Genomic DNA, 144,179 nt, shown 5'->3' with positions numbered 1-144,179 from the left:
CATTCGGAACTCTCAAATAACCAGCATTTTAACCATAAGTAAATTTGGTTTTTTCTATAAGCACAGTGTAATGAAAGTAAATGCAATGTATTTGCAGTATTTATTTGTAAGTCTGCAGTGTACAATACTACTATTGTTGGTAAATAAAATACTCTGCACATACTTTTGTTTGTATCTTAATATCTAATCTTGTTTTTCTTTAGTGTTATGCACTGCTAGGTATACTTCTGTTATCCAGAATATTTGAATATCCAGCAACCTTCCTGGCCCAGGCCTCCTGGATATGAAAGATTACTGTAATTCTCATGAGCTGTTTCTTGGTTTTTGTTTTTGTTTTGTTTTTTTTTTGATACTGAACTTCTGCTTTCATTGTCTCTCCACAAGACCATTTTTAAAACTAGAGACACATACCAAGAAGAGAAGAACTCTTCCTGACCGAAAAATGTATTTCTTGGTGATCTCAGCATTTCTAGGACAAATTACTGGTATGTGTTTCCTATTAAGAAAACTTGCTCATTCCTATTCATACCTCACTTTCTTAATTCAGAAGAGTAATTTTGTGTTAAATTCATTTTCTGGGATACTTAATCCAAAGAAATGTGGAATTTTAGATTAAATATGAAATTAAAAACAGAGTTTAAATCTAAGAATATATATATAATGTTACAAAGAAAGAAACTGACTAGCAAATAGAAGGAAGGCCTTGAAAAAAATAAGGCCAGAAAGAAAGGAGTAGGGTTTATGCTGGAGTAAAAAAATAATTAATGAGATTAGGCAGCTTGTAAAAAGAAGGCCTCTGACAAGATTTGACTGCAGAAGGTGCTAAATAAGGTACTATGTCACAAAAGGAGCCAGCTTGGACCTTTCCACCAGCCACAGATAAAAGTCTTATCTCAAAAGTAAAGCCTGTATGAACCCAAGTGCAGTGAAAAAGCTGTTGTTGGATAGGGAGGAAGGAGAGAGATAAGGAGCAAAGACTGTGGGAGAGACTGTAAATCTTACCTGGATTAAAACTGAAAATTAAGGTGAATGAAGCTAAAGTGGTAACTGGCTAAGACATCCCTGGTATTTTGAAGGATATAAAAAGAGTTATGAATTTGTTCCAAGGAGGGTTCTTTGTCGCACCCCAGCTGATCATGCTCCTATACCCCAGGACTATTTGTAAGTAGACCCATCACATGGACATGTATACTTTACTTTATTGTGTGTAATGATGCCTTATTTTAAAGCTGACAGGCATGTTTAGAGCACTTGTACAAAATACCATTGGTCCTTTGGACTTAATAAAGGAATTTCTGGTTAAAGTAGTATCTGGTGGGCTCCTGTATTAATATTAATTATTTCTACTATTAATAATTCAACAAGAAGACTTCTGATTGCAAGCTGTTATATTTACTGACTTCAAAAATGTTGTAGAAGGTTATTTTCTCACCAAAAAACTGGACAGGGGAGTTGGAAGGGGCATTGGTGATGTGAGGAAAGTGCTTTTGCATGAAATATGGAGGGGAGAATGTTTCAGAAAGTGTATGTAGCTGGTGGTAAAGTTAACTGTGAATGGGGAGTTTTTGCTGGTCATTCCCAAATGTCTCTTCCCAAGCAATGGATCCAGCAACAGCCCTGGTTTGCAATGAATCTATGGCTACAAGAAGGTCTCTGTGAAAACTTCAGCAACAAAAGCAAAGACATCAGCATGAGCACTTTCTTCAGCTTTACCCAGTGTCAATTACATCTTACATTGCACTTGGTACAGTGTTATACAAAACTGTGAATTTCATAGGATACTGAATTAAGCAAAACTGAAAGGTACTTTTTAGGAAGTGCTTTTCTCCTTATTTGGGGCCAGATCGAAAGGAGAAGCATTTTACTTTGCAAATAATCCCATGGAAGGATAAGTAACTACTTACAGTACTAAAGGGTGACAGAATCTGGCCCTTGGTGAGCTTCCACAGTGCTAACATATGACACTTATAACAGCGAAATAGTTTTGCTAAGGAAACTTACAAAGAGTGAGTTAGAAATTGCATTCAGATAACGTACATTTTATAGCACTGAATATCGGATCAAACTTGCTAGTGGTGGAATTAAAATCCCACAGATCCGCGAGGGAGCAGGATTACAAAGTAATCAAAACATGAAATTTTAGTGAAGAAAACAAGGGGAATATATGTCCCTATCATTCAACCAGCTAAACCCCAATTTATTCAGCACTGTATTTAAGAAGCTATGGAATTGCACACGTGAAAATGTTTTGTCTATTTACTTAGCATGCTCCATACATAGCTCTAAGTATGCTTAATTTTTTGCAGTAGACCAGTAGGAGATGCTCATACACAGGTTTTTGTTGCATTTCCCCCAAATGGCAAGATTTTGTAACACCTCTTGGCTACTGACCAAAGAAATCAATCAATCCAGCAATTGTTAGTACAGAAATAAATACATGTACCCTATTTTCTTCTTTTGACCTCTCTTTGGTGTCATTCTCCTGGCCAGAAATTACCACAAAAACACCCTGTAAAACAAAGCCAACATCCCAGCATGCACCATGTAATTTGATCAGTGTTCACTATGATCTGTGCAACGTTCTGCTCATTCCACAAGGTGCAAGTATGCAATTATGGATCTGTACTCTTAGGCTGAGTCTACACTGGTCCCTTCCTTTCGAAAGGGGCATGTTAATGAGTGGGTTTGAAAGATGCTAATGAGGCACTGCAATGAATATGCAGCACCTTATTAGCATAATAGCAGCCGCAGCGATTCAAAAGTGCAGCTTTTTCAATCACGCGCCACCTGTGGAGACGGGACCTTCCAAAAGGACCCCCCCCAGTTTTAGAAAGCCCCTTCTTCCTATCTGGTGTTAGGAAGAAGGGGCTTTCGAAAACTGGGGGGAGGTCCTTTGGGAAGGTCCCGTCTCCATGGGTGGTGTGCGATTTGAAAAGCTACGCTTTTGAATCACTGTGGCCACCATTATGCTAACGAGGTGCTGCATATTCATTGCAGTGCCTCATTAGCATCTTTTGAACCCACTCCTTAACATGCCCCTTTTGAAAGGAAGGGGCTTGTGTAGATACAGGAGCTACGTCTACACTAGCACACTATGTCGAAGTAGCCTATTTCAAAGTAAGAACATTGAAATAGGCTACGTCGACGGGTATTGTCTACACATCCTCCAGGGCTGGCGCTGTTGATGTTCAACATCAAAATAGCAATGGGGAACATCAAAAGGAGCCACCCCAGAAGGAAATGTGGAGCATCCATACACACAAACACTTTCTGTTGAAATAAGGGGCCAGTAAAGCCTGTGGAGGGGTCATAGGCTGGATTAACTCCTTCTGGTGCAACAGGAAGCCACTCCTTTAAAGGGCCCCTCCCAGACACACCTGGCCTGCATAGCATGAGGTCTGCAGAGCACTAGCCACACTCTTGCAGACTGATGCACAGCGGCTATGGACCCCCAGCAGCAGCAGCAGCAGCAGCACCTGGAAGCCTTCCAGGTAGTCATCCAGGGAGCAAGCGCCCTGCTAGGTGCTGCATGGGAGGTCACCCAGCAGCTCCTGGCAGGGGGGCCCTCCCACGGGGCAGATGGGGATGCCCCTGACCTCTGGGCTCCCCTGTTCTTCACCCGCTGGGTGATCCGCCGCCTCTGGACCTACCCCACCAGCTCTGAGTGGTGGCAGCAGCTGGTCATGGGGGAGTGGGACGATGACATGTGGCTGTGGAACTTCTGCATGCGCCGGCAGACCTTCCTGGAGCTCTGCCAGTGGCTCACCCCTGCACTGAGGCTCCAGAACACCTGGATGCGGCGCACCCTCCCCGTGGAGAAGAGGGTCGCAATAGCTGTCTGGAAGCTGGCCACTCCAGACAGCTACCGCTCCGTGAGACACCAGTTCAGAGTGGGAAAGGCCACGGTTGGGGCCATCGTCATGGAGGTAAGCAGGCCTGGGCATGCATCCACTGCGGACCGGGGGGGCTGGGGAGGGGACTGGGTTTGGAGCTGGGGAGAGAGGGGTGCTGGGGAGGGAGGGGCTGGGCGAGGGGGGTACACGGGGAGGTGTCTGGAACGGGGGCCTGGGGCACCCTGCACACCCTCATGGGCACTTGTGTTCCCTCCCCACAGGTGGTCCGTGCGCTCAATGCCTTGCTGCTGCAGACGGTCGTCAGGGACCTGGACACAGTCATTGCAGCCATCGAACTGCTTCAGGGCCCTGGATGGGACCCACATCCCCATCCGTGCCCGGACCACAGCAGGGGAAGATACATCAACCAGAAGGGCTATCACTCTGTGGTCCTGCAGGCCTTGGTGGACAGCCGGGGCCGCTTCTAGGATGTCTCCATGGGCTGGTCCGGCTGCACACATGATGTCCACATCTTCTGGAACTCAGGCCTGTGGCGCCAGCTGGAGGCAGGGACCTTGATCCCCCAGAGGGATCTCCCTCTATGGGATACTACCGTGCCCCTCTGCCTCGTGGCAGACGTGGCCTACCCCCTCCAGCCCTGGCTCATGCGCCCGTACACCAGCCACCTCAACACTAGGCAGGAGCGGTTCAATGCCTGACTGAACTACGCCCACCAGGTGGTGGAGAGGACCTTTGGCTGCCTGAAGGGCTGCTGACGGTGCCTCCTTGCCCGCCTGGACATTGGCTTCCAGAACATCCCCCAGGTTGTGGATGTGTGCTCCACGCTCCACAACATTGTGGAGAGCAAGGGGGAGCCTTCGTCTGGGGTGGGCAGTCGACGCCGACACAGGCTTCCCCCAGCTGGCTGCCACACTCAGTCGCCAGGCTCACTGTGAGGGGGTAAGGGCCTGCAGGACCCTGCAGGCCCATTTTGATCAGGGAGACCCCTGAGACACCTCCCTGGCCTTCCCCGGAGGGCCCCCCACAAACCACCCACACTGCCCGCACACCTCCCCCACTGCGTGCACACCATTCCCCCAACAAGCATACATCTCAGGTTCTTTGGAAAATAAAACTGTGGATTATTGAAAACTGGTAACTGTTATGTTCATAACAAAAACTGCAACTAATATACAAAGGAGGACAACTATATACAAGGGGGACAACTATACACAAATGGAGGACTAGCGGATGGCTCGGCCATCAGCTCATCAGTCTGGGGTGGGTGTAGAGGGGCACGATCCCCAGAGGGTATGGGTTGCGACCACTCCCTTGTCCACGGTCCCCAGCGTGGCCGGCTGGGAGGACCGGCAGGTCTTCAGCCCCAGTGGGCTCTGGTCCTGGGGGGCTGGCAGGTGGCACAGCAGGTGGTGCAGCAGGTGGGTCAGCAAGGTGGGTCGGCAGACAGCAAGGCAAGTGGCACAGCAGGCGGCAAGGCAGGTGGCGCAGCAGGGGGTGAGGCAGGTGGGGTGGCAGGGGGGGCATCGGGTGGAGCGGTGGGGAGGGCAGCAGAGGGGGCAGTGGGGGGCGGGAACCGGGTGACAGCCTCCCGGAGCCACCTGGCTATGTCCGGAAAGACACCCATGAACAACTGCCATGCCGCCCAGCACTGGGTGGACTCCTCCCACTCGAACTTCAGTCTCTCCTCAGCCACCTCCGTCTGCTGCCGGAGAGCCGCCAGGAGCTGGGGGTCCATGGGGGCCATCCCCTGGGTCCGGCAGTGGTGTGACCGTCCTGCTGGCCTTGGGGGTGTCCCTGGGAGCTGGCAGTGGCTGACTTCTGGTGGGCTCTCAGGGGCCATGGAGGGTGCCTGGCTGCCTGGGGCCTTGGATGGTGTAGCTGCAGAGAGGGAGAGTGGGAGAGGAAGGCTGTTAGTACTGTGCCCTGGCCTGTGGCCTGTTCCCCCCACCCCCCATTGGTGCTGGGTCCCCATCCCCATCGGTGGGTGTGGTGTCCCTGTTGGGTGTCCCCACTGCATGGTCCCCCACACCCTTGGGGTTAGGGCACAGTGCTGTCCATGGGTTTGGGTGCTGACAGGTGCTGATGGCCATGCCGCCATCTTGGGACTGTGCTGTGGCTGGGCAGTTGCGGGTTGGGATCCACTGGAGGGGTGTGGGGCTCCTGGTCATGTCTGGTGCCCCCACCCAGTGGCCCAGGGGTGTGTGCCCTGTGGGGTACGTACCTGACTGTCCTCTGCCATGGTCGGGGGAACCCTGGTGGGCAGACACCTGGCTGGTGCTCTGGGAGGGGAGGTCTATGAGGAGCCCCCCTCCTCACTGCTGCACCCCTCCTCTGCCAACCCGAGGAGGAGCTCCTTGGGTGGGCTCCTCAGGTGGGCCCCAGGGTTTAGGGCTGGCCTCTGGGCCAGACTCCGGTTCCGAGGCCTGCTGGGGCTCGTTGGCCATGGTGTCAAGGGTGGCCGGGGTGGAGGAAGTGTCCCGGGGCCCAGGATGGCCCTGAGCTCCCTGTAGTAAGGGCAAGTGGTGGGGCGGCCCCAGACTGGCCTGGGCGTAACCCTGCCGCAACTCCTTCACCTTGCTCCAGACATGATCTGGAGTGGGGGCAGGGTGACCCCGGGTGGCCAGGCCCTCGGCCAGTCAGGTGAATGCTTCTGTGTTCCACTGCTTGCTCCCCATCACATGGAGCACCTCCTCCTCACCTCAGAGCCCCAGCAGGTCTCAGTGCTCAGCCTCTGACCAGGAAGGGCCCCGCTGCTTTTTGGGCCCCCCTTTGGCTGTTGGGGATGCCTGGGTCCCCTTGGGAGGGAGCTCTGGGGGCACTCTCTGGGCTGGCTCCATGCTGTGGGTGGTGGTTTGGGGCCTCGGGAGAACATGCAGGGTTAGCATATGCGTGTGCTGCTGCCTGCACGCTCTCAGCTTCCTGCCATAGGAAATCCGGGTCCATGGTGTTTTATGGGCTGCTATGCGCAGGGACCATAGAGCCCCGCAGGGGCTGGACAGAGCATCTCAACCCCTCAGCTGAGGGCCGCCATGGCGGACCCTGCTATTTCGAAGTAGCAGGACGCAGATCGTCTACACACGCCCTACTTTGACGTACAGTGTTGAAGTAGGGCACTATTCCCATCTTTGGATAGGAATAGCCATTTCAACATCTCGCTGCCTAATGTCGATTTCAATGTCAAAATAGCGCACGGTGCCGGTAGATGTGATGTGTGTTATTTCGACGTTGTCCTGGCTACTTCAAAGTAGCCGGCTAGTGTAGACGCACCCAGGGAGGGTTAGTGCTAGATCTGACAAAATGCTGTGGGTGTCATAGGAGGTGCTCAGAGCACTGAGCTTCTGGGGGCAAAGGGAAGATGTTCAGTGTGCCCCAGGATGCAAGCGCCCAGGATTGGGCTCTTAAGGATGCCTATAATAGTGAAGCAAAATTGTTGCAGGTTATTTATATGATGATTTCTGAATAAATTTGCATTATTAACTATTAATGTATTTTTAACAGGGGAAACTTTCTTTTATCATAATGAAAATGAACATTTCACACTTACGTGCAACAAAACAGAGACTGATGAGACGAATGAAACAGTCTGGTATGAAGCTGATAGAGCTCTACAAAAGTTCCATAACAAATGCTCTGCCAGCCACCAAGAGACAAACAAAGGCTCTGATAACACAGAGTGTACAAACCGGTTATCAGTTTCTTCTACCAAAAGCGGTGGGGTATTTGCATGCAGACAATTCACAATAACTGCACCATCACAGAGTGGCCCACTCTTTACCAATGTGACTGACTGCAGACAATATAACTTTTTTATTGTGGCGACAATAAACATGACTGCAGGTGAGTGCTTTTCATAGTGGGTAGGGGTTTTATTTTTATCAATGAACTCTGGAGCTGAGAGGCCAGAAAGGGAGTTAGTGATTTTAAAAAGTCCTTATCAAGAGGACTCAAAACTGAGGACCAGATTCTTCTCCTTTCACTTATACTGAATAATATTGTATGCCCCTAGTGTTCTCTTGACTTAAATAAGGGACACATATGGAGCAGGTACAATATGAGTGAACTGGACTGATTTTTGGCTTTGAATGAATTAGGCATCTGCAATAGGCTGAGGAAAGTAGTGAACCAAAGTGGAAGTTATCTGGAGTTGGTCATTGAAAATCTGCCTACCAAAGCTACTTGATCTGTTATGTAGACCCTGGGGGCCCATGACGATATTGTAGGGGAGCCATGAAAAAAATAAAAGCTAAATAAAAATGATCATAGAAAATAAGTTTTAAATAAATTGCAAAGTTACAATCAATTATTTTTAATTAAATATCTTCAACTAATGTTGCTAATTGCTCCCTGAAAATCTATATTGTGATTTCCTTTTTCACTTAATGAAGAATACACAGTGGTTAGAATTGGCTTTGATGGGCATCTTAAAAGTTCCAAATTTGTTAGTGCAAATATTTGTCAAACATACATAACAGGTAAAAGTTAAACCTACTGTGTATGTAATTTTGAGCTCGAAAATTTGACCCTGATAAAAGCTGCAGAATCTCATGTGACAGGCCATTGTTGGTTTTTACATGTATTCAAGTGCAACTAGAAATGGCTGCTGTCTAAGGCTACGTCTACACGTGCACACTACATCGAAATAGCTTATTTCGATGTAGCAACTTCAAAATAAGCTATTTCGATGAATAACGTCTACATGTCCTCCAGGGCTGGCAACGTCAACGTTCAACTTCGATGTTGGGCAGCACCACATCGAAATAGGCGCTGCGAGGGAATGAGTACACGCCAAAGTAGCACACATCGAAATAAGGGTGCCAGGAACAGCTGCAGACAGGGTCACAGGGCAGACTCAACAGCAAGCCGCTCCCTTAAAGGGCCCCTCCCAGACACAGTTGCACTAAACAACACAAGATCCAGAGAGCCTACAACTGGTTGCAGACCCTGTGCATGCAGCATGGATCCCCAGCTGCCGCAGCAGCAGCCAGAAGCCCTGGGCTAAGTGCTGCTGCACACGGTGACCATAGAGCCCCGCAGGGGCTGGAGAGAGAGCGTCTCTCAACCCCTCAGCTGATGGCCACCAGGGCAGACCCCGCTATTTCGATGTTGTGGGACGCGGATCGGCTACACGTGCCCTACTTTGATGTAGGGCGCTATTCCCATCCCCTCATGGGGTTAGCGACTTCGACGTCTCACCACCTAACGTTGATTTCAACTTCAAAATAGTACCCAACACGTGTAGCCATGATGGACGCTATTTTGAAGTTGGCGCTGCTACTTCGAAGTAGCGTGCACGTGTAGACGCGGCCTATGTGTCCTATTTAACATACACTGCATTTCAACTACTATATCCAGAAAATGTCATCTTTAATAGCTATTTCACAATTACACATTTTTTTCACCACTTGTCTAATAATATACAATATAGTTGGAACTATCAGCATGTAGGTCAGGGCAAATCCTGAAACAATAAGCAGAAATGACAACATATGTTTGCTGCAGTCTGAGAATGTGATTTCCCAGATGTTTTCGTAGAATTACAGATGCACTGGATGGGAAGAGCCCTCATAGACCATCTAGTTCAGTCCCGTATGTTCAAGGCAGGACTAAATAATAACTAGAACATTCCTGATAGGCATTTAGCTAACATGCTCTTAGAAACCTCCAAGGACAGAGAGATCACAATCTTTCCTTGGTAATTTGTTCCAGTATTTAACTACCCTGATAGGAGATTTTTCCTAACATCCAAAGTAAACTATCCTTGCTGTAATTTAATTGCTTCTTGTTCCAGCTTCAGAGGTTAAGAAGAACAAATTTTCAACCTACTCCTTATAACACACTTTTATGTAATTGAAAACTATTAGCATGCCCCACCCCCATTAGTTTTCTCTAAATAAGCCCAATTTTTCCATTCATCCCAACTAGATAGTGTTTTCTAGACCTTTAATCAGTTTTGTTGCTCTTCTTTGGACTTTCCCCCTGGTCTTTCTGGAAGTGCAGCGCCCAAAACTGGACGTAATACTCCAACTGAGACTGTATCAGTGCTCAGTTGCGTGAAAAGAATATTTTGTGTTCCTAAGTCCCAGAATTTTTTCTCAGTGACACGGAACATAAATCTGTAGGAGAAGGAGCATAGTTAGTACCTCCGAGAGCATGCCCCAGATTTGTGGTGCCAGTAGAAAGCTGGTCCAGCCCAGAGGGGACTGCTGGGAAGGGACACTGGTGTGGGGAGAGAGTGGCCACATGACTCCTCCCCACTCCAACCATAGCCTGGGAAGGGCCATTCCTAGGAGGTTCAGGACACAGGACAGCCCCCTTCTGCCATGGTCCTGCCTCTTCCCGCTCCTGCTCTGGCCTGTCCCACTCAACCCCTTTGCCCATCCCCCCACCCCTGAAGTGACATGGTCTGAGGGGCTAACAGAGGGCCTGGCACCAACGGCAGGAGGCATGACCACCCCTGCATTCACTCATAGCAGACAGTGAAGCAGCCTGGCCCCTGCCCTTCTACTGTGCCAGCTCCTAGCTGTGTTTGCTGCTTCCCACTTCAGGTGAATGCTGGGGTTGGGGGAGGAGTGGATTCATCCCTCCCTGCAAGGCCCCTCCCCCAGGCAACACAGCTTTCAGCTGGGGAGCAGAGCGTGGAGTCTTGGGTTGTTGCCCCAAACCATCCAATGGATGGGATGGCTCTGCCTGTCATCCACTGTCCCCTGCCCCCTCCCCTTCAGCGTTGGGGGGGAGAGCGTGTGACCCTTCATGTCCCCCCACATTTCACCCCAATCCAACCTATTAATTACTGTTATGATAGCAGGCAAGGGACTGAACATGCAGTGCTGATAATCTTCTGTGCAGAGCTGAGCACCTTCAACTCTCAATGGCTCCAGTGGACTGTGAGACCGTGAGCAGCTTTGCTGAAGGTGCTTGGAAGTCACAGGACAGAGCCCAAATGGCCAGTGGTAGCTGACTTCTAGCCATAGTACAGGTATTTGCACCTGTTAATGTAAAAATGCTTTGTAAATTGATCATTAAAACACACCCAACTTTAAATAGAAATGAAACAATATTTTTGTTCTGAATTCCATATCTGAGATAGTGTTTACACTGGGACGTTCTCCTACTTTTAAGAATGCTTTCAAAAGCAAAGCATGTTATAACATGTTACAGTGCATGTTTGTTAAATATTTTATGTTTGTTTCATTCTGTATTGCAGAGAGCGAGACGTTTGAGAACATTAGTGGAAAATCACATGGCAATTGTTTAGTACAAGAAGGAAGTAACATCACTGTCCCTTGTGAATTTCAAATGAAGTCAGAAAGGACATTTCTTCTCTATTGGATCAAATATAAAGGAACAAGCAAATGCTTGTCTTCTGTTCAGAAAGAGCAAGGTGATGATTATTCATATAATCAACATTGCTGTATTGATGAGAAGGTCAAAGGACGACTACTGAACAAAAGCATAAATTTGAACAAGACTCACATAGCCCATGACTTGATCATCTTAAATGCTACTAACTCTGACAGTGGAACTTATTTATGTCTTGTAAATATGTGGTCAAAAGATAAACATGTCTGGAAGATTGCAAGTAACCATTCTATAGAAGTGAGGAGTGGAGCCATTCCACGTAAGTCAGAAATTTTGTAGCTGAGGTTGGTACCCGGGCTGCTTATAACTGCCATAGTTTATCTATTTAGGATAAAATTTTCCATGCTGCCACAGTTTCAGTTTTTCTGGAAACCTTCAGTGAAAACACTTCAACAATTTTTGAGAACAACCCATAGAAATATATGCTGTTTTGTTATTGTGAAAATTCTGGTGATATTTTCTTTGACCAGCTGTACTGCCCAGTGACATCCTTGTTGGGCATGGGCTTCACAGAGGAGGAGGAATGCAGAGATGATAGAAGCTACGCAGCCAGTCGGGGAAGGCCTCTAGATTCCAGTGTCACGCCACCATTCCTCTACTGTGAAATTCATGGGAGAGTGTTCTGTCCTCTTGGGCTGATCCACCTGAGGAACTGCTACTCTTGCTATCAGTTAGCTTAAGTGACAGAGATTTTTGTGGTGGATCTACGGTTATGTCTATACTAAGGGGCTCTTCCCAGTTTCAAAGTATGAATGCACTAAATTGAACCTGAGGGCACGTGTTGCCCTAAGTACTCCTCGCTGTTGCGAGGTGTAAGAAAAGTCAATGGGGCAGTTTCTCTGATCAACATCCTGCAGTGGGACCACACCAGAAATTCGCTCTAAGGTAGGTTAACTCCAGCTGTACAATTCTCATAGCTGGAATTGTCCATCTTAGGTCAAATATCTTTTCTAGTATAGACCAGTCCTAACTGTCCCAATCAGGCAGATGACTCAGTGAGTATTAATGTGAAGTCACATAAGAGAATTCCTGGTTTTTGATTTTGCCTTCTTAGGAAAGTAGTAAATTGTTCTCCCCTCCCACGCCCACCACACACATTAACATTACAGTTGCAAAGTCAAGGACTACAAAGTTAGGAGATGCCAGAACTAAGGGGGCCTGACTTGAGACCCTGGGGTCTGATTTGCAGAAGCGTCAAGTACTAGCCACTGCAACTTCTGTCACCGGGCATGAACATATAAAGTGCTATCGAACACTAAATTCTATGAAACAGCAGGACCTAAGCATCTCAAATGTAGGATGCAAAATAAACGGAATTTTAGACCTGAATCTCTCTGTCAGGAGTTGACAGTTTAGATTTAATTTTCTTAAATATTTGGACTGAGGGATTAATCTGTGGGAACAAATAACAGTTGTTCTGGATCTTATCTGTTTGTGCCAGCATAACACACAGCCAGAGATCATGAAATCCTGGCTCCATAAAATTAATAGCACATATTCCATTGACTTCAATGGAGACAAGAAAGGTCACCCATGATTGCTATAGGGCAAAATCAAGGTCAGGTTTGCACAGGAGTAAAGCGACATAAGATGTAACAGGGATTTCAGCGTGGGAATGTCAGGTCTTCATAGCAGCGGAGTCGAACAGGAATTCAAAGATCGCCACACCTTTGGTTGTCATCTTTCTGTATTTACCACATGCTCATCCAGGCACTCTCAGCCTCCTGCTTCCCGCCTCTAAATAAATGTCCTTCTCCAGAGCCCTGCGCTCCCAACCCTCCCTCTAAATAAATGCCCTCTCCTGCTCCCAGAACTAGGCACCTCCAGCCTCCCTCAAATAAATGCCACCCCCCCTTCCCCCAGAGCGTGGCAACCCAGAGACAGGCACCCTCACACCCCTTCTGTGTTCTGAATGCCCTCCCCCCCACAGGCACCCCCAGTCCCCCCACAACTAAATATGTTGGTGACTTATCAGAGTCGCCACCACAGCAGCTGGGGCAGCAGGATATGGGCCACAGCTGACGGGACTGTACAAGGGCCGCAGGAGCCATGCCAGGGCAAGAGCTGCAGGAGGAGCTGCTGCCACCACAGCTGCCGGGCACTTGTCTCACCAAGTGGTGGGGTACGTGAGCAGAGCGGGTGGAGGGCACTCCATGTGTGCGGCTCTGAGGAGCCACATTTTGCCACACTGTGGTTTCCAGTTCACCACATGTGGCCAGCGGAAAGTATACTGGATGCTGCATCTTCAGAGCATCTACACTCCCTGCCCTCCTTTCCCTCCCACCCCCATCCCCTCATAAGCACATGAATGGAAATAGACAGATTCTTAGCTCTGCCTCCACAACACAGCAGCTTCAGATACCAGTCAGTGGGCATAAAAATGGAAGCCAGTTTGAAGCCCCTTTAAAAATGTGAATTTAGGGCTCACAGTTGTGTTGCATTAACCCATTAAAATACTGGAGTATTCTCTCTCCCAAGACTGTGCTGTATTACTATTGTAAAATGTATTATCTTGCATCATTTCAGTAGAATACTGCCATAAACAGTAGGGTCTCAACATTTGCAAGGGTTCTGTGTTCAGAACCCTTGCAAATGTTGATTTTTGTGAATGGCAGGGGATGATGGGAGCCCCAGGGAAGCAGTGGCTACCAGCACTCCCCACCTGGGGAAGTGGCGGCCTAGAGTAGCTGCTCCTGAATAATTGAATTCGCGAACTGTGGGGACCTTACTGTATTCTCACAAGATAAACTGGATTCCAGAAATCAAGTTTTCTAATCCCAGCATTCTGGCCATGTCTACACAACAGTGTTATTTCGGAATAAGATATTCTGGAAGAGATTTTTCTGGAATAGCTTATTTTGAAAGTATGTTTACACGCAAAAATGAGTATCAAAATGGTGTTCAGCTAGTTTGAAATAGAACATCCACACTGATTGGAAGCTGAATTGCATTTAAGGCAACACTACTGGTATAATCAAGAGGATGGTAAAGTGTTTTCCCCACCACACGGATGATTTTTTTCAAGATTAACTAACGATGGTCCTCTTTTTAGCTTCTGTGACGCTGTATACCATCGCTCGATTGATCGTAGGGATTATCATCGTCAGTGGATTAACACTGTGGATCTATATAAAGAAAAAGAATATCAAATCAAAAGGTATGAAAAGTAAAATTAGTAAGTAAGATCTGCAGGAATATTTTTTCCATTGAAACTCTACCATGTGTTTTATTTATCTCTTACAGGAAAGCCATCTGCATAACTTCCCAGGTAAGGACTTGAATGGACACAGTCAATTAAATTTATCATTTTAGTGTTTTTTCTAACTGACAGACATGACTAAATGGACTTTTCCCTTTATCCTTTTATTTTAGATCTCAGTCTGCTATTCAAATTCTGAGAGATGAATGTGAGCGTGCAGTTTTTTGTAAACCTGTTTGAAGTGATTGTCTACTAAGCTCATGTTGAGAATTGTGTACTATAGATTTCTTAGACTGTCTGTCCAGGGTATTAAGTTTTTAAACTTCAAGTAATGCTGATGCTTTTTTGACAGGTAACGTCTTGTTAATGTAATTATATAACAGTTATCTTGTTAGTTTAATTATGTTTAAAGATAATTAAACTTCAGAAAGTTCTTCTTTAGGGTGTGTGGCCTTGAAATTAAGGAACTGGAATAGGAAAAGGGTGATCTGAGTTAAAATCTCACATTCATCCTGTCCCTATGGCCTTGGACAAGTTACATAATCACCATATGCCTCAGTTTCTCCTCCGTGAAATGAAGATAACAGCACTTCCTGCTCCCTTTGGAGTGCTAGGAAGAAGCCAAATGTTCACAGCGCTTGTGTGTTCTGTCAACACAGTGATGGTGCCATGTGAGAAACTAGCAGCTAAGTCAGGTATGTCAAACTCAAAGCCTAATCAGGGCACACAAACGAAAATTGATAGTGTTCAGGGCCATCAAAGAAAATGTACTTCTTTCGGAAAGTCATAATTATTACTATAGATTATGGTTTAGGTATATTTTTATAATTTTTTCAGGGCTCGTTTGACTATAATACAATAATTTTAATTGAGAATGTAATAATATGAATTTTATTGTTTTGTAATTTATGAATACTTCATAAAATTTGCTGTGTAAAATTGTTTTCTCATATATAATTTTTTAATTTCAAAATCAATTTAAGGTAGTTTTTAATTATTACTGATACATAGCTTGTTTTGTTGAAATAAAAACCAGTATAGACAGTGGTTAATCAAATGGAACAGCTTCTTTGAAAATTTGAGATACTTTGCACGTTTGAGATTTTGCACGAACGTATGTTTATTTGTGCAGTTGCAAAAATGGGCATATGTTTATTGATATAAAATGAATATAACACATTTTGTGATCTTATTTGGGAATGAATAAATAAACAACATATCAAATCACTTATTTATTATTCAGCATTGAGAAGCAAATACAACAGTGGCATAAGAATAAAATATAATGTGAATATTTCAAATTAAAACCTGCAGCATTTCAGTCCCAGGTACACTTTTCAGAGCGCTGACTCTGATTTAGTGATACCAGTTTTTCAGTATTTGATTTGCTATTTCGAGCTGATATTACTTTAACTATCCCTGATAAATGTTTGTCACTTATCCTAGACCTTTTGGGTGTTTTGTTGGTTTTTATAAGCGAATATAGCTGTTCACGTAGGTACGTGCTACCGAACATTGACAATATTTTTGACACACAGTTACGTACTTCAACAAATTGCCTGGGTGCACATCTGTAAAAATCAAGAATGCCAACTTCATTATATTCGTGTTTTCAGAAAGTGTCACTCTGAATTTCGATAAGTTCTATTTGCGTATTTAGGGAGGTTGTGGAATCTCCATCTCTGGAGACATTTAAGAACAGGTTAGATAAATGTCTATCAGGGATGGTCTAGACAGTACTTGGTCCTGCCATGGGAGCAGCGGGCTGGACTTGATGACCTCTCAAGGTCCCTTCCAGTCCTAGCATTCTATGATCTTATGATTCTATATTTGCTACAGCCTTTTGAAAATCATGAGAAAATGGTGTTGTAAACAAGAAGAACTTATTGTCACTTGATTTGAAATCCTGGAATCTCTCCTCGAATTCATGTTGCAGCAGTACAATATTTGATGCATAATTGAGAAAATGAAAACTGGGGTGTTTGCTTTTATGGTTTTGGCATATAATACAATGAGTTAAATCTGCTTTTTTAAAGTGTATATCCCAAAGACAATGTTTGGTCATAAAAACATTTTAACTGTCATACATAGGTAGTCACTACTTGGCACTTCCCTTGAAGATTTAAATTCAGGCCACTTGGATGTTTGGTAATGTCAACTAAAAATGATAAATCTTGTACCTGATTATTGATTTACTCTGTGTCTTGTCCTTTCATTTCATGGAAAATAACAATTTCTTCTTGTAGTTTGCAAAAACTCTCCAAAACTCTGCAACAAGAAAGCCAACAGATCTCAATATAATATGACAAAACAGCACAAAACACAGTATGGCAAACCTTCACACTCACACCCAAACTCACTAATGATGAAAACTGATGTAGGTTCAAACCACATGCATGGATGAAGGTTATAATTTTTTTCACAACTTTGACCACATGCTCCATGTTTATAACCTTTGAGTGCAGCACTTCTGATGTATATAGATATAGTTAAATTTTATGTTTCTTGTTGCTAGGTGTTCTTTTAATTTAGCCACAAAACCCACTTCTTTACCCGGCCATCAAAGGGGCACCATCAGTTGTTATGGAAACCAAATCTGAAAATTTTAAATGATATATCTCCAAAAGTACAATCACGCAGCTGAAAATATTCTCGCCAGTGGTAGTGTCATACATAGATATGAGTTCAAGAAGCTCTTCCGTTAAATTTAAAACCACTGTTACAAGCACGCAAGAAGGCAACCAAGTGTGCAACACCACCACAATCTGTGCTTTTGTCAAGAGCAATTGAAAATGCTTCAGAAGTTGATGACTTCTCTTTCAATTGCTAACTTAAATCCCTTGCCATTTCATTTCTCCTCTCTGCAACTGTGTTCCATGACAGAGATATCTTTGAACACTTTCACATTTCCAGGACATACAATTTCAGCAGTTTTCACCATGCACATTTTTTATAAATTCACCTTCAGTGAATGGTTTTGAACTTTGCATTATGAATTCTGACAAAATATAACTAGCTTTAACTGCAGCTTCACTGTCTTTGTTAAGTTTTGTAAACAGACTTTGCTCTATGTTCAATGCTGTTTTTAATTCTAGTAACTTATCTTGCCAAAATTTCCCTTCTAATTTATTGTATTTTTCTCAGTGGGTTTTGTAGAAAAATCCTCTTCTGAGGTGATTTATATGTCCCTGTCCATGAGCCGTGGTGTCTGTGTGGTTGCCCTGCATCCTGACCAAACAGCCTTTAAGCTGAGCATTTAAAATTTATAATCTGCTTTACCAGCAGTGGTGACATATTTCCCTCACAAACCACATCAAAATTAGATAAATTGTAAAATATATTTACTGTCAAAATTGTGTTTAGATACACAAAATGGCCGCTGGAAAATGACAGTTGCAATTAATACTCGGCGGGCTATGAATATGTATGAAGTTATGGTTTGAAAGGTTTCAAACTGATTGGTTAATTTAGAATCCTTATACATATGTAGTAGTCAAATGCCCCTTTGATACATTGTGGCACTAAGGAGGACCTAGCAGGCAGAGGTTGTCAAACAGGTCCACCCAGGCTGCATATATTCAGGAGAGCAGCCCTGCTTGGGGCATTCCGGACCAGACCTCGGAGGAGAGCAGACGAAGAAGAAAGAAGACTACAGAGAAGGACTGAGCTAAGAGCTGGACTGAGCCTGTAGCTGAACATCACTGGCAGAAGAGCCGAAGCTGACCTGCGTGTCAGTCATCGCTTGCTAGCCGCCGTGGGCCGACGAAGAACAGAAGAGTTCCAGCCAGAAGACCAGAAGAGCTCCAGCCTATACAGAGCAAAAATCACTAGTAAAGCTCTGGTTCTTTTATCCGGAGAGTTTGCCCGGCAGACCGCACCGCCTAAACAACGGTGCCCTGCACGGGGAAACCGCAGCAGCAACCCTGCCCTTCCAGTCACTGACCTTAGCTCGGGCCGGTGTCTGAAATATCACGGTCGTTCCTGAAAAGACACAGGAGGTTTTGTTAACCAAGCCGGTTTTTCCTCCTGGCTCTCTTTTTCTTCCTTCCTCCTTTACTATCTGACCTGACGCGGCTGCCGTACAAGCGCGCCGTGAGGGTCATAACTTCCTAGCTCGAAGAGAACTACAGGCCCAGCGCCTGGATTACAGAGCAGGAATAAGGAGGTATTTGTGGTCTGGGTTTAAGGCTAATATAAGTAATTAGATGAGCAGTTAATGTGTTTATATAGTTTTGTAACAGAAAGTGGATTGGGACTTCCCCAAGTCCATGATCTGCGTCTTAAATTTTGTATCCCTTGTCTCTTTGTAAAGGCACAGGAGGCCAATGCTATTGGTCTAGCCTAAAACTATTACATGCACACAGAAGAATAGTTAGGCAAACTGCTTTATAATTAAAATCCAGAGCTATAAGCTCCCCGCTATTTAGGAGGGTAGAGCGGTCAGGGATAACCCTATATAGGGAAAACCCTGGTGTTCTTAGTAACCCTTTAAGGGTAATGAAGGTCTGCAATAAAGGGCTATCATAACAAGGTGGTCGAAATAGGCAGTACCTTTTTGAGGGGATAACCTTTAACTAGGAAAACCCCACCATTTAACTAAGGGGATAACCTCTCAGAAGGAAACCCCGCATATACTGGGCTCTCCCCTGCTTGGCCAGCAGGGCAACCCACTTAACTAGAGAATTGACCTAGCTTAGCGCAGGCAAATTCTTATTCTAAGTAAGATCTGCTCCCCGCGGTAGTCGGACAAGGGTCGAGCGACCTGGTGAACCTCAGGAAGATCCAGGAATAAATAAATACCATATTCAGCTCTGAAGTTATCCTTTCCATTTTACAGCACGCATCGAAGGCTGCACGGCCCGTCCCGGAAGCGCAGTAAATAGCTAAGGGGTTAGATAGCAGTGCTGTTATAGCAGTTACCTATTGTTTAAGGCTATAAACCAATTAGTATTCAAATCCTGTGCTTATTTCAAGAAAAACAAGGGTCCACATATTTTGTGTCACCTAGCTTATCATAATCCACACTTTTACTTTGTTAAATAAACCCTTTCTCCCTGTTTAAACTTAACACCTTGTCCGTATTTCTTCCTTGGGTAAACACACCGCAGCAGCGCAGTTCACACACTCTGAAACCCCGTTGTGACTAGACCCACCGTAGATGGCGAGCAGGGTCGCGGGGTAAAATCCTGGGAGCATTGGAAAGGACTTAGTTTTAGTCCAGTCCATTGCTCTGGTGTGACCGACTTAGCCTAATCAATATTCAAATTTATTCTTACGTCACTCACATCCTTGATAGGTTTCATATTGCTGCTTGATGTTATACTCCTTTGGAACACTAAATTTGATTACATGCTAAGCAGATGATCTTGCTTCAGTTGACAACAAATACCACAGTTCCCATTTGTCCTGGAAAGCATGGTGCTCGCCTTCAGTCTTCCTTTTCATAGCTTTACTACTTTCTGATTTTGATAGTGACAGGGTGAAGTACTTTTTATAGCACAAAAAAGCACAACAATCCACAATGAACAAAAGTCACAAACTGATGAATGTGGCAGGGAAAATGGCAGAGCACAGCATGTGTACTAGTGGTGTTGAATGGGCAGGCAAAACTATACCTGTAGTACTCGCACATGCAATTATGGCTTGGTACAAGATCATGCACCACAGCAGCATTGCCTGCGTGCAACTTAATAGCAGCTTAAGTCCCATGCATATGTGCAACGTGAGTTTTTTTCTTGGAAGGTCCCATGGCCCTATACCTACAATGTAACCATGTGGGCCACACTGAACTTTATAAAGATGTAGTTGCAGGGCACAAAAAAATTTTGATCAGATGCTATCCAGTCCATGGGCCACACGTTTGACATGCTTGAGCTAAGTGATTCTGAATCATTTCCCTACCTACTGGAGGTGGGAATTGTAGGCAGTCATAAATGCAGGTCTTAATTCTGGGCTGAATAGAACAGAGTTGAATTCTGTTGTCTGGGAATAGAACAGAAGACATTATTTAATGTCCTTCTCAAAGGCACATAATATTTTATTTTGTAGATTTATTTTAATTCTGTGAGCTTCATAAACTCTTTGAAGTTGAGTAATTGTTTTACAGGTTCCCCATATGCAGTGAGCAGTAGCCAAGACTCGCAGAGAAATGAAGAGTTGGGCTCACTTGCAACAAGCTCATTTTAGGACCCAAATGCAGCTTATTGTATGGTGGACAACACCTCAGTATCTGGTAAGGGGCTGGGAGATAAAATGCATACAGTCTATGCAGTGGTGCAAAAATACTTGTTCCTGAAAGTGACCTATTACAGGATGTGTTATTCTTGACAAAATACATTGCCAATAGAACTTCCCAGATTAGCTGCAGTACTATAATTAATAGGGGTCTTATATGAATATGTGCTAATTGCCAGGAAATATGCTTCCAATTGTGTGAACCTGCTTGACGTCTGTTTTTCGCTACAGCAGTATGGAATGCTGTAAGAGTCAGAGTTTAAAATACAAAGCAAAAAGAACAGACTAATTGGGGGAATTGGTCAGCCTCAGCAAACCTTAAATTGATCAGACACATTGGATAGCTGTGGCCTTTCAGTTAGTGCAAAACATGCATGAAGGAGGAGGCAAAAGGAACAGTGCATTGGTTTGCCATCACTGCAGTCTCTGTGCTCTCCTGAGGCAGGAACTGCTTCCTGGGAAAAGTGGCACAGAAGATGAAGGGAGAGGGAACAGCCATGCCTGACCTTCTCCACCCGGCACTATTCTTTGGGGAAGCACAACATCTTCCCTTGTCCAGCAATGCAGGGGTGTTCCAGCAGACACGGGATAACTTGCTTTCCAGTCACTTATGACTTTGAGTACACAAAGAAAGAACTTTTATGGTTCATATAAGGATGTGGTGCTCAGAATTTTCAAAGGTCTTACATTTTTGTGCCACATGCTGGCCTGTATCTCTGTTGAGCACTTATTTGCCTTTGTAAAACAGCTATAAAATCTCCCACTACTACTCCTTTTAACAGTTAAAAAATCACCTTAACAGATATGAGCCATGGTTTCCTGTCATAGGCAGTTACTTGGCTGTCAGTGTGAGACTGTCTGTCATGAAGTATGATGAATGCTGAAATATGACTTTCTTAACAAAGTTTAAAAGCTCTCTACTGACTATGAAATTGTTTTCCTTTGCAACTTTCAGCTCTAATAGCCCTGTCTACCCAATTTTGCCTATTCAGTGAACTATCTTGCAAAATATTAAGATCCTTTGCTGATATAATTCTCATAGCTCGGTTATGCAGTTCTGACAATTTGTACTAAAGGAACATAGGAATTATCACACTTGGACAACTGGTTCATTTAGTCCAGAATCTAGTCTCTATCAGTGGCCTTCATCAGATGTTTCATCGGTAGATGAAAGAAGAATCCCTATAATGGACAATTATGGCATAACTAATTCACAGAGGAAGTTTTGTCTCCATACCTGTCAGCTGGATGTTGGTTCTACCATGAAGGAAAAGGATTTTAAGGTTCTCATACATTGTAGTCTATCTACTATAATATTTAGTGTATGAAAACCTATATAAAAGAGCAATTGCTTTAGGAACAAAGATCTTTATTTTCATCCAGTTTTACAGTGGTGTAATTCTGTTGGCCCCTCTGGAGATACACGTGCTTTATACTAGCGAAAGGAAGAAGAAGCTCAGAAGCTCAGACATTCACCTGTGATTACTAGAGCAGGCAGAATCAATTAAGGACACTGTTAGCTACCAGTATATTTTTTCTTCTTTAAAACAGCTGCATGGGATACAACGTGGTGAAAGGACACTAAGATCCTTTGCATATTCCCAGAAAAGATACAGCACAAACCATGGGCCAGAAATCCGGGCCTGCAGCAGAGGCACTTTTTTGGTAATCTAACACCAACAGCTGGCCTCTAGTAGGCAGCTCATGGACTACTCTGCCTGATTTGGTTTGAAGAGTCAGAAGACCAGCCTTAATGTGCAGCAGCTGTTCAAAGTGTCTACTTATGGCTGAGCCAGCTCCTGTATGTGCTTGTTCCAGAGCTGCCCCACTTCAGGGTAACCTGCTTCTGTTCCTGGGATCTGAGTGCTAATTTCAGCTCTGTCAGCTAGCATCCAACTGCAACTCTGACCCAGGGCTCTGGGGCATGTGCCAAGTGCCTAGGGCAATGCCATTGTCCTCACATAAGCCTTTTGCGCCATCACAGAGATGAGGAACCCCATGTAGGGTGAGAGGACACTTGACTCTCTGTGCATTTAAATCATCAGTCTTCTGGAATTTACGTATCTTCAGTTACTTTTCCCTGCCCACCTCAAAAGCTTGGCACTGACTGAGGTGATCCTCACTCAAGAGTCTGTTGGCTCCAGTCTGAATGCTCAGGTGGGATCTCTTCCAGGAGTTCAGTGTGAGGGTTTTGCAGAGGTGCTGGAACAATTTGTATTGAGGGGGTGCCAGGCAGTGTTCCCTCTAATTTTGTTTTCCATCCATGGGCAGAATACATTCTGTGCAGCATGGCATTTGCAGATGTGCACCCCTAATAGAAGCACATCCTGCCCCTTGGGGGTGGCTGTGGGCAGTCACATATCTCCTGGGTGGCTGCCCAAGCTCTCGGTTTACAGGGAACACTGGCGCCAAGAGCCACTGAACCAATCTGTAAACTCTATGTATAATGGAAATGCCTTCAAGCCTGGGAATGCAGCAGTATGCCCTGAATGCCTCATTGCAGCACCTGTGCCTTTGTAATGTTCCCAACCCCTGCTGGTTTGGGTGGGGTGCCCTGATAGCAAGTGTGAAAAACCGGGACACTATTTGTGGGGGGAGGTGTCAGAAATAGTTGCCTCTATATGCGAAAAATCCTCTGATATCAGGGTGTCTGTTCACCCAACCTATGGGGAACTTGGACGCAGGGCATTGCCTAGCTGCACACCCAGATTGCTTTCATGGTCCATTCTGGAATAAAATAAGCTGAGACCCACAATTCTCACGTTAGACCATCCATCAGGCTTTGTATTTGTAACAGTTTTGTCATTACCAATGTGAAGTGGATTATTCTGCACCCTGTTTATAAAAATTAGTATTGCTTTGTATCCTGTCTTTGCTTCCTTTTATATAAAGTGGCACTGTATAGGCTACAGAGCTGTAATGGGGCTATAGACAACAAGGGAGTGTCTAATGAGACTCTGCTAACCACTTGAAGGAAGGCTAGGAGTTGCTCATGCTGTGATTGGAACCCTGGAATGTGGGTGGAATTTTTTAGCTTTATTCACCAACTTGAAAGAAAACTTCATATGTTTTTCTAACTTACAAAATCCTTTTAAAACAACTGCAAATGGTTTATATTTGGTGATAGGAAAAATTGGTCAAACCTAGGTTGAATTCAGGCCAAATCCAATTGGTTAATAACATAAGTGGTGAGTGGAGTTTGTCTTGTGCTCACAAGATCATATATTCAACTGTTAGTGAAGCCCGTACAAGACTTTCTTCGACTTTACTAGGAGCTGGATCAGACCCTAAATGAAGACTGATTGTATTGACTTGATGTCACAACATTATAATAAAGTTTTATGATGTTATGTTATAGCTGTGAAATAGGCATTCATTTTGCTACCTAACTCTGGGATTTTTGCTGTACCCATTAAGAGTAATGCAATAGATTCAATACATTAAATAAAACAGAACATCTTTATGGCTCTGATTTTAATTTCCATATTTTATCATGTTTTTGTTCTTATTTATTATAGCCTTTGCCTATGCGATACCAGTGTTTTGCACGAATACTTATAAAAGCCCTGGACTGTGGTATTAAGTGATATTAAAGATAAGCTGAGACCCACAATTCTCATGTTAGACTACCGAGCAGGCTTTATATTTATGATTGTGTCACTACCAATGTGAGATGGATTATTCTACACCCTGTTTGTAAAAACTAATATTTCTTTGTATCCTGCCCTTGCTTCCTTTTCAGATGAAGGGGCACTGCACAGGCTACCAAGCTGTAATAGCTACACACAACAAGGGATTCTCTAATGAGTTTGTGCTAATCACGTGAGGGAAGGCTAAGAGTCGCTCGTGCTGTGATTGGAACCCTGCTCTGAAGATGTAATTTTTTTAGCTTTATTCACCAACTTCCTGTCTGGTGTTTTTCACCTAATTGAAGGATCTTAGGTATAGCTTCACTTTTATTAAATTTATATGTATATCTATATCTGTGTGTGTGTGTGTGTGACTTTCTGTAATTTTATAAAAAAAATTCTGAAAGTAAGAAAAGTAAAACAGTAAGAAAACTGTACGTGTTTTTTCTAACTTCCAATTTTCTTTTAAAACAATTGTGAATAGTCTGTATTTGGTGCCAGGGAAAATTGGTCAAACATCATAGGTTGAATTTAGTCCAAATCCAAGTAGTTAATACTATTAAATGGTGACTCGAGTTTTTCTTGAGTTCAGGGGATTATATTCAACTGTCACTGAAGCCAGTACAAGGCTTGTTTTTGAGTTTAATGGAATCTGGATCAGACCCTAAATGAAGATAGATTGTATTGCTTTGACATCACAACAATGCAATAAAGCTTTCTGATTTCATAGCTACGAGAGAGGCATTCATTTTGCTAGCTGGCCCTAGGATTTTTGCTACACCCATTAAGAATAATGCAATACATTAAGTAGAACAGAACATCTTTGTGCCTATGATTTTAATTTCTGTATTGTATCATGTTTTTGTTCTTGTTTATTATAGCCTTTGCCTATGTGATACCAGTGACTTGCAAGAAGGCTTATAAAAGTCATGGAACTGTGGTATTATATGATATAACAGATAAAAATGTCTATAGATTGCAAATAAAGTCAATATTTTATAAACTAGTGTTAAATTATTTAAAGTTATCTACTGCCAAGTAAATGTTAACTGAATCTAAGGACTTATTTGTTTCTGTAGCAGGTCAAGGGTCTGGAAAGTCTGTGTTTCCCCCAGTTCTGGGAAGAATATTACTATTCACTTCAAAAAGAGCTTGTGAGAGTTAATCCATTCATATTTTTACTGGGGTTTGAATCTGTAATGCTTACAGCAATGGTTCTTCCAACATACATTTGGTGATCTCAGGATGTGGCCACCAACCCTTGCTGGTTGCCGCTCTGAGAATTTTTCCTATAATATTTAATTCCAGGAAAAACAAATATTCACTTATACATGTCTCAATCATTGTAATTTATTTAGGTAGGGTGTTTTTTTGCAGACAGTATAAAAACACTATCTCTATTTTGAGTGGACCTAAATAGAATAGAAAAAAAGATGTGGAAATACTGCACTATTCTTGCTGAATGAAAGTGGCCACAAGATGTCACTGTTACCCTAGACAAATGAAAGAAATTTAGATTACATTTCTGACGTCTTTGCAAAGACACAGTTGATACAGCCCTGGAAATTATTTAGGCTGATAACACGTGCTCAAGCAAATCATGGACATTTACTTACAAAGTCAAATGATGCTGTTTCAGGGATACCAACTATTAAATTATGAGGAGTAAGTTTGGAGAATTTCATTCAAACAAAATTCTTGTAGTCTGTGTAAGGCCTTCTGGGTTGCATGACCTGTGTCCGGGGAACTGCCATTGAAGTCAACAGGAATTATGCGTATGCCTGATTCACTGAATTGGGATCAAATCTTCCTTTGCCCATACCACCAGTGGAGATAGTCAGTCATTATAAAAATGAAGAAACAAGGTAAAAACAGTAGAACTAGTACAGTTAACAAAGCAGCCCCCTAAGTGACGAGCTCCAAAACAAACAAAGGTGTAAAGCTGACTGTTAATGTCTTTAAATGCCCTACAGGAGCTGCTGCTGATGTAGACTTTTCCCTTCCTTCCATTTCAATCCAAAATGTTTACTACCCTCCAAACATATCAACTGAATATCTAGTTTTAGTAGGAAAAATTGCTCTGAGGCTATATGGGGCCCTAGTCAGGCAAAGCATTACAATGCCATAGCATAAAACACTGTAGAGTAGACAGCAGGAAGAAAGTATATATCTCAGATGTAAACAAGTGAAGCTTCACTAACTTCAGTAGAACTATGCTGATTTACACGAGGTGAGAAGCTGGCCCTGGATTTTTCATATTAATTGCAAAGATTGATGTATCATGTATAATCTATCTTCTATTAATATCTAGGAAGCAGAGGTAGGAAGGGAAAAGATATGGATTGAGATGCATGTTTGGTTACAAAAATAAGGGACATATTTTTGGCTATGCCAAAAATGCTGAAGATTGTGGATTTGACCAAAGTCTGACACCAATCCACTGGAAGTGACTGGACACACACAGGAAAATGAATGTATATGTGTATACACACACTCACACAGTAGCATGGAAGCCAAAACATGGAGTTTTTAAATTCTTTGGCCTCTGCTCATTGATGGGCACAGAAATGAGCCAATGTTGAGCTCTGGCTTTGCAAATGAGAGATAAAAATCAGTAACTTGGACTGAAAAAGCAAGATAAATGTTGCATGCTGCAAAACCTCTCACCATAGGCCGTACACCCTAACTACTGGACATGTGGCTCAGGAAACGTCCTCAGGTGTTGTGAATTTTGTGAAGCTGATAAGTATCCATTGAGGAATTAAAGACATACCGAGAACATGTGAATGAATTTATATGTATGATTATGATAGTATGCTTTTATACAAATCTGCCAGGAGTGATGGAAAGGATTGCCAACCCACAGAAATTTCATTTATAGACAAAATGGGAAAAATTTATGGACAGATGTAATTTTTATACTGTATTAAGACGACATAAATGGCCAAAAGTGAAAAGTAATGGTTTTCATTCATACATTACAAGAACAATATGCTATTTAACTCACTTTCATTTAGTTAGTCGTGTTGCTATTGTGCTGATGCAAACTCAGTGGGATAATGTAGATGATAACATCGCATGGATCATGTGATTCATTGTATGTCACCTTAACCATTGAGCTACATAAAGAACTAAAACATCCAATTTCCACTGCTCTGCAGTAAAATGGCTGAAGGAGTAGAGAAGAAATTTAATTGCTATAGAATAATTGCTGTTTTTTAAAAAAATTCTATTGCACTTTTATGAAATTTACAGACACCTACATTTTTTTATGAACTTTATGGACATGTCCAATTTTGGCTAATTTTTTATGGACTGTCCATAAATTTACTGATGGTTGGAAGCCCTGGTGATGGAGTATCAAGATGTCAAATTAAAATTGCAGGAATTACCTCAAAAAGATGTTTTAGGAGTTGAGTTATAAAAAGTATATACAGAGGTATGGTAGAGTTCATTGACTGGCTGATGAGTATCACCACAAAGAAGCACAAACAATCATACCAATTCCCATTGCTGTAGTGATCCTCAGAGCAGCTACTGAAACATCCCAAGAAATCAATGCCGAAGTCCTGGTTTGCAGGAGTTTTCCTGATTGTCTCCCAGCGGTGGCATAGGTAAGCCTTGAACCTTCCTTATGTTCTTCCTGTGCTTGTGTTTGATGCTTAAACCTATATGCCATCTTCCTCTTTATGCATGCTAGGCATCATTACATGAGAGTATAAACCAATGCACAAACATTTAGTGCCAGAAACATGTGAAGGGTAGGTTCAGAGATGTAGATGCAATTCATGTCTAAGTCCCTGAATAGCATCTACAAATGTAACTCAGGTGCCTAATGGGGAAATGTCTCTGGAATTGAGTAGGGTAGATTGGGCATGCTCAGTGGGTCCCTGTTACTGGACTCAGAGTCCAAAGGGGGCAAGAGGTCAGAGTAGCTGATCTCCAAAAGGCCATCTGCACTGTCTGGCTACGTCTACACGTGCACCCAACTTCGAAATAGCTTATTTCGATGTTGCGACATCGAAATAGGCTATTTCGATGAATAACGTCTACACGTCCTCCAGGGCCGGCAACGTCGATGTTCAACTTCGACGTTGCTCAGCCCAACATCGAAATAGGCACAGCAAGGGAACGTCTACACGCCAAAGTAGCACACATCGAAATAAGGGAGCCAGGCACAGCTGCAGACAGGGTCACGGGGCGGACTCAACAGCAAGTCGCTCCCTTAAAGGGCCCCTCCCAGACACACTTTCATTAAACAGTGCAAGATACACAAAGCCAACAACTAGTTGCAGACCCTGTATATGCAGCATGGACCCCCAGCTGCAGCAGCAGCAGCCAGAAGCCCTGGGCTAAGGGCTGCTGCCCACGGTGACCACAGAGCCCCGCAAGGGCTGGAGAGAGAGTATCTCTCAACCCCCCAGCTGATGGCCGCCATGGAGGACCCCGCTATTTCGATGTTGCGGGACGCGGATCGTCTACACGTCCCTACTTCGATGTTGAACGTCGAAGTAGGGCGCTATTCCCATCCGCTCATGGGGTTAGCGACTTCGACGTCTCGCCGCCTAACGTCGATTTCAACTTCGAAATAGCGCCCAACACGTGTAGACGTGACGGGCGCTATTTCGAAGTTACTGCCGCTACTTCGAAGTAGCGTGCACGTGTAGACGCAGCCTCTGGGTGGAGAAAAGCTGAGCTAGAAGAACAGAAGGGAGGCTTTCTCTGCTCCCTCCCCACCCAGCTCTGAAACATTTTGCGGAAGGTTAGTGACATTGCTGGCACTTTTAGCTGGAGGAGTAACTACAGCAAGCAGAAAGTGGGAGGAAACACTATTTTTTATTTTAATTATATATTTTGAATGTTTGATTTTAGCCAAGCTGACTTAGTTAAATTACCTCAATGAGTGTGATTCAGCAGGGCTTCTCTTATTTAAATGTGATGATGGGGAAAGAATCATTTATATTTTGCTAGTTTCAGTTTTGTGTATTTTCTTGTAAAAACATTTTTATCTATATACTTAACATGAATGGTTGGATCGTTAGCTAACTGATTGCAGTAGAGGAGGAGGAACAATTTGCATGTATTCCAGTTGAAGATGTTGATAAGTAAGGGGAAGAAAGAGAGTGCTGTGGTTTTGACTTGACTGAGGAGAACTCAACCTAAGCTTTGGAGAAGTTTGAGTTACTTCTCACTGTATTACGGGGGACTGACCCTGTTTAGATTTAATATTTCTTGTATATGCTTATGTATAACTGAAGATAATCTATAAGGATTATAAAGTATCCAGGTTATGCTGTAGAAACGGTTAAGGCTAAAATATCTTAATTATAAAGAAAACTGGTAGTTAAGAAATGCATTATAAAATGTGCTTAAATTTAGGCTTTATTGAATGCTTGTAAATTGCTGTCTGCATTAATCGGAAGTATAACATCTAGAGAACATTTGCACTGTAAACCTTTAACTGTAAGTCACCAGACAGGAAAGAAACATTAACCTGTATCAAATTGTGGTCTCCAACAGGTGTTAAGTCCTGCTGGACAAGGCCTATCAATGCAAGACAATATGGTGGAACATCAGAAAACAAAACTTTGTTGTAAAGTATCAGAGGGGTAGCTGTGTTAGTCTGTATCTGCAAAAACAAGAAGAAGTCCTGTGGCATCTTATATGCAAACAGATTTATTGGAGCATAAGCTTTTGTGGGCAAAGACCCACTTTGTCAGATGAATGTAGTGTAAATTCCAGAGGCAGGCATAAGTATACAGGCACATGAAAAGAAGGAAGTTACTAATCAAGAGAAAGGCCAGAGTTAATGAGGTCAATTCAGTCAGGGAGGATGTGGTCCACCTCCAGCAGCTGGTGTGGAGGTGTGAACATCAAGAGAGGAAAAACTGCTTGTATAGTTGGCCAGCCATTCCCAGTCTTTGTTCAGTCCGAAATTGATGGTGTAATATTTGCAAATGAATCATAGCTTGGCAGTTTCTCTTTGAAGTCTGCGGTTTTTGCATGATGGCTACTTTTGAATTTCCTACTGAGTGTCCAGGGAGGTTGAAGTGTTCTCGTACAGGCTTTTGTATGTTACTATTCCTGATATCTGATTTGTGTCCATTTATTCTTTTACGTAGCAACTGTCCAGTTTGACTAATGTTGATTGCTCTCCTCCACTCACCATGAAAAGATGTTCCACTGAATTCTTCCTATCAGCTAAATTTGCACCTTGAAGCAGAAGAAGGAAAGGAGAAATTTTCTCCTTGTTAGGGCTTCTACCTATTAAGTGGCATAGACTCTGAGGGGCAAGGATTACTAAGTAAAAAGAAAACATCACCATTGTTCATTCTGGGTTAGCCCTAAGGGGGACACAGAGTTTGATTATTACAGAAGTTCCTGTTACTTTTTGAAACTTCAAACTGGAACTTGTGTGCCTGTGTGTAATATGCTGCCTTACTTTGTAAATAACTTATCTCCTTATAACAAATCTCTAGCTATTTTATTATAGGGTTGTCTTTGATTTGAGATAAGGTATTACTGACTAGCCCTTTGGGACCAGAAGTAATCTGAATGTTACTGTGATCTTCGCTATAACAAAGGTTAGTGTGCCTGGTGGTAAAACCGACTGGTGTACCAAAGAGGGCTGTCTGATTCCATCTTAAGGCTGTTGATGCCTGAACAGTTTCAACTTGATGATTGTTGGTGAAATCTAAGTTCAGAATTTTCAGACAATTTGGGGTTTGTGACCTGCTTCCTAACAGTCAGTCTTGAGGTTCGTACTCATGCTCTTGAGGCACTTCAGGGCAATGTTATAAGAGAGTTAAATTCTACCAAGTCAGGAGAATATCCTATTTATAGAGAATTCTACTGCTAAAGTGTTTTTATGAAAAAGGATTTCAGTAGTTAATAATGGCTCTATCAAAATATTGCCAGGGCTCACTGCAGAAATTTGTTAAGTATTTCTATAAAACTATGCATTTTCTCAGTTAAAAAATGTTAAGGAAATCTAGTTCCCAAAGGAAAGCATAGTCCCTGAAGACAGTAATATTTTCTACCTACAGGAATCGGTGGATTCTTTGGTTTCTCTTTTATAAACAGGAACAAAGCATCCAGGAAGGGATATGACCCAGTTTCTTAAACCTTACAAAAATCCTTATAAATGTCAGTCAAATGACCCTGTGCACATCTAATTGGAGTTTGAAACAATGCAGAAATATTATCAATTTAAAAACATGTAACTAAGTTTCTGGCTCTCTGTAACAGGGTTGTATGCACCTCTTGTGAGTGCCTCTGGCCAAGTGCATGTGCCTGCCCTCTGTTTGTGAAGGCTCTGCCATGACTCAGCTCTCTGGCTGAATCCCAAACAGTCCGTATGCAAAATGAAAAAAAAAAAACCTCTTTAATGTCTCTCGGTTCATTCCCACTGTGGGATAGAGCAGTGCCCCAGGCCTGTCTTCAGGGCCCTTCTAATCCCAGCCCTTTGGCTGGGTCACTAGCCCAATCCCCCTCACTTCTGTAGGAAGCCTCGAGATCCAGGTCACTTATCCCAGCAGTTAATGGGGGATTAGTAGAGACCCTGTCCTGCCTGCTATTCCAGGCCCCAGATCAGGCATCCTGTGGATAGCTGCTATTTGTTATGTCCATTCCACTGATGCTCTAATTCACTGAGCCACTTCTTCAAAGCCCTGAGCCATTTTCAACCTTGCCTCAGAGCACTGTCCAGATTGCCATGATCTGTCCACCCTGAGCTGTCTGCAGATATGCTACTGTTCCAGCCAGCCAGTCACTCAGACTTCACTCCTTGAGCTGCACACAGCAACTACTGCTGTCTTCTGCAGCTACTTTTATATGGCCTTCTTGGCCTCCGGTTGGTTCCTTCACCTGCATACACTCTGGCTTGCTTGGAGGACCTCTCTATTGCCTTTTATCTGGGGTGAGCTGTGGCAGGACTCCAAGGCCTCCAGCAGGGGGCCTCAAGTCCTAGTCTACCCCATCACACTCTCCATTACTACCAGATATGGCTCTAGGGATATTAAAACGGTCAACCAGTTAAATGCTAGTGCTTAATCAGTTACCGTTTAACTTAGGGTCTGCTGCCCAGCCTGCCACAGTTGAGATCCCACTGTGAGGTCCTGCCTCCACTGTTACCTCTATAGTTGACGCTGCTCTGGTCAGGTGTGGCTAGTCACCACTGGAGTTCACCAACAAGAGTCAGTTAACTGGTTAATGGGTAAGCATACCATTAAACTTCATGCTTACCGATTAACAAGTTAGCATCCCTAAGATGGGTCCAAACTTGACTCTTTGGTTCCAGATCCATTTGTCAATTTGGATTCTCCCTAGCATTCTAAACTGTGTGGGTCAGGGTTTCTGAGGCAATTCGTTGCAGAGCCATTGGGCCAGCTCCACAGCTGGGTGCCTAAGGGCATGAAGGTCATATCCAAGCCCTGGTTTGAATTCAGAATTCCCACGAGGATGTTCAGGGGTATTTAAAAGTCCGTTTACAGTTACGATTCCTGGGGAAAGAAAAGGGCTTCTTCTATAGACAGGTGAGGTGGATGAAACTATATTCACAAAATGGCAACTACACCTGAACTTGTATGACTTAATTCTGTGGTCCTTTAAGGCCCTAAATCTTGCAAAACCCTTAAGCATGTATGTAACTTCAGACTTGTGAGTAGTTCCAGTGGCTTTCAGTGTGACTACCTATGTGCTTGGCATTAAGTTCATACACGAGAGTTTGTAGAATCAAGGCCTAACTGAGTCAAACTCTCACTGACAGTAGTGATAGTTTTTCTCTATAAGATATTCAGAATGTGGAAAACAGGCTCTTGGAATCTTAAGTATTTAAAGATCTTAATATTAGAAGATAAATGAAAACCTACAAGCCCACTATCTCCTTTATCCATTTGCTTGCCAGGAATGTTAAGCCTCCTTCATTTGAATTCGGCTGACTTTGCCCAAAGGCAAACTCTCCAGGATAATCCGTCCCAAAAAGATTCTCAAAGAAGAGAAAAACTAAAAACCTAGTTGGCTTTTTTTCTCCACTCTAATTTGGGAATCTGGCTATCTGTAAGTGAGCATTTATCTGGCTGCATTTTTGTTGCATTTGGATGCCTCACAGTTTTTTTAATGTACTTATTGTCAGAAAATCCCTGTGACAAAAGGATTGTTTGCAAGCCAGATGTTATTTGGGATTTGAAATTTAGACATTTTTATAGTTTGGTTTCATTCTGAATTGCAACAAAACCATCTTTTTTCCCAGAATTTTTGCAAAGCAGAAATGCCCAACATTATTTTAGAAACATCAGCATGTGCAGTTCCTGAAATGCTGCTGGAACCTGTGGCTGCTGATTGAAAATGAAATTCCTGTCAGTTTCAAGCCTGCTTATACCCTCAGTGCAGGCTCCTAACTGTGGCTACATGTGAGGCTGAAACCTGCAACAGCACAGCTGAGCGTGGATATAAGACTTGGGCTTGAGCTAGGGTTCTAGAAATAGCTCTGTAGGCATTGGAGCTTGGGCTCTGAATCCTAGTTAAGGGATGGGCTTCAGATGATGGCAGCGTGATGCACAAATCATAACCAAACTGCTAGAAATGAGAAAGAGAGAGTAGGAAGAGTCCTTCAACAATTCAGAAGATGCTGAAGATACTGATGACTCAACAGAATGGTTCAGCTCCAGACCAGTTCACCAGTAATCAAAATATGCTGCTGCCCCAAAGCTGTCCAGTGACTTATTTGAATTTAACTAAAGCTGCCAAATTATCTTCCAGTTCCACAACTGAAAAAAACCCTAATGGAACTAATTAAACTCCCTTCTTGGCTATTTTAAGTCCAAAGCTGACTGTAAAGACTTACAAAGGGATTTCACAAAATTGGGTAACCGAGCACCAGCATGGCAGCTGAAGGTATCATCATGCTACTATCTAAAACCATGGGATGCTCCTGCTCTGAAGACTGTATGAGCTTGTGGTTGCCCCATCTCAAAAATGATACATTAAACTTGGAAAAGGTACAGAGAAGGCAATAAAAACAACTAAGGATATGGAACAGCTTCCGTATAAGAGATTAAGCAGTTATCAGAGCTTCTCAGCTTGGGAAAGAGACAACTAAGTGGGGGGATATAACAGAGATCTGTAAAATCATGAATCACCACCATGTGTGGTGAAAGTTTTACGTGGAGGGGTTAAATAACAGAAGAATGAGGGGTCATCCAATGAAATTAATAGGCATCTCACTTTAAACAAGCAAAAGGAAGTTCTGCTTCATACAGTGTACAATCAGTCTGTGGAATTTGTTGCCAGGGGATATTGTGAAGGTGAAAAATAAAACTGGTTAAAAAAAGAATTGTGTAAGTTCGTGGAGAATAAGTTCATCAATGGCTATTAGCCAAGATGATCAGGGATGCAACGCCATGTTCTTAGGTGTCATAATCCACTATCTGCCAGAAGCTGAGTGTGAACAACAGAATGGATCACTCTGTAAATATTCTATTGGTTCATTCCCTCTGAAACAGCTGGCTAGGTGGACCATTGGTCTAACGCAGTATGGCCATTCTTATGTCTTAATAGAAGGTGTATGTTCAGTGACCTGCTTATCATAAGAATTGTGATTTCATTGCTTTATGATGTCCTGGGGGTCCTAGACTGTAACTGAAGGCATGATTGCAGCTGGGATAGATTTAACTGTGCCAGGTTTAATCCAGCTAGTGTGGCTAAAAAGAGCAGTGAAGTCCTAATAGACATCAGCAGTGAGTCCCTACCCACTGGCGTGGGACTGAGTGGAGTCATGAACTTTCTCTGAAACTTGTGTGCTCTGGCTTCACTTCTATTTTTAGCAGTTCTTTAAGATTAAAGCTAATGCAGATGTATCTGTCTGAGTGGCAGGTACACCTTTTCTTTGCAAGATAGATCTTCCTCTTTGATTTGAGTTCTCAAGATTCTAGGGCTCTCTAAGTCAAATACATTTCACAAGTATTAAAATCACTTTAAACATTAAGATTTAGGATAAATGCACACAAGTTATAAAGTTTTAGTGTATAAGTTTCAAAAGCACTCGAATGACTTAAGTGCCTAAGTTTCACTTTCATGAGTAATTTAAACATACAGAGGGAGATTTGAAAGGTACTAAAGTGTTCAATTTGAAAATGGGACTTAGCCTCTTAAGTCATTTGGGTACCTCTGAAAATTTTACTCCATCTCATTAATGAAAATCAACGGTGCTTCCTACTGATACATTTGAAAATCTCCCCTTTAGGCACCTAAAATCCACAAAAACAACAAGAAGTCCTGTGGCACCTTCTAGACTGACATATCTTTTGGAGCATACGCTTTTTTTGACCACAAAAGCTTATGCTCCAAAAGATCTGTTAGTCTAGAAGGTGCCACAGGACTTCTTGTTGTTTTTGAAGATACAAACTAACTTGGCTACCTCTCTGATAAAATCCACAGATATTTTTGATTCTTATGTTAGTGTGCTCTGATCTGAACCTTGAAATTTAGGTCTGAGAATCACAGAGCTGGAAGGGACCTCAAGAGGTCATTAAGTCCAGCTCCCTGCCCCATGCAGGATCAGCCTCAACTAAGTCATCCCAATCATGACTATGTCACGCTGGGACTTAAAAACCTTAAGGGATGGAGATTCCACCACCTTCCTAGGCAATACATTCCAATGCTTCACCACCCTCCTGGTGAAGTAGTTTTTTTTAATATCCAACCTACTCCTCTCCTTCTATAATTTCAGACCATTACCCCTTGTTCTGCTGTCTGTCACCACTGAGAACAGTGTCTCTTCATCCCTTTTAGAGCACCTCTTCAGGAAGTTGAGGGCTAGTATTAAATCACGCCTCAGTCTTCTCTTCTGCAAACTAAATAAGCCCAAATCCCTCAGCCTTTCCTCTTAGGTCATGTGCTCCAGCCTCTTAATCGTTTTCATTGCCCTCCGCTGAACCTGCTCCAGCACATCCACATCTTTTCTGTACTGGTGGGCCCAAAACTGGACACAATACTTCAGATGTGGCCTCACCAGTGCTGAATAGAGGGGGGCAACCACTTCTCTAGATCTGCTCAAAATGCTCCTCCTAATGCACCCCAATATGCCATTGGCCTTCTTGGATACAAGGGCACACTGTTTGCTCATATTTAGCCTTTCACCCACTATAATGCCTAGGTTCTTTTCTGCTGTACTGCTGCTTAGCCAGTCTGTCCCTAGCCTATAACAATGCTAGGGACTCTTCTGTTCCGATTGCAGGACTCTACACTTCTCCTTGTTGAACTGCATCAGATTTCTTTTGGCCCAGTCCTCCAATTTATCCAGGTCACTCTGGATCCTATCGCTACCCTCCAATGTATCTACCTCTTCCCCTAGCTTGGTGTCATCCGCAAACTTGCTGAGGGTGCAATCCAGTTCCTCGTCCAGGTCATTAATAAAGGTGTTGAACAACACCTGCCCCAGAACTGAGCCTTAGGGCACTCCACTTGAAACTGACTGCCATCCAGATATGGAGCCATTGACCACTACCCCTTGGACCTGACCATCAAGCCAGGTTTCCATTCATCTTAAAGTCCAACAGAGCTATGTTTTTCACACCCCTGAGCAATGCAGCTATGCCAGCCTAACCCCCAATGTAGCTAAAGCTTGCTTGATGACTTCTTCTGTTGACCTATATGCCATTACTTGTGAAAGTATTGCTCCTGCAATGCCAGAAAATCCCTTCCATAGCTGTAGGTTGTCTCTGATTGAGGATTATGCACATGTAGCCTGCGTAGCATAGATGTACCCCAAGGAGTTTCTGAAATATTTACCTTTAGTAAATATTTTGAACCTACTGTTCAACAAGTAAAAGACAAAGTCTTTTAGGTGTTGGTACTACAGGGTGGGAATCAGCTGATAGGAATAAGGGGATTTCGATGTTGGCAGGGTCCTTTCGAAAAGGACCTCTGTGTAGAAGAGCCGCGAGTGAGTGAAACGTGGCACTTTCGAAGTGCCACGGTCAGTGGCATGCTAATGAGGCACTGAATATTCATTTCAGCACCTTATTAGTATTCTTCGATTTGGCCATTAGCATGGCCATTTCAAAGTTTTTTGTAAGTGTAGACATGGCCACTATGATTATAGGCTGGTATTAGAGATATAAGACAAAAGAGAAAGGGTACAGTGAATAGATTCAAAGCGAGGGATAACACTGTCAGAATGGCAGGTTAGGCACGCCATCTTTGCAGCAGCTCTGTGAGTGGATATGAACAGGGCCAGACCGAGTACATCAAGACCAGAAATAAGGATGCTGCAGAAAACATGAAGGAAATCAATGAATTTTATCTGTATGGAGTTCAGTGGATTCCTACCCCTTACAAAGGTGTAGAAAGGAACCAAATCCTTTACACTGAGTTATCCAACCACTAGGCTAGTGGGCTTCAGACCATTTCATACCCCTAACCACTGAGGAAAGCCTTACCGTTTCACTAAGTATTCTCTTAAGGTCAGATTGTATTATAGTTACATTGAGTAGTCGTTCTATTGAGTTCAGTGGGACTACTTGTACAGTAAAATCTGAATTCAGCAAAGAATTTGGGCACATGCATAATTGTATGTGCCTGCTTCCATTCCATTAAAATCAAAGGGTCTTAAGCACATGCTTAAATACTTAAGACTTAGAACCTAAAGTATTACTTGCTTGAGGTAAGAGGAACAGGATCTGGCCTATATGTAAATTAGCCATTGGGAAAGATAGAGGAAAGTAGAACAGGGAAAAGTAAAATACTGCTTAACTGCCCAGTAGACCTTTCCTCTTTCTTTGCTGGATTCTAAGGTAGCGGTAGGAGATGGGGAAGGAGCAAAAACAGATCCTGTTTCAGATGCTCAGATATTGAAGTTTACTGAACCAAGAACGAGAGACTGCAAAGTACTTGCACTTTTATGTACAAGCCTCTTGCTAGCTCAGAAGGTATTAGCTTTTGGTACTTGCATTTAAGCACTGTGCATACACTACTACATACAGTTATTTCTCAGGAATCAATACATCTCAGAGTCTGTCCTGAATTGGTGTTCCTCTGGAATGTTAATAAGCAATATTTACTGCCTGTGAGTGAGAGGCTCAGCAGTGCTTACACACGGTTCTCCCCCACCCCCCAGAAAAGAAATGATTAAACTTAAAAAATAAATAGTGTTATTGGGAGTGGACTAAAGGTGCATTAAATTTTTTTTTTTTTGCTTTACTGTAGTCAGTAGAGTTGGTGTGCACTTTTCTGTTTCATGAGTCATACAATTGACACCTGCCATAGGCAATCACACAGTTTGGCTACTCAGTCTAGGTCATGTACAGCCTGCTTATTTTTACTAAGAAGGATCAGGGTAACTTCAACACCATGTAGCAATATCAGAAGTGAAGCTGGGAGAGGATCATCCCCCCTAATGTGGTCGGACCCTTCTAGAAGTCAGTGGATGCTTTCTATTGGCTATATTTGACATAGTTTTTTGAGTGTCATGGTAAAATCTCACTAATATAATCCATGTAGAAAAATTCATACAAAAGGAGTAAAAAGAGTGGACCAACCCTTGCTCTCATCACTCCTACAACCAACAGTAGAATTTGGATAGCTGCTTTGTATTTACTATCAAACAAATTAACTATGTGTGGTCAGAAAGGTGCAGAGAAATGAATGGATGGGAAGCAAGAATGAGAGAGAGACAAGTTGAACCTACCAACTGGACAGTGCAAGAAGGAATTCCATCTCTCAGCTGAGCGAAGCTGCAGGTGCTGATACCTGCTTTTTGTTTTTTGGGAGGATAAAGCAAACTGCTTAAACACAAATCATTTACATCTGACACCAAAGAACCTTTGAATATGCTTGTGAAAATTAAAAATTCCAAATAGCAAATGCATTACAAAATGCCAGTGGGCCTAGACAGCTTTAACACATGAGTGACAGACTACCTGTCAGCACTATTATGATTTAAAATTAAACTTGCATTCATCACCAACAATGGCCCAGTCACTGTAGGTTAAATCTCTCTTAGGTATTCTGTCATGCTGTATTTTAATGACCATTGAACCTATATTCCATGTATGTATGTGGCATTTTATGTCTGCAGAGGCTTTGGGTTTAGTTTTCCTGGGCCAAAACTGTGTGTGATCAATTACCAATTCCTGTTTTAACCATGAACTGAATGTCTATTTCAATTTCATAGTTCCATTAAGACCCATTGCTAATATTCTAAATTGTAGATACTATCATACTGGAGTGATATAAGCTATAGCGCCTGATCCTTTTTTCACTGAATCAAGGGGAACATTGTCATATTCTTTAATGGAAACTGGATCAGACTTATTATGTTGATACTTGTGGAAAAAATTTGCATTATATATATGGGGAGTTTTATTTCACTGTCAGTGCGCCTAGTTTGAACATACCATGGAAAACACCTCTATCACAAGCTCAGGCTTCTTTTATAATTTTTAGGGAAGAATTTTCAGTCTGAAAAATCTTCAGGTGATGGAAGAAAATGGCTTGTGAGTTACAACCCTCTTACAGGCATTTTGCCAGCTAAAACATTCTGACTACTAGCTAAAATGTTAAATAGTTAAATTACTTTTATACTTCAAGTGCTCCAAGAGACAGCCAGCTAATCAAAACTTACTATAATCACTTTTGATAGCTAAAAGTCTATAATTGCTTGGATTCCAGGGGCTGCTTTGATACACGGAACATGCTGAGATGTTTCACATGATACTTTCCTAGCTGCAAGTCCATAAATGTTTATCAAAAAGACAATCTCAGAGCTATGTTAAGAATTCCTTTAATGTGACATGCTATGGGGTATGTTTTCCCTTCTCTGAAGGACCCATGGCCTTTGTATTTGATATATTCCCTCTACAAAAATGACTGGTTTTTTTTCCTCTTTTCTCCAAAGAAATGTTCAGTTAGTGAGGCACCACTTGAAAAAGTTATCACCAATATGCTTGGAGACAGTCAGCAAGAAGATAATTGTTTCACTGAGACATGACTGGCATCTATTCTAAAATACTGATGGCGATGAAGTCCTTATTCTATCTTCACTGTAACACCACAACATTTGCTCTCACTTGTAGCAAGCTACTCAGGATGGTGAGTGGGGGAGATAATGATTCATGTATATTAAAAGCAGTAGATGATACACAGTATTTGAATTAGCTCCAAATACTTGAAATATCCATCACTTCTGGATTAATTAAAAATATCACACTCAGACTTGCCTGACTTTCTGTCCTTGCATGACAGATGGGAGTTGGCAATGATATTGTGAACATGGGAGTGAGAGGTTGGAAGGGGAGGCTGTGCAGTGTATCAATGTATTGCTCATATGCAAGCTGGAAAATATCCCTACAAGTTTTCAAATGGCTTTGACCTAAGGCCAAAGAGAAACACCTTTAACATTTTAAGCCAGTCACGTGCAACCTAGGTTAGTGAGCGGGCACTAGATTGTTATAACCAAGCAATCTCCAAGGATGGGGTAGTTTTGCTAACTGTACTTGTGTACCTAGAATTTGCAGGATGTGCATATTGAACCATAGAAGCACTTTGGCTGGAAGCAGAGAGAGCACACACCTCTCACAATGTTGTGTGCAATCAGCACACACCTCACTTCACATGTCTTTACTTTAAGTGCATGTCATTTTTGTCATACCAGTAAGAAAACAGATGAAACCCAGCAAAATCTGGCACTACTGCATAGGTAATGGTAAATAAAATGCCTTGTGGGCCACACAGAGAACTCCTATGGGCTACATGTGGCCCTTGGGCCACAGGTTGCCCACCACCTTTTTAAATCTGCCTTTTTCATCTCATCCTTATGGTCAGTGTATTTATCTGAGGTCAACTGAGTTTATTTATGTAAACCCAATCATAAAAATGCCACATGGACGAACAATATGGTGCTCCTTAAAATGTGGAGAAAATCAAACCCAGCATGTCTTTGCATTTGCCAACCCTCTTCAGTCATATTCTGCCTCTGCAAAACTGAGATATTTCAAATCTGGGTCCTACTTTGTTTGACTATCCAGATTCACTCAAATCGTGGCAAATGGTTTCCACAGCAATCCATCTTTATGAAGGGCTGCTAGTGAAAGACCAGCTTTCACACAATTTTTTCTTTGACAGAATTAGTTAGTTTCATTTTCAGTGGCCTTATTAGCATCACTTTTTGTGCACAATTCTTTTAGCTATTTAAATTGGAGCAGATGATAAAATAAGGTCTGGTAGTATTTTGCTCCTGCGGGAAATTTTTTTTCAGATGCTTACAGATCAGGACCCATTAGAGCTGCAGGCCTAATATGCAGATTGTGTGTCAAACTTAATTGTCTGATAAGGCACCAAAATTTATGTTCAGTCATTTAAAATTAACTCGGGTAATCAAAAGAGAGTTTTGCCAACTTTCTAGATGAGTGAGATGGTGAAATGACAGTGTGATGCTCTGATTGCAATGTGAGTCAGGGGCAGCTGCAGTGCCCTGTAACGACAAAATAGCTCACTGGGACCTGACAAGAGGCTGAAATGACAGCATCAAGTAATTACTTCTCTAGCAGTCCAAAATGGAGATGTGTCAGGTGTGATGTGAATGAAAATTCAGGACAAGTTTGAACAAGAGAAAACACCTGTGGTATTTGTTGAAAAATCTGAGCCTTATTTGGATAACATCTAGTGACTAAGCACCCATTGTCAGAAGTAGGGAGACCTACTTTTATTTAATTGATTCTACCATTATGAAGAGCAAAAGCTTGCTGTAGCATATTTTGATGAAGACAATATCTATAAAAGTCTAAACAAGGATAGACTTGGCAGGGATTTTTTATCCCTAGGACGTTATCGCCCCCGTGTGTCAGGGGAAACAAGCCTCTGGCACTGAAAAATCAATGCAGGTACATCGAAAATCTGAAGTCTCATAGGCTGCCATTTAGCAGCGCCCCCCCCCCCCCCCCCCGCAACGGTCACTCTGAGGCAGTTGGCTTCCCTGGGAACCTGAACACATGAATAATTCATGAAGCCAGGTTTGAAATGGGGTCCTCCGATTGGCCAAGGGTGAAGGGTTTCCGGAACCTTTGGCCGAAAGGAGGACCTGTTTGAAAACTTTGGCATAGAATCATGAATATTAAAATTAGCTGATGAATAATCATGAGGACTCTCTATAAATTCCGGGCTGGCAGCTCAGTCTGCGGCCCTTGGGTGCTGGGACAAGGATTCCGCAGACCCTACACAGGAGAGCGTTGGCTGCAAAGTGTCCGCTGTTCCTGAGGCCAGCTCATAGAGCGAAGAGCTAACTCCACTGCGGCGTCTGCCCTTCGGGTGGCGCCGCTCCTGAGCTGAAACACTGCAGCTGCAGCTCCCCTCAGAGGGAGAGCCTGTCAGCTGTGAAGCGGTGCCTGCGTTCCAGCACCTCACCGCACGCAAGCACCGCGCTTGCTTCTAGGAGCAGCAAGTGGGCTTCCAGGCGTACTCACTGGGTGGCGAACTGGCCCGTGGCTTTGGCCACGGGTACTGCGTACCCAGTGAGGAAACCGGAAGCCCACCAATGCCATCTTGCTGTTGCTGCTCCTCCGGCTATTCCATCGCCCGAGCGTTGCTGCTGTGCTAAACATCTACTCACTGGATCGGACAACCTACCTGAATTGGACTACAACCTGGACTGGACATCACTTTCATCAAGACACGTAAACTTAGCTAGACCTGTGGCACAGCCTGGGCCTCATACACCAAACTAGACATAGACACTTTAGTCAAAGACATTTCAAAGGGCACCAGGACCCCCTAGTAGGGGAACAGAGGGTTGCGACCTCTGTTGTGCCATCCTTTGGCGGGGGGAGGGCAGAGCCTGGGGGTCTGACCCCCTAGGGCCAGACCTAAAAAGTCCATAGAAACCTAAATTAGACACACTTGATTAAATTTGTTTGTTATAGTTAGTTTATAATTGTAGTATTAATAACCAATTAGATATAGTTATAAGGAGAAGTAATTAATTAATTAAATAATAGGAAAATAGGACTTTAATTTGGTGCCGTAAAGGTGCCCATACAGTTACCCTACCTCTCTTCCTCCCCCTTTATATTTTCTCCTGAGTGGGTCAGAGACCCCAGGAAAGGGCTGGGGTTTAAAGGGGCTGACCGTGGCAGAATCCCGGCAGTCCCTACCAGCAGCCATTTGGGCTGGGAGTAGCGCCCCGGCCCAGATTCTCCTACCTCCCCCCTTTTCCCATCTCCTCTAATGAAACTTTTCCTTTGCGGCAAAATAAAGATAATAATACAGGAAGCCAACATGGAATATAGATGTATAATTGTAAGTTAAGTTTAGTTGTATAGATTGGTTCATGTTCATTTCTCTACTGTTGTTTAATAAATTATTTATTGAGTTTATCTGCTACCCTGTGCCTGGGTTTCTCTGTCTCTGTCCAGACCTCTACCTGCCAGGGAAATAAGGTGAGACTTCAGGTGCGTTTGCATTGTCCCAGAAGTGACTGCATTCATTCTCCTGCTTGGTGGGTTGGTGGAATTTTCCCCCGGGGAACCTGGGTTCTGGTGCCGGCTCACCCGCATATTTTGGCCACCTTTCGCGGGGAGTAACCACCGGACGCTGTCAAGACTGATCGTGTGGACACTGACCAAATGTTACCCATGATTTTACAAGTTTTTTATTCTTATCATGTGAGCACTGTTATTTCTTAAAAAAATTAGCATTGTTTCTTGATGACCATGGGCTTTTCTTAGAAAGTTGTTGCAACCTGCAAAAGAATTTGCTTTCTGCCTTCATCTCTCTAGCTAAAATTGACTTTTGGGCGGAAGAGTTGCTTTCTGGGACTTAGTTCTTAGCCTAGTGTTTAACATCTTTATTAATGACCTGTATGTAGCAATAGAGAGAATAGTGAACAAAATTGCAGATGGTACAAAGCTGGAGGTGAAGAGAGGAGGTTGCCAACACTTTGGAAGTTAGATCCGACTGAATTTTAGTTCTTGATAAATTGGAGAACTGGGCTGTAGCCAACATAACAACATTCAACGGAGACAAATGTAAGGTACTATACTTAGGAGGAAAACAAAACAAAAATGCACGAATATAGAATGGGGAATAATTGGCTTGGCAGCAGCACTGCTGAGAATGATCTGGAAGATGTGGTGGATCTTAGCCTCAATGTGAGACTGGCGAGGGTGGGAGGTGCGGTGTCCAGCAGCGAGGCAGGGGCCAGAGCCAGCATCTGATAAACCAGCCAAGTCAGCGTCTGGCAACCAGGCAATAGACAGGCAGGGGCTGGTGTTAGGGAGGCTGGCATGTGGCAAACCTGAACAGTGCCAGCATCCCAGCCAAGCCAGAGGTCGGGGGGCCAATCATGCTGGAAGCAGAACCAGGAGCTGGGAGGGGCAGTGGGCTGGTGGCAGGGCACTTCTGCTCATCCAGAAAATTCCCTCATTCAAGACCACTCTGGTCCCAAGGGTGCCAGACTAGGGAAGTCCAACCTGTATTAGTAGGACTGCTATAAAAAGATGCTGAAAAGTTTTTCTCTATTGCCATGGAGGCCTGGACAAGAGGCAATGGCTTCAAACTACAGCATTACAGCTTTAGATTAAATTTCAAGAAAAAAAAACCAAACTGTTGAACAGTACGACTGTGAATCAGATGGCCTAAGGAATTTTGTGGGGATGTCTTCACTGGAGGTTTTCAAAAGCAGCCTGGATAGTCATCTGTCTTTGATGGTTTAGGACTAGAAGGGACCTTGAGAGGTATTCTGGTCAAGTCTCCTATACTCAAGGCAGGACTAGGTATTATCTAGACCAGTGTTTCTTAAACTATGTTCCACAAAACACTGATGTTCTGTGAACAACACATAGGTGTGCCGCGAGCATCTGACACTTTTTTGATATCATACACTGATGGTATAGATTTTCTTTAATTCAAACCAGGAACAATGTTACTACTTCATTGCTATGATCCACGATTAAATTACTTCATTTTGTCTTGCTGCATATGTTGCTGTTAGTTTTTTTCAGTCTTACAACAATTTTCTGAAGAAAATTTTCATAGGTATTCTGCATAAAAATATTTTTGTTTGGTGTTCTGTGATCTCAAAAAGTTTAAGAATCATTGATCTAGATGATTCCTGACAAATGTTTTAAATATAGTAAACAAATGAGTTGCAATGAGGAAATACACAGACTCCAACTCACTGAGTTATTTTCCAGTTGGAGCCTGACCTACAAGACTCCCAGGTCCGCATAGGGGTGACAATAGATTATGTCAGAGTAGCCCAGACAGGAGAGAGAAGTTCAGGGAGTACAACACATGGATTACATTTTCAGAGGAATAATGACACTGTTTGAACAAATTAGACTACTGTAAATACAGTGCCAAAAACATGGAAAGCCCCTTTTAGAATTGACCTTAAAATCTGAATGTATTGGGAAGTAACTAAACAGTTGCATAAAAGTTGCATAAAAAGATGTGAATGATTAGAAAATTTGAATAGATTCAGGAATGACCCAACTTCTGTATGGCAAGCAATTGAACTGCTCACATGCTGTAATTTACTTTTTTAACTTACAGGCATACTCTTCTAGCCTATTTTGCATCTGTTTTATGGTTTTATATGACTTGCAAAATGAGATCTTTTATGCCATGGCAAATCCCGGGTCACTGAAGTCAGAAAATAGATCAAAGTCACAACCCACTACAGTTACTTTTGCAATGATACATTCTCAGGACTGTCATATTATTTTTCTGTCACGTTAATTTGTATGCATGTCCTAGGTCATCACAGGGAGAAAAAGATCTTCATTCACACTCGCAGTTAGGACAGTCACTGAACCAGCGCAACATATTGCAATCACTGGACAATCCTGATAGGGTTTATTCTGATAATTTTGCAGTCAGCTGGCAAATTACTCTAAATTGTCTTCAACCTGTTAGCCAATGGCCGGGAGTGAGGTACCATGTGTGCCCTTATTTCATCTGAGTCTTTAACTGCTAGGACAGACAGTCCCTTTGCAGCGGGCAGCCAGGGGTGGTTGACAGATGCCCCGAGGATTTATCACCCGAGTCTTTAACTGCTAGGACGGAAAGTCCCTTCGCAGCAGGCAGCAGGGAGGCTGACGGGTGCCCCAAAGGTTGTACTGAGAGTCTCCTTCACCTGAGTCTTTGACTGCTAGGACAGAAAGTCTCTTCGCAGCGGGCAGCCAGGGAGGCTGACGGGTGCCCCAAGAGTCTGCCCCGTGGAGGCGGCACAACTCAGTGCTCAACTCTCAGTATGCCTCACCAGTGGCCACGCTAATACAGCCGAACACCGGCTGGGTTCCTTTATGTGTGTTCAGTTTGCACAGTAACAGGAAGAGTCAGGTTAAAACTTAAACAGTTACTGTTTAATTGATAAGGAAAAGCTTAATTCTTATGGTTACAAGGTTTATAGTTTCACTTCTTTAGTTACAAGCAGCTAGCATACAACAAAAGTACTTTAATTCATAGATCTATAATTAAATGCGCGCAAAAACAAAACACATAGCAGGTCTTATTCTCACCACTGCGTTACCCAACTTGGCGTGGCCAGTGTCTGTCACTCAATCCCTCGGGAAGAAGAGTATGAGGAGGGTGTCCCCTGGGACCTCGGGAGGCAAAGACCTTCCTGACTGGCAGGTATAGGTAATTGGAGCTCAATTAGAGGGGCTGCTGGACCCTTCTTTATACCCCTTGGGTCACATACACTCTTCCTTATCTTTAAAGATGCCAATTGTGTTAGATCGTCTCGTGACGCTAGTTCTCACAGGGAGTTTCAAGGGCTTAATTCACTCCTGTGAGGTGGAGATAATTTAGACATTCTTTTCTTACGGGCGGGAGATTCCTCTCCTGGGACAATGTGTAGGCATATCAATCACCGGTACTAGCCAAGGGCAGCCTGAGGCCCTGGTCGTCTGCTAGCCTGTTTGTCTTTTGTTGTCTGGCTTCGGTCTGTTCAGGGTCATGATGAGGCAGTCCGTCTATGCTCTGATTAGCACATCTGTGCTCTCAGGCATTCCAAGACTGGGCTGTGTCCTTTTGCTCCTTTGTGCTCTGAAGCACCTAAGGGGGCAAGATGGAGCAGAGCAGGGGGATTCTGTCTGGCTACACAACCTTACTTCCATGTGCAAATATACAGTTCTAAACTCACATACATATGAAACTAGAAGAGTTCTCCTCAGGTATAAATGAGCTATGGTTTGTGTGACATAAGCTTTTCTGCAGGATTTTGCAGCTGTTTCAATAATAGTTTTCATGTTATTTGGAAGAAATTTATGCCAATGCCAAGAGCCAATAGAGACCTTTGCATCGTTGAGATTTCACGTAATCTGTCAAAACAGGGGTTAAGTGGGATTTATGCAATACATTCAATTTGTGCTGGTTCCTTGCACTGGGATACATTTTTCTTTTTGTATAAAAGAGAGAGAAACAGGCCACATTTTTAAGTTAGAAAAATACATCTGTGCATAGACATTTGCTTGCACCTAATAGTCTCCAAACACACAGCTTCTGAGCCACATTCTGTACCTTACAGATAATTTAGGCAATCCCAGATATGTATGGATACAATTTTATTTTCTAATTTTGCAAATCCAGATTAATATATTGCAAAAAATATATTCAGGAGTGGGTTTCTGTGTGTATTAATAGTTCTTCTGTCTTTTACATGCTACCAAGCAGTGGGTGCACAAGATTCTCTGCAGATTATTTGTTAGCATTTTAAAATATTTGCCCTGACCATTGTGTCAAGCTGAAGCAGCTCCCTGAGAAGGGCTAATGTAGCCACACTTATCACGTGGTTGGAGGTGTCCTGTAAGAAAGAGGAAACTGGACTCATATGGTGAAGTGGAAGAGAAGAGATTTTTATTCCTAGGTGTTGAAGGCCAGGGACAAAACACTGGGGGACTGAGATACCATTATCCAGTGGAGTTGGGTTTTTTTTGTAGTATTTATGGACTTTGTATAAATGATAAATGAGACCCTGAGATGATGGTTTTAAAGGATTTGAGTGCAATGTTTGCTTCTCTGCCATGGCTGCTGAAATGTCCCATCACAGAGTTGCCAGGTGTCGAGTTTTTGACCTAATAATTAAACATTGGCTGTTGCAGGACTGACAGTCTCCCTACCTAGTCTGGGCACCTTCCAGGAAGCAGTGGTATATCCTTCAGCTCCTAGGTGAAAGACTGGCCACAGTGAATCTATGCACTGCACTGGTTCCACAGCTCCTGCTGGCTGGGAACTGCTGCCAATGGGAGCGGCAGGGATAGCACATGGCGCTGCCTGGCTGCCCCTATACCCCATGTCACCACTTGAGAGGAACCACCCAAGGTGAGCAGCACCCAGAGCCCATTCCTCACTCCTTCACTCAACCCTGAGCCTCCTCCCACCCAAACTCCTTCCCAGATGCTGCACCTTGAACCCCATCCTGAGGTCCTTCTTGCAACCAAACTCCCTCCTAGAACCTGCACGTGCTTGCACCTTGTCCGATTGCCTCCTGTGTGCAAGTGGAATGAATATTCATGAAAAATAATTTAAACTTCCCGGATTCACACTAAGAACCGGATTGCAGGAGTCAGTCCCGCCGACTGGTGGAGGCCAAAGAGGGCAGGGGCCCAGAACTCCAGCTGCTGCTGAAGTAGCTGTGCTGGAGGCCACAGCTCCGGACCCCGTCGAAGCGCTGCACCAGCAATGCTCCGCCGCTCTACGTGACTGTGACAGGAGGCAGCACCATGGTCCACGCGGTGCCAACGGCTAGCGGCGCTAAGCCCCGCCCCTGCAAGCCCTGGCCCCGCCCCTTCCAGGGAGTCCGGAGCCAGGTGCAATCCCACCTCGCTCCGGGCCCATAGTGACTGTCGAACGCCGGGCAAGGCAGACCCGCCCCGCGGAGATGGCCGGGAACATCTCCAGCCACGCGGCGGGGCTCAGCGAAGGGTTTGCACTGCGGGGTGGGCGGGACGGACGGACTCCAACTCACACGGGAGCTGCCCCCCCCAATCAGTGGTTCGGAATTGTTCTCTCCGCTCTTGTCTCCGAGGCCCCTGCATCCTCCCCCAGTACCGCACAGCGGGGCCCCAGGACCTGCCGCTCCCTGGCTGCCGCGGCGGGAAGGGGACGGGGCAGAGGCCAGAGCGGGGCTTGGGGCAGGGAGGTGCCCGCCGTCCCCCTTGGCGCTGCGCCCAGGCACTTGGACGGCCAGGGAGGGAACGCTGCGAGTGCGCTGGGCGGGCCGTGCGCAGGTGGCCCCCCCCGACCTCAGGCGGCCTGTGGCTGCCGGCTAGGGGCGGGGCCGCGCGGGGAGGGCGGAGCGCCGAGGGGTGGGGCGCGGCGCGGCGCGGCGCGGCGGCAGTGCTGCAGAGCACTCACGTGTGGTCAGGGACGGGCCGGGGGCGGTGACTGGAAGTGCCTCGTGCCTCTCCCGGTCTCTGAGTGGGGGCGTGCTGCAGTCCCACCGTTCGTGGGCGGGGTGTGTTCGAGATGTGCTCCGGGGCCTGTGGGACCTGCACCCCCCCAGTACAAACCCAGGCTGCTGGTCTGTGGGCAGAGCCTTAGTGGCCCTGTCTACACTATCCAAAAACTTCGAAATTGCCATGCAAATGGCCATTTTGAAGTTTACTAATGAAGCGCTGAAATACATATTCAGCACCTCATTAGCATGCGGGTGGCTGCAGCGCTTCAAAATTGACGCGGCTCGCCACCACTTGGCTCGTCCAGACAGGGTTCCTTTTCGAAAGGACCCCGCCTACTTCGAAGTCCCCTTATTCCTATGAGCAGATGGGAATAAGGGGACTTCGAAGTAGGCGGGGTCCTTTTGAAAAGGAGCCCTGTCTGGACGAGCCACGTGGTGGCGAGCCGCATCAATTTCGAAGTATCGCGGCTGCCCACATGCTAATGAGGTGCTGAATATGTATTTCAGCGCTTCATTAGTAAACTTCAAAATGGCCATTTGCATGGCAATTTCGAAGTTTTTGGATAGTGTAGACATGGCCAGTCTCTCCTGGGCAGCTGCCCAAGTGCTCAGTTCATGGGGAACACTGGTCCTGAGTGCAGGTGCTTAGGCACAGAGCCCCTGCACCCGCAGGATGAGGTGGGGCGCCTGCCCTAGCCCTGTGCTGTTGGGCCCCAAGGTGGCCATCCCAACTGTGCTATGGATGGGAGAGACTGGGGACAAGGACTGGGCACAGTGGAGGCAGCTGGGGTCACCCCTCCTTGCCCCATTTGCCACAGTTGGCAGGAGCTGGGCAGTCTGCTCCACCTTGTGCTCCCTGCCTGGCCCACTGTGCCCCACTTCTCCTCAGTGGTGGGAAGTGGAGTGCCTCGCTGTCAGGGCACTCCACTTCCACTGTGCAGGCCGGGAGGACAATGAAGAGTGGAGCAGACTACCCAGCTCCCACCGCCCGGGGGGGTGGGGGGTGAGTGGGAGGAGGTGGTGATCCCCTGAGGAAGCATTGCTCTGGGGAGGTGGATAGGGCTGAGGAAGAGGTGTGGGATGGCAGTGGCTAGGCTCCAAAGGATGGGCTCTTGAGAAACAGTTAAACAGAGGGCAGGTTAGTGCGGTGATTATCTCAGGTGATTAGGGCCTTATGTAAGTGGCCTTTCAGAGTTTTCTGTATTATATGATGAACACTTGCCTTGTTCTCTCGGGATTGGCAAAACAATAGTGTCTACTGAGATGCATTTGTCAGGGCATTAAACCATTTTAGGAAAATCCCAGAATCTGAGAATGGGATTTGAATGGAGTGTAATAGCCCACTTATTGACTAAAATACCTTTACAATTGTAAGTGGGGAGAAACAGTCAAAATATTTTAAAATGCAAAATCAATGTTGCATTTGTCAGGATTGTTTTCCAAATGTTGTACATCATAACTGCATCAGGATCTTTTCTACTCAGTTGTTTGTTATGAAATCAACCTTGATGTTTCTCAGAAATACAGTGTGACAGCTATTTATGAGGTGGTTAAACTTATCTGAAGCAATTTTAACAACTCAGAGGAATGGGAAATGGATCCTTCACTCCAGCCAGTCAGCAGCTCAGTAAGTCACTGAGTCCCCTGTTCCATCTGTTACCATCTAAAGTCATGCAGTATAACCCATGCTATGGAGCTTCTGGCCACAGAAGGTTTTCATGAAGAAGGGTTGGTTTGCACCAGTAAACCTTGCATTATGGCAGCAGTGGGCAATCTAGGCTAGTGAGTGGGCCACTTCATTGCAGTGTACTGCAACCTGTTGTAACCAAGGTGCTCTCCCAAGATAAGATAGTTTTGCTAATTGCGCTTGTGAACCTAGAATTTGTGGGGTGTGCTTATTTAACTGAAGCAGCACTTTGATTGGACACAGAGGGAGCACATGGCTCTCACAGTCAATGTTGTGTGCATTTAGCAAATACCTCACTTAAGCCTGCCCTGGGGAGGGAGGGGGACAAAAGGGAAGTTGCTCCTTGGCCCAGTATTTCAAAGGTTCCAGAGCTCTGAAAGCAGCAGCAGCAGCAGCAGCTCTGAGTCCTTTTGAACTTCTGCAGCAGTGCTGCTCCATGTGCATGCAGCTGTGATGGGGGTGGGGTGGCGGCGGCGGTGGCAGCAGCAGCACTGTGATTGATCTGGATAGCCAGAGCTATTCCATCCATAGGATGAGGTGGGCGGCCACCCCAGGCCCTGTGATTTTGGGGGCCCTGCAGCAGCTGCCCCACTTATCCTAGGGATGGGAGTGGGGGAGGATTACCTGGGGCAGAGGGTGGGGATAGGTGGCAGCAGCAGCAGCCTCAGGGGATTGCCTTCCCCACTCCTCAGCATTCACCATGTGGTGCTCCACTGCAATGTTCTGGCCCTCCGAGCCCCACTTCTTTTGTGGGTGGCTGGGAGGCTCCCAGCCACCTAGAGAGAAGTGGGACTCAGTGGGCTGGGAGTCTACAGTGCAGCACCATGTGGTGAGTGCAGGGTGGGAGGTGGGGCAATAGGGAGGCTGGGTAGAGACAAGACAGCCATGAGGGCCATGTGTCCTAGGCCCTGACCCTCTGGGCCATGAATCTGCCCTCCACCCCCACCTTGCCACACATAGAATGCTGATGGGCTGCATGTGCCCCTTGGGCTGCAGGCTGCCCTCCACTGAATGATGGTGTTGGAGGGGGGAATACATCGTAAGCCAGCACAACACAAAGTGTGGCCATGGGTGGCCAGGGCAAGTAGCCTCCCCACAGTGCTTCCTCCCAGAAATGGGTTGAAACCCAGTGGAGTCTGAACTAGCCTAGTGAGTGAGCCACATGACTGACCCTCCTTCCTCTCAATGGGCAGCAAGATTTTTGTAACCAAGATGGTCTCCCAAGATAGGGTTAGTTTGATAACTGCTTGTGTACCTAGAATTTGCAGGGTGTGCTGATTGAACTGGAGCAGTATTTGATTGGATGAGAGGGAGTGCCTGACTCTCACAATGTTGTGTGCAGTCACTACACACCTCCCTTAATGTGCTCTTGCTTGACGTGCATGTTACTTTTGTAATACCAATAGGAAAAAACTACATGGACAGAAACCGGCGGAATCTGGCAACCCTGTATATAGGCAACAGTAAACTAAGCATCTTGTGGGCCACACGTGGGACTCCAATAGAACACACGTGGCCCTCTGGCCGCAGATTCTCACGACAGGTGTAGTACACACCATGACCCGGGGTAGTGCAAACATTGCCAACCTCCCTCAGACTGAATTCTCTGTCTGAGAGGCACGGGTGTCCAGATGCACCATAAATTTTGTTACGTGCACTGGGGCACGTGCGGCTGCACATCACCATCACAAACACATTCTGCCAGCTGCGGGCACTATGCTAATCAGCTGGTGGTATTTGAATCTCTCCCAGGTGGCCATCAAAGCACTCACTGGTGTCAGCTTGTTCAGGGCGTTAACGATTTTCACTTTGCTGCCCCAGCAGGATTCAGACAATCTCGAGGAGTGAAATTCACCAGCTCCTTCCTTTGTTACATATAGGCCCAACCCAAGTGCAACAGAAGCACCTTGGCTGTGCTGTGTAGCAAGGGGCTCGGAAGAGACAGGACTGCGCACAAAAGGCTCTGCATCTTTCCATGTGCCATGGGACCGAGAACTTGACTATTATTATATAGTACTCCAAGGTTTGAGTCAGGGATACAGTCCCTCTACTGCACATGTAGCTAAATTAGTATAGCCTCTTCAAATAAGGGAAGGGGTTTAAAATGTTACAGGATAGCTACATCCACAGGAGGGATTATACAGAGTTAACTACTTCAGCAGAGATAACTGTTTCAGCAGGAATACAAGTCCCTAAGGCTAGAGACACATTACCATGGAAGATTGACCCTGAGAATTTCTTACACGTTTGGCCTCTGAACCCGTAAAGAGCATGACCTTGGCACTTCAGTGCATAAATTACATCCGTAGCAGTCATGGTCTTCTGCTTCACATGCTCAGTGTAAGTAACAGCATCTCGGATCACATTCCCAAGAAAGACCTTCCACACACCCCATGTGTCCTCAAAAATGAGACCAGAAATGCGCTTGATGCCTCCACGATGGGCCAAATGGCAAATAGTGGGTTTTGTGATACCCTGAATATTATCCCGCAACATCTTCCTATGGTGCTTAGCATCTCCTTTTCCAAGACCCTTACCTCCCTTGCCCTGGCCAGTCATGATCACTGGAGTTTCTGGGGTTTCATTTTGCACATGCACAAAATGATGCTTTCTGGGGTCAAAGTCGACCCTAGAACTCCCCAGGAGCAGCAAGGAATAAGGAAGGTCAATGTGAGAAACACTTCTGTAAACCTTCCTCCAGGTAGACAGACTTCAAAGTTGGCCCCCCGATAAGTCGATTTTAGCTACTCAAATGGCATAGCTAAAATTACATATCAGCAGTTGACTTCTATGTCTAGTGTAGACATAACCTAACTGAAATAGTTGAATTGGAACAAAAAGGTACATAGGCCAGACCTAAACATTATGTCTCCCTCATCAATACCTGTGTTTGTGTAGGGACCAGGGATGTTTAGTTAGGCAGAGAAAGGGAGTGAGAGTAGATGGAGACAGAGTGGCTAAATCTCTGAACTTCAGGGATCCAATCTGTGTTCTGCTGATAGTAGAAAAATGTCACCTACATATGCCCAGGTTCCCCATTCTCCCCAAGCCCCTTTACTCAGTTTCTGCACTGGGGCTATAGATTTCAGGCTAAGTGGAAGTTTCTGACTAACAGGCATGTTTAAAAAAAAAGTAGTAAATTTATATTTTGACTATTTCCAGACAGTTCCTATCAAAAGTACAGAGTTGTGACAAATGCATATTTTCCCACCTGAGTAATGATTACTGAGGATTTAGGGTTCTAAGGAAATATCCTAAGTGTTTCCCTGGAAATGTGTTTTTGCTATAAATTATGGTTTAGTGAACTGAAAAATGCCCTCATATATGCTAATCTGTGTGAATTAGCTCTTCCTGAAGCTCCTCAACAAAATGAAAGCTATCTCCTGGCAAATTTGAGCTTCACAGAAGAGTGATAAAAGAGAGTGTATGGCGGTGGAAGAGGGACAAGTGATTGTTGACCACATCCACTAGCAAGTCAAAGTAATGACTACATTTCATTGGTTGACAAAATAATTCCTGTATGGGGTTTTTATATAAATTAGGTTTGTTAAAGTGCTTCAGTATCCTTTGGTTGAAAGACAAGTAGACATAGAAATGCTACTGGCTATAAAGTGATCCTGATCCTGCAAAGGGCTAAGCGGCTTCAATGCCCACTGAAATCCATGGATGTGAAGGATGCTGAACAACCTAAAGGGCTTTGGTCCTGGTGGGTACCAAAGGCTGGGAGAACATATACATATTAATTGCATATAAAGGCAATTTTTTGGAGGTGGGGGTGGGAGGAAAGGAAACCAGACCTCAGAAGCCTGCTGGTATGCTGGAGCAACATAACTGTTAAACAGATCTGAATCTCATTGGGTGAGTAGAACAGTGAGGGCTGGAGGTTGTGGGCTCTGTCCCAGATCATTGGATATGGCTGACTTTCTGGTGTCCTTTAAAATGCATTTAGCACAATCAATAAAAGAGGAGCCATGGATTTCTCCTGCAACTCTTGGTCTTAGTGCTTTGCTACGCACTGGAAATAACCATCTCACACCTGAACTCCCAGCTCCCCGCGTCAGCTGGGATTTAAAGAGCACAAAATACTTCATGCATATCCAACCTCATCTGCCTCCAAACCATATGTGCCTGGGCGTCAGATCCGTGGCTATGGCCCCAGTGCGCACACAGGATTGGGGAGGGTGGCAAAGGAGACTCCTCTGCAGCCCTTTGTCCTGCTGTAGCTCTGGCTAGACCAGTACCCTTCGCCACCTGAGGGCAGGAATTTCATGTCAGGGAGCGGCAGGCGCTGCTGAGGGGGAGACTGGCCTGCGCGGGGGTGGGGGTCCCAGACGCACCTTTTTTTCCTGTTATTCTAGCCCCTGGGCTGCTGCAGCACAGCAGAGGAGCCGACGCAGTCCTGGCGACGGCCCCTGTGCAGGGGTGGGTGCCCGCGAGGCGCTGCTCTCACTTACGGGCCCAAATCAACGCAAGTTTACCCCAAGTTTTGCTTTGCTCTTACTGGTCCCAGAAGAGGAGCCCCCTAGCGCGGGGTCAGCCCCTGGCTTGCAACGCGTGATCTGTGGCCGCCCTAGCGGCCGTGTAGGGAGCCGGGTCTCCTGCCTCCCTTGGGCTTCCCACCCCGCCGACGCCTCCAGCTCAGCCGCTTTGTTGAGTAGGGGGCTGGTGCGGAGGGGAAGCGCGGAGCGGCGCCTGGCCGTGGGATGGGAGCGGCGCGGGGGCGCGTGTCGCCGGGCTGAGTAGCGGGGGGATGGGGGAGCGAGAGCCGCTCTGAGCTCGCGCGCACGGCCATATAAAGCCGGGGCTACTCCGGGGAGCGGCTCCATTTCTCCTCCCGCCGCCGCAGTAGCGGCATCTCAGCCCAGCCACTGCGCGGCCCGGGGAAAGCCATCACGTGCAGAAGGGGGCGCCCGTTCACGTTGCCGAGCCGAGCCGGGACAGCCCAGGCGGGGAGCTGGGCTCGGAGGAGGAGCGGGAGCCCTGGCCCGGACACCTGCTCCCCGCAGCCCCGCGCCACCAAGCTCGGCATCTCCTGCCTGTCTTTGCCCCGTTCGCGTCCTGGCCGCCAAGGGCTTCAGCTGAGTTTTGCTTCTGGGCTCGGGGCTGCGCAGCGGCCGCCCTCCCCAGCGCGGCCGGCTTCCGGCATGGGACTCCGGGAGCTGGCGGTCTGGCTGGCCGTGGCTGCGGGACTGGTGCCTGGTGAGTGGACGGCTGTGCCCCTCTTTGCCCTTGAGCGCTTGGGGATGGCCGGTGAGGGCTCCGCTGTCCCGCACGGCTTATGCCGAGCCCCCCGCCACAGCGCTGGGCCTGGAGTTTGCTTTCCTGGGTCTACCACCAGGAGAAGCCACTCTCCCCAGCCCAACAGGTAGCCGGGGCATTGCTGGGCGAGTGGGGGGATGTGATCACTAATGTGCCAGCAGGTAAGGGACACGGTGTAAGGGAAGAAGGGGGCAATTGCCTGGCTCTTAAAATTCCTTTGGAGATCCTTTTGCAGGACTCCTTGACAGGGGTGGGTGGACAGATGCCCAGCCCCATGTTGTCCCCTCTCTCCACATCCTGCTGTTGCCTTGGTGCTGAGATTAGAGGAGTGAAAACTGTTCCTTAGCCCCGCTCACCATCTGGGATAAGCCTCTTCAATAGCTGCACCCCCTTGGCAGGGGTAGGGGCTGGAAAGCTGAGTAGGAGGGGAACCAAGCTCCTGTCCTTTACACTTGAAGCTCTTCAGGGTAGGGACCCTGACTTGCTTTGTGTGGGTCACGCAGGGTTGGTGGCCAGGAAGTAAGCTGGGTGGAGTGAGTATTGCTTTGGGCTGGGGACAGGCACACAACACCAAGAACTGTTTCTTATAGTGCTGTGGATTTCCATCTGCATGCAGTCCTCTAATGTCTCCTGCATTGGCTCTTCCATACCTCCATGCGGGTGGGTGTAACTTTTCTCTCACCAAAAGTAAATGACAGTCAGTGCTCTCCCTGAAGTGCTTTAGTGGGTTTGAGGTGTGCAAAGATTATAATATTTCACCAGGATTGTGGTTTAGTATTTATATTACTCTAATGCCTAGAGACTCTAGTCATGGATCAAGACCCCACTGTGCTCACACACAAGGCAAGAAGACTACCTCTGCCCCAGACAGTTTACAATCCAATGATATGTATACTTTGGTTGTCCTTGTAAACACCAGTTATACTGTCATTGCCTTGTTCCTTTCAGATGCATCATGTTCCTCTATTTTTCTAGTTGCAGCTGTACTACAGCAAGTATTAAATTGTGAACAGTGTATTTCATCGATTAAAAACTGCTACATCTCACTAGTTCTCATCACCTTTCCAAAGGATGGAAAAGTTGACATATCAGTCTTAAAATTTAGGAATTGCTCTTCCTGGCTACAGAGGAGCACTGGTCAGAGTGATAGATTCTGAAAGGTGAGACATACCAATCAGAAGTTCTACCTGCCGAGTTAGGGAAGAGAAAAGGTGAATGGTAGCAGTTTTGGGATAAGAGTTTGCTATGGTAACTAACAGAACTGATGTAATACATGAATTATGGAAGCAATTGTTGCAAGAAGGAAGTTTAAAACAAAAGATAGTGTAATGCTTGATTTGGCAAATGAGAGCAGATTCTGAATTGGAAAGCATTTCTGATCTGAATTTTTCTGCAGCATGATGCTGTCAGTAGATTTGTAAGTATTGATCAATTTACTTATTGAAACAATTTTCTTGTTCAAAGTGTCCCTGCAAGGAGAGTTCCAGAGGAAACTCTATAAGGAGTTGATGAAGAATTACAATCCTCTGGAGAGGCCTGTGGCCAATGATTCTCAGCCACTCACTGTCTATTTCACTCTCAGCCTCATGCAGATCATGGATGTGGTAAGTTTTTTAACATTACAGGATACTACTTCTTTAAAAGGCTAGGAGTTACTGCACTGAATTGACTTAGCAATGGAAATATGACTGTGGGGGTGGATGGGAGAGCATTTTTGAAAAAGCACAGGTAGCTTAAAAGCTAAGTTTTAACTGATTCTTTTTAATCAAAAATAAGACTTCAGCTAAGTCAAATGTTAAGTCTTTTTCTGAGATCTACTCAGCTTCCTAGGTATTCACAAACAAACCAATTTTCAGAATAAATCACTTGCAAAGAAAAAGTCTTTGTATTATTATGATCCCTAATTATACTTTGATCCAATGTGAAAGTGCTGTCTTTTGAAAGATAGGAATCAAAGATCCTGGTTACAGTGGCTGTTCAGGAACTCCTGGCACTCATGAAGGTGGTGGGATATTGTGGCCAAATCTCATCTTCAGTAATTGCATTTTACAAAGCTCCAGTATCTTATTTTAGGTAAATTACTTTTCATGTCCCAGTCTGAACTTTTTTGTAAATATGTGATTGATTAGAGGCTACGTTGCACACCACAACTGGTTGCGGATCAATGGTGAATCAAGTGATTCCAGTGCAGAGTTTCTTATATTTGCATTTGTGAAATGCCAAAACTGCTGGGTAAAATCCTATGAATAGCTAGAATGTACCATATGAAGTCAAGTATCAGTGCAGTAGCCGAGTTAATCTGTATCTTCAAAAACGAGAAGTCCTGTGGCACCTTATAAACTAACAGATATTTTGGAGCATAAGCTTTTGTGGACAAAGCTGCATCTGACAAAGTGGGTCTTTGCCCATGAAAGCTTATGCTCTAAAATATGTTAGTCTATAAGGTGCCACAGGACTTCTTGTTGCACAATGAGTCACTGATCTGTAATAGTGGATGGTCATATTGTTCGTTACATAATTCATTTTTACTAGACTTAAAGTTATTCAGTAAAGTGGTTAGTTATTTAGAAAAAAAACTAATAGTTAACCTCAGAATGCCATAATGTTTTTCCAACAGATGTTCAAAGTTGTAAAAAAAACATAAGAAACAACTGAATAAAGACAGTGATGGGATTACTCATGACAGCTTGCTTTTTTATTTCCTTAGAAGCTGGTGATTGGCAAAAGCTGGTCATTGCTTATGATCATAAGGTCAGCACATGGAGAGCTTGCAGGCTTAAATGTTCATAGTCGCTGGTAAACATAACTTTTAGGTTGAAAGTTTTAGATTTTCATGACCTAAATGGGAATCACAATTGATATTTCCAGTTTGAGATTTATTATTCACTCATATGAGTATAGCTAGTAGCAGGCAACTGTTTGTGTCTGTACAATTAAGACCAATATGTCAACCTATCACTTATATTCTAGCTCTGGCTGTCGTCATACTAGTTGGAATACCTGGCACAGCAGAATGTAACAATGATCATACCGTGTCAGGCTAATGTGTTTTTTTTTTTTTTTTAAAGCCCAGCATCCTGTCTCCTGACAGTGGCGGATGACAAGTGTTTCAGAGGGAGAGAACAGAATAGGACAATTTACTGAGTGATCAGTGCCCTGTCATCCAGTCCCAGCATCTAGCAGTCAAGTTTAGGGACATGCAATGCAGGGTTTCAATCCTGGCTGTCTTGGTTCCTGGCCGTCGATGGACCTATCCCCCATGAACTGACTTAAGTCTTTTTTAAACTATTTATACTTTCACCCTTCACAGCATCCCCAGACAGCACTGTGGGTCATCCACCTATGGAACTGATAGGGAGACAGAAATTACAGGGAGCATGTCACGAGGGGCATTAAGGAGGGAAGGATGGGTGGGTTATGTAGGGTGTAGTAGGCAATTTGAAGAGGCATTGACACATTAAATCTGGTGCAGATCCATGGGTGCATTGTACGGAGAGTGTGCCAAAGACTTCAGCTATGTGCAGCAAAAAGGTGGTGATACATCCCTGTTGGTGCATGTAACAAAAGTCATTCTGCACATGGACAGAGTGTCTATGGGGGTGAGGCCAAAGGCTTCAGGAAGCGGGAAGGGTTTCAGAGTAGAGTTGGGGTGCAGGAGGAAGGCTCTGTCTGGCAGCGCAGGCTCTGGGGTGTGTCTGAGGATGAAGGGTTTGGGGTGCAGGCTTCTCTGGGGAGAGAGGACTATCCCCAGCCCTTTTTCACCACAGCGGCTTGAGGCCAGGTGAGAAGTACTGTCTCTTCTGGTCTAACGTGTAATTACAGACAGTTACAACCCAAGCTTCCACACAGCCCAAAGTACCTTAGCTGAACTCTGAACAGACTTCAGAAAAGCCTTCCACGCCAGTGACCTGGTTTCCAACAGGGCCTCCAGCTGCAGAGATCATAAATGTTACAGGAGTTCCTGCTTGAGTATGTACCTTCCACTGCACGAACCCTGCTCTTGGTCCCAGTTCAGCATGGTCCCTCCTGGGCCTCTTGTACAAATAGGTTTTATAAAACCTAAGATCAATCAGCTCTTAAAATTCCAAAATAAAGCTTTGTTTTTAGAAAAAAGAAAAACAGTGCCCTCTTTGCAGTGTGTTTCAACCTGTTCTGTATTATGCTGATGCCTGAAAGTGAAATATAAAGGGAACTGGTTAGCTAGACATCAAGGAAGATGATTAGTCTGTATTTTCTGTGCTGAAACACCATAAGCAAACAAATCACATGAAAAGGTGAAACATTTAAAAATTATTTTAATAATTAAAGTTGCTGTTTATAACAAAATTAGTTATATTTAAGGTCTTTAAAATATAGATTTATGCCACGTAATTATGCCTCATAATAATTTGGATCGTATACGTTAATTTTCATCTACTTTAGGAGGGATTTGTCAGTATAGTTATACAGGTTGAACCTCTTTAGCCTGGCACCCTGGGGACCTGACTGCTGCTGAATGAGAGAATTTGCCAAACCATGTGAGGTCAGTACTGTCTAGCATCATTACCAACAGGTCCACTGCTTAGTGGGCTCTTAGAAGACATTTCAGGTAAATTACAACTAAGTAACAGCACAGAACACTGAGAGCCCGGACTTGTGCCTGGAAACAAACTTTATGGGACCATGGGAAACTTGGTCATACCCATGATAAGTCGTCATCCAGGTAACTGAAATCATGCCGGATAATGGACGTTGCTGGATGAGAGAGTTCCAAATTAGAGAGGTTCAACGTGTACTATCAAATCATCCCTGAGAGGATGTAACGTATATCAACAAGAGTTCCTTTGTTGTTATACTATGTGGTTGATAAGCAGGCAGAGAAGCTAGTCAGGCTTCACAGTGTAAAATTAATGATCATTCTGCATTCTCAACAAGAACCAAATACTGATGGGACTGATGAGTACTCGTCACAACAATTACTCATGTAATGAACTAGTAGCAAAACATGCCAGCAACGTACTTCCTGGTGACTGATGCATTCATTTTACTTAACTTAATGATGGATTAAGGGTGGGTCTCTAGTACACCAGACTGGATCCCACCTCTACAAGAAGCCCTTTAATTGCCCTGGGTAAAAGGTTGCAGGCTTGCACATTCCAACCTGCTGCAGTTAGATGCTTATTCTTCCGTTTTCTCCTGCACAGGGGAAGGGGCTAGGCAGTACTTCCAACTGCTCTGCCACGGTGGAATTACCTCTTCACAGTTTACCTCTCTCTTAAAGACCTAGTGAATTTTTCCATCCAGAGGCTACTAAGCATAGAGTCCTCTTTACTTCTGTGCTTCTGACTGTAGAGGCTGACATCAGTATTAGGTAGAGAGGGAGCTACTCAGTGGAAATCTTGTGGTCAGGATGGTAGATTGAGAGATGGAGTTAGCATCAGGCCATTTGGGAAAAATGGTCTTCTGAAGGACTGCATGAGGCAGTATAAAAGGAAGCTATAGGGGGAGGGGAAACAAGGGGAGCATAATGAGAAAAACTGTTGGGAACAGGAGAAGGAGCACATGCTGGGAAATAGGAAGGTCTGTTAAGAGGAGAAAGTGGGAAGGCCTGGAGGGGATCAGGAAGAGAAATTGGGGAAGATTCTTCGGAGGAAAGGTGGGATTTGGCATGGGAAGATGAGTGGAGAATGGCTCAGGAAGAGTCAGTCCTGTGGTTGTGTGCAGGTGGGTGTGAAAGGAGATTTGTGTGATAGCTTATTTCTAACAGTGCGGGTTGGTTATATGGCCCATTTAGTCTTCACCTCTGTGCTCACCAATAAAAAATCATGGCGTGCACCTCTACACGCTTAAATCTTTATCTTGTGTTCTTGAACTTCTCTTTCTTTCCATATTGTGCTATCCTTAGGTTTTAAGATGAGGTAGTGATAGTCAACCAGAACGGTTTTTTACAGGCAGCTTATTATGATAACATGTTTGCTCTTTATTGTTGTTTCATCTTTTTTTAAAATGAGAATTTCCAACCGCTTGACAAAGGGTTTGAAAAGTAGTCTGCGTTCTTAGTGACTTGTCATTTGCTGATATCTTATTTGAAACTTCACGTGGCAAACCAATTTATGCTGATGTTCAAATACAGGAATCCTGTTTAGAAAAATTTTGGTAATTTTGGAAATAAACAAGATGGAAATAAAAGGGGTAAGAAATGAAACATGAATTGCAGAAAAAGGGAACATTTCAGATACACAGCGGAGAATTAGCTCTCCCCTTTTTTATCCTGGGTTTCTGTACCCTTGACTAGGAGTAGTAGAGGAGAGATTTCTAGATAGATAGAATATAGCAGCATGGGCAGTGAGCATGGTTAAAAGATGTGGAGCATATCTTATAAAATTGTATCCTTTATGTTGAGTGTTCTTATTCTCCCTTCCTCCAGTGATAAAAAACAAACTGCCATTCTAAAAAGCTAAGCTTCTTGTCCTGTCCTGCCTTCCCTACTCCCAAGTACTAATCTTCAGTGTCAGCACTGGATGTGAACCCACATAATCCTGTGTACCATGAAAAGCTACCAGTGTATACAATTTCACATCATATAGTTTTTTAAATCTGCTGAGAAGTATTTTTCCCTTGGGATAAATCAGGGTGTGTTTTAAACATGAGTTGGTTATCTCATTTTTTTTTCATGCTTTCAATTATTTTTCATACTATTGTAGCTCTGACCCTGAAGCTACATAGAAGTGTGATATGAAATTACTGCATAAGAGTTTCGAGGAAAATCTTGCTCTTCCCCTGTAGTGTTCAATAGAAGAAGGTGGCGAAACTAATACAGTTCTAAGTCTGCAAATGGCAATCAGAAAGGAAAGGTGGTAGCTGAATAACATAGAGTGAGGATGGCAGGAATTTTTTTATTCCTCTTATGAAATTTCACAATGTATCTATTTAGGTTTACCATGATATAGCATGATTGGGAGAAGCTTTTCTAAAAGACTCCAGGGACTCCACAAAATGTCATGGGACATAATGTGAAAACTCTCACCACTGAATGCAAAATCAGCTTAAGTTCCCACTCTAGATTTTTCAAGAGAGGCAAGGAGGCATGTTGGACTATTTGAGATGCTGTACTGTTCAGATACTATCTTTTAAATGGGGTGTTTTCTGCATCTGTAGAGGTTGCAGAAGCATTTAGAATGTTTGTCTCATTAAACCCATTCAAGTCCTTTTATCCTCTCCGACAAGACTATTACTTAAGTTTAACAGAATTACTGGTTATTTTCTTTAAAGCATTTCCTGTTCCATGCTGTGCTGGTCTGCCTTTTTCCAACTCAAACAGAAGAAATCAGTGAAGTCAAGTCACTTAATAGAATGTTTTTGCTTGTAATGTTTTCTTTTGAAAATAACATGTCTGGGAGTTCGTTGCTTCAAGGCGTTAGTGTAACCTTCCCTATTGTTGTAAATCTAGTCTAATGGCAACCAATGATATATTCTTTGGTCCCACATCAGCAAAGTATTTGGAGATTTGCTTGCTTAATCAGGGCTTAATCTTGTACTTGAGTGCTTTTCTGAAATGGAGCCATAATGTTTTGTCAAGTGCTTTCATTTTAAACTGTGAACTAGAACCATTTGGAGTCTGTAAGATTCTGTCATTTTACAAAGGACTGAAGGTTTGGGAACAAGTTATCCTTGTTCATGGAGACTTTTGTTAACCAGGTGAGACATTTTAACGTTAGGAATATAGGAATCATGGTACTGGATCAAACCCTGGCTTATAAAGGTAAGTATTTGCTTTCTGGTAGGGGCCGGTAGTAAGTGCTTCTGTAGAAATTCAGATGCTTTAGTTGGCAGGTGTTAGCATGAATACTTCATTCTGTCTTGAACTTCCTGGATTTAAACCACTTTTGTTTTGTTTAACTCTTGAGTTTGTATTCAGTATTTCAATGTGATACTCAAGAATTGAATCTGTTTTCACACAAAATTTATGTACCTCTTATAATTTCCAAGCAAATCCAAAGCAACTCACCCCTCATAACATGAGTCAGATTCATAAACCTGGAGAGTCTCTAGACAAAAATAGTCTCAGTTTTTGAGTTTATAGCTAAATCTACAACCAGGTGAGTTGTGTAGGCTGTCTTTTTTAATTGCAACCATTTCAAGCATCCATAATATTAGTGTTGGGCACAAACATCAACCTTTTGAAAACTTGTATTGTTTTTTCACTGTTTTGATGCATAAATTTATTTTCAAAGTCTTACTACTTCTGATATGAAACCAACCATTTTGTGTGCCATATTTTCTCTCATAACTATTAAATAGCACGTTAACTAGGTACTGCTGAACTCTTCTAAATAACAAGAGAGTTAACTCAAATTTTGGCAATATTTGCACTAAATTGAATTAACCCTCTGCAACAGCTAAATTTTTCAGTTAAATATTTACCCTATTTTCATTTTCTCCTGCTTTGTGTCTTTCATTTCTTCTCAGGACTGAAGTACTCAAGCTGAAATACTGTTTGTGTGTAATATCTTGTGTGCCTGTTTCCTTGTTAGTGTTTCAGTTCAGTTTTGCAAACAAAATTAGGTATCCAGACTTTTGGAAGCTAATCTCAGCTTAGATTTCCTTGTCATACTTGAACTTCTGGACACAGGGCTGTGTAGGCTAAAGCTCTGGTCATGCAAAGATTTGCACATGCTCAGTTTTACATGTTGTAAGTAACACCATTCACCTCAATAGGGATACATACCATGCTTTGTTAAGCCTGTGCATATGTCTCTGCACGATCAGGGCCTAAGTTAGATTAGATTCAACAAACAAATATCAGAGTGAAATTTTTTGAAATGTTTAAAGCAAAATCACACTCCTACTTAGAGAGAACGAGGACTTCTATACAGCCAATCACCCATTAAATAAAAGAAAAATAAATCCAGAAGAATGAAAGGGAGCTGAATCAACAAGCACATTGAAAATGAGTGCTAAGAACGTGCATAAGCTGCTTATCAAGTGTCAGCAGCCTCTTTCACAAACAGTAGCTCTGGGAGAAGCTCATCAAATCTGTATTGTTCTTTGTAATTGTTAGCATTCATTTATGGACTTTAGTCTCTGTGCTCTCTTTCTCTGCTCTGTCTTCCTCTCTCCATCCTGGAGAGAAAATGTGCCACCTGTTAATCTCTTTGAAGACATTTCTAAATTACTAAGAGCAATTCCTTCAATTGTTGAAAATTGCAGCCGTGTTTGAAAATATTTTTCCAATAGTTTGAAACGAATTTAGTGCGCCTAAAATATGCTGAATTGACAGGGGCATGGCTACGCTGCAATGAAAAACCTGTAGCTGGCCCATGACAGGCTGACTTGTCTTGACTTGCAGAGATCTAGATAAGAGGCTGTTTAATTATGGTCTGTACTAGTAGTGGGCAGCCTATGGCCTGAGGTCCACATGTAGCCCACCAGGGTTCTGTGTATGGCTCAGGAGATATTTTTGCTAACCATTGTCCATGCACAAGGTTGCCAGATTCTGCTGGTTTCTGTCTGCAAGGTTTTTGCCTGCTGGTATTACAAAAGTGATACGTGTTTAAAAAAAAAGGGGGGGGGCACAAATGAGGTGCATGCTGCTTGCACACAACATCGAATATGAGAACTGTGATCACCCTCTGCAGCCTATCAAAGCACTTAATTGGCACACTCCACAAATTCTAGGTGTGCAGATGCAGTTAGCAAAACTACACTATCCAGGGAGACTGTCTTGGTTATGACAATCTTGTGGCCTATTGAGGTGAAGGAGGGCCACTCATGCAGCTAACTTACTAGTGTAGGTTGCCCATCACTGGTGTATATATTCAGGCTCAGCTGGAGCCTGGGCTCTAAGATCCTCCCTATTTGTGCAACTTAATTATTTTACTTTGTAATTTATGGTTTATGCTAATAATTTTGCCTTTGTTAGTTTCCCATTCCCACCCATTCTCCTCAAATTGTGTTGTGTCTAGAAACATGCCTTAAATAGTGATTCAGGATGCTGTGAGATACACAACGGTGAAGGACGAAGGACTAGTTTAAACTACTTGCATACAGAAAAATAAAGGTCATGATTTTTCTTCTGTTGTAAAATGAGTACTCTATTGGGCTTTGGATCAGGCCCTTGTCTATGAACCTGTGTTATCTTTTCTGAGTGCTGCTTGCTCATTCTCTAGATGTTCTCTTGTCAGTATCATCATCAGCACATTGCCTAAATTCCTTTTTAGGGCAATCATTCTGTAGTTTGTGTACTCCAAAGCACTTCCTTTCTTGTGTATTGTTACTAGCATGGACTTTGTCCATTCCATAGGTGCCTTTTCTTCTTTCTACGCTGTATTACATAGTTGGTGTGTTTCCCAAATCGTACTTTCTGTGCCGTATTTGATCATCTCTCCCATGATCTTGTTATTTACAGGGCTCTTGTTGTTCTTTAGTTGTTTTGCAGATCTTTCTACTTCCTCCTTCAAAATATGTCTTGCTCTCGATGCTTGGCAGTGATATCTTTCACTTCTTTGATCAGTCTGCCTGAGATACTAGGGTCCAACTGTGCTTTGTACAGTTCAGTGAAATATGTTGTCCATTGTTGCACAACCTTCCACTTGTTCATGAGCACCTTGTTGTTCTCGTCTTCGATCACCATCTGCTTCTGCTGCCACTTCCTATTAATATTCCTGATCGTATTATACACCTCTCTGTTCTTAAGCTCACCATAATACCTCTCTCTGTCTTCACACTGCTCTTCTAACCATTTCACCTTATCCCTTCTGGCTGCTTTTCTTACCTTGTTGCATTTCATTTTATATTTCTGTTTTGTCCTCTTGGAAACTTCCCTTCTGATCTTCAGCGCTCTCTTCTCTTGGATCAACTTCAGCATCTCATGCGTAATCTATTTCTTATTGATCTTCTCTTCTTCCAGAACCATCTGCTCAATTGTCTCTTCTGTCACTGTGACTGTCTCTTCGACTCTCTTATCTAGGTCCATCCCTGTGCCTGCATTCCTGATCTTTTCTTGGAGTGCTGCTCTGTGTGCATTCCCCATTTCTTCCTCATCACATCTCTTCACTTCTTGAACTGTCTTATGCTTTCTCTTGCCTTTTATCTTGATGTTCACAATCACTAGACTGTGGTCCAAGTCCATATCTGCTCCTCGGAAAGTTCAGCACTGCTGTACTGATGTTGCCCATCTTCTTCATATCTATCATGTTCTTGGACTTCCCATCATTCAGTCACCATATGCACTTCCTACAGTCCTTTTATTGGATTCTCGTATTGCAGATCACCATCTCATGCTCCATAGCAAACTCTAGTAGTTTCTTGCTTCGTTTGTTTCTTTCTCTGTATCCAAACCTTCCCATGACTCTCTCCCAATCTTCATCGTCTGTTCCTCCCTTCGCATTCCAATCTCCTCCAATGACCAATGCATATCTCTTTGGTATCTCCTCTAGCATCTTTGTCAAGTCTTTATGGAATAATTCGATCTCTTCTTCCATGCTATCTGACATGGCTGCATATGCCTGAATGACCAAGACGTTGAACGGTTTTGCTTCAAATCTTGCTACCATCATTCTTGCGCTTACCGGTTTGTAACCTAACAATGCTCCTCTAGCTCTTTTGCTAGGAAGAAATCTGACTCCTGCCTCATGCTTTGTTTTGTTTCCTGACCAGATGACCTCGCAATCACACATCTCTCCCTATGGCATCCAACACATCTCCACCAGTTGTAGCTTATTGCACCGGTATCTCTCCATCTCCTTTCAAAGCAGCTCTAAATTTCCAGTCACCCTCAGTGTTTGGATGTTCCATGTTCTGATCAATAGTATCTGTGATAGTTGTAATTTTCTTTTGGAAGCCAACTTATCAACACAGTGTGTGAGTGGGCATCTTTATTAGTTAGTCATAATGGCATCAGATTTCATTCATATTATTGTTTTGTGATCAGTGCATCGACATTCATCTGACCAACCCTCCAACTCCTCTTCCTCCATCCAGGCTTGGGACCGGCATGGAACCTCCAGAAGCTTCATGGCAGAGTTAATAAACACTTTTTGCTGTTGTACAATTAGAACTATTAGCCTATATTTAAATTTAATAATTAGGTCACCACCATTTGCCGCACATATGTCCAGTTTCATCCTTTCCTTGTTTTTTTTTTTGTTTTTTGTTTTTTAAAGCTTTTGAATACTTCCTTGTGTTCTAAAATATACTCTGATACAGATTTTCTTTTCTGTTCCCCTTGTAGCGTGTTAGATCTTCAGACTGTTAGCAGGTAACATCTTAGAATGTGTATATAGTGGGCATAAACTTTCATCAGTAAGTTTAGAGAGAAACATATTTCAGAGCTTGCGTTCCTGGCTGTTTGTTTGTGTGTATTTTCTAAACTAATACCTACCTTCACTTCCATAAGCAGTTGTATTCAATACACTGATTAATGTATTCTCATAATACCTATATCTCATGCAATGTATTGTACAGATTGAACCTCTCTAATTCGGAACTCTCTCATTTGGCAACATCTGTACTCTGGCATGATATTAGTTAGCCAGACGACCACTTATTGTGGGTGTGGCCACATTTTCCGTGGTCCCATAAAGTTTGTTTACAGCCATCAGTCCTTGCTCTGAATGTTCTGTAATGTTATTTAGCTTTAATTTCCCCTAAATGTCTTCTAAGAGCCCAATAAGGAATGGAAGTGTTGGTAGTGCTGCTAGACAATATTGACCTCCTGTGGTCCAGCAAATTCTCTCTTCTGGTACTGGTCAGGTCCCAAAGGTATTCTCCTAATAAAACAAGTTATTTAAAAAAAATGCTTGAATGATACAAAAGTATGGTGAAAATTTACTTTTTGTAAAGCCTGGGAATTTTTCAATAAAAATTGGTTTAAACTAAAATGATGGGGCTTAAGTGTAAGAATTGATGAACCTGTACTTAACCTCCATTCATTGTCAGGAGACAAAGCACAAAGGGTGAAATAGTTACTCTGAATAGTACTAGGGTATTAGGGCTTATCGGGACTTCCAGCCCAATAACGTGTTAAGAAAGAATGTATGTGGCATCTCCCATTACCCTACTGTGGTGGAAATGATGCGTTTTCTTGTATCATAATTATAGTTGAAATGTGTGTACTCAGTAGGAAAGCAAATAGATGATTCTAATATGTGAGTGCTATAAATAGCACAAGATGAATTGCTCATATAAAGAGGCTAAAACTACAAAACTAGTTTTGTTGTTTATTCTTCATAAGCCTCATCAAGAGCCATCCATCCCATGAATAAGGGTTTTCTATAACATAGTAAATGCATGCAAAACATACATATAAGTAAGATTAAAGCTGAGGCACACATCTGCAAAATCAGTCCTTTATGTTGGACATTTTTGGCTTTTGTTAGTTCTTTCATTTGGAGTATGGTTGTACCCCAAGGAATACTTGAGCCATACTCAAGGTGAATGAGAATGGGGGGGAAAAAAAAGGAAATATATTCCGAGTTTAACAGAAAATTAGCGGGCTGAATGACTATATTTAAGTAAAAATAAAGAAACAAAATTCTACAGTCAAATACTTTGACTAAATTATTTCTTTGGTCTTCAGAATCTCAGCACTGGGGTTGGGGAGGTAAGATTAAGGTCAGTAATTAAGATAGATTTTAGCCCTGTGATTAAAGTAGGTTGGAGTGAGCCACGCACAGCGGTCGTGACCAACAGGGTTTAAGTGGTCCATCTTCTGGGCTCTCAGGAGAGCAGTGCTTCCTTTGAACAGTCATTATTTTCAAAGGTAACAGGTGACTTTTTGGGTGCCTCGTTTTTCAATGTCCAACTCGATTTACTTTATTTCAGAGTCCTGTGCTCAACAATTGCTGAAAATCAGACTGCTGAAGGTGCCTCTAGTTCAGTAAACAGAATGGAGCCACCCCAAATTATTCTGAAAATTTAGGCCATGGTGACTGGCTAATACAACATCAGCTATGGGATGTAAAGTTGGGTAGAAGTTGCCTAAGAAGGATAAATATTTGCCTAACCAGAGAAAGTAAAATATTATAGACATGTAGGGATGGAAGGGACTTTGAGAAATCATCAGATCCAGTCTTCTGTGCTGAGGCAGGACCAAGTAAACCTCAACCAACCCTGGTGCCACCAGGGGCTCTTCTTGTGGCTACAGCCTCCTGAGTGGCAGTTGTGGGGGAAGGAGCAAAATAGTGGTTCCTTCTTTGGGTCTTACAGAAGAGGTTGTGTCCTGACCTCCTCTGGAGCTTCCAACACCAGAGAAGCAGAAAGCTGGGGTGAGTTCCGCACCTTCCCGGGGCAGTGAGGCTCAGGCTTCTGATATCAGCCCTGGGGTAGCATGCACCAGGTCTAGCGGCACAGCCGTGAGCTCCTGCCACGGGTTTTGACCACAGAGTCTTGGTCTCTCTGCTTTGCCTCAGCAGAGGTGGGCCCTGTTCCCTGATTGCAGGACTCCATCACCATCTCCCTCATTTCCGTTGCTCATCTCCCCAGCTTGCTGGGGCTGAATAAGTCTTCTGTGAAAAGTGATATTTGGATAGTTATCACTTTTCACTGCCTCCCAGCCAGCTAATGGGTATGCTACTGTGAAAAGTGGTACCCATAATAAACATAGAAATGTCGCTTGTCACAGCAGACGACTTACTAGCCAGCAAGTATAAAAAATATAACCAAAATGGCCAAAGAAACAACAATTAACAGGGTAAGAACATGCAAAGCATCTTATTTGGGTTTTTGTTCTGCATAGATCCAGCAAAGACCAAGCCCATTACTTCTTGTCCTGCCTCTGGTGGACATGGAGAACAAGTGATTGCTGTCTTTATTTATGAAAGCCCACACTATATTTGAAGACTGCAACAACGTTCCCCTTCAGTCGTCTTTTGTCATGATTACCGCATGTCAGGTTTTCCAAACATGTTATGTTTGTAGCTCTCCTCAGGACTGTCTCCAGCTCCTTCACATCCTTCCTACATTTTGGGATTCAGAACTGGAGTCAATTTTCCAACTGCGACCTCAGTGTCACTTAGAATGTGACATTTATCTGCCAGTTTCTGCATATTACAAGCCTGTTAATATGTATTCCAGAAATCTCTCTGGTTTGGTAAGATTTATCCGCATTAGGCAAATTCTACCACAGTGTATACCTGTGTAACCCCACTCACTGTAGAATTTGGTTCCTGGCTTTCAGAGCAAGAATCTAGTCATGACCTCTGTGCAGTCTTTTAAGAATGGAAAGCAGGAAATTCATTATGTCCCGTATGTCCTATATATTATGAGAGGGAGTCAAAATTTGGATATGGGGTTTTGATGCAAGTCCATTTCTAATTTTGACTCAAAGATTTTAAATTCTTTCATTTTCGTTTTGGAGGTATAAACGTGGGGAAATAATTTGCAATGAATTATCTAATTACTAGTATTGAGAGAAACAAACTACTTCCTTACATTTCCCAACTAAGTAGATATGGCTTGGATGCTCCATTAACTAAAAAAGTATAGCAGTTAACACACCATCTGTATAAGTGGGCATTTAATAACGTCACCCGTGATTGAGGAGGCTTGGAGCCTTACTGTGAAAATGATTAAGTTTCTAGGAAAGAGATTCTTTAATGACAAATTGCTGCAGAGTGCATAGATGAGAACATAAAGGTTTTCCATTTTACATGGTACCTTTTACTAAAATAACAATCAGCAAATTCATGTCTTATAGTAGTTATTAATAGTCATCATAAAGCAGCTAATAAAATAAAATTACAGCATTGGATGTAATTTCTGTTCACTGAGCCTGGATAGCTTAAGTAGTCTTCTCCATAACTTGTAAGTCAAGAAAGTTTTGGGATGGAAATAAAACACATTCTGTGCAATTTTCATATTTTTTGGAAAAGTTCAGAGTTATTACTCTTCTTCACTTTTTTTAAAAAAAGAAAAATGCAGACTAAATCATGCTTTATGTTGCAGCCACTGAACTGTAAATGAAATCCTTAGTTTCTATGCAGCATAAAGAAAACAATTTTTTTAACCTATTTTAACCAAATCCTACAATGTTACATCCCCACGGAAGTTAATGGGAAATAGACGTGCGACTGAGGGCTGAATTTTGTCCATATCTGATATTTCAACATTCTTGTCCTCAACTGTTGTAAGTCTGCTTGGGTAAATGGAGCTACATTCATTTATAGCAGCTGTGAGGGCTGTCCCACATGGTACTGTGTTCCAGAAATAGTAAGTAAAATGTTAAGATGCTCTGCTTTTAATTTAAACTTATATTACCTCTTGCAGAAAAGAATATACTAGAAAAAGTTATTACTGTGCAACTTATTGATATAAAAATGATTATGGAATACGTGAACAACTTGCTTTCAGTATAATATAAATAGAATGAAAGAAAACCTTTCTCCAAAGTATAGGCCCTAAAGACCCTTTCTTAATTTGGCCCTGACGGTACCTATTTGAATTAATATTTTGTCTTCTGAATAGAACTTGTTTGCTTGTCAATCTTCAACCCAATCGGAGTGCTACTAGCTTAGATACACTTGGAATGAGAAAGTGATGAACCTCTCTAATCCAGCAACAGAGAGAAAGTCGTTCTAGTCTAGATACTATCAAAATAAAAAAGCAGTCCAGTAGCACTTTAAAGACTAACAAAATAATTTATTAGGTGATGAGTTTTCTTGGGACAGACCCACTCCTTCAGACCATAGCCATGAGTCTGTTCTGGTATGGCTATGGTCTGAAGAAGTGGGTCTGTCCCAAGAAAGCTCATCAGCTAATAAATTTTGTTAGTCTTTAAAGTGCTACCGGACTGCTTTCTCTCTAATGCAGTATCAGAGAGGTAGCCATGTTAGTCTGTATCTCCGAGAACAATAAAAAATCCTGTGGCACCTTATAGACTAACAGATATTTTGGAGCATAAGCTTTCATGGGCAAAGACCTGCTTTGTCAGATGCATGAGGTGGGGGCAGGGTTTTCAGAGGAATATTTAAATAGGGTGGGGGGGTCTCAGTAAAAGGGAGGGCCACAGCTGACAAGGTCTACTAATCCAGCATCCATGGGTGATGGGTGCCAAATGAGAGAATTCACCAGACAATGGGAGTTCAGTATCGTGTAACAGCATTAGCAGCCCTTCCACTGCTTAATCAACACTTAGAAGACTTTTAGGGATAAATTGTAGCTAAATAACAGCCCAGAACACTGGGAGCCAGAATAGGTGACTGTAAACAAACTTTATGGGATCACGAGAAACTTGGTTACCCCCGTGATAAGTGGTTGTCTGGCTAACTAAAATCATTCTGGATTATGGATGTTGCTGGATGAGAGAGCGCTATACTAGAGCGGTTCAGCCTGTGCAATTAAAAGCACTGACATATGGAGTAGTGAAAAACAGCCTCTTTGTGTTGTTGAAAAACACCGTTACCTACCTTTTGTAACTGTTGTTCTTTGAGATGTGTTGCTCATGGCCTTTCTATTTAGGTGTTCATGTATGGAGTGCATAATTTGACAGAAGGTTTTTCCTTTCGTGGTACTTGCTGGACTGGATTTCTGGACTGGCAGGGGTGTATCCATGGTGGTACACATTGCCTTATTTATTTATTTTACAAGAGATAGGAGCTGGTACTCAGCTGTCTGCTCACTCCCCAGTACCAGCCAGTCCCATGGCTGGGGCTGCTGAGGTGCTGGTACTGAGTACTGGCAAGTATTGGCACAGAAAAAAAAAGTATTGGTGGTGCATATATATTCCTGCTGACCCTCCTCCTTCTCAGTCCCTTCTTACTGCCTGTGATGGTTGTTGGAGTGTCTTGGTTCTTATCTTCTGTGGGCACCTTTCCTAACAATTTTTAGTGTACATTGTTGTTATAGTTACTGTAGTTCTTATTGCTCTTAAATAGTTAGAGGGATGCTCACTTAAAGCTCGTTCTCATGGACGCAGCACATCACCTGCAGAGGGCATTGGAGAAGGTGCTGGTGGCTTTCATGCATATGCAGCTGCCTTGGTGTGGGACCCCTCAGGGCCATCCCAGAGAACATTGGCCTTTCCTGGCGCTGAGACCCAGCACCATTGTGTGGCAGTTTTCTCAGTCTCCTGTGCTGCACAAGAAGAAGAGGGCAGAGCTGGGCTGCTCTCTATCCAGGCACATCACAGGAGATGCTCCATCCCCAGTCAGGTCACCCCAAGCCAGACATGCCTGTGGCACACCTATCAGTTCCATACTGCCTGTATGCAAGGGCCCTTTTGAAACCCACAGGCGCACTACCAGGCCCAGGGACCACCACCATCTAGGGCTACTTGTGTATACTCCCTCCCCATGATATCCCCTCAGCTACATCACTCACTAGGGCCCAGGAGCTAAGTCTATGCATAGCCACTCTCATGCTAGCTCCAAACCTCCAGTTGAGGGTGAAACCACACCAAGCCTGCCGTCTCCATTGGCTCAGCAAGTGACAGAGCTGGAGATTTGGGATGTTGAGTGTCCAGAAGACCCTGTTCTCCCCGCAGGGTATTCTTGTTCTCCTAACCAGATGAGGCAGTGGTGGGCAGAATTACCCTCTCAGCCATGAATGCCACGGGACACTGGGACCTGTTATGAAGGGTGGCCCAGAACCTCAGCATTCAGGCTGAGGAAGTCACTGAGGAGTCCAAACTCATGGCTGACGTCCACACTCCTATATCCCTCGAAGGTGGTGTTATCTCTGATTAAGATGGTGTCTAGCACTACTAAGGTGTTATAGCAGACCCCGGCTTCTCTCCCAGTTACAGGAAAGAGGGTAGGACTTAGGTACTTTGTACCACAGCAAGGCCATGAACACCTTCTCATCCGCCCCTGCCGGGGACCCTGTGGATTGAAACAGCCAATCATGGGGAGAGTCACAGGCAACCAGGGACCTCCCAAAAAGCCGGGGAGCCTAAAGGGTTAGACCTTTTTGGGAGCAAGGCCAATATGATGGGGGACCTCCAACTCTGCATCACCAACCAGCAGGCAGTGCTTATTCATTATTCTTATAACTCTGGGTCGTCCCTGGATAAATTTAAAGAACTGCATCCCTCAGACTCTTGGCAAGAGTTTTTGGCAATCAAAGTGGAGAAAAGTGGTTTCCCACACCTCACGCCAAGCAACCTTGGATTTGGCAGATTCTGCAACCCACATGATGGCCACTTCCTTAACAATGCATAGAAGTTCCTGGTTGCAGGTGTCTAGTCTTCTGGTTGAGGTCCAGAACACCACACAGAACCTTCCTTTCAATGGGGCTAGCATCTTTGCTGAACAAACCAATTCCAGGCTGCACGGCCTGGAAGATTCCAGGTCAACCCTCAAATCCTTGGGCATTCATACTCCTACCCCATAGAGGAAGTCATTTAAGCCCTGTCCACCTCCATGTCCTCATCAGCCAAATCTGTGACAGGACTTCAGGAGGAGAAGGCATGGAAATAATTACTGAAGCAGAAGGAGGCACTCTAGGTTCTCCTCAGGTCAAGGCATAGGCCACTTCACTAAGCGCAAAGGCCCCTAATCGAAGTTTTGAAATTGAGCCCAAGGATAGAGTTCCAGTCCATCCCCCAGTTCCCTTCATGAACTGTGTCCCCCATTTCTACCGTGTCTGCCTCCAAATTACTTCAGATGGCTGGGTTCTAGACATGATAGGGGTGGGATATTCTTTCCCATTCTGTTCCCTCTCCCCATCCGTCTTCAGGGACCCTCTCACAAGTAACTTCTCTAGAAATGGGGCAGTCACTCCTTGTTCTGGGTGATAGACTTCTTCCAGAGTTTTGAGGTAAGGGATTCAATTATCAATATTTCCTAATCCTGAAGGCCAAGGGTGGGCTACAGTCCATTTTGGGCCTTGGGGCTTCAACGCCTTCATAAAAAAGACAAGGTTCTGAATGGTAACCCTGGCCTCCATCATCCCCCCACTTGATCTTGGGGACTGGTACACCGCCCATGCCCTTAAGAATGCACATATTCATACCTCAGTTGTTCTGTCCCACAGATAATTCCTCAGATTCACAGTTGGCCCCTCCCACTGCCACTTTGCAGTATGCCCCTTTGCTCTCTCGATGGTCCCTTGGGTATTTAAGACCTGGAAGGCAGTCGAGTCTGCCTTCCTCAGGAAATGGTGAGTCCTGGGATTTCTATACTTGATTGAGTGGGTTATCAAGGCCAGATCGAGGGACCAGGTGGAGGAGTATATAGTGCTCACTCACATCCACATTCCTTCAGCTAGGTCTCGTGCTAAATGAGGCAAAATCTACACTGATTCCATTGCAGAGAATCAAATAGAACTTGTAGGGGCATTCTGGATTCGACCCAGTCCAGGGCATCCCTCCCCAGGCCTGGATTCCAGGTGATAAGGGGCTTAATAAAACGTTTGCACCTATTTCCCAGCACAGCAGCCAGGAACTGCAGGAGACTGCTGGGCCATGTGGCTGCATGCCCATACATAGTATAGCATGCCAGGTTGAGGCTGCACCCACTGCAGGCATGACTTGGGCAGGTGTACAAGCCCGCCCATCTCCCACTGGGCATAGTGGTTACTGTCCTTCCCCACATCCTGGACTCCCTGTGCTGGTGATTACAGGAGTAGGTCATATGCATTGGGTTGCTATTTGCCAAACCACAGCTGTCCGTAGAGCTGGCCACGGACAATCAGGCCAGGGCTGAGGAGTGCATCTCGGCAGCAGGAGGACACAAGGCACGTGGTTTCAGGAGAAACTACCACTGCATGTCATTGTCAGGGAACCCAGGGCCATCTGTCTGCTATGCCAGGTGTTCTAAGCCCACATGTGCTACAAGCGTGTGTCAGTCCTGATCGTGCTTTTTTTCTAAAAAATGAGGAGCCAGTATGCAGCTGGCTACCTGGTCCCTCCTCTCAACCAGGGTCCCCAGGGCTGGAGCTGCAGGTGGATCTCTGAGCCCCTGCAAACCCCAGCCCCAGGGCTGCCAGGGTTCCCCCAGACCCCGGCCGAGTCCCCTGGGCTGGAGCTGCCAGCAGGGCTCTCAACACAGACAAGTCCCAGACCCAGGGCTGCTGGGGTTCCCCCCATCCTTGTCTGGGTCCCTAGGGCTGGAGCTGTGAGCGGGGCTTGCACCACAGCTGGCTCCCAGCCCCACAGGATCCCCACACCACCTGACCAGGGATTCTGGCTGGGGCTGCTGAGGTGCTTGTATAGCGTACTGTCCTGTACCAGCACAAAAAAAGCCCTGCCTAAGAATAACCAGAAAAAGGAAAAGTCTGATTTTCCCTTTGTTTACATCTGTGTCGTGTGATTGATTTACATACCACTAACTGAAGGTGAAGTTTGGCCTAAAATGAGAGCAAAGCACTTTATTTACAGAAATATAAGATTAAGGAAATTTAGACAGATGATCTCTCTGAAATGCTCAGGAAGAGGTATGAAGCCCATAACCTCATGTCTGTTCACTAGCTATTTAACCTTGTTAATGGAACCACCTGCAGGGAAATCAACCAATAAACTACACTGGTGTAGGGCACAAATGCACAGATTTAGTTCTAGTACAGCTCCGTGTGGTGTGTTAGCCACTTGTTCTTTTTTCAGTTATTATAAAAGCTTGAAGACCTGTGGATGTCTGCAAATGCTGCTCAGAATGTTCTGAGCTGCTAGCTTCTAGACCCCCACAGCAACTTCATGAGCTCCCTGATATGCGGAAAGATCATGAACCTGCTGCCTTTATACAATACCATTTGCAGAAATTATATGGAGATGGGGGTTTAGTAATGTAAAGGCCACCTTAATCTTTTGCCTTAATGTAGGACTGAACTGCAGAACAGCAGTGCCTGGGCCCAGTATTGGGGCAACTTAGTCAAATTACCCAAAACATTTGTTGGTATTTACTAGGGGATTCTGTACACATAAACTTCATCATAATTTTTATGACAATGAATTGTAAAGGAGCAACTTGTCTTTTATTATAAAGTAACAGCTAAACAATATTTGGTATACAATTAAGGATTGTTCCATTGTTGTGGACACGCTTGAACCATGACACTGTTTGAACTTTTCAGTTTGGAAGGGCATTGATTTGAATTAAAAACTAAATCATTATATTTACTTACATTCTGATTAAATGATACAAAATGACAGCAAATTCTGTTGTGAAGCGTCAAACACAGAATTTCAGTCTCCTGAGTTTTGTGAACACTTTTGTGCATGCACAGGCGAAAGAAGAGTTTTTCTTATCAGCAGTTTAGTACAGGCCATTGTAATGCTGTTTTTATTAGTAATTAATTAAATCACATCTGGCTTTACAAGTATCCAGAGATACTTTTGAAAATTCAAAGAACAGATCAAAGTTAGCAAGAAATAAAACCTTCTGTCCTCCCCCATGTGAAAGTGAACTAAATAAATAATATTTGTGCTAATACTACTACAGGTTCTATCTCCCAAATCCAGCATTCTCTGGTCTGGCGTGACCATGGACATTACAGGACCAGAGACCCCCTAGGCCCTGAGGATGTTCCAGCCCCAGTGCTCTGGGACCCGAGCCACTCCAGCAGCCCAGCAGGGACTGAAGCCGGTGCACTGGGGCAATAAGGGGATGCAGCCAGTAGCCTGGCCATAAGTGGAACAAGCTTTCATGGGGCCAGCAGCTGGAGCTGCTGCCAACAGCTCAGCCACATTCGGGGTGTGGCCAATGCCAGTCAGGCAGTACGTAAGGGGGTAGCAGGGGTTCAAGGTGTGGAGGGAGACAGGGGATCATGGAGCCTCCAGCAGGGAAGGGTAGCAGTCATGATTTTTGGGGCTGGCTGCAGTCGGAGATCTTTTGGCCACTCAGGGGACGTCTCCCTCAGTGGTCACAATTTTCAGGGCTGCCAGTAGCTGGGGTTCTTTTAGCTTCCCGAGTGGGACATCTTCAGCGATCATGGTTTTCAGGGCTGGCTGTAGCCGGGCGTCTTTTAGCCACCCCGAATCATACATGTTTCAATGAAGGCAATGTATTAGCCATACAGTTACCACAGTTGTCAAAGCAAGGCTTGCAGTGGGGAATATTCTTGTCCTAGGGAATCTTCTTTTCCAGGTCCAAACATGGCTGTAGTCTGGGGTCTTTTAGCCACCCCAAGCCATAACTGTTTCAATGAAACATTTGAGTTTCAGGGTGGCAACCATGTTTACTTAAACATAAGGGTCTTCTTTGGTAGGAGTCCTAAATCTAGATCCAAATTCCTGAAAGGGTCTCTGTGGGCAGCCATGATTTTCGTGGCTGTCAAAAGCATACTGTCTTTTAGCCTGTCCAGGCCATTACTGATGATTCATTCGAGTTTCAGTGTAGCAACCATGTCTGCTTAAACACTTAACATGGCATGGAAAAGAGGGGAATGAAATGTGGGAAGATGCCATCATATACCCACATCTACTTATGGGGCCAGAATGCAGCGGGACTCAGGGAGCTGTGGGATAGGTTCCCACAATACACTGCTGCAGCACTCGATTTAAGCTACTTGTGTGTGGCAGCAGTAAGTCAATTTTATGAGGAGCATGTAGGAAGGTGAAGATGCTCAAACATTGAATGGATAAAACCCAGCATTAAGAAATCAATTTTCAGAAAATCGATTTTATCTCATAGCATAGACGCAGCCCAAGAGGCCCTGCAGGTTAGAGACTTCAGGAAGCCGGAGTAGTTACCCATCACTGTGCTGAACTTTGCAGGAGAGGAGTTGTTGGAGCTTCCATAGAGCTGGACTGTCTACTCCTGCTGTGTCAAAGGCGGCAGAAATGTCCAGTAAGTGAGCCTGGAGATCTTATCTCCCTCCCTGACCATGAAGAATTCTGGACACCAGAGCTGTTTCTGTGCTGTGACTGCTCTGAACTTTGATTTTTGAGGCATCCAGGGTGTTGGCTAATGTCACTTGTTGTTGGAGGTTGGGAATTACTGCTTTCACTTTTTTTTTTTTTTTTGCCTTGCAGTGAAAGGTTGGAGAAGGGACAACAGATGGAAAGAGCTTTGTGGTTGAGAGTTGGCTTTCTGAGGTTTGGGTGAACTGCTGTATTTTTCAAGTAACAGAGGGATAACCATGTTAGTCTATGTCTGCAAACACAACAAGAAGTCCCGTGGCACCTTATAGACTAACAGATATATTGGTGTATAAGCTTTTGTGGGCAAAAATCCACTTAATCAGATGCATTCTGAACAAAGTGGGTCTTTGACCATGAAAGCTTATGCTCCAATATGTCTGTTAGTCTATAAGGTGCCATAGGACTTCTTGCTGTTTTTTGTATTTTTCAAGGAGCCTGGTAGGTGTGTTTCTCTGCAAGAGTCATCAACCATCTCCCTTTATAAAAAACAGTTCTTCACTGGCTTTTACTGGAAGGTGAGACCTAGAGCTCTTTCTACAGGTTGTGGTTTTGGTATGTTGTAAGGCTCAACTAAGTCAGAGTGTTGGAGTGAATAACAGTCTTCTTTACAGTATTCTCTCATGAATGTTTAACTGAAAACACATTTTTAAAGACAATGTGGATAATTGTGGGTATGTATGTATATGTAAACCACACTTGTGTACCCACAAACTATATGTATGTATGCGCACCCATACAATAGTTAATATATCTTCTATACATAAACAACTTGATCTCAGGAACAAAATAACTGAGTTATGTCATTTTGTTGACTAGTTGCTCTTCACACATGCTAATTTCCTATTTCATAAAGATTGTGTGCTGAGAATGAACTGGAGGCAGCTGTACATGCATCATAGACTATAATTGAATTAAGCCCAAGGGCCTTCATAGTTTAATGGAAAGATTTGTCTTTTTAGACTTAGTTTTCTAAAGACTTTCACTTGTAACATTTCTTTTAATACTTCAATAAAATGTGCAAATAAATTGAACCACAAAACCACCATAGTACTGTAACAGTCGGGATATTTTCAGAAAAGATTATATGGATTTTCCAGCAAGACTCCCATTAGTGTTACAAGAGGCACATGGCAGAATCCTAAGTACTGCTGTAATTCTTTATCTTTAGCGATCTGATACAGCCAGAGAAGTTCAGAGTTGAAAAGATGTGAGAGTCATTGAGTCCAGTACAACCCTAGAGGTAAATTTGTCACATGGCTGAATTTGACCTTGTATATACAATGTAGAAGAGGTGATGTCCTGGGTGCCTTCAGCTTCCACTGGGTGCTTAGAATGTTTGGTTGTCCAGTTGCTTTCTTGAGGCATTGGGCACTTTACAGGATGAGGTACAAAATGAGCAGCTTGGCAATCCATGCATCAGGTATATCCAGCATTCAGTTGGTTTAAGAGGAAACTCCTTTTACCCAGGATGTCAGGGTGGGGGGAGCAATCATAAAACAGGTGAAACATATAGCAGGTTGGGCTGTATATATTACCTCACCTGCTTCCTTTCCATTTGTTAGAGGTTGTATCTTTTGCTGTCTTTTTAGAGCTTATGACAGCAATGGATTGCCAAGACTACTGCTGCTGCAGTGAAGTTCAGACTGTGTTACACAGTTTCCTTTTAACAGAGCTTTAATATGTTTTGCAAAAATACCTTTGTTAGAATTACAAACCCCAGAATATCGAATTTAAACTTTGAGTGATTTGGATTTTTCCTGGTGGATGATGAAAAAATAATTGAGAAAGAAAGAATAATAGTTTAAATATGACCCTTTGGGCAGTTTTTTCACTAAATTGTCTTATTTTTATTTGTACTCTCTTTGCAAGAAATCTAAAGCACTCAGGGTCCTGTCCTTTGTCCATATCATTGTTCCTCATGCAGTGTTCCCTAGCTTAATTATCACATTGCTAGTGTTTGTCTATAGAAGATTTAAGACATAATAGTAATTACATGCTCCAAATGGAATCCATTAAATAGACTGCTGACAAGCCATTCATTGGTTGATTAATGTTTTATTTATTTATTGTTTATTTTTTTGTTTGTATGAATAGCCAATATCAAATGACCCCTCTGTTGAACTATGTTAGTTGGCTATGTCTAATACTTTGGCAATTGTCAATCTAAAATACAAAGACATAGGTAACAAGTACTAGAGAGGTATCTGAGCTAGTCTGTATCTTCAAAAACAATAGGAAGTCCGGTGGCACCTTATAGACTAATGTGTATCCTGAAATAGCAACTCCCTGGCTACATGCTGTGCTCAAAGCAGCATGGCTATTTCGAGCATGATATTTTGTTTCCACTACTCCTCGTCATGAGATTTGCCCAAGATCACATGGGAAATCTGTGGCAAAGCAGGGTCTTGTCTATTTCCCTGGTTAAGAGGGGCTCCTATAAAAGTTGAAATGTTATGGACGAGTTAGGTTCACACATCCTCTGCACGCTGCTATCAGGAGCAGGAAAATCATCCCAGCCTTCTGTTTAATTTTGCAAAAGAAGTGTAGCAAGGAGCTTTTAGCAGCTGCTTCTAGCACACCACTATTAAAGAAATATTTACTCTCCTTATATCTTATATGGCCCGAAGGTTCAGTTGAACCTCAGGTTCCTGTAGGCAATAGCTTTGTATGACATTGATCATTTTGTGGCAATTGGAGGCCAAGGAGCCCTGCACAGTGTAGAAAGATTTCTATTGTCTTCTCTAATTGCAATTAATTTTTAGCTGGGTTTAAATTACCCTCCAGCCTTATTCATGAACAGTAAAGGCTCTGAAAGTTGAAGGGATCAGATGTTAATTCTGGCTTTTTCATTCTGCTGAGGTATAGCATAATGAGCTCAGTTTGTCACCCTAAAAAGGGAGGAAAACCTCACTGGTATTAAATGGTAAATTCACTAAATAGAGAACATTGTTAGGGTTTAAACAAATGAGGCAAATGTATCATTAGATGCCAATTATTTAGCCTAGTGGATCAAAAGATGCTTCAAATACTTAATTAAGAAGTGCTGAGACAATGAGTTAAGAGAGAATGAACTGAATAACCATCAGGTTTTAGTAGGATAACATTCCAGTAAGGAAGCGACAGTCTATAGCAGCGATTCCCACACTTTTTCTGGCCTTGGAACACTTGGATGTCATGGCACTCTGCAGAACACTTTATCTTTTTTACATCATCATACTAACTATGAGGAACATTACTAACAGAAAACATTGCATAATAATATTAATTAATTAATTGCACGGTAAACCCAACTCAACAAATAATAATGAAACCAGATATTAACAAAACAAATATAGCAGGGATGACAGATAAAACATCCCCAAATTTATTTGTTCCCTCAGAATGGGGAAGAGTCCACCATTATTGAATTTCAATGGTGGAACACTTTGCCATATGCCGCGAAATACAGTTCGGGAACCGCTGGTCTATAGAATCAGAAATTGGTGTGTTGGTGAATGAGCAACCGGCTGAAAGAGTCTGGTCTCATTGTGATTACTGCTTGGAAGCTCAGCATTTTTCTATGATGAGGTATGCCTCACAATGTTTTTAAAAAATCTTGTAATAAGATATGGTGAAAATTGATCCAATACAAAGAGGTGAAGTCTGGAAGCAAGTTGTATCATTAAAAGTAGGGAGAAACCTTCTGGTGGAGCCTTCTCACAACTTTTAAGTCACATGAAAAATTAGCATCCAAGAGGCTTGATGAGCTCAGTCATCACATACTGAACAGATTTGCTTCTTAAAATTGTAGCGTGGAATCAGGGAGGTCAAAAGACTTGTCCAGCCCCAGGGCAAGGTGTGTGTTGTTGGGGAGGCAGCTCTGTGCTCTCAGAAGGGACAGCCAACCCTCAGTGCTGCCTGGAACACACTGTACCACCCCGGTCCACCCAGGAAGCCCTCAGTGGCAATTTACAGGGCGTGTGGCTTTGGCTGCCACCACTCCTATGGTAACTGTAGCAGCAGCTGGGAGCTCTTTTGATTTAGAATCATAGAATCATAGAAGAGTAGGGCTGGAAGGGACCTCGAGAGGCCATCGAGTCCAGCCCCCTGCCCTCATGGCAGGACCAAGCACTTTCTAGACCATCCCTGAAAGCCATCTATCTAACCTCTTCTTAAATATCTCCAGTGATGGAGATTCTACCACCTCCCTTGGCAATTTGTTCCAGTGTTTGATCACCCTGACAGTTGGGAACTTTTTCCTAATGTCCACCCTGAACCTCCCCTGCTGCAGTTTCAGTCCATTGCCTCTTGCTCTATCCTCAGAGGCAAGGAAGAACAAGTTCCCTCCCTCTGCCTTATGACACCCTTTTAGATACCTAAAAACTGCTATCATGGCACCACTCAATCTTCTCTTTTCCAAACTAAACAAGCCCAATTCTTTCAGCCTTTCTTCATAGGTCATCTTCTCTAGACCTTTGATCATTCTTGTTGCTCTCCTCTGGACCCTCTCCAATTTCTCCACATCCTTCCTGAACTGCGGTGCCCAGAATTGGATACAATACTCCAGCTGAGGTCTAACCAGCGCAGAGTAGAGCGGGAGAATGACTTCTTGTGTCTTGTTCACAACACACCTGTTAATGCATCCTAGAATCATGTTTGCCTTTTTCACAACAGCATCACACTGTTGACTCATATTTAGCTTGTGGTCCACTATAACTCCTAGATCCCTTTCTGCTGTACTCATTCCTAGGCAGTCCTTTCCCATTCTGTATGTGTGACACTGATTGTTTCTTCCTAAGTGGAGCACTTTGCATTTGTCCTTATTAAACTTCATCCTGTTTACCTCAGCCCATTTCTCCAGTTTATTCAGATCCTTTTGAATTATGACCCTATCCTCCAAAGAAGTTGCAACCCCTCCCAGCTTGGTATCATCTGCAAACTTAAGTGTACTTTCTATGTCAATATCTAAATCGTTAATGAAGATATTGAACAGAACCGGTCCTAAAACAGACCCCTGTGGAACCCCACTAGTTATACTTTTCCAGCAGGATTTAAAACCATTAATAACTACTCTTTGGGTACGGTTATCCAGCCAGTTGTTCACCCACCTTATAGTAGTCCCATCTAAGTTGTATTTGCGTAGTTTATTGATAAGTATATTATGTGAGACTGTGTCAAATGCTTTACTGAAGTCTAGGTATATAACATCCACCGCTTCTCCCTTATCCACAAGGCTTGTTATTCTATCAAAGAAAGCTATTAGATTGGTTGACATGATCTGTTTTTAACAAAACCATGCTGACTGTTCCCTATTACCTCACCATCTTCCAATTGCTTGCAGATGATTTCTTTAATTACCTGCTCCATTATCTTTCCTGGCACAGAAGTTAAGCTGACTGGCCTGTAGTTTCCCGGGTTATTCTTGTTCCCCTTTTTATAAATGGGTACTATATTTGCCCTTTTCCAGTCTTCTGGAATCTCTCCTGTCTCCCACGATTTACCAAAAATGATTGCTAAAGGCTCAGATACCTCTACTATCAGCTCCTTGAGGATTCTAGGATGCATTTCATCAGGCCCTGGTGATTTGCAGACATCTAATTTCTCTAAGTAAATTTTAATTTGTTCTTTTCTTATTTCAACTTCTAAACCTACCCCTTTTTCACTAGCATTCTCTATGTCAGGCATTCCTTCAGATTTCTCAGTGAAGACCAAAACAAAGAAATCATTAAACATCTCTGCCATTTCCAAATTCACTGTTACTGTTTCTCTCTCCTCACTGACCAATGGCCCTACCCTCTCCTTGGTCTTCCTCTTGTTACCAATGTATTTGTAAAAAGCCTTCTTGTTTCCCTTTATGCTTGTAGCTAGTTTGAGCTCATTTTGTGCCTTAGCCTTTGTAATCTTCCTCCTGCACGCTCGTGTTGTTTGCCTATATTCATCCTTTGTAATTTGTCCTAGTTTCCATTTCTTATACGATTCCTTTTTTATTTTGAGATCATGCATGATCTCCTGGTTAAGCCAAGGCAGTCTTTTGCCATGTTTTCTATCTTTCCTACACAGTGGGATAGCTTGCTTTTGGGCCCTTAATAACGTCCCTTTGAAAAACTGCCAACTCTCCTCAGCCGTTTTTCCTCTCAGTTTAGCTTCCCATGGGACCTTACCTACCAGCTGTCTGAGTTTACCAAAATCTGCCTTCCTGAAATCCATTATCTCTATTGTACTGTTTTCCCTTCTACCCTTCCTTAGAATTGTGAACTCTATGATTTCATGATCACTTTCACCCAAGCATCCTTACCACTTTCAAATTCTCAATAATTTCCTCCCTATTTGTTAAAATTAAATCTAGCACAGCTTCCCCTCTGGTAGCTTTTTCAACCTTTTGGAATAAAAGGTTGTCTGCAATGCAATCCAAGAATTTATTGGACAGTCTGTCCCCTGCTGTATTAGTTTCCCAACATATACCTGGATAGTTGAAGTCCCCCATCACCACCAAATTCTGGGCCCTGGATGATTTTGTTAGCTGTTTAAATAAAGCCTCATCCACCTCTTCCACCTGGCTAGGGGGCCTGTAGTAGACTCCTAGTAGGACCTCATCCTTGTTTTTTACTCCTCTGAGTCTAACCCAGAGACTTTCAACCCGTCCATCTCCTACGTCCATCTCCACCTCTGTCCAAGTGTGTACATTTTTAATATACAAGGCAACACCTCCTCCCTTCTTTCCCTGTCTGTCCTTCCTAAGCAGGCTGTACCCTTCAATACCAACATTCCAATCATGAGTATTATCCCACCAAGTTTCTGTGATGCCAACGATATCATAGTTGTATTCATTTATTAGTACTTCCAATTCTTCTTGTTTATTTCCCATACTTCTTGCATTTGTATATAGGCATCTCAGACATTGATTTGGTCTTGCCTCCCAGTTTTGCCCTGGCCCCCTTTTTACTCTCCCAGTGTAGCCCATACTCCCTCCCATTTCAAATTCATCTCCCATGTATTCATGCTGTTCACTTACCTGCGGGCTTTGCTCCCCTGCCCCCTGCTGGTTCCTGGGGCAGCTGCCCCTTTGCTTTTCCCCCATTGGTGGATCTGGGTGAAATACTGGCCTTGTTGAAGTCACTGGGATTTTTGCTGTTGATTTCATCATGGCCACTATTTTGCTCAGCTACTTATATAAAATGATGTTTGGAGTGCAAGTGAAAACTAGCAGGCTAGGTAGTTCAGAGTTAAGGCTCTGAGGTCCATTTTAACTTGCTAGCCATGTATATCAGTATTTAAATAGTTTGGCCTTCCCAATATTGGGTCCAAGAGTCCTGAGGCTAAGATTTTTCTGAGTGATTAGTGACCATGGGTGCCACCATTTTTGAGTGTGTAATCTGAGCAAACTTAAAGGTGGTTCTGGAAATGAGGTGGTTCTTTGCGGCTTGTCAATTTACGGACACATAAACTGAATAACTCCCAAATCTTGTCACTTAAAAATTTTGTCCTGGGAGGATATTGATTTTTGAAACACCCATTCACTGAGAAATTATCATCTCAGCAAATATGCAAGGAGAAGCCATGTTAGTTTGTATCCGCAAAAAACAACGAGAAGTCCTGTGGCATCTTATAGATAAATAGATTTTTTTGGTGCATAAGCTTTCATGGGCAAAGACCACATCTTTGACGCATATGATGAAGTGGGTGTTTACCCATGAAAGGTTATGTATGTGTTAGTCTATAAGGTGCCACAGGGCTTCTCATTGTTCTTTTCAATAAAATGCATTATCCTTTTCCATCACAGCTTTGTGCAGTTTCTTAACAGAACAGTTTAGGCCATGTCTACACGAGAAGCATCAGTCTATAGAAGTTATTGTCAGAAGAGATGGCTGGACAAAACTTCGACAGATGGCATCTACACACACAAGCAGATCAAGCTTTTGACCTACTCTGTCGACAAAGGCGCCCCTGGAGGATTTACACAGCTTTTTTTTTTTTTTTTTTGTCAACATATCTGTTGAGAAAACGCATTTTGTGTGTAGACCCTCCATGAGTTTTGTCTACAGAACCCCAGTTGTGGCTGCAAAACTCCCTAGTGTAGACATAGCCTGAGACAAACTGAAAGCGTTAACACAAGATTTTTTTTAATGGAGAAATGTACAAAGGATAACAAAATGTATGCAATGAGCTGGCTGGATGGGCACCTAACAAGCGTGATTACTTCTCAATGGCTTTAGTTCTAGCACAATTCAGGTGAGCATTCAGCCCTTTTAAATTGTATGGCTCATGGAAATGTCAATTAGTGCTTGGTTATGTATTAGTCTACCTTGTAGTCCTGCAGGAATAAGAATCAAATGGTAGATTATTTAATAGCATTAATGGCCACTTTTTGGATGTTAGTGGAGCTACAGTTTGTTTTTTATATAAGCGTTACATTTATTCAAATATTTAGCGCACGTTTTCTATAAGTAACCAATGCATTTTGAGGAATCAAGCTTGTTTTGGAGCTTCATTATATCACTAAATGTGAATATAGCCCTCATAGGCTGTGTCTACACTACCACCTTCCTTCGAAGGAAGGATGGTAATTAGGGTGTTGGGAATTTACTAATGAAGTGCTGTCATGCATAGGCAGCACTTCATTGAGCAAATTCCCCCCCCACGGCAAATTCGAAGTTTTAAACTTCGAAGTACTGGCATGCATCTAGCTGCGGCTCACCTGCTGGTACTTCGAAATGCTGGAGCAACTTCGAAGTCTCCTTGCTTCTCAAAATTTTGAGGAGTAAGGGGACTTGGAAGTTGCCCCGGCACTTTGAAGTAGCGGCAGGTGCGCCGCAGCTAGAGGCGTGCCGGCACTTCGAAGTTTAAAACCTGGAAGTTGCCACGTGGGGGAATTTGCTTAATGAAGTGCTGCCTATGTACAGCAGCACTTCATTAGTAAATTCCCAACACCTTCATTACCATCCTTCCTTCAAAGGAAGGTGGTAGTGTAGACACAGCCATATACTAATAGTTTTAATAGACTCAGCGTTATCATTCCAAAACAGCCCACCAGGTGCTGAAAACATTCTGAATACCTGAATAGTACTCTGTTCCTACCACTTGACATCACAGTGTGCACATTTATTTTGTGCAGCTGGTAAGAAAAACATGGAAACTTTTAGGATTGGATTGACCCCAGCCTGAAGGTGGCTGTGTAGGAGAAGATGACACTTATACACCCTCCGTTCAGCTGTTTGCTGTCTCTTAACTCATAGCTAAGTGTGACAAGCACTGTCTTGCCTTTAATTCTGTTTTGAAGTGCAAGGGCAGGTGGATTGCTAGACATAGTAGCTAGGGAGGAAGTTATCCTTTTAGCCTTTATCACAGAATTGCAGGGGATTCTCTTCATTTTTTGTCTCACTGCTCTTCACTGCACATCCTTTGATGTGCTTGAAATCTGAGACATGAATTTAGAGCTTGTGCCCTTTGGAAATCTGGCTAGATTAATGCCCCTCACAAGAACGTTTGTTACATTTCACTGTATCTCCTCCAAGCATGTTTCCTTGAGGTTTTGGGAAGAGTAGGGTGAGTATCTGTTACTGGGTTTTCCAAAGAAGGTCAGCCTGAGAGATTTGTTAAATGTTAAAAACAACAACAATGAGGTGGTGCAGGGAAGAAGATAGTTCTATCACTTAGGGGTAGGCAATGTATAACTTCCCCAGCCTTGCTAACTACAGTTTCCTCCCCTTCCATTACTTCCATAGACCCAGCCTGTCAGAATTATCCTGACAGTGATTTATTCTGTACAAGTACTGAATCATTGTAGCCATGTGTTTTATAGCCAAAAGCTTAGTCAGAATGAATAACGCTCTCTAGTGATCCAAGCTGTTTGACCGATGCTTTCTCAGTAGTCATCACTGTTATCATGATTAAAACCAGCCAAACTAGTTTGAACTAAAGTTTGGAAAACAATTTTCTCTGGGACAGGAATATTGTACACAAAGCGTCAGTCTGCAGTGAAGTTTATACTCTTATCCTTGTGTGATTTAATGCCTGCATTTACTAAAGTAACTGGCATGGTAAACCTGCCAGAGTGAGTCATTTTGTTCCTGGCCTTGTTTTTGGTGTTATGTGGTGTTGTTTATGATACCTCCAGGTGCAGGGTGAAGACTTTTTCTCAGAATACATCCCTCATTCAGAAGCATTGTTCATCAGGAGAGACAAGAAACAAACCAACCCCCCCTCAAAAAAACCCAAACAAACAGAAGAATGTTTCCCTCCCACCTCAACTGAAGCTGTTTGTGAGAATGCAAAATGCAATGCAAATCTTTTGAAACTGGAGAACTGCCAGTCTCCCCCTCTTCTTGATGAAAATCAGCCAAAACAATTTTAGCTAAAGTTTGTAAAATAATAATATACACAAATCTTCAGTGTGCAGTGACTTTTTTACAGTTGAGTTGAATGCCCTGGATATTTGGGGGGTTATGATTGAAACACTGTTGGGGCCTTAAATATAGTAGTTCAGATTGGTTCCATTATTTTCAAATCTCCACTTTCAGGTGCTGAACTTTTAACATAACAAGGTATTCAGTAGGAGGGTAATGTTGCTTAATGGTGCATATTCACAAGGCTAACAGTTCTGCTGCAAGATTGCAAGCAGATACCTGCGTCTCTATTGCATTGCACCCATGCAGACAGTTACACTGAGGAAAGTGCATGTAAACAGCTCCCATATCGAATTCACACACTGGTAGCATCCTGCATATACCTTGGCATGACTGCTACAGACTTGGCAAGGTGTAACTGGACTTTGCCTATTTATGTTAACACACATAGGCTTGAGAAAAGTGCTATGGGATCTTTAATGACCACAAGTTACCAGAATCTTTGTTTTACATTTCACCCCCAAAATGGGTAACACCAGCGAATAGAAAAATACTTACTCTTTTTGGTTATGATATTGTGAAAGATATAATGAACATCATTTCTTCATTATATAATACTCACCAGAAGCCAGTTCTGTTATGCTACTGAGACTGGCAAATCTCTAATAACTCTGATAGGCACTTAAGTGATGCATCATGCAAATGTTTGTTTGTATTGCCATAGAGTAAGAGCTGTTAATTTTGATCAAATACTTCTGTGAATCTCTACAGAAAAAGCAACATCTTTACTCAGCCATCAACTGTACCTTTCAGCAACAATAATATGTTTAATGACTGTTTTACTCTCATAAGACATAACTTTAGCCTCCAGCAAAGTACTGTAGTTCTACTATTGAAGGGTATATAAGACTTTTTCCTCCCCCATTTCCCCTGTAATGAATCCTGTTAGAGGGAGTCTTGGATGAAAGGCAGAATTCACTGAATGAATGAGACAGCATATAAAGAGAACACTATAAATTCTACCTGGATGAGGGCACAGATCCCACTGACTTTTATAGGGGCTAGGTACATTCATTTAGGGAGAGAAAGGAGCCATGCAGAATACTAATCAAGGGGGTATTTTTCCCTAAATTCTTTCATTTGCCTTTTGGTGTGCATTCAGTTGTTGGGATCCCATGCAATGCAGTAACACTTTCACAACTTTATTGAAGTTCCTCTTTAAATGTCTCCATTTGCTTTTAAAGTGTCATCTTCTCTGGCAGCTATAGCTGGTTTTACATGCTGTGTAACTATTACTGCACTGCCCTGATACTGCTACAGTTAAAGGTCTTTCATTTCTTCCATTCATGCAGAAGTTCAAAAAAATGGATTTAAATGGTATATGTACATTTTCAGTTTAAGAATGCTGTTGCGTGTAAAAATTTGAATACGGTTGTCTTTGAATGATTAATATTTGGTGATGAATAAAATGTGGATTACTATTGCTTAAATATTGTAAGGGTTATAGATATATCAGCTGGTTTGACAGTTCTTCTACGCTGTACAAGGTTTGGGGCTCTGGAATATGCTATGGCATTTCCAAAGAGTGAATTTCCATGTCCTTTGTTTGGTAGATCTTTAGGCTGGGATAAAACTTTTGGAGAGGGAGGAGCTTCAGTTTGATTTAGGACAGAATAGGGTGGTTGGTTTACACTCACTTTAGGAAACTAATTCTAGAGATTTGGAGCACAGTGTATCCCATTGCCTTGATAGAATCCCACTGAGGCAGAAACACCCCACAGAAGCTCCGGTTGAGAGCTGAATAATTGCTGATAAGTCCAGGGTATTTAGGTTACAAATATTTATCCACGTCTGAGAACTTCTTAGTTAACCCCAAAGTTGTGGTATTAATTCTACCAGCCTTATTTGTATTGACTAATAACTTAACCTATTATGTTGCGTCCAGATATGCAGGGGACATTGCAGAACTGTTACTCCCAATCCCCTGGCAAGGAGAATGGCTCCCCCCTGTAATACAGGGGGCAACTTTTCTGTGCCAGTGTAGTGAGGACCAATCTTGCTTCAGTGATAGAGCTGCTGCAAAGTGCATGTGCCTGGGGGAGGTTGGGGGGCTGGATTTAGGTGGGACTCTGAGACAAACTGAGATAATTTTGAAGTCACAGCCTGGTTTCCAGGATGCTCTTGGGGCACCGTAACAATGCAACGTCCCATATACTGGGTTTTTGGAAAACCAGGATTCATTGACATCTGTGGGAGTCTGTACAATAAAATACTCCTCAGCATGCCAAGAGTAGCCGAAACAGGTCCTCAGCTTGCATAGCTACTTGTTTAGGATTATCCATTGTTCCATTCACATTGTTTCTACAGTTTGTACGTGCTGGTGCAGCTCCATTTCTGGCGTTAAGTTAACTAACGGATGAACTGATTGTAAGTGAAGTTGAAATGGGGCAATATCTAGTGGAATTAGTTCTGCTATTGTGACATGCTGTAGTAAGGAAAAAGGCTCAGAAACAGAACAAGAAAGATTATTTTGCTCTCAGGAGATGCCAGCACCAGATATCCGTAGGGGCATAAAAACAATTTAAAAAGAAGCCCTCAAAAGCTGTGTTACAGATAGCCTTCAGAGAGTCGTCATGGATTTCACATAGCCTAGCAAGACATACTACTCACATCAGCTTACTGAAATATATATTAACATATTTGCCTGACTCTTTGATATCACTAAAACTTCTTGAACAATGTTACCACAATCCTTTACTGGAACAAAGGTTGAGTTTTTTATTTTTATTTTTTTTTCTCTTTTCCCCAGGATGAAAAGAACCAAGTTTTAACAACCAACATTTGGTTACATATGGTGAGTTGTGAAACATAAAATTTTTCTTCAGATACAGCTTTAAGTGTGTTTTTCATGTTCAACAAATTTAAAACCCACATTCATTTCATTTGCAAGTTTTTATTCTTTGTTCTGAGACACAAAGGATAGCTTTGTGGTCATATGCCCTGTAGAAGAGAGGATTCTGGGTTGAAGGTTTTAAACTGTCTGGAGGAGGACTTCACACTGTCTCATAGATACTTATGAAATTGTATGAATTGTACTGTTCTACCATGTCTGAAGGAATTATAAATTCAATACATTGTCGTTGTTTCAGTCACTCTACTCACTAGATCACAGCAAGAAACTGCAATCCTAAAGGGTCCCAGGTAGTGATACTTACAGCAGTGTACCTGCAGATGCACCCATTACAACAAATATGGATCTCATATCTGATAGTGAAGAGAACATGAAATGTAATTTAATAATATTTACGTAAATATTTTGCCAACCTTCTTAATATAGCCAATATTCTGAGAAAAAAATATAGCCAATATTCTGAGAAAAACTGAGAAGTCCTGTGGCACCTTATAAACTAACACATTTTGGAGCATAAGCTTTCATGGACAAAGACTCGCTTCGTCAGATGCAATGCCATAGCTACTTTGCATCTGATGTAAGCTTATGCTCCAAAATATCTGTTAGTCTATAAGGTGCCACAGGACTTCTTGTTGTTTTTGTGGATACAGAATAACATGGCTCTCCCTCTGATAATATTCTGAGACTGTCTAGATGTTTCTTCTCATGGAGATTGATTATGCATTATTGATTCTTGTGATCTGTTGCCCTTATACTGAGGCTGTCCATCTTTCCATGTTTGCTACATTTGCTGCCTGTCTACTTAAGAAACTGCAAGAGGATTTTAATCAAATCCATGTGATTGCAAACAGTATCTGGAATAATAGACTCATAGAACACTAGAACTGGAAGGGACCTTGAGAGGTCAGAGATTCCAGTCCTCTGCCCTCACAGCACAACCAAGCACTACCTAGACCATTCCCAATAGATGTCTGTCTAACTTGCTCTTAAATATCTCTAGTCGTGGAGATTCCACAACTTCTCTAGACAATTTATTCCAGCGGTTAACCACCCTGACAGTTAGGAAGTTTCTCCTAATGTCTAAGTTAAACCTCCCTTGCTTCAGTTTGTGCCCATTGCTCCATGTCCTATCCTCAGAGACCAAGGAGAATAATTTTTCTTCCTCCTCCTTGTAACCTGCTTTTAGGTACTTGAAAACCACTATCATGTGCCCTCTAAGTCTTCTCTTATCTAATCTAAACAAGTCCACATTGCTATGTCAAAATTAACCGTGGAAAAGAAAGGCATTATTTGGGTTAAATTTCCATAATTCTGAGACTTAGTTGCATGCAAAATATGGCTAATGACACATACTGTCTCCGGTTGCCTAATGTTCAGTTCTGGGCACATTCATGGATTTTCTTTGTGTTCTTGTTTGTTTTTGTGCATGTACAATAGGGTACACATTTTCCAAAACTTGGCCCTATCTTTATGCTACAATTACAGGTTAATTGTTGACACAGAAACCTTACATTGAATGCCTGATTCTCTATTGGTGTCAATCGTTGGACATTAGACAATCATGGTGAAGCTATGCTGATATACATCATCAAATACTCTGTCCCTATGCAGCCTAATTCTTGACATTATGGGGACAGATGGCAAATGGGTTTCACTTACATTTTAACAACTGGAATGTACAATAACATTTTTAAAAGGTAGCACCTTGTGAGGGTTTTTTTTTTAAATTTTCACTAATGCCTGTGCATGTTACTTGGTTTTGACTTGTAACGTTTTCTCGCAAGGTTGGCCTTAATGTAAGCTTTGGACTGACTCATTCCAAATTGGAATCCACTGTGGCAGCTGAATGCACCATGGCCAGACATTGAAAGAGCAAATGCGCGAGGATGAATGAAAGCAGGATTTACTCACGTTTTGGCACTTTCCTCTGGGCTCACATCACATCGCTGACATTTACGGTTTTATCTGAAAAACAACACATAATTCCTATCTGTTTTTATCACAGTGCTGTGGGAACTATCTCCATTTCCAGTGTGCTCTAGCTGTTTGCTTAGTCCTTAATTGGGAAATGGACAACAAAAGGAGGTCAGATAGAAGAGTAAGATGGCAGTGCCTGGTTTTCACCTGGGGAGACTGAGCCCTGGAGCCGCTTTGTTGATGTTCGCATGTGCGGAACAGGATGCTTATCTCCCTGGGCAGTACCCCAATGGGAGAGGGACCTTACGACAGTTATTTCTTGTTCTCCTGCCTGAGGAGGGAGGGTCCTCGTACTGCTAGATGAGGAACTGCCGTAGGTTGTCTGTGCTTCCTGAGACTGTGTGGTGAGAGGAGATAAGGAGCTCTCCCTCCACTTTCAGCAGAGGGGGTAGGAACTTCTCTTTAACTGCGGCTTGTAACAGAGGACCTGAACTCATTGGCTTAAGTGATAGTTTACAGAACAGTTTTATTGTTCCGAACAGTTGTGTTGGCAGAAGTTTGATACCTCTTGCTATGATCATAATGGTAAACTCACTGGGTGTGTCTACACGGGCACAAATCTTCGAAATAGCCATGCTAATGGCCATTTCAAAGATTACTAATGAGGCGCTGAATTAAATATTCAGCGCCTCATTAGCATTAGGACGCTTCCGGCCCTGGCGCTTCGAAAGCACCACTTTCAAAAGCGCGCGGCTTCGCATGGCTACACGGGGGTCCTTATCGAAAGGACCCACACCTTTCGAAATCCCCTTATCCTGGTCGGGATAAGGGGATTTCAAAAGGTGCGGGTCCTTTTGAAAAGGACCCCCGTGTAGCTGCATGGAGCCACGTGCTTTCGAAAGCGGCGCTTTCAAAGCGCCGGGATCGGAAGCGTCCTAATGCTAATGAGGTGCTGAATATTCAATTCAGCGCCTCATTAGTAATCTTTGAAATGTGGCTATTTCGAAGAGTTGTGCCTGTGTAGACACAACCACTTAGTTTAATTTTTTCTCTGTGAATCCATCTTTTGTCTTTTACTGTATCCTTTATAAAGTGCCTTTCTCATTGTGGCCCATCTTAGGATACAAATGACAGATAATTTTGATAAGCCAGTATGTGGTTGTTACATCTTTTCACAGAGAGGAAGGAGTTCACATGGAGGAAGCAGTCAGCTCATGCTGTTTATACAATAAATCTACAATAAAATCAAAATTCAAATATAATCTGTTTTTGTGTTGTCTCCCCTTAGGGAATTATTGTTTTACATTGACACGTTTCTTTTGATATATTTGGTTTTGTACTATATATGGAACCGGGAAGATACCTGCAGCCAGATCAGTTGTTTACTTTCAATATTACAACTGCTGCTTATGTGTAGGCTGACGCCAAGTCTATATTAGACCTTAAAGTCCATTGTAGATATGCAAATCCAGCTAGGGCAATTGTGTAGCTGGAATCAACTTATCTACAATTGACTTACCTGGCCATCCTCACAGAGGGAGATCAGGATATTATGGAGTACAGGGGTCAACTGTCAATCTCTGATAGTTTGACTTCAGTTTTCTGCACTAGGCATGCAAAATTGAATCCAAGAAGATTGACCCTGATCAGGTTGATCTTCGGGTCGATCTTCTGGGTAGTGAAGATATACCCTTAGTTTACATGAAGAGTAAAATAATAAAATAGTGTTATTGTATGGCTGGTTGGGTAATAAACAACAATAAAATTAAAAAATGGATCAGCTTAATTCAAAGCCTATTGAATTTAGCGATCTTGTTTGGATTAAGGAGAACGACTTTCACTGCATTAAAGAGTAGCTGTGGTAGTCTGTATCTGCAAAAACAAGGAGAAGTCCTGTGGCACCTTATAGACTAACTGATCATTTGGAGCATAAGCTTTCGTGGACATGCATCTGATGAAATGGGTCTTCTCCCATGAAAGTTTATGCTTCAAATGTTCGGTTAGTCTATAAAGTGCTGCAGGACTTCTCATTTTCACTGCATTGTGTGACTTAATAATGAACTTTGCTTATGTCTCTGGTTACAATTACTAGTACAAGCATTATGTGATGGATGATGGACAAGTAAAAACACGTGTTTAAATGCTAAGTTCATGTCTTGAGGGGAAAAATATAACTGATATTTGTGCATACAAATTCTTACTCATCTCTCCCAAGATATCCCTTTCCTGCTTTTTGCCACAAAGACATGCATGAGCAACCCTGAATTTACACTAGATTACAGCAGGACCCAGGTGAGACGTCAGCTGGTTCCAAATTGGCTCCCTGTCTTCAGGTGCACCAGGCATATCTTTAAGAATGTAGCTTCCAATTATAAAAAGTGTGTTTAATTTGGGTGTGCAAATACCTTAGTGCATATGCTTAAGGGGAATGCTTGCAAAAGAGCATGTTAGTTCGAAGATATGACCCAAACTGTTTGGCTCCAGGTTTCCAAACTGTGTTCCTAGCATGAACCACATTTTAACACATAGATCTTTTTGTGGCCCGTCCCCTGTCCATCCCTTGTCCATTCACCATCACATCATATCCATATAGCAACTATAATAATAGCTTATCTGGAAAGTAAAGATAGGAAAATATTTTATGTCTGACTATCATTTAGTGCAGTGTAGTAGCTGATATTGAGGAGAGCTAGCACCAGGTGAGTATGCCAGGGATCAGCAACCTCCAGCACAGGTGCCAAGAGTGGCATGCTAAATGGAAAAGCTCTGCATCGTCATTTATTTATTAAGAAGTTGTTGTAAGTAGGACTATTCGTGACTTTAAGAAGTATCACTGGCACTCAGACCATGCAGAGAGGTCAAAAGGTCGAAGTTCAGCGCTCCACCTCAGAAAGGTTGCTGACCTCAAAGTAGCAAGAGTTATGAGTGGACTAAGCAGCGTGGGAGAAAAAAAAAGCCACTCAGATATCCCGATTTAAGCTTATGTGAAGAGACTGATACCTGTAGAGCTGAAGGAGGAAACAGCAGGCACATTGCGCAGGTGATTGTCAGGCTGACAGCGCTGTAAACAAATTAGATAAAGCATGACAAGCACATATTTTAGCCAACTCTGGAGCAATGACCAAAGAGAAGGCAGAGGTGTCCAGTATGTGGTGTCACATGTACGGCATGCAGGAGCACTAATCACTTTGTAACTGTGCTACTTTAATAACACAGTTTTGTTATGGAAAAATGTTGAAAAACTAAAATAAAACTTGACTATGAGTCTGATTGGGGCCACAGAATAAAGAGGATGGTAAACCCAAGTAGAATTTTATTTCTCTGTTCCCTAATGGTTTAAACAAAACAGTTGGATGTAAATGTCATCCTATGTGAATGATAAATAATTTTTCCCCACCAGAATGCCCACAGTACATTTTTCTCTGTTCTAAATGCCTGTCAAAAATTTTGTCAAGTGCCTCTGGATGCTTGAAGTTCCATATTGTGTTCATTTCATGTCCTGTTTGGAAAGTTTATATTTTAAAGCCTCCCATTTGCTTTTGGAGCAGCCCTGCAAGTATTAAAGTATTATATGGAAGATATCTGATGGCTAATTTTGGAAGAAGTTAGTACAGGGGAACAGGAGGTGCATAGCACAATGATACGCTATGTAAAATGTCACTGAAGCTGGGAAAGAAATCAAATCAAGTTAAAGCAAAATGCCAATATGAGCAAAAAAGAAAATTGCCCACGTGTTCTGTGAATACATTAAGCGTCATTTTTTTTTAAGAAAAAAAGAAAAGTAAAGATGGAAATATCACAAGGGAAAGATGCACTTCAAAGATTCATGGTATGATCGCATCATACTATAATCACACCCTACCCATTGCATACATGTGTATTGCCTCTGCCTCCTGACAGCAATGCCAGTTGATCTGAAGTGAAGTACAGGTGTCAAGGAAATAAAACAGGTTTTATGCAAGTGGCATTTGAAGTATTTTGATTTAATCAATCTTTAAAGCTCTCAGTATATGCAATTTCATGTGGCTTTGGAGCAGCATTTCCCGTCAGCCACTGTAGGCCTTCTTGTCATGATAGTCTTTGATATAAATGGTAACCAGAAAAGAACCTATGTGAAGGCACCAATTCAGAAATGCATCTAAGCATGTACTTATGTGGTTTGCTGATATAGAGCCACAAGGACTAGCTAAGCCTAAAAGATCTTGTGAATGGGATAGTATTGATGAAGATGTTGAGATTACTGCGATACAAGTCACAATTTCGGCCACACAAGCAGATGACTGACTAAAGCCTGAGCACCTTTCAAATATTGCTTTGCAGCAGCTGGAGGAGACAATTGTACAAGAGTGGGCAGAAGAGATGTCAGTACCTCTATCCCTCGATTTACGACCTTTTGATTTACGAATTTTCACTATAATGACCCATGTAAATTTATACCTGTTTTTCAATTTACGAACACTGTTTTCAATACAACAAAGAACCAACCTTTGTTTGAGCATCCACAGTACAGCCAATGCTCCACTGGAGGCTCCATTTCTGATTTACAAATTTTCACCTTACGAACAGTTTTCATTGACTGAATTATGTTTGTAAATCGAGGGATAGGTATACTTCTTGCCCAGGGGTGGGCAATAAAAAAGCAGTGGCCCTCCAAGGTTACCATTGCTAAATTTACCTGTGCCTCTGCAGGTATTGGGCAATTGCCGCTCGCATTGGCTGTGGATCACCATTCACAGCCAATGACAGCTGTGTTTGCCTGATACCTGGGGAGGTGCAGGTAAATATAGAGGTGGGGGCCTGGCTGGGACTAACCGTGGTGGACTGGATCCAGTCTATGGGCCAGTATTTGTCCACTCCTGTGGTAGCTGGATCAAGACTATATTGGGCTTATCATGATGAGTTAAGTGTCTGAGAGGTCATTACACAGGAAATGCTAGAAATACTCCATTGTGGCCATACTCACCTGAAAACCAAGGAAAGCGAGAGCCCTGTCCTAGATCCGCATCTACACCTGAGAGGCATGCAACCCATCTCCAAGCCACCGTTCTGCTCTCCCAGTTTTAGGCTGTCAGTGTGCTAGACCAGTCTCCCATTGGAAATCAGAAGAGCCCAAGGACTTTTCTGAATTGTAATGGCTGCCAAGAATATTTTTTCAAAAAGGCTGTTACGGCAGCGAAGAAAAGCTAGATAAGAGGGAAGCCACTGGACATGCCCATAGTTGTTCTGTGCAGGCCCCAAGGATGGGTAGGAAATGCTATGCCAGTTAAGACATTGGAAGGTCCCCTATATTGTGGTGATTTGCCAGCAAGTGGCTAGACCAGTTTTAGGGCTGCTTTGTGCTGTTGGTATGATACAAAGTGGCCACAATGCAGTGGTTAATGCGGCACACTTGTTTGTTGGGCAAGAATGTCTGTCATGGTACATCTACACTACTTGAGAGATCAGTCCGATCAGGTTCAATCTTCTGGGGTTCGATTTCACACGCATAGTGGGGACGGGCAAAATTGAACTATGAGGTTCAACAGTCAACTCCTGTATCCCTCATTTTCATGAGGAGTAAGGGAGGTCAGTGGGAGACTTGCTCCCATTGACCTCCGTCAGTGAGGACAGCCAGGTAAGTTGATTGTAGATATGTCGATTCCAGCTATGCTATTGCCACAGTTGGAATGGCATATCTACACTTGACTTTTAAGGTCTAGTGTAGAGCTGGCCTCAGAGATGTAATCTCAAAATTTGATGTCTGTAAAAAATATTAAGAGCTGTAATCACCACAAAGGTGAAGACTGAGGTGGTTTGAAGCAAGAGCTGAACTTTCCCCTTTCAAAGTTGTTGACCAGTAGTCAGTTGAAAGCTAGTCATAGAATAATAGTCAAATATGAACAAAATGCATTGTGGGTTTGAGTCTGTCACATATTCATGATGTGCCTGATATAATGAAGACCAGTTTCAAAATTAAGACCTATGTTTAAACCATAGTTTAATTATGGTTTTGAGCTGTTTCAGCCTCTCATCCCCCATGCCAAGGTCCATGGCTGCTAGTTACTGAAAATTCAAGCTTATTGGAATTTATCTGAACCATTTCAGTTAGGATGTGGTGTGTATGGGCCAAATACAGTGAGAACAACTTTCCTTGTGATACAAAACCAAGGCAGCAGCTGTGCATACACAAATTTTAACTGAACATTCCATTGAAAATTAATTGAACTTTTTCAAACCCATGGAAAAATTTGTGTTTCTGGCTAGTTATTTTATCCAGTTTTATTCATTTCCTTAAAAAAATAGCCACTAAAATATATTGCAGTCAAAGTAAGATGCAGTTGATGTGAAATGCATTAGTTGCTCAAAGAGTGATGGATCCAGACCTGCTAGCAGCACAAGTTTAACTAACCCTGAAGTAAAAGCCATGTCTTGATTATCTTTGCTTGGACTGTGCTGAGTAGCTGTCTATGGGCATTGTGTTCAGTGCCTAGCCCATGGCTTTCAAAATCACAGCAAAATAACATTAATTTTTTAGGGTAAAAATATGTACTGAAACTCTTTCACTGCAGACATTTTTTCCTGTACTAGATTTGCATTGTTCCCTTCAGACCCTCAATCAGTAGAGACAGTTGGCTGCTGTACCTTGTGCCTCTAAATGGTTACATAATTGGACCATTTTCAACAAAAAGAACTATCAAGTTATCGTTCAGAAGAGAAAAGTAATTGGAATTAGTTTTAGTATTAAAAAAAATCTGTTTTATTTCAATTTGGTGCCCAAGACAGAATGCACAATAAAATACAAGCACCTTGAACCTGCTGTTGTATGCAGTCACTGAACTAAAAATGGGATTTTTGTGCTTTGCAGTGTTTTTTCAAGGTGGCTAAACACTTCATTGTTTGAAGCTAAGTAACACTGTAATGCCGACAGACCCAGGTTGCTGGCCCCAGGGATAGAACCTGTGATCATAGAGGCTACCATGTGAACTAAAGGCCAGGTAGCTGTCAGTCAAGACTGTTGACCAGAGACTGCATTCACCCTTGTATGAGGTCTCAGTACCTCTGGGTACTACGTGCTTCCCAGGGCTGAGGGGGCACATCCTGAGCTTCTGACACCTTCCAGCAGTTCTTCCTGGCCAATGCACCAGTTGTAACACTGACAGACCCAGGTTGCTGATATTAGGGATAGAACCTGTGTGCATAGGGTTTCAAGCCCTGCACTCTACCATGTGAGCAAAAGGCCAGGTGCCTCTCAGCCAAGACTGTAGAGCAGAGACTTCACTCACCCTAGCATGAGGTCTCAGCACCTCTGCTACAACACCTTTTAAAATAACAATAGATTTTGTTTGGTTGGGGATAAAAAATCTCCCAGAGAACTAGAAAGAGGCAGAGAGTGGAAGAAAAAGATACTAACTCATTTCTTTGTGTCAGTATTGGACAGATTACTATTTACAATGGAACATGTCTGACTACCCCGGAGTGAAGAATGTACGTTTTCCTGATGGTCAGATTTGGAAGCCAGATATCCTTCTGTACAACAGGTAGGCACATCTTCATAAAAAGAAAGCACAACTATTCCTTCAGAATGCCATGGTGTTGGGTGCGAGCATTCATGGTTTGGAAAACAACCGTTATGGTACTTACCACAAGAAAGATGATTATGCAACAGCTTGCCATAGTTTAAGTTTCAGAAAAAGTTTAATTCTTTAGAAAACTCAACTTCACTTGAGATGTTTACTGATGAGGATAGAGACAGTTTTCTCCCACACCTGGCTGAAGCATCACTCATTTTGAAGTAGAACAGCTTGCTTTTCTGTAGGCTAATTTATACTTTATGCCTGGCTATGCTGGGAGCAGGCCAGGCGATACAGAATGTGCTTTAATTAGGCCAGACCTTTATTTCTAAATGTCTCGGCGTACCTGGCAGATAAAAGTGTGTAGTGCAGCTATTCCATAATCATGTACACATTCCCAATGGTATAATTTACATATTTCCGACCCCCGCGTCCATCCTGATCCAAGTCAACCTACTGCGGGGACCCTGCCACGATCTCCCCTCCTCACCAACAATAAGGGTTATGGGGAAGGTGGGACTATGGAGGATAGAAGATATTTGACTCCCTGCTGTACCAGGCATAGCAGACCCAACCCCTTTCTGTTCCCACTCTTTTAAAGCAAAATTCCTTTAAATCCCTTAAAGAAATCCATTTCATCTGATGAGTTGTGCTCCTTCCCTACAGAGTACTTGCACTAGGCAGCCTCCCCAAGCCTACAGAATGAGTTGTGACAATACAACCTGACCCTCACCTATTTCATGTTCACCCCTCTCAGTTTCCAGCCAGATGCAGGAAGACAAAAAGCCCCCACTTTACCTTGGCCAATCTGGTGCTGAGAGGAAAAGTCCTTCCCACACCACTGGGAAAGGTGTTAATAGTGTAATTCACACAGCATATCATGACAAACCCTGGTTTTTAACTACTCATCTGCAGCTCCATCTGGTCCAGGTGAAAGAGGGCTTTTCCTGAACCAGCTTGGACCTGAATGGACCCTCCTCTCCTGGTCATCTAGGAGGAGAGTTGAGTCACTGCCCTGACCTTGACCCTGACCCTGACCCTGACCTGGGCTGAAGCTGCATCTGCAAGTCACACTGGCTTTCCAGCCCTCGAAGGGGCTGCAGATACTTTCCTGTAAGCCAGACCATGTCTCCCACTCCTTAATGCACAGTGAGTTCATTGTCCTGTCCAGTGCTGTGTGTGCTCCCCAAACTATAGGGAATATCAGCATACTTTGCAAGGAACCTTTGTTGTCTGCGCTAAACAGTTGACACTTTAGTTCTTTCAGGGGCAAGCAGGTAGACAGCAGTGGAGATTATCAGTTGTTCACCGTAGTCTGTAGGGGTGAACACACTGAATGGGACAGAGGCAAGGCTGATAGGATCCAACTGGTGTGTGTGGGTGTGAAAGTCCTGAAAATATGCAAATTGAGACACATAATGTGCACAGTTGTCTACATTACTACTAACTTCTACCAACAATACAGCTTTACTTGTTCAAAAACTATGAAATTCAATGGGCCAAAGCATAGTAACACAGAGTTGAAGTTGCTTTGTGGTCTATCATCTCCATGCAGAACTCTGAGCAAAACTCAGACTTCAGAAAAAACAGGACATGCATAGTTAAGATTGCCCATGCTAAATTGAGCAAGCTCTTCACCATCTTTTACAACTTTGTGCTCCAAAGTGAGATTAGATGCACCAGTGGCAGCTGGCCGTGAGGCTGTTCTAAAAATTAGGCCCATAGGTCTACTTCTTTCAATGAGTTTTTATGCTGAGTTCTCTCTGCACTGAACAGACAAAAAAACTATCTTGTGTGACTCACACTGTAAGCAACATTGCATGTTTAAAAAAACACAATAAAAATAACAGTTATGGGCAGGCAGATAAGTATTCATATATGCTGACAGTACATGTAGTGTCTTGAATTGTTAGTTACAGAAGATTCAGCAAACACTGTCTCGTAACACAAGCACACATTTAATTCAATTAAAAGGCAGCAAATTCAGAACTCATTAAGAAGGAAATACTTTTTAATAGAACATGTAATTAAGGCTTTCAGCCACAGGAAATTAAGATCAAGAATGCAGTATGATTTGGAAAGGGATTAGATTTTTTTTATGGGTAACCAGAATAGTATGATGATAAAAACATTTTTGAAAGGGTTTTAGGGCTTCTGCTTCAGAACTTCAGCCATTATCTCAGTGTTAGAAATCAGGATGGGAACTATGAGAGGAGGCATATTCCACACCTTTCGGGGTCAGGAGCGGGTCTCACACCAGTACGTTTGGTGCTGGCTGCAATTGGTGACAGGACTCCGGAGAAGCTAGACCTAGGTGTTGATTTGAGCTGACATTGTCTGGTCCTGAATAGTCTGTTAAGGAGTAACAGAAACTCACATTAATTTAAAGGAACCTTTTAGCCTCCCAATCTTTAGTTCCCACTTGTACATCAAAAATTGCTGTCACACAGGCTCGGCCTTAAACTAGATTTTGATCCTGTATGCACCACTGCAGCTCTGGGGGAAACCTTGAACAATAAATGGAGATACTTAGTTACATCAGTGTAAATACAAAATCCTGTCTCTTTGCCTACACCCTTACTTTTCTTACACAGGTGAGGAATCCAATCAAATCAGTTATTGTATGCCTACACTGGGCCAAATTCTAGCCTCGGTGAGGTTCACGCAGTGCCACTGAAATATGTAGCTTATCAGCGGTGTCAGAAACATCAGCCTTTAACCTATGATGGCTTTTTAAAGCATGGTTAATAGAGTCACTGCTGTGATCAGTGTTCCCTGTAAGTTGAATGCTTGAGTGGCCTTCCAGCAGAGAGTCAGGTGCCACCCAGCTGATTAGCAGAGCACCCACAGGTAGCAGAGTGTGTTTCTATGGTGATGCACATCGGCACATGCCTTCATGCACAGAATAAAAAGAGCAGCCACTGACTGAGATTATTGCTAAATTGCATGCAAGGCCAAATTAGGGGTCTGGAGATATACAGGGTGTGCAAGGTGTTTGGGGATGTGGCACAACAGTCTGGTGATAAGGAGGGACTGGCACCTAGCTACTCTGTGAAACAGCAATATAGCAAACTGTAGCTTCCTTCAGCTTTGACTTCAATGGGCAGAGAATAAGTGATTCACAAGTTGGGATGGCCATAGCAAATCCCTTTCCCAGTCTCCAGGCACACACCGTCTTGGCCATGTAATGCCATTTAGCTCTGCTCTCTAGCTACTCCTTCTGCTAAATCAGCCACATTAAAGCTTTGACAGATGGCTTCACTTTTGTCTCTAACTTCCTGTCTTCTTCTGCAGTCTGTTGCAAATCTATAAAAGGGAGAGACAATGTATCTGTTTTGTACATCTGTTGTCCTGGTCTTTTCACAGTCAGAAAGATGCTTTTCTATCATGCTTTGTCCATGGAGATGACATGACCCTTTTGTTTTCACTGGGGCTTCTAGTGATTTTCTTTCCTGTCTTGCCCATATGTCTTCTGATTAAACCCGCCCCTGCTGTGTGTAACAACCAGATTTCCCTTCTTCCTTTCAGAAGGTGCATTATTTATTTTGTACACAGCAGATGTATCCAATATGTCAGTTGCAGTTACATTGCCCCCTGTCCAGTTGATGCTTATCTAGATATTAATGTCTCTGTCACAGCTGTTGTTGAATCACAATATTGTTACAATGGCACACAGTGACAAGGGTTTACTGTCAACCAGTTGCATGCATCTCCCTGGGCCCCATATTGCTGTCCTGCTTACAGTGTGCTTCAGTGCATTTGTATTCAGTGCTAAATGAGTGAGGAAACTGGGGATGAACTCTGCTACAGCGGTCCCAGTACTTTTCATAACTGCCTGCCAGGATTAGGTGGCTGTTTCTAGGTTAAGCACTGTAATTAGTACTGCACCTCTCCATACATCAGCCTAACAAAAAAAAATCCTTGAGATATTCCATTCACAAGCTGGTGTATCATGTGACTCAAACACGTTTCAACAACATTAGTTTTTACTGTATTTTTTTGCTGAAAATTTGTTTTCTCTTGAGTGTCTTTTCTAGTCCCTGATCCTGACTATGTTTCTGTTCTCTCATGCATGACTAACATGAAAATGGCAATTCAAAAAGTGGACTCTTTATTCGTTCATTTCCAGAATTCCCAGTGAAGAGCATGTCTAAGTGCACGTCTTAAATGTTTGTACTTTTGGAAGAGGGTGTAGTGATATGTATGGGGTTGGGGAGAGAGAGAGAGAGAGAGAGTTAAGACAATTATAACCTAGTGTACTAATGAACAGTTTATATATAATTTATCTATATAAAAATGCAATTAAAATGGAAATGTTGCCCATAATTTTTGATACCTCTACTTTGTTGTCCAATGTTGAGTATGCAAAAAGCTCTAACAAAGATGCTGTATTCTCTCAAAACCAACAGCAGTCAATAGGCACTGCAAGTAGTAGCACCTCCTGAAACTTACTATGTAGGTATCTGGACATGCAAAATTAGAGTCCAGGTTTGAAAATTTTTAATATACTTTATAGTACAGTTCTACTTACATTGCTAAGGCTAATGCTTTGTACCACTAATTCATGTAACTGGAAAGTCTGCGTTATGTTTGAGCATCATGCTGAATTCATGGTGTTTTTATAATCCTGGTATATTAACTGTTACACTACTATTACTGAAAACTACTACTGTTTGGTATATATATTGCAAAACACTCTAGTCAGAACTTCAATAATATGACTGAATTGATTCTATTTTAGAAGGCGTCCTTAACGTGTAATTTTTTTCCATTGTGAAAGGAGTAGCATAATTACTTTTTCCCAACCACCTGATATTTTTGCATGGTATTTTGGAACATATATTTGCATTTCCTGTTGACTTATATATGACCTTGTAGTTGTAACTGTAAATTTAAAGCCATAGGTATTAGACTGCTTCTTCACTTTGATTTATGCTTATGTTTAAACATTTCCCTGAGCCTTACTTGTGTTGACATATAGCTATATCCTAATGGAGGGCAACTCACTGCAGCAATAATAAACTTTACTGTGAGGGCACCGTGACGGTGTATAAGCTTTGCCAGTTTATGAGCAAGAGTAGCTGCAAGCCTTTGTTTTTCTTTAAAACTTCTGCAACAGAACTTCAGAGTTACAAACCATTTGGGAATTGTTTATAACTTTGAAAGGGTCATAACTGAAGAAAACAGCCTGTTCTTTCAAAAGTTTACAGCTTAGTACTGACCTAATACAGCTTTGAAACTTTACTGTGCAGAAGTGTTTCCTTTAAGCTTTTTTCTGGTCATTTACATTTAACACAGTACTGTACTGTATTTTCTATTTGTGTACATCTGGTTCCAAATGAGGTGTTCGCTTGCCTGGCCTGTTATACCGCCAGCGTTCTACTGCACGTCAACCCTGGAAACATTCAGCTGTTATGTTAAAATGATTTAGCAGCTGTGTGAGGTACAGTTTATTTCAGGTGTTATATAATATTTTTTTTTACGGATGGTGGTCTCTAAGTTCTAAGTAGGTGCGAGTTCTGGGAGAGATCCCTAAGCACGGAGAGCCCATTTCAGTAGTTCCCTTTCAACATAATGTTTGTTGCAATCAGTGAGAAATTTGCCTCCATTGATGCAGTGGGTGTCAGAGTAGAATGTAACAGCAACGAAGGGTCCTGTGGCACCTTATAGACTAACAGAAAAGAGAGTAGAATGTGTGTTCTTTGTTCTCTGACCCTGTGGAGATATTCCCCAGCGTATAATCTGAACTGTTGAATAATTGTGTTCCATTTTTTTTTTTAAACCTGGGAAGGCCTTTTACCCTGTTTTGTTGTCAGAACAGTCACTCCTGACTAAATACATGTGCACAAATGACATACAGGGCAACAGCAGCAACTTCTTAGTCCCAGCCTTATTTCCCCAGAAATGTACGTCTTGTAATTCTTCAGTGTGCTACAGGTTTCACCTCTAAAAAATGGGATGCTCTGATCTGGCAATATCCATGGTCTAGCAGGAGCATGGATGTTCCTGGACCAAAGAGCCCTGGGCCAGAGCCAAAATCCATCTGGGGCAGCAGTGGGAATGGGATGGGGCCACTTGATGGCATCAAGCAACCTGGCTGGGGCCAAAGCTGGACATTGAGGGCAGCTGGTCTGGGACCACGTCCAACATTAGAGGAGAATGGTGGGCACCACAATTAGAGCTGGCAGGAGGCTGGTGGTAGGGGACCTCCCCTGGCCCAGCAAATTCCCTTGTTTGGGGCTGGTCAGGTCCTGAGAGTGTCAGACCAAGGAGGTCCAATCTATATTGAACACTCCTTTCCCCTAGCTGGGGTGAAGGTGTAACTGCCCTTAGGCAGGCTTGAATCTGGGAGCTCTGGAGCTTAGTGCAGGCATCACTACAGGTTGAGCTAAAAACCAGCTGGCTCTCATCTTAGGCTGTAGAAGGCACTTTTACTTTCTTTGTGGCTTGGTCTAGGTAGCACTGCAGGGGACAGTTAACCACACATGGATGTGTGGGTTACGAAAGCTACAAGCAGTTGCTTATGGATGTGCAGTTTGAACGGTATGTGATGAAATGTAAATCTCCTGTTTAGCTGTTCCCGCTATTGGACCCTGGAAGCTTAAGCAGCTGATAGCTTTTAAAATTCTGAGGAGTGGGGCGGTTTGGATGAGCTGAGGGTTACTTTGTCTGTGATAAACTGGTGTGGGTTATTACCCAGGGTCACAACATATTTCAGTAACAACCATGGACTAGGCGCTTTAACCTTCACATATAGTGTTGCCACACACAGTGCACCAGGCTAATTACATGCAGCAGATGAGATCTCCCAAGGCAGACTGTGCAACTATACCATAACACTGGGAAAAATGGTGAACACGCTGGCATAAACTGTCACATCCCTGTTAGTGTGGTTTGTTCACTAATGATATTTATCATTCTCCAGCTACAGCATTCACTAATGTCAGTCAGTATTTTCATCGTTTCATGTTAAATAGGTCTCATAACCACACTTTTTTTTAACTCTGTGAGCATTTTTATTCAATAGAATGTCACCATCTACTTTAAGATATTTAATATATCGCCAGCTATGTGCGGGGCTGGTGGGAAAGCAAATCCAGGTCACCTCAGTGACACACTATTGGCAGATTCACAGTGCCACCATGATCACTGGTGCAAGCCTTGGGTCATGAATGTCTCCTTTATGGGTCTAAGAGCAGCAGAACTCCTCCTTCAGAATACCACCAACTTCTCCCCCTCCCCTTGGTCTCTAAGGCAGAGCTAGCATAGAAGCGTTCTCCTTCATCCTTACTCCAAAGACAGCCAGCAATGGAACAGGGGCGGGCCAGCTGCATGGACTATGTGTTGTAGTTCCAGTATTGAGGGGGGTGGTGAATGTAGTAGTTCTATTTGCATATTTACCTTTGCAGTGAAAAATAGCAGTATTTGTTGTGAAGCCCAGCTCTGTGTCTGCTATACACGTAGCAGAGACCTGTGTTTGAGCAATGCTAGTATTTGATGCCTGGTGCTCTATTTTAGTTCCACATACATGGAGGCTGAAGTCCCCTTGGAAAGTTCGTTTTTCAGAGCTCACAATGGCTGCCAGTGAATGCAGCTGATAATTTACATAGCATCTTAAAATGCTCTTTAGCTTTTCACCTACTGCCCAGGAGCCCATCCTGGGAATGTACACCACAGTTCTGCATGCTGGAATAGCTATGTGTTCTTCAGTTGGCAGATGCGCAAGGTTGTTAAATTAACAGCTGTGACTGGCACATGCAATTGGAAAAAGGGTATATATTTCTTTTAGGCTTCATTAAGTTTGCTAGTTTTCTGAGTAGAGAACTGCCCTGGTGTTTAAGACCAGAGCTGTTGCATCTCAGCTTATGCCAGTAAGTACCGGCACCTCTTAACAACCTGTCAGATTCTTCTGCACCTCTGCAGTTCTCTAGATGAACAAATCATTATAGCCATGTCACAATGATTCCCTATGAGAAAGTTAAGTTCTGAAGCTTTGTTAGGAAAAAGATCATGTTTTGAGGTAGCTAAGGTATTTCAGTTTGAAGCACTTTATTTCAGAGGCGGTCAGAATTCTAGACTACGAGTAGAATTATCAAAAGTGCCTTAGTCCCGTTTCTAACAAAGCAGTAAGAGGGCTAACACTCACTGAGGATGTTCAGTCAGAATTCTGCACCCAAGTCTCCTTTGAAAATGTGATTAAGCGCCACTCAGTTTGATGATTTAGCAAATGTTACCCTATGCAAAGGTCCCAGAAATGGGAGGGGATCAGGGCAGGGCAAAATCCTTGAGCATTATTGGCTACGTCTACATGTGCAGCCAACATCGAAATAGCTTATTTCGATGTTGCGACATCGAAATAGTCTATTTCGATGAATAACGTCTACACGTCCTCCAGGGCCAGCAACGTCGATGTTCAACTTCGACGTTGCTCAGCCCAACATCGAAATAGGCGCAGCGAGGGAACGTCTACACGTCAAAGTAGCACACATCGAAATAGGGATGCCAGGCACAGCTGCAGACAGGGTCACAGGGCGGACTCAACAGCCAGCCGCTCCCTTAAAGGGCCCCTCCCAGACACAGTTGCACTAAACAACACAAGATACACAGAGCTGACAACTGGTTGCAGACCCTGTGCCTGCAGCATAGATCCCCAGCTGCCGCAGAAGCAGCCAGAAGCCCTGGGCTAAGGGCTGCTGCCCACGGTGACCATAGAGCCCCGCAGGGGCTGGAGAGAGAGCATCTCTCAACCCCCCAGCTGATGGCCGCCATGGAGGACTCAGCAATTTCGACGTTGCGGGACGTGGATCGTCTACACGGTCCCTACTTCGACGTTGAACATCGAAGTAGGGCGCTATTCCTATCTCCTCATGAGGTTAGCGACTTCGACGTCTCGCCACCTAACGTCGAAGTTGGTGCCGCTACTTCGAAGTAGCGTGCACGTGTAGACGCAGCTATTGAGTGTTCCTTGCCTGAGCCTTGAGGCACAAGTGAGGTGGAGGAAGGATAGAATCTGACTCAGTAAGTTAATATTTCTCCATGTAGCAGAATTCCCACTCCTTAATAGCCCCACTCACGTTATGTAGCATTATGTTGACTTTTAACTCCAGTTAGTTTGGACCTCATCCTGCACCCCAACTGATATTGAAGTTTGTGCATTTACTTGCAGGTGTATGTACTTAATGTAAATCAGGGGTGGTGCAGAACTAGGCTTTTTCTTTTATAGTAAGTACTTTCCTTTCTTTAACAAATATCCATTCACACCACAGTTACATTTAGTTCTCTCCCTGTGTTCAGACTTCATGTTAATTTGTTTTAAAGACACTGACAGCTACATTTTTTTTTTTAATTTTTGTAACTTGAAACAATGTAATTACACTTGATCAAATTACTCTTGCAGATCTGGCTTTTTTCTCTGTTGTGCAAATTATTCAGACCTGAGACAGGGTTTTTAAATATATTAGTTATTTGGAAGTAGACAAGTAGATTGAGGTTATCCAGCTCAGCATCAAACACTTCTTGCGTTGTCCATGATCACCATTAGTTACAATATTCAGAAATATATCAATGCAATGACCCGCCCTCATTGGCATTACTTACTTAAATTGCAGTACTATCTACGCAGTCCATGCTTGGATCTGTGGCATATGCAAAATAGATTCTATTTTGTCTTTAAGCAGACGAACTAGTTAAAAACACAGCAGGCAATAAAAATAGCTTCTTAGTATTGATTGGTGGGTCTGTTTTAGAAGGCCACACAGGTCCTTCTCACCCTCAGTTTCATTTTTGGAGAATGTGTTGTTGTGGAGTCCTTTAGGCTAAAACCCTTTTCTAATACTCCCTTGTCGTCCTAACATGCCACAAACAATGGCACTCCCTAATTTTGCATCTGCACTCACTGCCAATGCTGTTTACCTTTCCAGGTGTGTGCTCTTGTTCCTTCCTGCCTCAATCTTCACTACCTGGATAGATTATCAAAGCACTAAGATAATAGAATCAAAGGAAACATAGAGGTGGGGAAAAATGAAGTATATATTAACCAAGTCTAAAATGAAGAATGTTTTACTTAGGTTTTTCAAACAACATATATGCAGCAAAGTAGGCTAAATAGTTGGGTTCTCATTCATTAGAATATTCTGGAATAGTTTACTAAAGCCAGGTCTACACAAGACCTGAAAGTCAATCCTAGACATGCAATTCCCGCTATGACAATTGCGTAGCTGGAATCGACATATCTACAACCGACTTATCAAGCTGTCCTCATAGAGGGAGGGCAATGGGAGAAACTCTCCTGCCAACCTCCCTTACTCCTTGCGATAACAAGGAGTATGGGGGAGGTCGACTGTCGAGCCCTGATAGTTTGATTTTCAGGTGAAATCTATCTCCCAATAAGTACAGACTTATTCTAAAGATTACAGGTACAATCCTGTGCAGTGTGTTCTTAAATACTGTTAAATAAAGGCTTTCAGATACTATTGTGTTGACAGCTGTCATAATTAAATAGATATTGGGAGTTAAAAGCACTTGGGGCCAAATTTTCAAAGGTATTTATAAAAGGCACTAAGCAAGTTAGATGCCTAACTTCAGTTTAAATCAATGGTCATTAAGCACCTAACCGCAAATGTTTGAGGCACAGGGGACTGGCAACAGAGGGGGTTTAGCCAGCAGAGGCAAGTCCACATGTCCTCAGTGATGCTGGCACCCACTATTCTGCCGACGCTGAACTCTCATGGGGCTATGGTAATGAGCTTTGGAAGTATGCAAATGGCATGCCACTTGCAATCCCAAGAAGCTCATTTTGCATAGCTCTTCCGACAGTGGCTCTGGGCAGAGCGGTATGTAGACATACCCAAATGAGTGCTTATAACTCTCATTTGCTTTTTGGACCTACAGTAGATGCTGACCTACACAAAAAAATTGCACAGCATGACTGATATGTGACAGTACTGAAACCACAATGAAAAATTAGGCAGGGAGCAGCATAGAAGGGTGCAAAATTAATGGGAAATGAGGGTTTCAAATAGAGATCCATGCCCTTTTGCTGGGCATGCTGTTTTCGAATTAATTTTTCTCACAACTTTTCATTCAGCATTACAGTCCTTTCCATCCTTTTTTTTTAAGTTTTGTTTGATTGTTCTTTGCCCTCTGTTTTCTCTTAATTTATTTTTATGAATTGGCTTCAGTTCCCTTCATTTCATTTTCCTTCAGTGCAATTTATTTTCCACCAGACTCATGAATATAGTACTTTCACTCCAAAACCCAATTTGTTGATGCTCTTTTTTAAGTTGGGCAGAATCTAAAGTGCTAATCAGCAGAGATATCAGAGTCTTGTTGATTTCAAATCCTCCTCTAAACAACATGGGGTTTTTGATCAGCTAAAGCACAGAGTGGTGCATGGAGACAGGTGATTGAGGGCATTTTAACCTATTTTAAGTGTTTCATGAGATGCTGGCAGCAGTTTCTCATGTCCCAGCCCATTTCATCCTTATTTTCTGGTAGTTTTCTCAAATGCAGGTCCACGGCTAGGAGACTCTATATAAAAACCATCTGCACTCAGCTTGAGGTTTGTTCTTGGCAGATACCTTACCCAAATGGGGTAACTTTGGCTTAAATGGGCGGCGAATGTTACTTACTGGCAGAGTACTGTAGTACTGCATACATATATAAAGCAAAAGAATCCCTTGTGGGACATGGGCAGTAGAAAGGTCTCCTGCCTACACCCTTGTAACATGTAAGGGGGTAATTTTACAGATCTTATTGCTGTGGCATTCAAAATATCTGGAAACATCTCAAAATGAATTTAGGGCTGGCTCTGAATCTGCAGTGAACAGTAGTTAAGATAAGAACAGCTATCCTAGGTCAGGCCAACGGTCCATCTAGTTTGGAATCCTGTCTTTTGACAGTGGCCAGTGCCACGTGCCCCAGATGGCATGAACAGAACAGGTTAAACTCAAGACATCCATTTGCTGTCACTCATTCCCAGCTTTTGGCAAACAAAAGTTAAGGGCACCATCCCCGCCCATCCTGGGTAATAGCCACTCCTGGACCTATCCTGCATGAATTTATCTAGTTCTTGTTGAGCCCTATTGATCTTCACAACAGAAAACTGGCAAACTTGCTGCTCAAATTTCTTGTGTTATGAAAAGGAGTAAATAGAACTTCTTTATCTACTTTCTCTATACCAGGCATGAGTTCATAGACCTCAGTCATATCACCCCCGAGTGTTGCTTTTCCAAGCTAACAAAGCTGAGCCTTATTAATCTCACATCATACAGAAATTGTTTCAGACCCTCTCATCCTTTTTTTGTAAACTTTTTTCAATTCTCACGTATATTTTTGAGATGGGGTGACCGCGTTTGCATACAGTGTGAAAGATATGGGTATACTATCTACTTATATAGAGGCAGTATGATATTTTCTCTCTTATTCTGTTCAGTTTTTGTCTGTCACTGTACATAGAGTGGATCTTTTCAGAGAACTATCCACAATAATTCCAAGACCTCTTTCTTGAGTGGTAACAACTAATTTAAAACTAATCATTTTGTATGTATAGTTGGGATTATGTTTTCCAGTATGAACTGTTTTGCATTTATCAGCATTAAATTTCATCTGCCATTTTGTTGCCCAGTCATCCAGTTTTGAGAGATCCTTCGGTAGGTCTTCACAGTCTGCCTGGGACTTAACTGTCTTGAGTAGTTTTACATCACCTACAAATTTTGCCACCTCACTGTTTTCCCCTTTTTTGTAGATCATTTATGAGTATTTTGCACAAGACTTGTCCTGGTACAGAGCCCTGGGGGACACAACTAGTTACCTCTCTCCATTCTGAAAATGGACCATTTATACTTTTTGTTTCCTATATTTTAACTGGTTTCCAAACCATGAGAGGACCTTCCCTCTTAATTCATGGCATCTAACATTGTCCACATGCTTGTTGACCCCCTCCAAACATTGTAGTAGATTGGTGAGGCGTGATTTTCCCTTTACAAAAACCATGCGGAATCAACCCCAATAAATTATGTCTAGCCATATGTCTGACAATATAGTTTTTTACTATAATTTGAATGAATGAACTACTGAAAAGTTGGGCTTAGCTACCTGTCATTGTAGGGATCAGCTCTGGAGCCCTTTTTAAAAATTGGCATTACATTAGCTAACTTCCAGTCATTTGGTACAGAAGCTGACTGATATGATAGATTACAGACTACGGTCAGTAGTTGTGCAATTTCACATGCGAGTTGCTTCAGAACTCTTGGCTCAATGCCATCTGATCTTTGTTGCTTATTAATGTTTATCAATTTATTCCAAAACTTCATCTAACAGCAACTCAATTTGGGACAATTCCTCAGATTTATCACCTAAAATAGAATTACTTAGGTTTGGGAATCTTCATCACATCCTGAGCCATGAAGACTGATGCAAAGAATTCACTTAGTTTTTCTGCAATGGCCTTATCAACCTCGAGTGTTCTTTTAATATTGTGATTATCCAGTGGCCCTGCTGATTGTTGAGCAAGCTTCCTGATTCTGACATACTGAAAAGATTTTCATGACTACTTTTTGAATGCCTCATTTGGTGATTTTTAAAATGTACCAGTTACATACATACACATGATTTGCAGACAAAAAGACCAGGCACAAACCAAATACCTAACAGTTCACTCAGCCCAAATTCATTTAATAGCCAGAGAAAAGAAGGAACTAGTCCAAACAGTCAACAATACATATTTATTTGCTGTAATGAGTAGTTTTAAAATCTTTGTTGCTAACTTAAATAGTATTAAGTTAGTCCATTAAACTTTTGTCTCTGGACCAGAGTGAGTTGGTTTGGTTTTGGTTAATTTTAATACATGCTATGCATAGCAGCCTCTAGCATCTGTATTGTCAAAGAAAATAATGACTGATAGAGTCCCAGACCAGAAAGGAACATTGTTACCATGTAGACTGAGCTTTTGTATAACATAAGCTGTCGAATGACCGCATACCATTTGAAATGTATTTGAACTGTCACTTGGCAATAACTTTTTTGGTATACACGTACCCATAAAAATGCAATTAGGCAACAATTTAAAAGAAATGAAAGAAGATAATTAATTCCTAATATTAATATAATTTACATCTACACTGTTAAGCTAAGGCATTACAAACAGCATTAATAATATTATTAATTCATAGCATGCTTACCAGCCTCCAATAGCTGACTTAATTCTGACTTAAATTTTCAGAGTTTAATATATTGTCCACAGGGATGAATGGAAGATTCCTGTTGATGACCAGACTTTAAGGTATATTAAATAGTATTTTCATTGGGCAATAGTAATCTGTAGCCCTGTTATGTGGGGCAGGGAGGCAGAATTGTTCATGAATACACTCAGTGGTCATAAACTCTTCTTAGGGCTAATGAAAGTTATATGCTGGCAACAAGCTTACAGACCTCCACTAGCATTTTTAGGAAAGGCTTATTTCCCAGTTAAAACCAATCATGCAATACCATAGTCATTAATCTAGTCTTAGAGCATAGACTAATTGATCAGATAGCAAGAGAAGGAGACCACTGATTTACAGCTGTGTTGATCAGGTACAACTCTGTTGGAGTTAAGTAAGGTAAGTGACACTAAGATAAAGTAAGCATTAGAAGAAAATCCCGTGGAGGTATTTTTGACCTCATTGATTCCATTAGAATGTAATTCAGCTCTTTTTGACTTCCATTCTAGTGCTGATGAGCGATTTGATGCAACCTTTCATACCAATGTTTTGGTCAATTCTTCCGGACACTGCCAATATCTGCCCCCAGGTAAGAGGTGGATTGTTTTCATGTTGTAGTTCTTGCCTACATTTATGAAGCAGTGTCTCATCTCGCATATGAACTTTTCCATACCACATCTAAATGCCTGTAGTACCTGTTCGCTAGATTTGAAATTATATACATTGCACATACTACTTAACCCTCGTACTCCAAGGGAGAATAGGTCATCTACAAGTCTCCTCCACTTCATGCTGTCTTGCATACCCAGAATTATGTATCCCTCATTCAAGAAAACACTCTTGCAGACATCACCATGCAAAAATAAATCAACAACTGCAGTGATGTAAATCCTCTGTCGTATTGCTGTTTTAGCTCCATTTCCTATTATCAATTTGTCGTTTCAAAAGTGTGGAATTGCGAGTAGAAATAAAAATGGCATGAGCTTTAATATGCAAAGAATAATGTTTCCTAAAGCTGAGGGAATAATTGAACATGAATAATTTACTCCATGAATTTGGCTTCTCTGTTCATGATTCTTTCCTATAGTCAGCAGTTTACTAATTTCTTGGCTGGATTTGCTGTTTGAAGTGATGTCCTGAATACTTTCTAAGAACGGTTTTTGATTTGTAGCTCGTTCCTGAAAAGTCTTGTATTTCATATTTGAAATTTTGAAACATAGTGATCAGTGTTTGATTGGATATGTGGTGCTATTTGTGTTTCCTAGAATATAATTCTTAGAATCAGGTTACTTTTGTCTATCTTCGGGTCTTCTACAGCAACCATTCCTGTAGTGTCTAAGCATTTTCCTGGTAAAGTAAATACACTGGGTTCCTTAGTATGGTCTGTGGAGTCTTCCACCCTTGTACTCATGAGAAGCTCCAGCTGGTGTTTATGGACTTGATCCTGCAAGGTGCTGTGTGATGGATTTGTGATCTGTTCTACTTAATTTAGCCCACTGTTTATACAGGACTCAACAGTAAAGAAATAGAAGTTAGCCTTCTTGTGAGGAATGAGCCAATGTCATGTAAATGTTAAAAGACAATAAATCATTTTGCAGAACCTCTCAATATATGTAGAACTGGAATCCCAGGCCAGCCACATCATGAAGAGAATAACTCCAGGAATAGGTAGCAGAGAAGTGACCTATGCAATTCAATGAAAATAGAGTAGATGGTCAATATATAGGTTCTGCAAATCTATTATGATAGCATGTTTGAATGCTATTCCTTTTAACTTCTTGAGGTGGACCTTACATATATTAAGTGTGCCTTCACAGTATGTCTACACAGCAAAGAGAAATGCGTGGTCCATGGCAACTGATTCATACTTATGTGGCTCGAGCTACAGGGTTGTTTCATTGCTGTGAATGTTTCTGGGCTTAGGCTATAGTCCTGTGAGTCCAAGCCAGCTGGCATGAGTCAGCAGGGGATTTTTCTGTGCTGTGTAGACAGCCCTCCCAGTCAGTACTGAACAGCTTCAGTGTGAACAGGGATCAGCTGCAAAAACAGAGGAAACAAGCATTCCAATTGATTTCTTTTTTGTTCTTTCAAAATTCTACTATAGGTATATTCAAGAGCTCATGCTACATAGATGTGCGCTGGTTTCCATTTGATGTTCAGAAGTGTAAACTGAAGTTTGGATCATGGACCTATGGTGGATGGTCCTTGGACTTACAAATGCAAGAAGCAGATATATCTGGATACATTTCAAATGGAGAGTGGGATCTTGTAGGTAAGCTCCTTGCACCTGATTTTCATTTATTTTCTGAACATTGGTAGTGTAAAGGGGCATTAAAATGGATGGAAAAGTAGATCAGCAGAACAGGACCTTTGTGTAAATGATGATCAGGTCCCTCATCCTTTTTTTCAGACGGCAAAAATGTGCACAGTTCTTGTAGCAAGTACCAGTACAAATTTACACTGATCCATCAGTACATTTACCTAACAGATCCGTGGCAGACACATGAACCAGAATTCTTTGTAGACAGCAGAAAAAAGAAGCTACATGTTAAGGCTACCAAGCAGTGGATTGGTATACATGATGAAGATCTGAACCAGTGGTACAGGTTGAAACTCTCTAATCTGGAACTCTCTCATCCAGCAACATCTGTAATCTGGCATTATCTGAGTTAACCAGTTATTGTGGGTGTGGCCAAGTTTTCTGTGGTCCCATAAAGGTTTTTATAGCTACCATTCCAGGCTCTCAGCATTCTGTGCTGTTATTTCTCTCTAATTTACCTCTAAATGTCTTCTAAGAGCCCGGTAAGCAGTGGAAGTGTTGGTTATGTGCATGATGCCCTTTCTGGGGGTGCGAGACATGCCAGATTTTTTTTTGAAGGTAAATCATCAAAAACACAAATTAAGCAAAGGCACATAAGCACAACTGCTTTGTTTAATCAAACCTGTGTATTAATGAACATATTTTGTATGCCTACAGTACTATTATTTGTGGTGAGTAGTAACATAAAACCATTTTGCATATATTTAATATGCATTTAAAAGTGTATAGGCCCCCCCATGTCCATTTTTGATTTGTGAGAAGGGGCGAGAGAACATATTTTGAGAACCAAAGGGGTGCACATTACAGTAAAGATTAAGAACCACTGGGCTAGACAATATTGACTCCCATGATCCAGCAGATTCTCACTTGTCATCCGTCAGTTGCTGAGGGTGCCGGATGAGAGAGGTTCTACTGGTATTTGAAAAGTGGTGGGAAAACAGATGAAAGGTGAAGAGCATATGAAGAAGGTGGAAGCATTGAGAGAACTCTCATCACTGTAAATTCATTGATTCTTTAAATTTTTGTCATTGAATAGAGAAGAGAATTGGAATCTCAGAGGAACATTTTAGGTGCTGTAAGTCTTTAGAGACAATATTTGGAGGCTTTTCCCTTAACATACGTTACATGCAGATTGGTTTCTGCTTTTCTCTCCTCTTCTTTTTTTTCTATGCAGGAGTTCCTGGGAAGAGAAGTGAGCGTTTTTATGAATGTTGTAAAGAACCTTACCCAGATGTGACATTCACAGTCACTATGAGACGTAGAACTCTGTATTACGGACTCAATCTTCTCATTCCTTGTGTGCTGATATCGGCGCTTGCCCTATTAGTTTTTCTGCTTCCAGCTGACTCAGGAGAGAAAATCTCACTAGGTAAACACATTACAAAGTATTTTGAAAGTTGACTATATTCAGGGGCAGCAGATTTGCAGACACTTTGGTGGCACCCAGAGCCTGCTTCCCTCGTCTTGCAAACTCCTTCCCACCCACCTGCCTAAGGCTCTGGGGAGGAATATGGGTGGGGCAGGGATGCAGGTCCTGGTAGAGAGTTTAGGCACTTACCTGGGGCACCTGGTGGAGGGAAAAAGGGATGTTTTCTCTGCACTGCTGTAGGCAGACACCACCTCTACAGCTTGCCATTAGTCTCAGGGGCACTCGAAGCAGAGGCAGGTATACAGAGAGATACACACACCCTGCTGTGCTGCAGGAACATGCCAGCAGTGGCACACAGCTAGTGGCAGGATGCTGCTCTAGCCTAAGTGTGCTGCCAGTGGTGGCCCCGGGGCCATTTTAAATCCCTTGGGGTAGCAGGCAGGGTTGGAGTATGTGGAAGGGGGCGAATGAGCAGATGTCAAGTAGGGCTGGGGGGTGGGTGGGAGCACATGGGAAGAGAGAAGTGGCCCCAACCTTTGGTGGAACATGGCTCATGGGCCAGGAATATTCCTGGTGCCCGGGCATCGGGGGCTCATATATCTTGCCAACTATCGCTATGTACAAAAGGCTTCTGATTTCAGTGTAGCTACACAGTCTCCACATGCTCGGGGGGCAGGGAGGTTTGTCTTGCTGCATTTCTATCTAATAAAAAGTAGGTAGGTGTTTATAAAGCATCTGTTATGGTGACATCTAAGTGAAGGTGTCAAAGAATAGGTCATGCACTAGTTAGGCTGGAGCAGGGAGTTACATAACCAGTAAAAATGTACCAAGAGCGTTACGGTGCTTTGTGCTATAAACAGGGCTGATGTTTGACAGTTACTTGCTGGAGGAGGAAAAAAAAGAAGAATTTCACTAAGTAAACGTTATGTGGTAAAGGTATATTTTGGCATCTTAGTCTGCCTTTATTTTCAGTCTCTATTCCTTTTAGTAGTAAGTGATATATTAAGAGCCCCAAATCACTGCGTGCCTCCCTTTGAAAAAAGCTTGGCTCGTTCCAATTAAATATTTTTGCGGTCAGGTGATCTTTGTTTTTGTAGATTTACGGCTAAATGTTGGATTGTGGGGATGGGATAAATTGGAAGGTTTTTCAATGCCTAATCATTAAGGTAGCTGCTAAATGCACCACATATGACATAACAGAGGTTTTCACTTCTATTGAATGAAAATGATTGTTCCAAAGCTAGGCTAAACTTGGTCTCTTTGCACAAGTGCCATTTTCACATTTAGGCTGTGCCTACACTGCCCATCCCTTTTGGAATTTTTTCAGGAAGAAGGGCGCTTTCAAAAGTGGGGCTTCCTTTTGAAGGAACTGCATCTATGTGGCCATTTTGCATTTCGAAAGCAGCACTTTTAATGTGGCGAGTGGCCGTCATTATGCAAATGAGGCGCTGAATAATTGTATCAGTGCCTCATTACCATTTTTGATCTGCTGCATTTACATGCCACTTCTGAAAGGGAGGGGCAGTGTAGACACAGCCTTAATGTATGTTTCTCTTGGATTTCAGAACAGCCTCCCTAGCCCTTGACATCTGACTAACTTCCGTATTTTTAGGATGCCCTATCGTGTCCGTCAATCCTTTTCCAGCTGACAGCGGTTACCTGTGTGCAAATCTAGCCCTGAAATCCCAATAGGTCAACAGCTGAGTCAGAGTCAAAGGCCAGATTAGTGAGCAACAAAAATCAAAATCCAGAAATCAGGATCAGAACTGCTTAGAGCAAGCAACTCTGAGATCAACAGCTCATTTCAGAGAGAACATCAGTTTCTCTCCCAAGGCATTTTCTTGGATTAATTACTGTACTTTATGTCTTCCAAACTTATTGATCACCATGCCACACACACTGTCTGAAGTTACTGAAAGCCCAAAAGACTACCTCATGACCTTCTCAAAACAAGTGATGGAACACAAAATGAGTAATTTCTCATATTTGATCAAATCCTTGGAGAGTTCTGCAAGTCAACAGTATTAGTATAGTAAAGTTTAACAAGGGCAAAAAGAAACCAGGCCCACCAATGGGAGGGCAAAAGGGGCTGTAGTTCTGGGGCATAACAATTCAAAAGGTCCCAGGGCTCCTGGCAACCACTAGCGTAGCAGCAGCAGCCGCCAGAACCCAGAACCTTTTAAATCGCTGCCCGAGTGCTGACGCTGTGAGGTCCAGAGGGCACTAAGGACTGGTGAGGGGAGAAAGAGTACAGGGCAGTTGAGGCAGCCCCAAGGGCTGGCCCCAGCCCTGCCGTTTCTTCTCAAGTCCCTGCCCCTTCTGGGAGAGGGGAGCTGCCCCCCCATCCTTGTCCAAGGACCCCAAAATTCTGTTGGTTTATCTGAAAAAAAAATTAACTCCAGCTCCTACATTTGTATAAATGCACAGAAACTGGGTTCTAATCATGGAGGCTTTTTATTAGATGTATCAAAAGCACAGATTTAAAAAAAATAAACTAGTTTGGCAAACTTTTTACCTGATAAAATTGGAATTTTTAAAGTAGTATCAAAGGAGAAGAGGACTGAATACAATCAGTAAATCAATGTAAGGGCATAACTGTGAGAATAAATTCCACACAGGACCTCTACCTATCTGTTGTTTAGTAGCTGGCAGCAACCTAATAAGCTGCTCTCTAATTCTGTATTTCATGTTTATCTTTCAGGTATAACCGTTTTATTGTCTCTTACTGTCTTTATGCTGCTTGTGGCAGAAATTATGCCTGCAACATCAGATTCTGTACCATTAATAGGTAACCTTACCTTATTCTCTCTTCTTTTTTAATAAACAAGTTTAGATTAAATCACTTCAAGGCCAAAAATAAGGCAAACTTAAAAAGGGCTGATTGATGTGCTTGTAGCAGTTGAATCAGAAATGTTTAGACATGATACAGAGACGTGATTTCAGCAGGAATTGAGAGTTCTCTGCACTTTCTTTTGGGAGAACATATATTGGAAGGAGGACATAGAGCACACTGGACAATGGGAATGGTCGTGCATCCATTGTGTAGCATATCCAATGTACTGGCATACACTGGGAGAGGACGAAGGTGAAGTGGAGGGTAAGAGAGGGACATTTGACTGCCACAGAAGAGTAGGCACTATGCCCACAGGAGCCGTGTCTACACGTGCACGCTACTTCGAAGTAGCGGCACTAACTTCGAAATAGCGCCCGTCACGGCTACACGTGTCGGACGCTATTTCGAAGTTAACATCGACGTTAGGCGGCAAGACGTCGAAGCCGCTAACCCCATGAGGGGATGGGAATAGCGCCCTACTTCGACGTTCAACGTCGAAGTAGGGACCGTGTAGTCATTGCATGTCCCGCAACACTGAAATTGCGGGGTCCGCCATGGCGGCCATCAGCTGAGGGGTTGAGAGACGCTCTCTCTCCAGCCCCTGCGGGGCTCTATGGTCATCGTGTGCAGCAGCCCTTAGCCCAGGGCTTCTGGCTGCTGCTGCCGCAGCTGGGGATCCATGCTGCAGGCACAGGGTCTGCAACCAGTTGTCGGCTCTGTGGATCTTGTGTTGTTTAGTGCAACTGTGTCTGGGAGGGGCCCTTTAAGGGAGCGGCTTGCTGTTGAGTCCGCCCTGTGACCCTGTCTGCATCTGTGCCTGGCACCCTTATTTCGATGTGTGCTACTTTGGCGTGTAGACGTTCCCTCGCTGCACCTATTTCGATGTGGTGCTGTGCAACATCAAAGTTGAACATCGACGTTGCCAGCCCTGGAGGATGTGTAGACGTTATTCATCGAAACAGGCTATTTCGATGTCACTACATCGAAATAAGCTACTTCGAAGTAGGCTTCACGTGTAGACATAGCCAGGAGCTCACTGAAGTGTTTGGTCACTAAAGGTGTTTCTGTCAAGAGATCGCTCTATTGTAAACATAGGTGATGTGTGTAGACAGTGTATTTTGAAATAGCTAAGTGCTATTTTGAAATGCATTTGGCCGTGTCTACACTTACGAAACACTTTGAAATGGCCATGCTAATGGCCAAATCAAAAAATACTAATGAGGAGCTGAAATGAATATTCAGCACTTCATTAGCATGCTGTTGCACATTAAAAGTGCCATGTTTCACTCGCCTGTGGCTCATCTACATGGGGGTCCTTTTCAAAAGGACCCTGCCAACATCAAAATTCCCTTATTCCTATCCGCTGATTTTGAGGTTGGCTGAGTCCTTTTGAAAAGGACTCCCCGTGTAGATGAGCCGCAGGTGTGTGAAATGTGGCCCTTTCAAAGTGCCGCAGCTGGTGGCGGGCTAATGAGGCGCTGAATGTTCATTTCAGCGCCTCATTAGTATTCCTCGATTTGGCCATTAGCATGGCCATTTCAAAGTTTTTCGTAAGTATAGATGTAGCCTTTGTGTGTAGCAGCTTTATTCCAAAATAAGCTATTCTGGAATACCTATTTCGGTACATTTTTTTTCCGTTTAAGGCTGCTGTGTAGACATACCCTGAGTCTTCTGGCTTGCTAGAAGATCTGGAGCAAAATAAGTAAAATAATTGAGAAGTTGCTCAGGATAATGCGAAAGAATTTCCTTTGGAGTACACAGTTGTTGATCTTGGAAAACAGTAAGTGAAGAGCCCTAAAAGACAGCAGATTGAAAGATACACTAGAGCTGCGTCTACACCTGCACGCTACTTCGAAGTAGCGGCACCAACTTCGAAATAGCGCCCGTCGCGTCTACACGCATCAGGTGCTATTTCGAAGTTAACTTCGATGTTAGGCGGCGAGACGTCGAAGTTGCTAACCTCATGAGGAGATAGGAATAGCGCCCTACTTCGACGTTCAACGTTGAGGTAGGGACCGTGTAGACGATCCGCGTCCCGCAACGTCGAAATTGCCGGGTCCTCCATGGCGGCCATCAGCTGGGGGGTTGAGAGATGCTCTCTCTCCAGCCCCTGCGGGGCTCTATGGTCACCGTGGGCAGCAGCCCTTAGCCCAGGGCTTCTGGCTGCTTCTGCGGCAGCTGGGGATCTATGCTGCAGGCACAGGGTCTGCAACCAGTTGTCAGCTCTGTGTATCTTGTGTTTAGTGCAACTGTGTCTGGGAGGGGCCCTTTAAGGGAGCGGCTGGCTGTTGAGTCCGCCCTGTGACCCTGTCTGCAGCTGTGCCTGGCATCCCTATTTCGATGTGTGCTGCTTTGACGTGTAGACGTTCCCTCGCTGCGCCTATTTCGATGTTGGGCTGAGCAACGTCGAAGTTGAACATCGACGTTGCCGGCCCTGGAGGACGTGTAGACGTTATTCATCGAAATAGACTATTTCGATGTTGGCTGCACGTGTAGACGTAGCCTAGAAGAGGAGAAGGATTTTCCATTACAATTCCACCACATGGCAGTTGAAATATAAGCAGAAAATCCCAACAACGCTCTCTGATATTAGCCAACTAACAAACAAGGATAACAATAATGAAAAGAGAGATTTTCAAAGGCATGAAAAACAGTCAGATCCCTATCTTGTATTAAATAGCTTTAAAATAGATGGTATCACTTTAAGGCTATGTCTAAACTGCAGCCTTCCATTGACAAAAACCTGTCACCATCCCTGTACACCTCATTCCATGAGTAAGAGGGATGCCTTGACAGAGGGTTTTTCCAACATTTGGCCCTGTGTGGACAGGCCAAATGTTGGAAGAGCCTCTCCCAACAGAACTCTCATAGAAAAGATACGCAAATTGCAGTGTGCAATTTGCATATCTTTTGTGGCCAGTTCCCCGCAGTCTAGACACAGCCTAAATTTGTAAGGGTATGGGGGCTCTATAAGGAAAAGTCTGATAGTGTCTTGTGTGGTCAGTGGACTAAGTTCTGCCTCTCTCTTTCCAGGGGAGCAGCCTGTTTAGTCACTCTCGGTTCTTGTGTGTCCTGGATACTAAGAAATAAAGTAGTGTTGTGGTGCAACCTAACAGGGAGAATATGTTGTGTTTTTATTTAACATCTCTCTCTATATATCTATATCTGTACACTTTGAACATAAGTTACCAACACTGATTGATTGAAAAATCAGTGAGGCCTCATCTACGCTAGGGATCAAAGTTGATCCCGATGCGCAATTCTAGCCACATTGTTAGCATAGCTAGAATCAGCGCATCAGGACCAACTTTGTTCCCTGGTGTAGATCAGGGCTTTTTGGGGTCGCACCAATGTGCCTTACTCTATGTGTCAGCGAGTATTACCAAGGTTGGTGGCCAAGTCCAGAGAGAGAGATTTTGCTGTGTCTTCACTGACGTGGTAAAATTGAACTCAGGCAGATTGATTGCAGAGCATCAAACCTGCAGTAAGTATAGACCCTGAGAGCCAGGAGGCTTACTACACTTTCTGACTTTGAAAAATCTCTCCCAAATATATTAAAAAGCGGCTTGTGGGGAATCTGGTTTGTTTTTCATTTTGATTTTGTTCTTTCTAATTAGTACCTGTACAAGTAGGTGTGTGCAAGCACACAAGATGTATGAAGCTCATGTGTGTCAATATGATTTAACATCTTGATCATGTGTTTATTTTTGCAGCTCAGTATTTTGCCAGCACCATGATTATTGTTGGTCTTTCTGTTGTTGTCACGGTGGTTGTTCTGCAATATCACCATCATGACCCAGATGGGGGGAAAATGCCAAAGTGGGTAAGGTCTAATTCCAGTTCATTGATAACTACTTGTTTACTATCTAAATTTTCAGGTTAAAGACGTGCGATAGTGGCAGGTGACTGGTCATTAATTCTTGCTGCTTCCAAAAAAAAAAAAAAAGGAAGGAACAAGAAAAAAAGAGCTTTACAACTGAGCAAAATTGTCCTCTCAATTTTCAATACATCTGCACTTGCATTCCTCTTTCGAAGATGAATGCAAATGAGGGAAATTAAACATGGCAATGAGGCACTGATTTACATATCTTGCATTTCATGTGCATAATCTTTTTTGAAGAAGATTTTTCAAAAATAAACCCCATCTTCGAAAGAACACTTCTTCCTGAAACAAAATAGGAAGAAATGTTCTTTCGAAGATGGATTTATTTTCGAAAGAGCCCCCTCTGCAGTGCTTTTCTTCTTTCAAAAGAATCTCTTCCGAAATGGGTTATGCAAATGAAGCACAAGATATGCAAATCAGTGCCTTGTTTGCATTTTTGATTTCCCTCATTTGCATTCCTCTTTTGAAAGAGGAATGCAAGTGAAGACATAGCCGTAAGAGAGAAAAACTAGCAAAAACTGAGAAATAAGATGACTATCTTAAGAATTTCCTGAAATACAACTAAAAGCACCTAGAACATGAGTCCAAAACATAAATAAATAAAGTTAGGTGCATTTCAGACATGCCATAAAATGACAATGGAGAAGAAGGTGAGATGAGAATGACCAAAGGATGTGAACTGCATGAAGTATTGTGTCCAATAAGAAGAGCTGCTATCGATTTAAGTTTGTTGACTAGTGACCAGCTGTGACTGTGAACAGCTATTAGAGAGATATGTTAAGATAGAAGGGTGAATTTTTGAGATGTCTATGGTTTATATACTGACTTTACCATCAAGTCAGGGGACTATGTCAGTATTTCTGCAGTTCATATTCTACTCTCTCTGAGGTATGATGCCTTCTTCATGAGCCAGTATTATTAATACAGCAAACTTTTTCATATCCGGTATTCTGTCATCCGGAACACTCAGATAACTGGCATTTAACCATAAGTAAATTTTAATTATGTTTTCCATAAGTACAGTATAGTGAAAGTAAATACAAATAAATACAGCAAATACAGTAGAAGTTTACAGTGTACAATACTACTGTTGTTAGTAGATAAAGTACTCTTCATACAATTTTGTTTATTTCTTAATATCTAATCTTGTTTTTCTTTAGCGTCATTCATTGCAAGGTATACATCTCTATTATCCAGAATATTTGAATATTCAGCAACCGCCCAGTCCCAGGGCTGCTGGATATGGAAGAGGGTACTGTAGTTGATTTTTCTGCATAGTGCTACCAGAGCATTGCTGAGACATGTAAACTTGCACAATAACTGAATACTGATGAGATAATGCTAAGGCTATGTCTTCACAGCAATTAAATACCTGCAGCAGCTGGTTCAGGCTGCAACCTAAACTCTGGGCCTGGTGTGTAGCTCAAGCCTGAATGTCTACATCCCAGTTTTACAGCACCACATACCAAGGCCCTTGAGCCCCGGCCAGCTGTGGGTGTTTACTTGCTGTGTGGATATACCCTATGTGTGTGTCTACACAGCAACGTGATTTTGGAATAACAGCCACTATTTCAAAATAACTGTGCAAGTGTCTACACAGCAAAATTGCTATTTTGAAATAATTTTGAAATAGCAGATGGTTCATTTCCAATCCTGTAAGCCTCATTCTATGAGGAATAGTGCCTAGTCCAAGTGTGGACACTTTAATTTTGAAATAGCTGAGTACTATTTCAATACGCATTTTGGCCATTTTTGCACAGGCCACTTCATGCTAATACATGGAGCGAAAGGTGCTAAGGAGGCACAGATGCAAATTTCTCATGCCTCATTAGTATAATGGCACGTGATTTGGAGCCCGGAAGACCGTTCTTCTGGACTCCAAAATGCCGTGTAGAAGCGCAGCCCCCTGAGGGGGCTTCTGGAAAGACGTGCTTCTTCTGGAGGCCCCTTCTTCCCAAAAAGGAGCCTCCGAAAGGAGGACTTCCTTCTGGAAGACCTCCCAGGGGCCGCGCTTCTACACGCCATTTTGGAGTCCAGAAGATCATCTTTCGGACTCAAAATCACATAACCTTATGCTAGTGAGACACTGGGAATTTACATACAGGCCTCATTAGCATATTTCAGGCTGTTTAAGTGGCATGTGTAGAAACAGCCGATGAGTCCTGCCTAGCTTGGTATTGTAAGGGGTAAAGTGTATTCATAGCTTTCATACATCCTGCAGCATCAGGGCAATAGTGAAGATGGAAAGTACTCTCTTTAGATTTTCAGGAACAAGTGATCACTACTCCACACAGTCCGATAAGGACATTAGATACTCTCTTCCCCTGAAAGAACTTACAAAGAGAGTTAGGAGGAGGGTATTAGAAATTAATTTGAAAGAGAACTGATTAATCAGAAATTTACTTTGAAGGAGAACTGATTTTTGATGGAAAAATATAATTCATTATGTATAGACCAGTAGTGAAGTGTGAGACAGAAAGGCAAAGCTTGAGGACTGTATTTGCATAAATATTCCTTCTGGAATTATTGGAATACTTACGTAAAATAAGCAACTTAGTAGTGAAGTCCCGATCAAAAGCCCATTTAAATTCAGTAGGAATCAACAGGCTTTTGGAACAGGCCTTGTGGTAATAAAGATGATCTGTTATTCTTAGTTGAATTATGTTGGTGGGAACAGAGGGAAATACAAGGGCGCACAAGCTCTGTCTTCAGCAAAAAAAACATTTACCGTCGAATTATCATCAGGAGTATCTCTTCTATGCTGAGTGACATTCTAAAACCAGAACAAATGGACTACATCCAATATAAATTACATTGCAAGATTTACCTATGGTTTCAAATAATGAAATAACATTATGACAATTAAAAAACCCACTGGAATTATTTTTGAAGTCCTGACTGAGCTGAATTTTGGAAGCCTGCTTTTGACCTCGAGTGCTCATTCCTTCACCTGTCCTGTGTGTAGGGTTGCCAAAGAACAGCAGTGCAAAACCTAATTAAGTGAGATCCAGTGATTTGATCTGCAACTGGAATGAAACTAATCATTTTTTTAACCAAGCATTTTATTTTCCATTGGTTCTCTCTTGCATATCCAGATCTGTTTTATACAGTTTGCAATCAGCTGTCATAAAAGAAGGGTGTGTGAGAGTAAAACAGAGCAATCCAATCCAATTAGTATGTCATCTTCTTAGCAACTGCTCCCCAAAACAGTGCAGTAGTAGACTGCAATTAATTTAGCCTTATTTCTGTTTTTAGCTCTTTGTGTATTTCCTCAAATATAAAGCATAACTGCTTAGCATCTCACTTAAAATAACTGTCTTCTCATAAAAGTCCATACTTTCAATTTAAAAACATCAGAGCTTGTCAGGAACTGACCCAAATATAATAAGAAATTAATATTAACAAGACTCCTGTCAGACCAGCCCATGGCAGTGATGATGTAATGGCTGCATGTTGCCTTTAGTAGCACTGTTGAGAGTGGGACAGTGGACTCAAGGGCCGAGTCATTTGTTGAATGATTATGACATCACCACTCAGCTACAGAGTAAGATCGCCAGCTAGGGACCAGAAGCATCAGGGGTTCTAGAAAAGTTTTTCGAGAGGAGGTGCTGAGAGCCATTTAGTCAACTTGTAATAAACCCTGTGTGTAATGAAAAACCACTTCAAGCCATGGGGTGTAGCAGCACCTCTGGGGAGCACTGATCCCTGGAGTTCTAAAACATACACAGCTATTGATGACAGTCTTTCTGCTTACAAAGAGGTTTTATCCCTCCCATCTTCTTTCAGACAAGAATCATCCTTCTGAACTGGTGTGCCTGGTTCCTGAGGATGAAGAGACCAGGGGAAGACAAAGTGCGCCCAGCCTGTCAGCATAAGCAGCGTCGATGCAGCCTGTCAAGCGTGGATATGAACACTGTGAATGGACAGCAACTCAGTAATGGGAACATGCTCTATCTTGGATTCAGAGGGCTGGACGGTGTCCAGTGCACTCCTACCACTGATTCTGGGGTAATTTGTGGGAGGATGACCTGCTCACCAACAGAAGAAGAGACACTCCTGCACAGTGGACACCCCTCGGAAGGTGACTCCGATTTGGCTAAGATCTTGGAGGAGGTCCGATATATTGCAAACAGATTCAGAGATCAGGATGAGGAGGAAGCCATTTGTAATGAGTGGAAGTTTGCAGCCTCCGTGGTAGACCGTCTCTGCTTGATGGCCTTTTCTGTCTTCACAATTATTTGTACCATCGGTATTTTAATGTCAGCACCAAATTTTGTGGAGGCTGTGTCTAAAGATTTTGCGTAATTCTTCAAAATGTCTCTGACCCTCCCAGGTATGTTAGGTAGCAAACAGATGAGTACATGTGTTTTTTTTTTTTTTAAAAAAAGACCATGCCTTATCATGAATAGTCTCTTCCTCGGTGACCCATTTAAAACCATTAAAATATCTATAGAGGTTACCCCAGCCTGTGAGATGCTGAGGGAGCTTAATTCCCACTGACACAAGCATTTAGTCTGCAGGGTTGAGTCCACCATTTTTGAGCTATTGCTGAAGTTTCTTAGGGACAAATCAAAAAACAGTGGCAAAATGGAAACAGCCTCCTTAACTGTTTTGGCTCAGGCTCTTAGCCAATAAATGATACATGCTGTAATGGGGTAAACTCCTACAGGCTCATGTTGGTGAAAGTGACTGGTGATTGTGGGGGCCCAGGCTGTCACACCTGATTGCCAGAGACCAGGTACTATTGAAAAATCAAACCTCTGCAGAGTGTGTTATCTTGGCTCCTGAAAACTGAGGTGGCCAATATGGACAGTACCAACTTTGTGCTTCAGAGCCTGCTTCCTGTACACCCGAGTTTGAACAATATTAAAAGTTGAGGCTGAATTTTTAAAACACAGTTCCAGTGATTTATTGAGAAATTTAATTTTGGGGGGTTAGCTCCTCTGTTTTCTCCAGCAAAATAAGTAATCTTGGTGAGGTAGATGAGTTCATCTGTATTGTCGCAAACCGAAGCAAGCAGGCCTGTACCACTCTTACCCACAAAAGCTCATTACCTAATAACTAAATTGTCAGTCTTAAAGGTGTTACAGGACTGCTTGCTTTCTTTTTCCCCAGCAAAGACATTCTTTGAAATGTTAAGTTTTGATTAACTAATTTTGCTATATTCATAGCTGTTTTTTTTAATAAAAGGAAACTGCAGAATTCAAGATCCGTGTCTTTTTATTAATTACTTTGCAGGGCAGCAAAAATAACTATGTGTGTACAAACTGAAAAACACATGGCAAATCTAAAGCGAAATGAGCCATTTAAATGTTCAAATTTAATGTTTTGTCAGATTCACGTACCGCCTTTTAGATGCAGCACCATCTTTCTGTTGACTTACTGATACACATAATGGAAAGAAGACCGGTTAGCTATTTTGCTCAGTAGCTTGCTTAATGTGGAAAAAATGCTTCTTGGTATGCATAATCTGTAAATATTCACTGGAAATACTCCTTTTTAGAAAGTCGTTCTGTGGGCAAAGTTTTTTGTGCACAAATAATGAATTAGGTGCCTAGCATGTACCATTTATACCTTTCAAACTCTCTCCTTGGAATGTTAAACTTTTCAAGTGACTATGGTGCTTAAGGAAAGTACTGACTGGTAGAGACTGCTGTCCCCTGCCTACAAATCTGTACTGAAAAGTGTCCCCACACGGTCTTGCCAGTGTGGCTGAACTATAATGGGAGAGAACATGGCTGCCTTTAGGCACCAGAAATTAGTTCAGTTCTGAGATTGCCAACTAGCTACAAGCATAAAGGGAAACAAGAAGGCTTTTTATAAATATATTAGAAACAAGAGGAAGACCAGGGACAGGGTAGGGCCATGGCTCAGTGAGGAGGGAGAAACAGTAATAGGGAACTTGGAAATGGCAGAGATGCTTAATGACTTCTTTGTTTTGGGCTTCACTGAGAAGTCTGATGAAGGAATGCTCAACATAGTGAATGCTAGTGGGAAAGGGGTAGGGTTAGAAGTTGAAATAAAAAAAGAACAAGTTAAAAATCACTTAGGAAAATTAGATGTCTGCAAGTCACCAGGGCCTGATGAAATGCACCCTAGAATACTCAAGGAGTGATAGAGGAGGTATCTGAGCCTTTATCTATCATCTTTGGAAAATCATGGGAGACAGGAGAGCTTCCAGAAGACTGGAAAAGGGCAAATAGAGTGCCCATCTATAAAAAGGGGAATCAGAATAAGCCAGGAAACTACAGGCCAGTCAGCTTAACTTCAGTGCCAGGAAAGATAATGGAGCAGGTAATTAAAGAAATCATCTGCAAGCACTTGGAAGGTGGTAAGGTAATAGGAAACAGCCAGCATGGGTTTGTAAAGAATAAATTTTGTCAAACTAATCCGATAGCTTTCTTTGATAGGATAATGAGCCTTGTGGATAGGGAAGAAGTGGTAGATGTGGTATACCTGGACTTTAGTAAGGCATTTGATGCTGTCTCTCATGATATTCTTATCAAAAAACTAGGCAAATACAATTTAGATGAGGCTACTATAAGGTGGGTGCATAACTGGCTGGATAACCGTACCCAGAGAGTAGTTCTTAATGGTTCTCAATCCTGCTGGAAAAGTATAAAAAGTGGGGTTCCGCAGGGGTCTGTGTTAGGACCGGTTCTGTTCAATGTCTTCATCAAGGATTTAGCTATTGACATAGAAAGTACGCTTATTAAGTTTGCAGATGATACCAAGTTGGGAGGTGTTGCAACTGCTTTGGAGGATAGGGTCATAATTCAAAATGATCTGGATAAATTGGAGAAATGGTCTGAGGTAAACAGGATGAAGTTTAATAAGGACAAATGCAAAGTGCTCCACTTAGGAAGGAACAATCAGTTTCACACACACAGAATGGGGAGAGACTCTCTTGGAACAACTACAGCAGAAAGGGATCTAGGGATTATAGTGGACCACAAGCTAAATATGAGTCAACAGTGTGATGCTGTTGCAAAAAAAAAAAGCAAACAGGATTCTGGGATGCATTAACAGGTGTGTTGTGAACAAGACATGAGAAGTCATTCTTCCGCTCTACTCTGCGCTGGTTAGGCCTCAGCTGGAGTATTGTGTCAAGTGCTGGGCACCAGAGTTCAAAAAAGATGTGGCGAAACTAGAGAGGGTCCAGAGAAGAGCGACGAGTGATTAAAGGTCTACAGAATGTAACCTATGAAAAAAGGTTGAAAGAATTGGGCTTGTTTAGTTTGGAAAAGAGAAGATTGAGGGGCAACATGATAGCAGTTTTCAGGTATCTAAAAGGGAGTCATAAGGAGGAAGGAGAGAACTTGTTCTTCTTGGCCTCTGAGGATACAACTAGAGGCAATGGACTTAAACTGCAGCAAGGGAGGTTAGGTTGGATATTAGGAAAAAATTCCTAACTGTCAGGGCGGTCAAACAGTGGAATAAATTGCCAAGGGAGGTTGTGGAATCTCCATCACTGGAGATACTTAAGAACAGGTTAGATAGATGTCTATCAGGGATGATTTAGACACTACTTGGTTCTGCCATTGGGGCAGGGGGCTGGACTCAATGGCCTCTCGAGGTCCCTTCCAGTCCTAGTGTTCTATGATTCTATGAAATTGATGCCAGTTGTGGTGAAAAGTTTTTACTGAAGTGGACAGTAGTTTGATCACCCATCTAACTTCTCAGACAGCTGAAAGAGCAATGGGATAGAAACCACTTTTATTATATCGATTGTAGCTGGCTTTGAGTGCCAGACCTACAGTCGGCTGGGCTGGAGTGGTGAAAGGGGGCTCTGTAAAGTCCTCTCGACAGAGTGTGCATGTGAGGGTTCTTCTGGCATGCTGGAAGGTGCAAGGGCAAAGTGGTTAGCGCCCCTGATGCTGTGCCACTTGAAGTGGAGCACAGAATCCTGCCTATAGTAGCTAGAGCTGAGCAAATAATTTCTGTTGAGTTAGTGTAGTCTCTTTAGGTTTTGATTTGACCACAAGGAAATCAGTTTCTCGACTGTATTTATTCAGAATTAATCACTGACTAATTCCTGGTTTATCGGCAGTTCACTATATGAATTCACAATCTGAAATTGGAATGGTTAGTTTGATTGGAAACAAGTCGCATGGTCTGATTTCAGGAATTAGGCTCCACCAAGCTGCTTTCTAATGCAAATAGTTTTGTTCAAGTTGAAAATGTCAGTATTCAATACCCCTAAACAGTCACTTAAAATGTGCTCCTTCCCAAACATTCCTCCTAGCCAATTCACCTCTTAGCATATTTATCAGAAGAGAGAACAAATGCAGGAATCAAATTTAGTTGAGTATCGGTGGAATATATTCCCCAAGAGATTTGCTCACCTACTTCTAGGCCTCAAAAATCTTTACCAATACTGTGATCTATGCCCTCCTTCTGACAAACATTTCTAAGGCAATAATTTTAGAAGTATTTTTAATTGCTGGATGTTGATATAATTTTTGGTAACATGGAGGTAGAAATGTTTTGTCAGACTGCACTGCTATGTGTGAAATAGAATTTAGAGCAGGTATTTTACCACTGATGTTTCACACTATTAACAATAGGGCCTGACAACTTTTTGGTAAGATGCCAGCATCCGATCTACACTACAGCCTCATTCACTGCCAGCACAGAAATGCACCAATGTTATGAGTCCTAATTTGCCTGCTAGACAAATACTGCCATTTCATACCAAGATAGCTGCCAGCAATTATAACAGTACATTTTTATTTTATTGCATGAAGATGCTGCTAAACATTTTAAATTTCCAGACTGCTGGTCTGAGCAAAATAGATGAAATTTTCTTTCCAAACTGTAGGCATTATATGTACATGTGCTAAAAGCTAGTCTGATCTAAATGCAGGGGGAAGTACACTTAAAACCCAATGCATGAAGTTGGGAATGAAATGCTATATACCATACGTGTATATAATATGTAGAAGATATATATTGGTACTGCTCTGTTACGATCTTACACTGTGGTGAGGGAATTCTGCTAAATACTAGAGCCACAACTTAGTTATGACTTGTCTGGCAGACAGATTAAAAAGCTCACATTAGAGCGCTGACATAATGTACAATATTACAATATAATGGACGTTACTTTCTCTGTTTTTATATTGAATACGAAACTTTTTTATTATTTAAAAATAATTGTCGTTATGCCAAAAATCAATTCAAACCATAAATTGAAGTTAATACTTTTAAAGAAAGATAAAATACTTAAACAATATTTAAAATAGTAAATTATTTTGTATGGGTTTTAACAATAGTGTGTAAAGGTTTTTCTAAAGGATTCTTGAAGTTTGTGTTGAATGTAGCTGTCGGGTTTAATCTCAGATCACATGTGACTGCTCCACTTTTTACTTTGTATTGACAAAAAAAAAACTCAAAGCCCTGAGTTAGTTTCTTTTTGCTACCCTATTTTTAATAAGAAACTACTTACAGCTCCAAATAGAAAGAGATAATGCATCCACTAACTATTGTTTGTTATACAAGTAATGTGACACCTTTTTGGTCCAGTCAAATAAACATTTTAGATCAAAAGGGCTTTGTTTTGTTTCTTCCTCATATTTCATTGATCAATACATTTACACACCCAAATAACTGAAATAAAGGTTCTCAGGATGGGAATTTCCTGAGCTGTTTCTTCAGCCCTGTTCAGCAAACAACTTAAGTGATGGCCTTCTGCACTGTGGTAACCATAACCATGTAAGTCCTACTAAGGCTACGTCTACACGTGAAGCCAACATCGAAATAGGCTATTTCGATGAATAACGTCTACACGTCCTCCAGGGCTGGCAACGTCGATGTTCAACTTCGATGTTGTGCGGCACCACATCGAAATAGGCGCTGCGAGGGTACGTCTACACGCCAAAGTAGCACACATCGAAATAAGGGTGCCAGGCACAGCTGCAGACAGGGTCACAGGGAGGACTCAACAGCAAGCCGCTCCCTTAAAGGGCCCCTCCCAGACACAGTTGCACTAAGCAACACAAGATACACAGAGCTGACAACTGGTTGCAGACCCTGTGCCTGCAGCATGGATCCCCAGCTGCCGCAGAAGCAGCCAGAAGCCCTGGGCTAAGGGCTGCTGCCCACGGTGACCATAGAGCCCCGCAGGGGCTGGAGAGAGAGCATCTCTCAACCCCCCAGCTGATGGCTGCCATGGAGGACCCAGCAATTTCGACGTTGCGGGACGCGGATCATCTACACGGTCCCTACTTCGATGTTGAACGTCGAAGTAGGGCGCTATTCCGATCCCCTCATGAGGTTAGCGACTTCAACGTCTCGCCGCCTAACGTTGAAGTTAACTTCGAAATAGCGCCCGACACGTGTAGCCGCGACGGGCGCTATTTCGAAGTTAGTGCCGCTACTTCGAAGTAGCGTGCACGTGTAGACACAGCTTAAGGGAGCTGAAATGGGATATATGACTTTAGATGGGGCCTCTAGATGGCGAGGAGAAAAATCTATCAACTGAAAACAGCCACATTCTTGCAATTGTAAGGTTTTCTGTGTTGGTTACATAGAAAGAATATTGTACTGAGCAGCTCAAAGAGCATGTGATTTATGTAGAAAATTGAATCCGTGACATATCCATGGGGAATAGTAACTGAGAAGTAGCCTTGTTAGTCTGTAGTCTAACAAAACAAACCAGCAGTCATGTGGCACTTAAAAGACTAACAAAATAATTTATTAGGCGATGAGCTTTTGTGGGCCAGACCGGAAGAAGTGGGTCTGTCTCACAAAAGCTCATCACCTAATATATTATTTTGTTAGCCTTTAAAGTGCTACATGACTGCTGGTTTCTATCCAGGGGAGAAAAACTGTACTCGGAGCTATGGTATGGGAGCTATTCTGTTTATATCATTCCTTTCCTCCCCAGTTCTTAATATCTGGTGTTAGGCTCTGATTTGCAACATCATTACAAAAAGGGATGCATAATTTTATCTTATGTGGTCACCAAGAAAAAAAAAGAAGAAGATGAAGAAGAAGAAGAACCACCATGTGGCGGTAGATTGCAGGTACCAGATGGGGATGGTTCAATGAACATGAGTTTTGGCAATGCATATGCAGGCAAGCAACGGTAGCAGGTCACAAACACATACACTTTGTTACATTTGTACAGTAGAAACCCAGACATACTAGTTCTTTTAATGTATTATAGATGAGGAAAATGAGTCATTATAAAGGATACATTGACCATAACAGGAGTAAGAAATCTGAGGGAAGACAAAAAGGCATAGATAATACTTTAAAAAGTTCTCCAATCCTATACCAATCTTTTCTTTATTTTTGATGCTCAAGATAGGAAAACAGAACAGAACAGATCCTGTACCTGGCATTATAGCAGCTCTAATGTGATCCGACATGATCCTACATGTCTACATTCACAAGAGAAGACTTTTTGCTGTTATTTCACCTTTAACATGGCCGCTGCTCTTTAACATACATATGTAAATTACACATACAACCATAGAAAAAGACCTAGGAATCTATCCCTCGTTTACATAGGATGCCAGCTACAGGGACTAAATGTCCCATCAGCTCAAGCCATCTCTTGCCTGACTCTAGAATAACACACACCATCCCTTCTAAGGGTACCAACACTGCAAAAACAAACCACAGCAGGTGTCACAGAGCCAAGACCAAGTGATGGGTCCCAAGTTATGGCTGGGGCCCAGATTCTGAAAGCCTCTCACTCTGTGTGTGTGTGGGGCGGGGGGGGGGGCAAGGTTTTTCACTACTATTTTTAGGCCTATAGCATGAATCATGTGATCCAAGCTCTGTTGGTTTTAGTTTTCTACAGGTGTAGCTGTATCATCATAGGCAAACTTTTACTATTAGGCTGGGTCTACACACCGCACTGCTGCCCGCAAGGTCATGCAAATGAGGGCACTCAACAACACAAAGGGATGCTTATTTGCATAGTCACATGCCTTGTTTAAATAGTTGTGTGCGATCACTATATTGGCAGAGGCGTCTGTCATCACAAAACAAGCTGTGTGTGTGTGTGTGGGGGGGGTCTGCTGACCACCCCCCCCCGCAACGTCAACAGCCCTCTTATTCCTCATTTTTTTTTCCAGCAGTAAGGGGTTGTCAACCAGGTGAGTTTTGGTGGACAGAACCCCAAGTACACGGCCTGTTTTGTGACAACAGAGGCCTCTGTCAGGACAGCAATCTCACAGGAATATGCAAATGAGCAGCCATTTGCATTGTCAAGTGCCCTCATTTGCATGACCCTGCTGGCTGCAGCACACTGTGTGGACACAGCCTTACAATTGCAGTCACCGATACGACTAGAGTTATATGCAACAAAAACTGAGTTCATTAATGTTCATTTGGCCGATCAAAGGTGGAACAGGTCAACGGTTTTCAAGCAATTTCTGCTCACGGCCTCTCAGTTGCAGCTTTCTCACATGTAACTTATTGGGGTCCCAGAAACACATTGATTTGCATCTGTTTAGGAAAAAAAACAAAAACGGGATGTTGAACAGTTTGCTCCAATGCTGAGCTAGGCAAATTATTACTAACCTTTTGTAAACTAACACAGCACCTTTTTGTGTCACTTTGGACCATGTACATCTTGTTGACAGGTTTTTCGTCAAAGAAAAGATTGTCATGAAAGCCATCTATTGACTATACCACTTATTTCTTACCATATGGGTTTTACAGGATCTGGGCCAAAACTCATTAAAGTCAATGGCAATCTATCAATCCCAGTGGGACAGGCCCACAATCAGTACAACTATGCCAGTAGTTATCGCTTACCCATTGTGCTGGCCTATTGTAAACATGGACAAGTAGGCGGCAATAGCTTGTTATTACTTGAAACTCAGAAACCAAAAAGCTGTGCGTATCTGATTCCCAAACTGTGAGATATGCTGACATTTCTGAAGCCGAATTAAATTAGTCACCACATGCCAACAAATTACACGTAGCTGCTGAACAATTAATGATACATCGTTACAATATCAGTGCATTTTTGTCGCACATGCACGTTTCCCATCTTTCCCTGATCCAGTGGTATTTTCTGCTGTTATAAATAAACATATTTAAATAGAAAAAAGAAACTTTAGCACGAACGAATCCTGTCTGTGCTATTTCTGAACCTGCCTGCTCTTCCACAACCTGTAGCTCAGGGCAATCATGTACACTGGCATCGGTTGACCATTAGACTGCAACCACTGTGCGAAATTCTCCTCTCACTGCTGTGGGAAGGAAGCCTACACAGCGGCTCCGCTGGTGCTTGTAGGCAGAACAAAATGGGAGCGGTGCTGTGCTTAAAGCAACTCTTACCCCAACGTATGCAGGTGCAACGACATTACAACCAGTTTAGTGGGCACAGTGTCTGGCTCCAGGACTAAGAGTGGTGTTTAAGGTTTTGCTTTGCAGGAATTCATCATCTAACATCAAAGGAAACTTGAGAGTGGTGGGCAGTGGTGTACATCTAGTCAGGAAGAGGTCACAGCTAGACCTGCTGGAGGATTCACTGGATAAACACAGGTCTGTCTTTCCCCCATTGTATACGACCAACTGTACAGAAAAGCTGGGCTTCATCTGTACCTAAATGGAGCCAGCTTGCTGGCATGGAAAATTAACAAGAGTGTAGAGGAGTTTTCAAACTAAAGGCTTGGCTAAAACTGAAAGGCATGGAGAAGCAGATGGTTTGGACCCACACTTCCCTTCAGAGAGAATTTATTAAAGGGGACATTTTATTCTAGCAAAGGGGAGAGGCTAAACGTTGATAAAAGTAGAAACTGAAGAGAAACAATCAAATGGAAAGAGTCCCAATCAATTACATCACATGAAGGCAGACAAGTAAACACTGACAAATTTTATAGGTGTTTGTATGCAAACACTACAAGTCAGTGTACCAAACATATAGGTAAAGTAGGTTGTGCTGGTGTGGGAGTGGCATTACATGTGGGGGAAAAACAGAATTAAATATAGTTAAAGCAGTAACTGACTCAAACTGTGCCTAAGCTCCATGCTAGAGTAAGATGAATACAGCAGTAAGAATACACTTGCAACCAGCTGGTGATAAGGAAATGCTAACGGAAGCTACAAAACCCAGGAAATATACTCATAATGCTGGGTGATTTCCACTATTCCTGCTCCCTGACTGACTCGGTAACGTCACCTCGGAAAGAGATGCTCACATAAATTTTTTGGATAGACTGGCTCCTGAAGCAGTTCATCCTGGAACCCACAAAGGGAGAAGCAATTCTCCTCTAAATGGTGCACAGGGGCTGGGCCAAAAGGCAAATACAGATTAACGACTTTTTAAGAGCTACTGCATTGTTGGAAGGAGGGCACCACACAAAATGAAGAAGCTAATTAAATGCAAGTGAAAAAGATGTGTCACAAGAGTGAAAGGCTTACAAATTGTGTGGCTTTTTTTTTAAACCCCCACCTAAATAGAGGCCCAAACTAAATGTATAGCCCAAACTAAATAAAAAAGAACAGTAAAAGGCCTAAATAAATGCAACCAGGCTAAACACCAGAGCAAAGGAGATAGCCAACGATTAAAAAGACAAGGCATCCTTTAAGAACTGGAAGGCAAGTCCTACAGAGGACAATAAAAAGGAGCATAAACTCATGAAGGTCAACAGTAAGCAATAGAAAAAGTACGAGCAATTTTTTTTTTAAAGTACATCAGACACCTGCCAAACCAATCAGTTGGGCCACTGGATAACTGAAGTGCCAGAGAAACATGCAAAGAAGACAAAGCCATTGTGGAAACACTACTTGAATTCTTTGCATTTGTCTTCATTGCAGGGGCCATACCTGAGTCATTCTTTTTAGGTGAAAAATCTGAGGGACTATCTCAAATTAAGGTATCATTAGGGAAGATTTGGAACAGATTGACCAACTAAACCGTGATGACACACCAAGACCTGATGGTATTTACCCAAGAGCGCTGAAAGAACCATCATGTATGGCCGTTTGATGGAATCCTCGCTATGGACCAGAACTGCCATTGCTTTCAATGTGATTGCTGTGCATTGTTCAAGGGATGTATGTAGTCTAAAGAATGGTGGAACATTGTTTTGGTGGTGGGGGTACTTCCGGCTCTTAAAACTCAGCCAGCCATTCAGCTGATGGCACTACATATCTACAGATACAGCCTAACACTTAATAAATTACGTTTTTTGGTGTTAGTAAAACATATTTAAAAGGTTTAACCAGCTGCTTGGCTTTCATTCAATAAACTGGAAGCAGCCTCTAGTTTGCTTTTGCTTAAGTGTAACATGGCATGCAATGCCAAAAGGCCAACACAGATAACAAGGCACTAAATAAACATCATGAAATTTGCTACAAAAACACTATAGCAACTGACAACCACTTCCCTAAGAGGTTTGCAGTTACATTCATTTTGCCTGGCACATTACCATGCCATCCTGCAGTAATTTTTGACTGCTGGCAGAACGGATGGATTGGGATGTTCACGCTCCCTTGAAGCAGCACAATTATTTTCAGCTCGTGGTCTGTCTTTTTAGAAAGCGCCTCGTCCATTTGAAGTTGCTTAGCAGATTGCCCTATGAACCCAATGGAGCCCGCCCTGTCAGAAATTTCACTACAGGCTTCCCAACACCCATTGTTAGCGCCAGTATTCTCACCCATGCTGTACTAGCATGAAGTGCCTTTATTTTCTCGTGCCTTTTCTGCAATTCAGTAGAAATGGTCCCATCTGCTGTTTGCAGCAGCAGGGAAACCACAGTGCAAGATACAAGAGTGCTTCATCCCTTCCCCTACATGGGTGTAAAAATCAAGAATGCCCCCACTGACGCTACGGAGGTACACTTGGGTAAACACAGAGGAAATCAGAGGAGAATTAGGGCCATATGTCACAGCTCCTCATGTAGGTGGCTGTACAATTAACCAGTCCTCCCACCTTCCCATTCTCACTCCTGTTGGCCTCAAAAACAGTGGACATTGTACCATATCCTTCCCTCAGGACCCAGCTGTCACAGCCAATGACAGTCATTTTTAGCAGTACCAACGGAGATTGGAACTCAGCTCCTTGTGAGTAAAATAGACGTACTGGATGAGCTACAAGCTCATTTTTGAAGCCTATCTTTAACTTACCAAGTTTGAGTCTGTTTGGCTAAACTAGGAGTTTAATAACCTGTGGCTCTTTAAGGACTTCATTGTGGTGCCTTACACTCTAACTGTAAAGTAAAAAAAAAAAAAAAAAATCCCCTTGATTATTTTGGATAAAGAGTGAACATCCTGCAGTAAACATGTATTACATTACAAGTCATTGTGTGTGCACTCGTCTTAAAATAGGGGTTATATTCACATGCACTGTGGCTCTTGAATTACTGAGTTTTTTTATACTGAATTAAACATAAGGTTCTGCTGGCTATTTTGGTTGCTGACCTCTAGGTTAAAGTCTTGTGGTCATCTTACATATTTCACTTTTTAAATCTTCTCCAGTCTATCAGTTTTTGGGGCGGGGTCATTGTGTATCAGT

General features: G+C 42.8%; 2 protein-coding genes across 2 annotated transcripts; one reads left to right on the top strand and one right to left on the bottom strand.

Moving 5' to 3' along the window:
* Positions 1 to 53,494: 53,494 nt before the first annotated feature.
* On the bottom strand, positions 53,495 to 53,917 carry LOC142019861 (histone H4-like). The gene has a single exon (XM_075007199.1). The coding sequence runs from the start codon at positions 53,915 to 53,917 to the stop codon at positions 53,495 to 53,497; it is 423 nt and encodes a 140-aa protein (XP_074863300.1).
* Positions 53,918 to 56,222: 2,305 nt separating this feature from the next.
* CHRFAM7A (CHRNA7 (exons 5-10) and FAM7A (exons A-E) fusion) lies at positions 56,223 to 137,248 on the top strand. The gene is made up of 10 exons (XM_075006766.1): positions 56,223 to 56,557; positions 58,082 to 58,221; positions 93,522 to 93,566; positions 102,948 to 103,057; positions 117,801 to 117,880; positions 119,396 to 119,563; positions 120,786 to 120,980; positions 123,682 to 123,768; positions 127,527 to 127,636; positions 131,483 to 137,248. The coding sequence occupies exons 1-10, from the start codon at positions 56,503 to 56,505 to the stop codon at positions 131,999 to 132,001; spliced, it is 1,509 nt and encodes a 502-aa protein (XP_074862867.1). The 5' UTR covers positions 56,223 to 56,502; the 3' UTR covers positions 132,002 to 137,248.
* Positions 137,249 to 144,179: the final 6,931 nt, after the last annotated feature.

This window comes from Carettochelys insculpta, chromosome 12, assembly GCF_033958435.1.
Source record: "Carettochelys insculpta isolate YL-2023 chromosome 12, ASM3395843v1, whole genome shotgun sequence".
Classification (NCBI taxonomy): Eukaryota; Metazoa; Chordata; order Testudines; family Carettochelyidae; genus Carettochelys; species Carettochelys insculpta.
The sequence above is the reverse complement of the archived record's forward strand: the minus strand, read 5'-3'. Positions and strand labels throughout refer to the sequence as shown.

Excerpts from the sequence above, each read along its gene's own strand:
- LOC142019861 (XM_075007199.1), bottom strand. The coding sequence starts at position 53,917 with ATGACTGGCCAGGGCAAGGGAGGTAAGGGTCTTGGAAAAGGAGATGCT.
- CHRFAM7A (XM_075006766.1), top strand. The coding sequence starts at position 56,503 with ATGGGACTCCGGGAGCTGGCGGTCTGGCTGGCCGTGGCTGCGGGACTG. Across the intron at positions 58,222-93,521 it reads TCATGCAGATCATGGATGTG|GATGAAAAGAACCAAGTTTT; the intron begins GTAAGTTTTTTA and ends TCTTTTCCCCAG. Across the intron at positions 127,637-131,482 it reads GGGGGAAAATGCCAAAGTGG|ACAAGAATCATCCTTCTGAA; the intron begins GTAAGGTCTAAT and ends ATCTTCTTTCAG.